At 43.0% G+C, this 128,081-nt stretch overlaps 4 protein-coding genes across 16 annotated transcripts; 1 reads left to right on the top strand and 3 right to left on the bottom strand.

Moving 5' to 3' along the window:
- Positions 1-11,516: 11,516 nt before the first annotated feature.
- Positions 11,517-50,004, bottom strand: Lig1 (DNA ligase 1). Of its 3 annotated transcripts, XR_015642737.1 has the most exons (29): positions 49,884-50,004; positions 48,304-48,374; positions 46,030-46,122; positions 43,341-43,476; positions 42,089-42,200; positions 39,939-40,031; positions 33,671-33,778; positions 31,817-31,942; positions 31,598-31,673; positions 30,501-30,581; positions 30,198-30,254; positions 26,942-27,114; positions 26,113-26,279; positions 25,651-25,727; positions 24,415-24,506; positions 24,104-24,203; positions 22,963-23,048; positions 22,208-22,323; positions 21,796-21,891; positions 19,957-20,067; positions 19,331-19,402; positions 16,778-16,922; positions 16,539-16,621; positions 15,124-15,276; positions 14,242-14,295; positions 13,005-13,597; positions 12,491-12,562; positions 11,842-11,934; positions 11,520-11,745 (listed from the first exon to the last, which is right to left on the bottom strand). XR_015642737.1 is itself a non-coding variant. In NM_001024268.3 (28 exon segments), coding segments are annotated over 27 exon segments (2,742 nt in total). In that variant the 5' UTR covers positions 48,321-48,374; positions 49,884-49,991; the 3' UTR covers positions 11,517-11,664.
- A 128-nt stretch (positions 50,005-50,132) lies between these two features.
- Zswim9 (zinc finger SWIM-type containing 9) lies at positions 50,133-71,036 on the top strand. Of its 11 annotated transcripts, none has more exon segments than NM_001432223.1 (4): positions 50,133-50,180; positions 51,382-51,665; positions 58,805-59,117; positions 68,345-71,036. In NM_001432223.1, coding segments are annotated over 3 exon segments (2,565 nt in total). In that variant the 5' UTR covers positions 50,133-50,180; positions 51,382-51,390; the 3' UTR covers positions 70,322-71,036.
- A 7,600-nt stretch (positions 71,037-78,636) lies between these two features.
- On the bottom strand, positions 78,637-80,179 carry Vom1r62 (vomeronasal 1 receptor 62). The gene has a single exon (NM_001008943.2). The coding sequence runs from the start codon at positions 79,996-79,998 to the stop codon at positions 79,051-79,053; it is 948 nt and encodes a 315-aa protein (NP_001008943.1). The 5' UTR covers positions 79,999-80,179; the 3' UTR covers positions 78,637-79,050.
- A 25,651-nt stretch (positions 80,180-105,830) lies between these two features.
- On the bottom strand, positions 105,831-109,326 carry Vom1r61 (vomeronasal 1 receptor 61). The gene has a single exon (NM_001008935.2). The coding sequence runs from the start codon at positions 107,872-107,874 to the stop codon at positions 106,921-106,923; it is 954 nt and encodes a 317-aa protein (NP_001008935.1). The 5' UTR covers positions 107,875-109,326; the 3' UTR covers positions 105,831-106,920.
- Between the last annotated feature and the right edge of the window lie 18,755 nt (positions 109,327-128,081).

Below are 128,081 nucleotides of genomic sequence, written 5' to 3'. Positions count from 1 at the left end.
CAAGAGAAAGAATAAAAAAGTGCAGCATGTAGGGTTGGGGTGGTGGGAACCTCGAGAAAGTCCCAGACACCAGGGATGTAAGAGGCTCCCAGGACCCAATGGGAACGACCTTAGCCGAAACGCCAACAGTGGGAAGATGGAACCTGCATAGACCACCTCCAGTAGGTAGATATGGACCCCATTTGTGACATGGGACCACCCACCCATCTTCAAAATGCTTGACACAAAGTTACTCCTGTCTACAGGAAATACTATACGTAGAATATTTAGCAGATGTAAACCTAATAATTTCTAAATGGTTTATATACCACTTTTATATTAGTAGCAGTTTTTTGATAGGTCCTGTTCTTTTTTTATACATTCCCAGAATGGTAATGACTAATGCCTCATTCTTAATTGTTGGGATCGAGTTTCTTTTCTTCCTGACAGTTTCTACTTTCACTATTATCTCCAAGGAACTGAGTGATTTAAAATCCTTTGTTAATTTTTTTGGCACTGAAGAGATATTTACTACCCTTCAATTTTTCATTATGTGTTCCCATACTTTTTAATACAATCTCTTAAAAAACCATTTCGTCGGGCTGACACACTGGCTTACAAGAAGATCTAGTCACTGTCAGAGATAGCAAGACCACCTAACACCAGAGATAAGCAGATGGGGAGGGGCAAGGGAAAAAACCTAAGCCACAGAACCCATGACTACTGGGCATCATCACAACACAATTCACCCACCACAGTAAGCCCTCAAAACCCCAACACAGCAGAAAAGGAAGATTTTTTTTCAAAACATGATGATGTTAGAGGACTTTAAGAAGATCATAAATGACTCCCTTAAAGAAATACAGGACAAGACAGGTAAACATGTTCCCTTAAAGAGGAAAAATCTCTTAAAGAATTACAGGAAAACAAAACCAAACAGGTGAAGGAATTGAACAAAACCATCGAAGAATCTAAAAATGGAAATAGAAACAATAAAGAAATCACAAAGGGAGACACAACCCTGGAGATAGGAAACCTAGGAATAAGATCAAGACTCATAGAAGCAAGCATTACTAACAGAATACAAGAGATAGAAGAGAGAATCTCAAGGGCAGAAGATACCATAGACAACATTGACACAACCATGTTAGAAAATGCAAAAGGCAAGAAGCTTCTAACCCAAAACATCCAGGAAGTCCAGGACACAAGGGGAAGACCAAACCTAAGGATAATAGGTATAGAAGAAAACAAAGATTCCCAACTTAAAAGACCAGTAAATATCTTCATCAAAATTATAGATAAGAAAATGTCCCTAACATAAAGGAAAGGATGCCCCAAAACATACAAGAAGCCTACAGAACTGCAAAAATATTGAACCAGAAAAGAATATAATAGTCGAGACTCCAAATGCAGAAAACAAAGAAAGAATATTAAAAGCATTAAGAAAAAAAGGTCAAGTAACATATAAAGGCAGACCAATGAGAATTATACCAGATTTCTCAACAGAGACTACTGAAAACCAGAAGGTCCTGGGCAGATGTCATACAGACCCTAAGAGAACAAAAATGCCAGCCCAGGTTACTATATCCAGCAAAACTCTCAATTAACATAGATGGAGAAACCTAGATATTCCATGACAAAACCAAATTTACACAGTATCTTTCTACAAATCCTGCCAAACACAAGGACATTTTACACACTAGAAAAAACAAGAAAGTAATCTTGCAACAAAACCAAAGAACAGAAGCACACAAACATAATCCCACCTCTAACTATGAAAATAACAGGAAACAACAATTACTATTCCTTAATATCTCTCAATATCAATGGACTCAATTCCCCAATAAAAAGACACAGAATAACAGACTGGATATGTAGAGAGGACCCAATATTTTGCAGCATATAGAAACACACTTCTGAGAAAAAGACAGACATTACCTCAGAGTAAAAGGCTGGAAAACCATTTTCTTTTTTTTTTTTTTTATTAACTTGAGTATTTCTTATATACATTTCGAGTGTTATTCCCTTTCCCGGTTTCCGGGCAAACATCCCCCTCCCCCCTCCTCTTCTTTATGGGTGTTCCCCTCCCCATCCTCCACCCCTTGCCGCCCTTCCCCCAACAATCTAGTTCACTGGGAGTTCAGTCTTAGCAGGACCCAGGGCTTCCCCTTCCACTGGTGCTCTTACTAGGATATTCATTGCTACCTATGAGGTCAGAGTCCAGGGTCAGTCCATGTATATTCTTTAGGGTAGTGGCTTAGTCCCTGGAAGCTCTGGTTGCTTAGCATTGTTGTACATATGGGGTCTCAAGCCCCTTCAAGCTCTTCCAGTTCTTTCTCTGATTCCTTCAACAGGGGTCCTATTCTCAATTCAGTGGTTTGCTGCTCAAATCAAATGGTCCAAAGAAGCAAGCTGAGTAGCCATTCCAATATGGAATAAATCGACTTTCAACCAAAAGTCATCCAAAAAGATAAGGAAGGACTTCACATTCATCAAAGGAAAAATCCATCAAGGTGAATTTTAAATCCTAAATATCTATGCTCCAAATACAAGGGCACCTACATACATAAAAGAACCCTTGCTAAAGCTCAAAGCACACATTGTACTTCACACAATCATAGTAGGAGATTTCAACACCCCACTCTCATCAGTGGACAGATCATGGAAACAGAAATTAAACAGAGACATAAAGAAACTAATAGAAGTTAAAAACCAAATGGACTTAAGGAATATTTATAGAAAATTCTATCCTGAAATAAAAGGATATACCTTCTTCTCACCACCTCCTGGTACCTTCTACAAAACTGACCATAAAATCGGTCACAAAACAGGCATCAACAGATACAGAAAGACAGAAATAATTCCATGCATCCTATCAGATCACCACGGACTAAGACTGGTCTTCAATAACAACAATAAGGACAAAACGCCGACATATAAATAAAACTTGAACAATGCTCTACACAATGATAACTTGGTGAAGGAAGAAATAAAGAAATTAAAGACTTCTTAGAATTTAATGAAAATGAAGGTACAACATACCCAAACTTATGGGACACAATGAAAGTTGTGCTAAGAGGAAAGCTCATAGCTCTGAGTGCCTGCAGAAACAAACAAGAGAGAGCATACATCAGCAGCTTGACAGCACAACTAAAAGCTCTTTAAAAAAAAAAAAAAAAAGCAAATACACCAAAGAGGAGTAGAAGGCAGGAAATAATCAAACTCATGGCTGAAATCAACCAAGTAGAAAACCAAAAAGAACTATAGAAAGAATCAACTGAACCAAAGGCTGGTTCTTTCAGAAAAAAACAACAAGATAGATAAACTCTTAGCCAGATTAAGCAGAGGGCAAAGAGAGTATGTCCAAATTAACAAAATCAGAAATGAAAAGGGAGACACAATAACAGAATCAAAGGAAATTCAAGGAGTCATCAGATTCTATTACAAAAACCTATGTTCAACAAAACTTGAAAATCTGCAGGAAATGGAAATTTTTCTAGATAAATAGCAGGTACCAAAGTTAAATCAGGAACAGATAAACCACATAAACAACACCATAACTCCCGAAGAAATAGAGGCAGTAATTAAAAATCTCCCAACCAAAAAGAGCCCAGGACCAGATGGGTTTAGTGCAGAATTCTATCAGACCTTCATAGAAGACCTCATACCATTACTGTCCAAACTATTCCACAAAATAGAAACAGATGGAGCACTACCAAATTCCTTCTATGAAGCCACAATTACTCTTGTTCCTAAATCACACAAAAACCCAACAAAGAAAGAGGACTTTAGACCAATTTCCCTTATGAATATCGACGTAAAAACACTCAATAAAATTCTTACAAGCCAAATTCAAGAACACATCAAAATGATCATCCAACATGATCAAGTAGGCTTCATCCCAGGGATGCTCGCATGGTTCAATATAACCATCAATGTAATCCACCATATAAACAAACTCAAAGATAAAAACCGCATGATGATTTCATTAGAGGCTGAGAAATCATTTGACAAGTTCAACACCCCTTCATGATAAAAGTCCTGAAAAGGTCAGGAATTCAAGGCACATACTGAAACATAGTAAAAGCCATATACAGCAAACCAGTAGCTAACATTAAACTAAATGGAGAGAAACTTGAAGCAATCCCACTAAAATCAGGGACTTCCCACTCTCTCCCTACTTATTTAATATAGTACTCGTAGTCCTAGCCAGAGGAATCAGACAACAAAAGGAGGTCAAAGGGATATAAATTGGAAAGGAAGAAGTCAAAATATCACTATTTGCAGATGATATCATAGTATACTTGTAACCCCAAAAGTTCCACCAGAGAACTACTAAGCCTGATAAACAACTTCAGCAAAGTGGCTGGGTATAAAATTAACTCAAACAAATCAGTATTGTTCCTCTACACAAAAGATAAACAGGCTGAGAAAGAAATTAGGGAAAAGACACCCTTCAGAATAGTCCCAAATAATATAAAATACCTAGGTGTGACTTTAACGAAGCAAGTCAAAGATCTGTATGATAAGAACTTCAAGTCTCTGAACAAAGAAACTGAAGAAGATCTCAGAAAACAGAAAGATCTCCCATGCTCATGCATTGGCAGGATTAATATAGTAAAAATGGTCATTTTACCAAAAGCAATCTACAGATTCAATGCAATCCCCATCAAAATTTCCAATTCAATTCTTCATAGATTTAGAAAGACAATTTGCAAATTCATTTAGAATAACAAAACATCCAGGATAGCTAAAACTATCCTCAACAATAAAAGGACTTCTGGGGGAATCACCATCCCTGACTTCAAGCAATATTACAGAGCAATAGTGATAAAAACTGCATGGTATTGGTACAGAGACAGGCAGATAAACCAGTGGAACAGAATTGAAGACCCAGAAATGAACCCACACACCTATGATCACTTGATTTTTGACAAAGGAACCAAAACCATCCAACGGAAAAAAGATATCATTTTTAACAAATGGTATTGTGTAGAGAGCTGCGACGTGCCGCACCTCAAAGATGGCGCTGGTTTCTGCCTTCCACCCTCCCAACGGTGAGCACTCCTTGCAGTAAACAAGTCCTTATTTGGCTATGTCTGCCTGGCCTGCTAGCTTCCGCATAGTGACAGCCTATCTACATGACCCACGTGGCTTGCTAGGACTGGCCAGTGCTAGCTATTTAAGTGTGGCGCAGGGCATTCCCCGGGAGGAGGAGAAGAGAGAGAAGGAGAAAGAGAGAGTCAGAGGAGAGAGAGTCAGAAGAGATAGAGGTCAGAAGATTGTATCAAGGTTCCTGAGTAAAACTGCTTGAAGAAGATCTCCTGTGGTCGTGTCTTCCTTGCTGGTCGAGGTTGGGCGCGCCAGTATTGGTTCAACTGGAGGTCAGTATGTAAAAGAATGAAAATCGATCCATTCTTATCCCCTGTGCAAAGCTTCAGTCCAAGTGGATCAAGGACCTCCACATCAAACCAGATAAATTCAAAACAGAGGAAAAAGTGGGGAAGAGTCGTGAATACATGGGCACTGGGGAAAATTTCCTGAACAGAATACCAATGGCTTATGCTGTAAGATCAAGAATCAACAATTGGGACCTCATAAAGCTGCAAAGCTTCTGTAAGGCAAAGGACACTGTCATTAGGACAAAACGGCAACCAACAGATTGGGAAAAGATCTTTAACAATCCTACATCCAATAGAGGGCTAATATCCACACTTTACAAAGAATTTGTGAAGTTAGAATCTAGAGAGCTAAATAACCCTATTAAAAAATGGGTACAGAGCTAAACAAAGAATTCATAGCTGAGGAATATTGAATGGCTAAGAAGCACCTAAAAAAATGCTCAACATCCCTAGTCATCAGAACAATTCAAATCAAAACAACCCTCAGATTCCAACTCACACCAGTCAGAATGGTTAAGATCAAAAACTTAGGTGACAGCAGATGCTGGCGAGGATGTGGAAAAAGAGAAACACTCCTCCATTGTTGGTACAACACCTCTGGAAATCAGTCTAGAGGTTCCTCAGAATATAGACATTGCACTACCTAAGGTCCCAGCTATACCATTCCTGGGCATATACCCAAAAGATGCTCCAACATGCAACAAAGACACGTGCTCCACTATGTTCATAGCAGCCTTATTTATAATAGCCAGAAGCTAGAAAGATCCCAGATGCCCTTCAACAGAGGAATGGATTCAAAAAATGTGGTATATCTACACAATGGAGTACTACTCAGTTATCAAAAACAATGACTTCATGAAATTTATAGGCAATTTGATGGAACTAGAAAATATCATCCTGGGTAAGGTAACCCAATCACAGAAAAACACACACGGTATGCACTCATTGATATGTGGATATTAACCCAAATGCTCAAATTACCCAATATGCAATGTACAGATCACATAAAACTCAAGAAGGATGACCAAAATGTGGATGCTTCACACCTTCTTTATAAGGGAAACAAAAATATCCATAGGAGGTGATAGGGAGGCAAAGTTTAGAGCAGAGACTGGAGGAACCCCCATTCAGTGCCTGCCCCACATGTGGCCCATATATATATATATATATATATATATATATCTCCACCAAAACTAGATAAAATGCATGAAACAGGTTGACAGGAATCGGATATATATCTCTCCAGAGAGACACAACCAGAACATGTCAAATACAGAGGAGAATGCTAGCAGCAAACCACTGAACTGAGAACAGGACCCCTGTTGGAGGAACTAGAGAAAGGACTGAAAGAACTGAATGGACTTGCGACCCCATGAGAACAACAATGCCAACCAACCAGAGCTTCCAGGGACTAAACCACTACCAAAGACTATACAGGGACTGACCCTGGGCTCCAACTGCATATGGAGCACTGAATAGCCTTGTTGGGGCACCAGTGGAAGGGGAAATACAGAAAATGTCGTGTATCTACACAATTGAGTACTACTCAGCTATTAAAAACAATGACTTCATGAAATTCATAGGCAAATGGATGGATCTAGAAAACATCATCCTGAGTGAGATAACCCAGTTACAGAAGAACACACATGGTAGCACTCACTGATAAATGGATATTAGTCCAAAAGCTTGGAATACCCAAGATAAAATTCACAGACCATATGAAACTCAAGAAGAAGGAAGACCAAAATGTGGATGCTTCCGTCCTTCTTAGAAGGGAAAACAAAATACTCACAGGAGGAAATACAGGGACAAAGAGTGGAGTAGTGAGTGAAGAAAAGGTCATCGTGAAACTGCCCCACCTGGGGATCCATCACACAGGCTGCCGAACGAGTCACTATTGCTGATACTAAGAAGTGCTTGCTGACAGGAGCCTGATATGGATGTCTCCTGAGAGGCTCTGCCATATACTTACTGACACAGATGAGGATGCTTGCAGCTAATCATTGGACTGAGCATAGGGAACCCAAAGGAAGAGTTAGAGAAAAGACAGAAGGAGCTGAAGGGGTTTGCAACAGCATAGGAAGAACAACAATATCAACCAACCAGACCCCACCAGAGCTCCCAGGGACTAAACCACCAACCAATGAGTACACATAGAGAGACCCAGAGCCACAGAGCCACATATGTAGCAGAGGATGGCACTGTCCAGCATTAATAGGAGGAACAGCCTTTGGTCCTGTGAAGGCTTGTTTCCTCAATGTAGGTGATGCCAGTGCATTTATATGGGATTGGGTGGGTGGGAGTGAGAGCATCCTCATAGAAGCAGGTGGTGGGGGAAGGATATAGGAGAGGGTGTAAAGGGGATAACATTTGCAATGTAAATACATAAAATAGCCAAGAAAAATAAAATTTAAAAAAATGTCAAAATCACCAAAAAAAAAAAAAGTCATCTTCTAAATTCTAATCTCTTCTGTTAAATAGTTAAGTAAGCAAGAATAATTAACCTTAGTGACTTTCTCCAGCTTTAGAAACAGGCAGGAATAGTAGGAAGAACCAGTTTCTATGTTCCTAAATAAAATAAATAAATAAATGAATGAATGAATAAATGAATGAATGAAAAAAATAGGCTCAATAAACCTCAAAAAAAATTTAATTCCTGCATAGAAACTTTTACAACGACTCTTCAGAGAAAGAGGCTTTTGTTCCTACTAAACTCAAATGCAATCATGACTGACAAAGGAAAGCTAAAAATTACCCTAAGAGTAAGCAGAGCCAAAGCTGGAGGGCCTGAGGCACAGGCATATTGATACCATTTCCAGGAGTCCTTGCCAAGTAGGCATGAATCTCCAAAGGTCTTGTTCTGAGGAGCTCCATTTGCAAAACAGGGTTACATCATGGCTTTTCACATTTCCACAACACTGTTGATCCCTAAGCTCTTGGCTTCCCTAAACCAAAATGAGATCAGTGCTCACAGCGCCACTGCCTCTAAAGCTATATTTCCCCTTGCTGAATAGCCTGTTCCTCTGGTTTCATAAGGTAGTTCTTCTTTCAGCTTCTGGTAAAGCTCTGACTTCTGATAAGTAAGTCTGGAAGCCAGGACTGTCTGCTGTCTGCCAGCCCTTAGGCAGGACATAGCCTGCTTGGGAGAAAACTGGCTAGAGAACAATCACCATATACCCCTAACTTGTCAAGAACTAGGTGTTCCTGGTAGCAACCTGTGCAGTGCCTTGATTTTGTTGCCCAGATGGCAAAGAACTTGCAAGCATGGCGGTGGGCAGTGTGCCCAGAACAACTGTCTTCATAACAAGCTGTGATAAGGGACAGTGAGGAACAAGCTCCAGATAATGGAATGGCACTCAGAAGCAGGTACTACTCCCAAAGAACAGCTTTGTTACCTCTTAGCCTCTTTGGCAGCTGGCAAGCTCACTTTTATCATTAGAAGGCTGAGGGGTGGGTCCATGAAGAATGTAAGCTTAAAGAGGCCTCTTTATATCATAGTACATGTGCAGTTCAAAGAGTTTGAGGGCACAAGCCAAATCTATTCCACTACTTGCTAGATAAAATTTGTTGCAAGCAACAGCATACTGATAAGGGTTAAAGTTTTCTTTTCTTAAAAGACATAAACAATAATTGTACCAAGAGAATAGCTTCATGGGAAGAGTTGGATGAAGTCACACATAAGACATTTAAGGCTAAGTCTGGTTCATTACACCCACATGGGAAAATGTGGGGTATGCCATTCAGTTAGATTAACAATGCCTTCCCAGCATAAAACACTTCCCAGCAAGCTTTGCTGCAGGTTATGGTCATGTGACTGAGATCTGGTCTTTTTGATTCACCATGAATTGGAACTGCTCCTTCCTATGTGCATTCAACCTCCCATGATGCCCTCACACATATACCTAGACAGACTTATGACAACTTTTAAACTGAGCTGGATTACACCCTGGGGAAGATTCATACACCCACTGCTCACCCGACTCGACTTGTCTCTTCAGTGTCTACATTCTCTAGCCAACAGCTTGATACTTTCAGCTGCAGACTTGATCATGGCAGGTTTCAAGATCTCATGGGTGCATAGGAGGCTCTCATGGCATACCTACTGTGAATATGTGGCCTAAAGCAGATAGCCAAGATCAAATCCTGTCTTGACCCTCACCCATCACCCAAATGAGAGCACAGTGCCTCCCTGTTAAATGAAGATCATTAATAAACTCCAGGGGCTCATTGGTAAGAGTATGGAAGGGAATATAGGAAGTCAGAAAGCCACTTGGTTCAGGCTCAGGCTTGTACAGCTGTATCCCATGAGGGCTACGCTGGCCAGGGACCATTCTAATACCTGTGTTTTAAGCTTTCCCTGTAGCTCACCTTATTAACTTTTATACCAGGCAGGATGTCAACTGCAGGCAACAGAATACCCAAAGGACATGTTTCTGTGTATATGTACATGTTCCTGTCGGTACATTCATGTAGGTATGCCTAGGTATGCTCAGTGTCAAGTATCTTCCTTAATCATGCACTCACCATTATTTTTTTGAGGTAAGTCTGTCTGGTCTTTCACTTAATCTGGAGGCTATCAACTCAGCTAAACTGTCTTGCCAGTGAACCCCAGGGATCCTGCTGTCTCTACTGCCTCAACTATTATGCCTGGATTAGGGTGGGGTAGGGGTTGGTGGGGCAGATTACACTTAGCTCTTCATACTTACAAAGCAAACACTTTACTGAGCCATCTCCCAGGCCCAGCACAACTGCTTTTAAAGGGGCTTTGTGGGAGCTGGTTTCTATGTCAACTTGGCACAAGGTTAGGATTCACCTGGGAAAACAGAACCATGATAACATGTTTCCATTAGGTTGCCTGTAGGGCATTTTCTTGATTGTGAGAAGGCCCAGCTCACTTTGGGCATTGCCACTCTTGGCCTGGTAGTTCTGCGTGTTATAAGAAAACAGGCCAAGCAAGCTTCTGTGGCCTCTGTATTAGTTCCTGCCTCCAGGTCCAACAATGACTTCCTTCAATGATAGTGATGTAGACCTCTAAGCAGAAATAAACCCTTTCCTCAAGTTGCTTTGGGTCATGGTGTTTTATCACAGCAATAGAAAACCTAACTAAGGCAGGCTTCAATGTGTCCCACAAGAATGGCTCTAGCTGTCCAGATCTGGGACTTTGCCTGGTTATCCACTCTACCCTCCTGGTCCACGTCTCCTCTAGCTGGTAGCCAGAAAGCTGCTTCAAATTCCTAGAAAGCTGCCAGGGCCCGATTCTTTCAGGGACCATCTCAGGAAAGCAGGGCTTTCTATAAGATTCTCCCCATCATCCTACGAGCCTTTCTATTACATCTGCTGAAGTTCTCCAACTTGTCTGTGTCTTCTCCAACCTCAGGTGACCTTCATGGGAGCAAACTGACTAGGGCTATCTGCACCCCCTGTGAAGACTGAAGCACACAAAAAGAAAGGGGACGCTAGGGTTAGACTAGCAGTTGATGCCTAGTCTCTGGTCATCATGTGCCTAAGGAGGCTAAAATTCAGCTAGTACTTTGGAGCACCTCCCACACACCAGACATTATGTTCAGGGCACAGTCATAAACAAAGCAGCTGCTGTCACTTCCTCATCTTGTGGTGACTGAAATGCTATCCTGAAGATTGAGGTGATGTCTGGTAACAAGACAGTAGGTAGCACAAATGTTAACCACACACCTGGGTACTACACCACTGTCTCCCAAGAGCATGGGGACCTTATTAGAAAGATGTGGGAGTGACTGCCAGCAGGGCTACTGGATTGGAGTACTAAGTGCTAATGCTCCTGGCAAGAGTATTAGCAGTTTATGTCCTCATCTATATCTGCAAAAGAGAGTTAACAATGTCGACCTGACAGAGTACTGGGAGTTCAAAGAAGCTGAAACATGAAAGCTCTTGATTGTTGATATCCACGGACTAGCACTGACAACATGTGGCTATGTAAAATAAAATAAACTGTTCTAGTCGTAAGTGGCAATGGTCATGTGTTGAGAGTTCCACAGCACAAGTGGCTGGAGGCTGACAGACTGCAGGCAATTTAACCAATACCTGGCATGGTCATATGCTATACCTGTGTGAGCTCGGAGTGACACCATAGAGTTTAATGCAGACCTCCTCACCAAGTAGTCAAATGATAGTCATTTATTGAATAAAATGAAGCATCCCAGCCCCAGGATCTCATCCTGTAAGCACCTGCACGCCAGTCAACACAACCAGTCCAATAGTAACCATGTTCTCTCAATCTCCACCCCAGGTCCAGGAGAGCAGGAGGTTAGTAATCTTCAACATCAGAGTCCAAGTCTGAGCTTTGCTGGTTCTGAATCTGACTCTGCTTCCGGTACAAAGAGGCCACCTGAGGAGAGTGGGGGAAGGAGGTTATCAGCAGCTCACCAATTACTCCCATCTCTATAGCTCCTAACCAGAAGCAACCCTTTACCTAGGGCCTCACCTGGTCACTGGTAGTGGCCTGCTCTGGCTGCTTATCCTCACGGACACGAATGAACCGAGGGAAACGAAGGGAGATCCCTTTTTCTTTGTCCACCTGTGGGAGAGAACAGTGGTAGGGGAGGGGCTCTGCTGGGCTGCAACTGCAGTAAGCTGACAAATTACTCCCTATCTGGTCTCTTCTTCTTTCATGACCTGGGCCTTAGATCAATGGGGCTGAGCAATGGGCCGTGAGGCTTAAAGAAGGTGTTTGAAGTCTTGGTACCTGATGTTCTGTAATACTCAAAAAATGTAAGATCCTACAGTTACATATGTTGTTAGCATCCTAATAGCCTTGAGTGTTGAAAAGCAGTCAGGGATTTAACGTCATCTAGCAGTTCTCAGGGGCCAAGCAGCAGTTACCACAGCTCTCTGTGAAGCTATCTCTTTCTCACCTATGAATACAGGCGCACAATTGGCATTTCTGTGAGGATTACATGGGTGATATGCCAGTTATTAAACTATGGGTGAGTCATAGTAAAGTAGGACAAAGGTAGCTCCTTGCACTTGGTGCCAAGGGCCCTGGCTCTCTACTGTATAGTAAGTATATAAATAATAATAATAATAATAATAATAATAATAATAATAATAATAATAATAATAATGAGATATACCAAGCCTGGTAGAACTTGTTTGTAATTCCAGGTGCTTAGGAAGATGAGGCAGAAGAATCAAGTTCCAGGCTTCTGTGGGTTAATAAGAACTTGTCTCTAAATATACAAAGGTAACAAAAATACACAAAACAAAAACACAGGAGAAAAAAGAGGGGTCTGGTGAAGCAACAATACCTCAGGGAAGGGACTTGGCTCAAAGGTAAAGCCCCTGCCTAGAATTCCCCAGTGAGGGGCTGGGGGCATGGCTCAGTGGTAGAGACACTGCCTAGAATTCTCCCACTGAGCACTAAGGGCATAGTTTAGTGGTAGAACACCTGCTTAGACTCCCCCAGTGAGGGCCTAAGGGTATATATAGCTCAGTGGTAGAGCCCCTGCCTAGAATCCCCCAGTGAGGGCATGTAATAGTCAAGCAGTTATCCTAAGCACCAAGAAAACCCTAAAAACCAACAACAGCAAAAATCTAGGAGGTCCACTTTGCAAAATACAAGTCTGCTTCTACTCAGAAAGTACATACCAGTCAAGCTTCAGAACAGCAAGTAAGGTCAAAGAAGGAGCCCTTTAAGTTGAGTTGCACTGTCTCCTGGGTGCTGCTCACTGACGGCTACCAAGTCTGCATCATTGATCTGCTCTCACATATGGACATTAGCCATGGAATTACAAAACTTGGTACCAAGACAACTAATTCTGAGTGACTTCAGTAATGAAGGAAACACTGGTGAGGCATGCTGAATTTTCCTGTAAGTCTGGGTTCTCAAGTTACTTTGAAGATGAAGGTGAGATGCTACCAAAGGGAGTAATGGCACTGTCTTCTTTTATAGCTGAGAATATCTGACATCCACATATATTCAAGGCTTTTTGATTAGTATAAAACAGATTAGTATAAGAACACCACATTCCAAGATCTTTCCCCATCAACTCTGCCTTCCTTCCCTCCAAGGGTCCTTCCCAGACCCCAGCACTCACCAGGCCCCGAGCAGCAGGGTAGATGGGAGACAGGGAGAGATCAGCACATTTCACCTCCCACACAACACTCGGGTCTAGCCAGTGGTCTGGGGCCACTGCCCCATCAATCCTCACATAGGGGCGTGGGGTAGGCAATAAAAGGGCCTGCAGTAAGCAGAGAAAATAGAGATGAGTTTAAATCTCAAAGCAAGGGCCAAGAGCAAGGGATGGAGATTAGGAATGAGAGAAGGGGCCAGAAAAAAAAAAAAGGAATGAGAGAAGGGGAAAAGAAAATGGAGCAATCCTTCAAGCTAAAAAGCTAAACAAGGAATATCAAAGGGAAATGGGGAAAAAAAGAATGGAGACACATTGAGACTGAGAAGGATACTAAAAATAGAGGCAGAAGCCCAGAGACAGAGATAGAGACATAAGACAAAGACACAACACACAAGGGGAAGAGAAGTTTTTGAGAGGGGAAGCACAAGCCTGGGGAACAGCAGAAAGATACCCAAAAATGGGACAGAGATGGGGTCTAACCAACACATAGGGCAGAGCTTCACACTCTAAAATGTCTGAGCCCACTAAGAAAAATCATCCTTCTCTAGAGGCTCATGGCACTTTTCAGGAAAAACAATCAGAACCCAAGGGCCACATGTGTGCTTGGCTGGGACATGCAGTCCCTTGGACAGCATCACCAGGAAATTTCTGGTAGATCTGGGACTTGAACCTGGGTGTTCTGGGATCACATGCAGCCAGAGCCCTGCACAGAGTAAGTGTGGTAAGAGGTACTGGGTGGTCACAGGGCCCACCTGCATGCTCTGATGATGTTCTTCCAGCTCCTCGTCGCTGAATCCGGTTCCCAGCTGCAGGAGAAAATGGGAGATTAGAAGTTCAATTAGCCAGCACCTAACACCATTCCTACCACCTGAGATGAAGTGGAATGATGCTACTGAGCTATCAGCCACAATTCTCTGCCCTGAAAGGCTGTGCTTTTCATCCCTTGTCATTTGTTTTCTAAAAAAAACAGTCCACTCTCCTCTGTTGACTCTCTCCAATGTCTAGGCAAGATCTCTACCACTGAGTCATAGACCTAGCCCCTCACTGGGGGATTCCAGGTAAGGACTCTACCACTAAGCCACACTCCAACCTCTCACAGGGGATTCTAGGCAAGGGCTCTACCACTGAGCCATGCCCCAGCCCCTCACTGGGAGATCCTATGCAGTAGCTGTACTGCTGAGCTACATTCCCAGCTTCATATATAGGATGGCACTGGCCTTGTGACTTCTTACCTCCCAAGTAGCTGGGATCACAAGTTTGCACTGCCACTTACCACTCCTATTCTTAACATTACCAAGGCAATGCAAAAATGGGAGTAGTAATAGTCTGTGCTGGCGGCTACCTATAACTGCTTATGTAAGTTTCTAACTAGACAAGTGCTGTCTATATTAATAGCCTTATTATTTCTTGCCTTCGACCATAACAAGTGTTTTTAAACTCCATAAATATTGTAAAATAACATACTAGTGCCCAAAAATATGACAAATTTCAAGCTACTTGATCACGTGGGTAAACATGCAAAATATCACTCATTTACTCCAAGTTGACTGAACCTGCACATGCATGATCCCAGGTACATCTCAGAGTAGAACTACATCCCTCCCAATTCTGTGACAGCACCCAGTCCCCAGGACCTTGCATATGGCCTGCAGCTCTTCACTCTCCTCATCGTAGGCAGCCAACAGGAAGCCCCCATACCGGCCAGCCCGCTTCCCCCGGCCCAGGTAGGCACCAATCACCACAAGGTCTAGAGTGTCGCCCACACCTTCAAGGTAGTCCTTCTTCAGCTGGGGAGAGAAGTAAGGGATGAGAGGAGCAGAAGAGCAGGTGGGAACTTGCTATTTGAAGTTTGTACTTGAGAGCTTTGAGGAAGAAAAGCAAGACTCATGGGAAGCTACAGGTAAAAGTGCTTTTCAGCTTGAAGCAAAGCAAATGAGCTAGAGGTCTATGAGGGCAATCAATCATCTTTGATCTTCCCAGGCTGAGCTAGAATCTGGATCCTCCTGTCTCAGCCTCCAAAATGTTGGAGTTACAGTATGCACTACACACCCAGCTTGGGGGTCATCTTGTTTTCCTCTTTGCTTGCTTCAGTTCCCAAATAGTCAATGTTAATCCACTCAACCCATTCCTTCACACGTACCTACCCATTCAGGAAACACTTATAAAGCACCAGTTCAGAGTGTCATGCAGGCACTTAAGATTATGAAAACAAGAGTGAACTATCACTAAGGCAGGGAAGGTTTGTATACAATGACCTGATTCTAGACAGGAGAAACAGACCAAAACAAAGAAAAAAAAAAAATGTACAGCAGGACTGGCTTGCATAGCTCCCAAGAGCCTCCATCTTGTGGCAGAAAATATTCCTGCACTCTCCAGATTTTTGCCCAATCCTACATCCACTGGCTTATTCTCTAAAAAAAGCAGCCAGAGGACACAGGATCACATGACTTTCACTAGGATCCTGCTGGCTTCCTTAAACTTTTAGAAAAGAACCTAGTTTCATCTCATAAGGTCCAAGGTGCTACAGTCTTACAGCCTGCTCCCTTGACCGCCCTTGCTCACTATGTCCTACAATACTGAGCCTACGCCACCTCTGGGCCATTGCAGCTACGGCTCTCCTACCCACTCTACTCACATAACCCACCCCTTCCTGCTGTCCACTGCTGGGCCCAGATGTCACTTGCAGAGAACTCTTCTAAATGACCCAATGCCCTCTGAAGACCCTCCCTAACCAAGCTGATTCTTTCCATGAGCTCTTCAGAGACAGGTTTCCCTGGACACAACCCAGAAACCTCTCCTTTGTACACCTCATGCAACAAGGACACAAGGAAAGGGACATAAAGACCAGGCTTGGCTTCCTCACAATGATATCCCTAAGGCTTAGGCTAGGAATAGAAAAGCCATTAGCCACACTTTACTAAGGGAGGATATCTAACTGGGGTAGAATCATATAATGGTATCCCATGCTCAATTAAGGAATGGATGGAGACTCTGTGCACAATAGGGAAAGACATCCACACTGGGAACACCAAGCAGAGGCCAGAATCACCTTGAGCCAGTTGTGTGACCTCTTGGCGATCTCATAGGTAGCATCAACATCCAGGGTCTTCACCATCAGGCCCTCACAGGAGTCTGTAGGAAACATGGAAGCCTGACTATGGAAGCAGTGGCTCACAAGACATAAGCAGGCAGGATTTCAGGCAAATCTCAGGGTTTGGGAGATGGGAACATGGTCAGTACAGGTACAGCAAACTTCAAACCCTGGGAGAGAAAAGTAGTTATACTCACCCTTCACTGACTGCTCTAAGAACTCAGCAATCTGCTCGATGTCCTTGGTGTCCAAGGAGGTGGCAAAGACAAACTCACCCTCTGTCTCCACAAAGTTCTCACGGAGTAGCTGCCGGCGTCGAGACAGGGGCTGGCGAGCCAGGGACTATGAAGAAAGAAAGTGGACAACATAGAGGAAACGAAAACTACACATGTCTGATCTTTACAGCATACACAAGGGTCATACATAATGATGTATCTATGAACGCCTTGGGGAAGGAGGAAGGAAGAGCCATCAGGACTGCTGTACTAGAGCTATAACTGTAACTGAAGGAATCAGAGAAAGGCACACCCCACTAGCATGCTGGACTCAAAATTACCTAGTGGGGAACCACCATCTTCCTGGTAAAAGATAAATACTTTGTGGAGTTATAACTTAGTTTTTACTTATTACTAGTTTATTTATGTAGGTATGGGTATGCTATGCCATGCATGCACATGGAGGTCAGACGATAATTCTGTGGGGTCAGTTCTTTCCATTCATCTTCTATGTGTTTCAGGGACTGAAGTCATGTCATGAAACTTGCCTGTCAAGCACTTTTACATGCTGAATGGTATCCCATAGGCCCCAATTCTTATGTTTTTAACCACACCCAACAAGGGTTAGGATAATGAAGTTCACATACATGTCCAAGAGGATCTTCCCTATGCTAATGAAGAATCGCTTAATGAAGAATTAAGTGAGAAACACATTAGTCAATGCAATGGTCCCTCAAAATCTATGGAAGCCCTGCCTCAGACATCAAAGTTCATACATCCTTTATAAACAAGGGTGCAGTAAGCTAGGCAGGGGTGGTGCCTGCTTACTAACTTAGGAGGCTGAGGCAAGATCACACACAGACACAAACTTTATACCTACAGACAAGACAGATATAATCTGAATGAGATGTCATCTACCCATGGGAAGGCTAGCCTCTGTTCACCTTACTTCTCTAAGGTAAACTCATCTGTCTGGTAGAAACAATCTTCATTCTGTGGCTCAGTTAGCCAGGACCATTATAGACTGTCAGTTTTCTTGATGGCCCAGTAACATAATCAGATCTGGACCAGTACAAAGATTTCACTGGCACTGGCAAGACAGAAGACACTAAGCAGAAAGAAGAGGCAGGAAAAGAATGAGAGATTTCACCACTCAGCCCAACCCTATAAGCACATAGAACAATTTCTCACCAGGCTGTGGTGAAAATGAGTTCCAGTATCCTAAGCGACCATTTTCAAACTTTTCTGTCTCAAGACCCTTAACAGTCTCTTTTCTTTTCTTTTCTTTTCTTTTCTTTTCTTTTCTTTTTTTAAAAGCAGATACTAGAGACTAGAGATATTTATGAGGCACCAGGTCTCATAAATACAGGCACATACTTTACTTCTAAGCTCATTAGAGAATTCTAGGCAGGAACTTTACCATTGAGAAATAACCCCAGATTGTTAAAACATACTTGAGGATTCTGTTTTAAGAGCTTCTATTTAGGGGACGTTAGCATTTTAAACTCCACCCCCAACAGTTACCTAGCAACAGCCAGGTACGCCTGACATTATAAAAAGGGCTGCTTGTACCCCCTCATGCTCTTGCTCCCTCTTGCTCCTCTCTTGCTCTCTCGCTCTTACCCTCTTCTCCATTTGTCCCCTCTTCCCACTCCCCTCCCCACTTTTCTCCATGTGCACATGGCCACCCTCAACTCTTCTATTTCTCTACTTTACTCTTTCTCTTTCTCTACCCTACCACCCTCTTAACTCACCTCCCCATGTCATGAATAAACTTGATGGGGGAAGGTTTGTTTCAGCATGGGTCCTGCTGAGGCACCCCCTTTCCTCAGACCTCCATAGAACATAATCCCTCCTCCCTTTATCTTTTTAACAACGCAACATTGGTGCTGAAACCTGGGACATAGCCTCTCTTTGTCTTTTTATAAACACATCAGGGGGAACAGAGAGGGGGTCATACTTGATATTTGTGACACAGAAATTTGAAATTTAAAGACTTGTTAATTCATTAAAAAACAGTGCATCCAATATACCCAAATAGCATTTATAGTTCCCTTTTTTGTATTCTACAAATGAAGCTTGTGACCTTGAGATCAAGCTAGACAGGTAGTCTACTCCTGTGCTACCCTACATTTCTCCAAACTGCATGTTTCAGAAAACACACCTCTATCTAAAACTGAATAGTGAGAAGAGGGGCTACAGCTGAATGTACAGTGTGCAGACCATTTTGTTCAAGAGAATAGAAGCTGGTTTTTCCATAGTTTCCACAGTCATGGGGACAAAAACCTACTTCATACAAATGTGATAGGAAGAAAAATCATATAAATGTAAAACCACAAAAGAAGTCCTCAAAAACACCCTGCAAGGGCATCTGGGAGCCTCCGTCCTCCAGAACCCACACTTATGAGAGCCACTGCCTGAGCATGAGATCCCAGCTCAATGCTGGGGTAGAATCAGAAACAGAAGCCAGAGAGACAGCTCCAAGCTCACTCCAACCTGCCACCCCACGGCCACCTGTCACAAAGCAGAACTCACCTCTCCGTTGAGGTAGATGAGGTCAAAAGCATACAGACACACTTGTACCTGTATCTCCGATGCATCAACCTCCTGGTTGGAGCAGAATAAAAGACCAGGCATGAGGGAAGGGGAGGTGGCATTCTGTGCCCTCTCTCATCATGCCTCAGGCTGATTCCTACCATCCCTCACTCCTACCTCTGGCTAAGGTCACACTGCCTAGAAGGCAGCATTGCTGCAGGTATATGCCCTAAATGAGGGTGGCTCTTGGGAAATCCTCACTTCATTCTCCTTCACAGGATTTGCTTTCCAGCCTCCCTTGTAGCTAATGATGATAAAATGCTACAATTCTAGAAATATAAATAAGTATAAATATAAAAGCAAAGTCATCTGAAGTACAATATATGTGACTTCCCCAATAGAGCTTTCATAATGAAATTATAGATACAGGAAAAGGACTCTTATATTCCCTAACTGGGATGCTGGGATAAGAATGTGATGGCTTGGACGATGGCTTAGCCAAAGCTAAGAGATCCACATCCAGATTCATTCTGCCCCTTAGAGAACCAAGTAGGATGCCTAAGTCAGGACTGGGAGGAAAGAAACAGAGTGTGCCACTGCTCCAGAACTGTATGGGTTGATGCTACCTTGCGCTTGCGTGTGGTGAGCACTTGGAATGGCTGGATCTGCTTCTTTTCCCGGTCCCAGGCCACAGCCTCAGTGTCCAGAATGAAAGATGTGACTGAGGGGTGTTTAATCTACGAAAGGAAGAGGTCAAAAGACAAAAGCAATCCAATGAATCCCTCTACCCTCCCATTGCTCTCACAATCCACAGCTGACCTCAGCAGGACACAAGAAGATAAATCTTCCTGAGTTCTCACCAAGGTACACTAGCTTTCCTGATGATTTGCCACTTGGTACCAAAGACCAGATACAGCAGCAGCAGCAGCCAGAGAAACTTCCCTCTTCTCTTAACCACATTCACCTTTCTGTGAACCCAGTACTTCCACTCTGAGGTCTCTGACTAAGCCAGACTGTCCCCACCTCACCACATCCTGCTTCAACCACCCCAGCTGCTGGTCTCCTGTCCTGCACTAACCAAGACTGCAATAGTCTCTGGCCAGCAGCCAGGGTATCTGTCACAAACCCTGATTATTACTGCTGTACTTGATGATAAAAATGGTATGCCACTTCCCTGAGTTGTGATCCTCTCCTTGCCTGGTCCCCTCAGCCTCTCTTCACTTCAGTACAGGAACAGGTGGTCTGTGTCTCTAAGGGACAGGTGACTCACAGCACTGGGCCTTTGCACTGCTTGCCTTCCTCCCTAACCCTTTCCTGTGGTTTGCCTTCCCTGGAAATGGAAAGCCTTCTTTTCCCAGGTACACTGTCAGGAACAGTCTTTCACATTGTATCCCAGAGCTAGCTGTATGGTTTAACAGTTCTGCTTTCTTGACAATTCACAAGGTCCAATTCAAATCTACTTTTCCCTCACTCAGTGCTAGGGATTGAACATAGGGTCTTGGGTAGTACATGCCAGGCAAGCATTCTACCACTGAGCCATGCTACCAATCCCTCACTGGTGTTTTCAAGGTAATGGCTCTATCACAGAGCCATGCCTTCAGCTCCTCACTGGTGCACTCAAGATATGTGCACTACTACTAAGCCAGACCTCCAGTTTCTCATTATTAAGACTCTACACTAGTGTTCTAACCACTGAGCATTATCTCAGCCACAGTTATGGTTCTTATTCACCACAGACGTAGGACCTTTTCTTCAGAGTCCATAATGCCATCTCTAATGAAGGTAGCAAGCCCTGGCTATGGTACCACAGGCTATGGCACACAGCATAATGTGCTAAATAAGAATGGGCATAGAAGACAACATACTGCATAAGGCCACTTCTGGGATACAGCAAAACTAGGACGCGCTCAGTGTTTAAGAGTGATATTCTTGCAGTGGATCTGAGTTCAATTCTCAATATCCACAAGGTGCAAAGAAACCCATGGCCTAAGACCCGGCCCTGCTTTGCCTCTGAGCTTGTAAAGCTCCAGATGCTCACAGGCCAGTATCTTTGAGGTCCTCTCAGCCTCATCCCTGGACAAACTCGAGCCTGATCCAGGATTCTACTAAAGTCATTCACAGGAACCTGTGTTAGACAGTATCCACAAGCTGAAGCTAGTGGGGGTGGTGGGCTGAGTGGGACATAAGCCTAAACCCCTTTTTCCCTTTGTTTCTGTCTGGAATGTGGTGGCTATGGGGAGACAAGAAATGGGATGAAAAGCTGGCCAACCAAAGATAGTGGAGTCAGAACAGCCTACACCTGCATCCATATTGAAGAAATAAGCAACATCTGCTCAGGCCACACGGAAGTCAAGTTTGTTATATGCAGATATCTTTTTTCCAGACTTCCTAGTGAGCCCTACCCCCACTGCACCAGGTTGGTCCAGAGGGGACTGTACTACAAGCCCAGGAGGCAGATGGCTCACCTTGGGGATGCGGCTGATGATGTCAGGATACTTTCCTGAGTTGTCTTCCTGGTTCCTGCTGAAGATCTTCACTTCTCCACCTTCCAGAACATGTATCTACCATCACAGGAGAAGGAAGAGGAAACCAAACAAGTCCTTCCTATATGACACTATCTTCAGATCTCACCTTCACTGTCACCTTCAGGTTGGGAAGTTCAAAGAGCTGCTACACAGATCTGAGCAAATCAGCTCAAATTTCCTGATACCTGTAACCTGTGTCTGGCATCCACCATCTTTTCTTTTTCCTTTTTTTTAAAACTTTGCTCTGTGTGTGTGTGTGTGTGTGTGTGTGTGTGTGTGTGTGTGTGTGCATGCTACTTAGGACCTATACTGAGTACCTTCCTCATACAGGAAGGGCTGTGCTTGCCCATACCTGTGCCCGCTGCCCATCGTATTTATACTCGCAGGTGAAGTCGACCTCCTCAAAGCGTTTCAGGACCTCACGGACACCCCGAGTGGGATGGGCCAGCATTGGTTTAAGAGGAACCCCTGGGAGGGAAGAAACCGAGTTGGGGGGGGGGGGGGCGGGGAAAGGGAACAGATAAAAAAATTAGAGAAAGAGACATAAGCTACCAATAAACCTTTGGACCTACAACTCACTTCTCCTGACATCATATTAGGGAGAGGACCACCACATTTCAGATGAGAAACTTAGGTCCCCATACCAGCCTCCCTGGAAGCTATTAATGGCCATAAATGGACACAGAAGTAACAAGTAACAGAAAAACAAATAATATGGTCACATCAGTCACATCCTTTACAAGCAACATTACTCCCCCTTTTCCCTGATCATCAGCCTTTAAAGTGAAAGGAAGCAGAGAGAAGGATAAGATAGAAGGAACCCAGGTCTCTAGATGAACACTGGAGCACAGCCATATGGTACCATGGTTGCCTGTCTTGCTTTGAATATGTATGTACATAACAAATTCTCTGCAGCCAAGCCACTGCCTTCTGGACACTTTTTGCTGCTGCACCCTATGCCCTGCTCAGTTCATAAGGGAGACCTGAGGGGGAAAGATAAGGGCCTCACCAAAGGGAACAAGTACTCAGAAACTGTCTGGGGGTAGCTGTCTACACCTGCTCCATGGAAGATAGCTGCCCCAGCCTTGAGGGCCCATGGACAGATACCTGGGCTCAGCTTGCAGTGCTCTGGGAGACTTTCCAAGCCATGTTCCAGCAGCACAGGGATGATGCGATCCAGATCAGGCACCTCACTAGGGATAGGTTGGAGAGAAGAGAGCAAGATGACAAGGTCTTTTGTTTTCTTCCATGGTGCTGGGAGAAGCGGTAGAACCTAGGCCTTGGGCATATGAAGAAAATGATCTGCTGCTGGACTATACCATACCCACAACCCAGATAGGACAGACCTAGGCAGGCAGTGGCAAGGTCCAGGAAGTGGATTCTAGGCAAGCACGCTCTTAGCCCCTCACTGGTGGATTCTAGGGAAGCAGTCAACTCCCTGATTTTATAAGACAGGATCTTGCAATATATCCCAAGTTGGCAGAGAACTTGAGATCCCAAGGGTATACTAGGATTTCATGGGTGTACCTCCACACCCAGCCCATGAAGAAAGGTTCTTTCTACAAACTCCTAACTTGAAAACTCTACTGTCTACATACAAGTGCAAGTATAGAGCTCCCTTAGCCCATGCCAGACCTGGGCTCTACTTATCTCTGTGACCATGTCCCCACTCCTGCCACCAGGTGTTCTACTCTCAGTCATCACACATCATGCTGACTGCATCCTCCATTACCCCTTGCTCATATTCCAGTGACTGTGTCCCACTCAAGGATATTGCTGACTTATTCAGCTAATCTGAGACCAGGCAGAATGGATTGGACAGAGCTGGGCAGATGGTGGATACTCCAGAGGCTGAGCCACTGGAAGATGTGAGAAACTCATCACCCAGGGCAGTCAGGTGCAGATCAGGTGTGTTGGGGACATTTATGGAACTGCTCCCTGTCCTTCTTTCCTCTGGCATGGTCACCAGGTCAGTAATGATCCTAGGTCACCTGCTGGCCAAAGTCCCTCCATGTGGCTCACTATAAAGCCCTAATTCTCTCTGTGCTGGTAATATCTATTATGAGTACCTTAGGGCTTTGGCTGAAACTCTGAGCATCTTGTACCTGCAGCCCTCAAATGCTATCTCCACCTTTCACTGCTCACAACCCAGAATCATCCTTGTCTAGACCACAATCCCTTGTTATTATGAGCCCTGTGTCAATCACTCACGTGTTGGTCATCATTCTGCCCCAACCCTGCATCTCACCAGAAGGTTTGCTTCAAGATCATGCCTTGTTCTTCCAACCACATCTTTCTGGCCTCTGCTGTCTTGCCCTTCCCAGCATCCACCACGGCTGTGGGAAATTCTATGAAAAGACCCACCAGCAGCTTAGTAATGAGCAAGACCTCTTAGTTATTCAAGGGTCCAGGGTCATGGAGGGTGGTGTATGGCATGTGACAGGGAAAGGAATAAGGTAGGCTGTCTAAGTGCATTCTCAGAGGAGAATGGGGCAACAGATGGAAAAGAGAGGCCCCAGTAACAGGGTGGTGGGACGAAAATGGGCCAGGGCTACTCACCTTGGCCAGGGGGTGTGAGGCTCACAGCCTGGGCAAGAGCAGCCAGTACTGACTGCTCAGCCAGCCCAAGGCGCAGCCGCCCACTTAGGGACCTGAGGATAGAGTAGCAGGTGTGAGCTGAATGGCCACTCTCATCTTGCCCTCCACACTTTGCCTGTTCCTGTCTCCCCAGCCTCCACCCTTTGTGGAACTTCTTCAATATTCAGACAGTCTTCAAAGCCTCAAAGGGATCCAAGATATCACACAACCCCTAAAAGACGAAGAAACCAGGGCTAGCCAGAGATGGCCACGACCGATGGTCAATGGGAGACAGAAGCAGGAATCTCACAGTCAAAGGGGTAGAGGCTTGAGAAGGGCAAGTCACAGGCCAAAGCTGAAATAGAACCTGACTTATGGGTGTGACAGTCAAAAACCTGACCCAGCCCATGCTGGCTATTTATACTGCCTCCATCTCCACCTTTATCAGCTCCAGTGAGGATAATAGGATCTACCTCACAGAGTGGCTGGGAGACAAGATGGCATCAAACAGTAGATACAGGGCAGAACACCTAAAAAATTGCTTCAAGATATACTTCAAGAGAGATCAGTAACTTTCCTCCCACTGTCATGATAGCTTTATGCTATACTCAGGCCAAGGCAGACATCAGTAATCAACTACAAAAATTTACCCTTAGCTCCAGAATCCTTCTCTAGGCAGCATTACCAATGGAGGAGAGTTAACCCATGAAAGGTGGTAATTATGGTTTGATATGAAATGTTCCCCACAGGCTCATACTTTAAATGGTTGTCTACAGCTTGGTAATACTATTTGGGGAGGCTGTAGAAACTTCAAGAAATGGGCCCTACCTAAAGACGCAGGTCACTAGGTCACTATGTAAGAGGTTATACAGACCTTGGTTCTGGTCTTACTCTGATTCCTCATCTGCTGTGATGTGCGGAGCCTCCCACACATACTCTGGTTGCCACAAACCCTACTGTGCCTTCCCCACCAAGATGGACCCAAACCGTCCATCCAAGTCATGAACTAAAATATTCCTTTCCTCCACTAAGTGGTCTAACCACAGTAATGCAAAGGTAACTAAAATGGACTTCCAATGCAAAGTCAGAACAAATAAACTGGGTCATGTTGGTACTTTTCTCATGAGAAGGCAGTCAGGGTGTTAGCAATGTCTGCAGTTGCCAAATGCTCACCAACAGGCCCATATGCCTCCCCAGTCTCATGAGTCCCATGTTTACCTGGCAATAAACCGGGCTTCTGAGTAGCGGCAGGCAACAAAAAGGCCCTTGATAATGTCCATTTTCTTGGCCATGGACTGAACAAAGTAAAGAACAGGCAAGGAGTCATCAGAGAACACTTTTCAGCTTTGGAAAAGCTGCCACTGCCATAACCACCACCACCACCACCACCACCACCACCACCACCACCACCACCACCACCACCACCACCACCACCTGTTGTAATGTCTTAATCTGAGGCAATCACAATGAAGCTAGCTCTCTTTGCCTCTCTTCCTCTGTCCAACAAGCATTAACAAGTGTCCCGACACCAGGAGACATGGCATTAGATGCTATGTTCTCCAGAGAAAAATGGAAAGAGACATTGTAAACCACATAAGCACAAATGAACACTAAGGTCCCCACCATGCTTTGGGTCCTGGGATATCTGGGTTTTGGGATAGGCCACACTGCTCTACTTACAGCACTGCCAGTGAGCCGGGCAATGTCACAGAATTTGGTAAAGACTCCAGAAACAGTAAGTGGAGGTGGAGGCAGCATGAGCCTCTGAGTGCTTCGGCTGTTCTCCGCCACTAGCCCCACATCCCCCTTCTCAGCTACCTCAGCCCGGATGGACTCCAGCTGACGACCTTGATAGAGGAGGCAGTGGGGAAGAAAGCAGGAGAGGACACTGTAGCAACCTGTCTCTCTCCACTGGCTATGCCTCGCTAGTTATCTGGGTTTATAGGGCTTCCCCTTGTCTACAGATTGCTTCTTCCGTGCAACTAGTTAAGGACCTATCCCCATTAGGTCAGTGTAAAAAGCCTAAGCAACGGTCTATGACAAGCAGCTGGGTAAGCACACTCACACTGGGAGTCATGTGTAGATGGAACTAAAACTTATGGGATGGGGCCAGTGGAGGTTGAGAGGGCTGCCTGTTCGATCCTCAGTTGGTCTCTAACAGTCTCCAGCCTGTTTATTGTGTTTCTACTGTTCTGCCTTTCAAAAAGTATGAGGTGTGCCTTGACCTTGCTTATGGTTGAAAACAGAGTCCTAATATGGCACACTTGAGGTAAGAGCAGGAGGCTGGCAAGATGGACAAGCAGGTAGTCAAGTCAACTGAATAGCTTTCATCACCCCTCCTCTCCATCCCACAGCTCCTCCCAACACAGGCTGTACATCCCCACCCTATACTGCCCAGACCTTGAAACTCTGGCCTTGTCAAGTACTCTTCCATTGGCCTCTTCCTTCATCCCCCAGTCCCAACTCTTTCACAAACTTCAAGTGCCACCTCTTGTTGGATCCCTCCTACCTGTGGCCTGGGCAACTGCCTTGAGGAGGACACCATCACCAACACCCAGTTCTAGACCCTGCTGAGGCGGCCCAAGGCGGTTGAGGCTGAGATAGAGAACAGGGAGCAGGTCTGTTGGGGACAGGGCCACCACGGAGCGCAGCAGGTTGCTCAGTGTCTCCACCATCTTAAGCCTGGAAGAAAGGGCCAGGGTGTGTCCACCTATGTCAAGGTCAGTGGGATGTGGTATCCCAGGAAGTTAGACGGAAAAATAAAAAGAACAAGAGAAAGGAGAAAGATAAAGAGCCAAGGGAACAATGACAGCTTGTTTGTGGAAGGGTGGCAATGAAAATGGTGGTAATCACTGACAGAGAACAGCAGCCCATGCACAGACACTTCCTCAAGAAGGCATTGGTTTTAAACCCTTTCTACCATTTAACTGATGGATTCATGCCCACTCTGAGAAAGGTGACATTATTATCCCCACTGTATAGGTCAGGAAACAGGCACAGAAAGACTTGCCCAAGGTCAGGAAGCTTAATCAGGCTGAAGTTCTGGCCAAGGCTGTCTACTCTGGGACACTCAAGCCACTGAAAATGATGGCCATGCCTCCTGTAAAATGCTAGTTGTGTAACTGTGACACAGATGGTAACTGTGTGCTTGCTGTCTGCCCAACTTACGTGGTGTAATTAAAGAGCCATATAAGCTGGGGATATGGTTAATTTGATAGAGTGCTTGGACAACACATACAAATCCCCACATAAACTGGGGTGTGAAGACCCACATGCAATCCTAGTACTCAAGAGGTGGAAGCAGAAAGAGCAGTTCAGGGCCAGCATGATCTACATGACACCTGTGTCCAATAATAATAATAATATACAAAATAAAGTGAGGCTGTGTTATTCTTAGAACAAGCCTAAAGAACAATTCTTTTAGAAAGGCAAGAGGAAAGAGAAACACAGCATCACCTTATCACCCCTGTGCAAAAACCACAAGAATGGATGGCTGATACAGAAAAAAAATCAACTGCTAGATGTTGGGATATACAGACACCTTCCTCCCCAAACCCATGTATGCTCAGCTCCAGAATGTGACATATCTGGAAGCAGGAACTTTGTAGCAAGCTGAATAAGGGTGAGCCCTAAACCCAGGGCCTCTCCGAAGAGAACATGGTAATGCGTATAAGCCTAGAAATGCCAAGGCTGGCTGGAGTCCCAAAAGCTGGAAGAAGTTGGGTCAAGTTCTCCTCCAAGAGGAGTAAACCTGCCTGCCAACAACCAAACTGTTACCACCATCTTAGCTTTAGACTTCAGGTTCCCTGCACTGTGGGGAAATAACTTTCTATTGTGTTAATTCACATAGTGGCAATCTGTTTCTGCTGTCCTGGGACAGCAACAGAAGTGAAACAAAGGTTAGGAAAGAAACAGGAAGACTCCACAAGGTTGCCGAGAGTGAGGCTGCACAGTGAAGCAGCCAGGCGCTCAGCCTTGGGGCCAGGTGGATGATGGAGGACCAGACCAGCAACATCGGATGCAGTGAGAAAACGCACCATCTGAAACATTCTGAGGAAACAGACTACAAATCCAAACCCAGAACCTCCAAAACCTTCAGTAGTAGCAAAGTCACAAAGAACACAGATAGATGGAAGGGATAGGCCAGCTAAACACCATGAGTAAAAATCCCAGACAAGAAACCAGGACAGAAAAGGGAAAGTGTCACAATGCAAATGAACGTGGGAATCCCTGTCACTAACAGCTGGTGTCAACTTCTTGATTCTGCTCATTTTCTGACCACATCTCTAAACCAGAATAAGATAACAACAACGCAAAGAAAGGCAGTCCAGAAACATGGGGACACTCTATTGTTTTGAAATTTCTCTTTTAAAGAAAAAAATGCTTTTAAGAAAAATCTGTACCCCAAGATGTTGGATTATAGGTCAGACAGAACAGAACGGCCATCCTGCAATTCAATATGAGATTCCCCAAAAGCTGTCTCTCCCTATGTTATTTAGATAAACTCAATCTTCATAAAAACAGAGATATAGTTTTTCCCTTTACTCATGGGGGAACTGAAGCTTAGAAAGGGAGGCCCAGCCACCTGCCACAGGCACACAACCAGCAAGCAGAGCAATGCTACCTGTCCCCTTGGCTGCCTCACCTAGCTGCTGCTATGAGCCACTTTCTGAGCTACAGATCCTTGTACTGAAAGTCCTTCCCATGTCCTCCATCACCTCACTTTGGGGTTATATCCCATGGGAAGTTCTTAAACATTCCCAAGGAAACATTTCTAAGGACAAAACATTGAGGGCAGCCTAAAGATGTATTAAAATGAAGGAATATTATAGGGATGTTTATGTATGGCAGGAAAGCTTAAACTAACATAGAGAGCTAAAAAGATTGAGGCTGAATGAGGTATACCCCATAATACTTATATCATACTAGACACATAGAAGCCCTAGGTATAAGAGGCCAGGAAAGGAAAGGATTTGGGAAAGAGCAAAGGAGCCAGCATGGACAACTGATGCTGACACAGAGCATCACCAGGAGGAAAGGCTCGGATCTGCAGGAGAAATTCAGCAAGCAAGGTCATCCTCACGGTACCCAAGACTAGACTTCCATTCATTTGAGATGGAGAAACAAGACTCAAGTCACTCTGTGTACTACATCCCCTATAATTCCTAGAATCTGTTTCATAACTCTGCAGACAGACCTAGCTGATCCTGTGTCTCGCCCAAGCATGCTCAACCTTTGACACTGACAAGGGAGGTCATTTGTAAAGTTTCAGAATGGCAGAATCAAGTTACAATCAAAAAAGACTTCTCACAGTGCATTAAGTGTTAAGACATCTGTGTTCAGCTGCATTCATAACTATTTTGGCTGCATGCAGCCTCTGAGCACAGGCTGGACCCACTTAAACTAAGAGACTACACCATCAAAAATGATGCTGTAGCCAGGCCTAAGGGCCCAGACCTTAAACAGTAACACTTGGGAGGCAGATAAGGTGGATCTCTTTGAGTTCAAGGCCAGCCTGGCCAACATACTGAGTTCCAGGACAGCCAGTGTTACATAGAAAGACCCCGTCCCAAAAGCCAAAAGAAAAGGAAAGAGATGCTAAGGATCTTCTCAGGAAAGGACTCAAAATTAGTCAGCCATTTTTGTGAATAAACAGTGACCATGATGAGAAGTGAGGAAAGACTGCAAAGCAGGATGCAGCACACAATGCCGTGCTGAGAACAGTCACAAAGAACCCGCCCCCATGAGACTGAGTAATTAATTACCGAGCAGACACCTCCTCAATCTTCTCAAATGTCCGGGCCACAGCAAGAAAAGGAACCCTGAGAAAGGAAAAGAGCTGTATTAGAAACACTTGAATAGGCCATAACACCCTGTATCAATCCTGCCCTTTACATCCTCCTGGGTGTAAAATGCAGAGAGAACTATCCACTATCCCTTCCCATAATTTTGTGTTCCCAAAACAGGGATGGGAGAAATGTACAGCTCTTCCAATAGAGGCCAAAACGACAGACTCCCATAGTCACAGGGACAGAACTTAATACAGCTTGGGAAGGTTAACTCCTTACTTTTGGCCATGTTTCCAGCAGGCATCTTCAATGGGATGGTAGTTACTCTTGGAAGGATTATAATTGGTTGGATCCGGGGCTCTATGGAGGCAAAGGGAAGTTAAAATTGGGTAACTCTGAGTCTAAGAAGTTACTTTTCAAAGAAATGTTTCTACTCTGTGTTGGGCCTGGCTCACAAAGTCAAAGGTTAACACATTCCTGTCTCTTCACTGGTGGATTCTAAGCAAGAATTCTAGCACTAAGCCATGCATCTACCCCCTCATTGAGGGATTCTAAGCAGGAACTCTACCACTGAACCACTCCCCCCATCCCATCACTTGGTGATTCTAGACAAGTCTACCACTGAGCCACAACTCTAGGACACATATGGTTTTCAATAAAGCATGGATAGGGTCTGATTCCATTACATTATAGGATGTGTATCCACCTATTCACCTGATTGTCCATTTAATAAATCTTGTGTTCATAACCAGTGGTATAAGAATGACCCAATCACAATAAAACCATCATTTAGCAGCCTATTCAGTCCCATGACTCTAATCTACAATGGTTACCAGTAAAGAGAAGTGGCTCTTGATCCAAACCCATTAGCCACCCAGTGCTGGCAGAGAGGCCCTCAGGAGATTCCAATGCAATGTCTGCTGCTTCCAGAGCATGCGCTCAACCTGGTAAGCTCAGGATGGGGGAATCAGTGTTCTAAAAACTGAGGGTAGAGTGCTGAATGGTACCAGTGGGCAAAGAGGCTTAAGATTTTGTCCTGGGAAGAATGCAGAACCACTCTAGGCAGGTAAGCAGGAGTGAGGGCAAGAATTACTACAATGATTACCTTGTTGTATGCCCTTAGCTCTTTGGGGCTCATACTGGAAGCTGGAGGTCAGACAAGACGCTAAGCAATCAGTGGGTAGTGGGTATGTAAACCCCCTAAACAGTTCTTACTCTGCCTGTATCCTAAGGCTTTGAAGTAGGGTCCAATAGTGTCTAAAACACTGACTAATGACAAGCCCCGCAAGAGGAAAAAACCCAAGCTAGGGCTGAGTAATGGACATGAAGAAGAGAATGTGCCAGGAGATGTTTCTCAGACCTGGGCACTGACTCACCCCTTGGTCTCTTCCTTCCTTGGAGTGTCTGACTCTTCTTGTTTGACTTCAGTTTTCACTGCTGGTTTTCGGGGTGCTGCATGGAAAGACAGGAAGTAGAGGGTCCCTACTCCTCATAGGCCCAACTCCCGTGCCTTGTTCAGCCAGCACTGCCTAAACAGAGCCCCAACATCTGCTGCCTACACAACCCAGATGGATAAAGATGAGAAAGGTGCTCACTGAAGAAACTGCTCAGTGGCTTGGCACCCCTGGCAGGAGGCTTGCTCTGTTCTTCTTCCTGAGGCTTCTGTTTCACACCTGCCTTACACATTGGAATGTTCTCTGTCTTTGTGAGGGTTACTGACTCTGAAATGAGAAAGGGTAAATGGTGATACGAACAGTAGTTGGGGTTAGTCAGTCTTGTGCACTGTGTATTCAGATGCTGAGTTCTGTGCCCCAAGATCAGGTTGCAGCCTGGACATGGGCACTGTACTGACTGATGTGCTGTAAAGAATGTTCCCCAATAATCCCTGATTGGTAAATAAAAAACTTGAGCCTGTAACTGGGCAGCACAGAGAGGAAGGTGGGACTTTGGATAGAGTGAGGTGATCTCAGGTAGGGACCATGAGGGAGAGAAGGAAAAGGGCGAGCAGAAAACAGTTGCCATAAGGCAAGATGGAAGATGAGGATGGATGACAAGCAAATAACCAAGAGAAGCTTGCCCTGAGGATACACATGAAAATAGCAATACTCAATTGGCAAGTAACAGGGTACTTATCTGGTTATTAATAGACTAATCAGGTTAGAATAGCTCAGAACCTGCTCAGCATAGTACCAGCAGTTTGTTAATAAAACCTGATGTCTCTGTGTCATTTACTATGGATCAAAACAGAAACCCCCTGTAAAATTAACACTATAAAAAGTTTCTACCTCTAAACGTTAAGATCCCAAAGTTATTGCACCTTATGAGTGTAAAACTGAGCAATTCTGACCTTTCTCCATCTACTGTGTAAATGCAGGGACTCTCTGGCCTAATGTTCATTCCTCAGTACTAATAAAAGCACAGCTGACACTGGACTGAAAATGGAAAACTTAGGAATGGTAGTGAAAAGAAACTTCATCACCCAGCTGGGAGGCCATCAGCATGAAATACCAGCTACTCGGGACACAGACGTAGGGGAATTACAAAATTACAAAGCCACCATATACCTCATAGTAAGATCTTGTCTCAGACAAAAACAAAAAACAAACAAACAAACAAGAGCTGGGGTGTGACTCAGTGGTAGAGTACCTGCCTAGAATTCCCCAATGAGGCCTTAAAAACTGGTTCAGCATTTAGAGCACTGACTGCTCTTCCAGAGGTTCTGAATTCAATTCCCAACAACCATCTGTAATGAGATCTGATGCTCTCTTCTGGTGTATCTAAAGACAGTAACTGTGTACTCATACACATAAAATAAATAAAAATTAAAAAAAAATAATAATCCCCTAGTGAGGGGCTGGAGCCATAGCTCAGTAGCAGAGGACCTGCCTCCTCCACTAGTGAGAAGACTGAGGTGTGGCTCAGAATTAAACATTTGCCTAGCATATATCAGGCCCTGGGTTCCACCACCAGCATTACAAACAAACAAACAAAAAACAAAAAAACCTAAAAATCTCAGCAAGATTCAAACAGTACCATTTATTTGTCTCATAGAAAATAGATATGTGTGTATGCCTAAAATTGTCATTGCAAACATCACCTATGACACAGGGGTCTCAAAGACAGCAAGGAACAGAAGCTGCAAGAGGACTCCCATTTCTGAATCCTGTAACTAAGCTTAGATAGTGCACTTAATAAACACCTATTCAGTTCGTTGTATCTGATTGACACCTATGACATCTAAAAGCATTTTATTTGAGGGCTCTTTCCTCTCTTCCCACATTCATGGGATAAAATAAGCAATAAATCCAATAATAAAAGCAAAACTTCTATTATCTTGGAGTTCACACTGAACCCAAGTTGGAGAGTCTGTGTCTTGTTTCAGTGAACCACTCTCCACAGACAAGTGATGCCCCAAGCAGGACCATGAAGCTGGAGAATAAGCAACTCACCAGGGGACTCTGTGGGCTCAGGGGGTACTGTGGGCTGGTCCTCCACCTGTTCTTCCTTCTGTTTTACTTCTTCAGCCTCTGTGAGGTTTTCTGTTGGGGTCTGTGTATCTGATAACAGACAGAAAAGTTAAATGGAAATGAGGCCTAAAGACACTGCCAAACAGTAGATAATCTGAAGCAGGAAGGTCACAAGTCCAAAGCCTGCCTGGACTACAGAGTAAATTCCATTTTTAGTTTGGGTAACTTTGTGAGAAACTGTCTCAAAAACAAGATACTGAAATTTAACTCAGTAGTGGAGCACCTGCCTACCCTGTATATTTTTATTTATAAACATATTAAAAAGTCATGCTACCAGGGTAACTGTAAAATCACAGACACTAACCTGGAGGAAGTTTGCCTTAGAACAAAGATAATCCTTTCACTAGGAGATACTTAGAATTGCTAAAATCTCCAACTTACCATGAAACTTTTTTACTGACTACAAACTGCCAATTGGAAAACAAGCCTACACTAAATAACTAAAACCTGTCATGGGAAACTGAGCCATCTGAAGATTTTGATTCTTACCACATGAACAAGAACCTAGCTGGGTCAACAACTGCAACTGATAGAATGATATACAGTGCCCAAGATCAACACATCCACTCCAGGGCTGTTTCCCTGCATTGCTCCCAAGATAAAGGAGCTCTCTCGAGAGTGCGACAGTCTACAGCCTCCACGGGAACACTGTGACACCTGCTGGACACCACATGAAAAGCTAGCTAAGGGAATTCTGTTAGTTTCTAGTTGTCTAGTTGTCTATCCTTAGATGAACTCACCACCAATGAAAAATAATTTCCATTAAATAAAACAAGATAAAAATGAAATTATACATAAATAACAATGAATTAAGACAAAAATGTTTCAAAAAACTTTCACAATGAGCTCCTATATACTGGGGTCTAGAAAATTTATTCATTTTACTATTTAATGAAAATAGTCTTACTACACAGACCAGGCTGACCTCAAACTACAGTGATCCTCCTGCCCAAGCTGCCCAAATGCTACCATTATAAGCATAGTCAATCATGTGTGGTCCCAAGTCTGAAATGTTGACTTACAGGATTGTATATCAGATTTTAAAGTCTAATCATAAGTGTCCTCTGGATACAGAAACAAAGGAGCAGTCAGTAGCAGGAACCTTCTGGTTTCTGCCTGTGCCCAGAACTGAACTCCCACAGCTCTCTCCACCCAAATCCCATGGGGGGAAGAGCTGGACTCTCAGAAGTACAGACAATCCTGAGAGCTCAGAAGAGACAACCACTCCCGCTCACATTCCTGGCCGAGGAAGAACCTGCCTGGTGCCCTCTGGATACAGGAACCCAGGAGCAGTCAGGGGTAGGACCATTCCAGTTTCTGCCTGAGCCCAGAGCTGAAATCCTGTCGCCTGGAGGGCTGACACACCTGAGAGCAGAGGTAAGACCAAGTCTTCTGCTCCAAGCCACCAACCTGGAGGTTCAGGACACATAAAAACACAAGCAGCTCTCTGTTCCCAGATCTGGCTGAAAACAAACAGGTCTGTAGGAGTGCTGACACACAGGCTTAAAGAAGGGTCAAGCCACTGTCAGAAACAGCAACACAAGCCAACACCAGACACAATCTGATGGCGAGGCAAGCGCAGCAACCTAAGCAACAAAAACTAAAGACTACTTGGCATGATCAGAGCCCAGTACACCCAACAAAGCAAATACTCGATATCCAAACACACCAGAAAAGCAAGATTTGGATTTAAAATCATATCTCATCATGATGACAGAAGACTGTAAGAATGACATAAATAGCTCCCTGAAAGAAATACAGAACACAGGGAAACAAGTAGAAGCCCTTAAAGAGGAAACACAAAAATCCCTTAAAGAATTACAGGAAAACACAACCAAACAGATGAAGGAATTGAACAAAACCGTTCAGGATTTAAAAATAGAAATAGAAGCAATAAAGAAAATCACAAAGGGAGCAAACACTGGAGATAAAAAACCTAGGCAAGAGATCAAGAGTCATAGATGCAAGCATCACCACCAGAATACAAGAAATAGAAGAGAGAATCGAAGGGGCAGAAGATACCATAGAAAACATTGATATAATAAAAAAAAAAAAAATGTAAAACGCAAAAAGCTCCTAACACAAAACATCCAGAAAATCCAGGACACAATGAGATCAAACCTAAGGATAATAGGTGTAGAAGAGAGCGAAGACTCCCAACTTAAAGGGCCAGTAAACATCTTCACCAAAATTATAGAAGAAAACTTCCCTAACCTAAAGAAAAAGATGCCCATAAACATACAAAAAGCCTACAGAGTTCCAAATAGATTGGACCAGAACAGAAATTCCTCCCATCACATAATAGTCAAAACAGCAAATGCACAAAACAAAGAAAGAATATTAAAAGCAGTAAGGTGAAAAGGTCAAGTAAACATATAAAGGCAGACCTATCAGAATTATACCAGACTTCTCACCAGAAACTATGAAAGCCAGAAGATGGAGATGTCATACAGATGTCATACAGACCCTAAGAGAACACAAATGCCAGCCAAGGCTACCATATACAGAAATACTCTCAATTAACATAGTTGGAGAAACCAAGATATTCCATGACAAAACCAAATTTACATAATATCTTTCCACAAATCCAGCCCTACACAGGATAATAGACGGAAAATTCCAACACAAGGAGAGAAACTACAGCCTAGAAAAAGCAAGAAAGTAATCTAATTGTAATTAACCCAAAAGAAGATAGCCACACAAACATAACAAAGAGAATCTGAGGAAATTCAAAAAAATCATCAAATACAACAAAAGCCTATATTCTACAAAACTGGAAAATCTGGATGAAATGGAAAAGTTTCTAGACAGATACAAGGTACCAAAGTTAAATCAGGATCAGATAAACCATCTAAACAGTCCCACAACTCCTAATGAAATTGAAGCAGTTATTAAAAAATCTCCCAGCCAAAAAGGCTCAAGACCAGATGGGTTTAGTGCAGAATTCTATCAGACCTTCATAGAAGACCTCATACCAATACTATCCAAACTATTCCACAAAATAGGAACAGAAGGAGGACTACCCAATTCCTTCTATGAAGCCACAATTATTATGTTCATACCTAAACCACACAAAGACTCAACAAAGAAAGAGAACTTCAGATCAATTTCCTTTATGAATATTGATGTAAAAATACTCAATAAAATTCTCGCAAACTGACTCCAAGAACACATCAAAATGACCATCCATCATGATCAAGTAGGCTTCAGCCCAGGGATACTGGGATGGTTCAATATACAGAAATCCATGAACGTAATCCACTATGTAACCAAAGTCAAACAAAAAAAACACATGATGCTCTCATTTTTAATGCTGAGAAAGCATTCACAAAATTCAACACCCCTTCATGTTAAAAGTCTTGGCAAAAGCAGGAATTCAAGGCCCATACCTAAGCATTGTAAAAGCCATATACAGCAAACAAGTAGCCAACACCAAACGAAATGGAGAGAAACTTGAAGAACTACTTTTAAAATCAGGGACTAGACAGGGCTGTTCACTCTCTCCCTACTTATTCAATATAGTTCTTGAAGTTCTAGCCAGAGGAATCAGACAACAAAAGGAGATCAAAGAGATACAGACTGGAAAAGAAGAAGTCAAAATGTCACTATTTGCAGATGATATGATTGTATACTTAAGTGACCCCAAAAGTTCCACCAGAGAACTACTAAGCCTAATAAACAACTTCAGCAAAGTGGCTGGATATAAAATTAACTCAAACAAACCAGCAGCCTTCCTCTACTCAAAGGATAATCAGGCTGAGAAAGAAATTAGGGAAATGACACCCTTCACAATAGTCCCAAATAACATAAAATATCTTGGAATGACTTTAACCAAGCAAGAGAAAGAAAGAGCTGCATGACAAGAACTTTGAGAATCTGATGAAAGAAATTGAAGAAGATCTGTGAAGACGGAAAGACTTCCCATGCTGATAAATTGGCTGAATTAATAGAGTAAAAATGGCCATTTTGCCAAAAGCAATCTACAGATTCAATGCAATCCCCAGCGAACTTCCAACTCAATTCTTCATAGAGTTAGAAAGAACAATTTGCAAATTCATTTGGAATAACAAAATACCCAGGATAGTAAAAACTATACTCAACAATAAAAGAATTTCTAGGGGAAATCCCTGACCTCAAGCTGTATTACAGAGCAAGAGTGATATAAACTGTGTGGTACTGGTACAGAGACAGGCAAGCAGATCAATGGAATAGAATTGAAGACTCCGAAATACACACACACACTTATGGTCACTTGATCTTTGACAAAGGAGCTAAAACCATCCATTGGAAAAAGGATAGCATTTTCAACAAATAGTAGTGGTTCAACTAGAGGTCAACATGTAGAAGAATGCAAATTGACTCATTCTTATTGCCCTGTACAAAGCTTAAGTCTAAATGGATCAAGGACTTCCACATTAAACCAGATACACTCAAACTAATAGAAGAAAAAGTGGAGGAGCTTCAAACACATGGGCTCTGGGGAACTTTCCTGAACAAAACACCAATGGCTTATGCTCTAAAATCAAATGGGACCTATTAAAATTGCAAAGCTTCTGTAAGGCAAATACACTGTCATTAGGAAAAAACGGCAACCAACAGATTGTGAAAAGATCTTTACCAATCTTCCATCTCATAGAGGGCTAATAGCCAAAATATACAAAAGAAACTCAAGAATTTAAGACTCCAGGGAGACAAATAACCCTATTAAAAAAAAAAAAAAAAAAAAGAGGTACAGAGCTAAACAAAGAATTCTCAGTTGAGGAATATCAAATGGCTGAGAAATGCCTAAAGAAATGTTCAACATCCTTAGTCATCAGGAAAATGCAAATCAAAACAACCCTGAGATTTCACCTCACACCAATGAGAATGGCTAAGATCAAAAACTCAGGTGACAACAGATGCTGCTGAGGATGTGGAGAAAGAGGAACACTCCTCCATTGTTGGTGAGACGGCAAACTGGTATAACCACTCTGGAAATCAGTCTGGAGGTTCCTCAGAAAATTGGACATTGAACTGCCTGAGGATCCAGCTATACCTCTTCTGGGCATATACCCAAAAGATGCTCCAACATACAACAAAGACACATGCTCCACTATGTTCACAGCGGCCTTATTTATAATAGCCAGAAGCTGGAAAGAACCTAAATGTCCTTCAACAGGTATGGATACAGAAAATGTAGTACATCTACACAATGGAGTACTACTCAGCTATTAAAAACAATGACATCATGAAATTCATAAGCAAATAGGTGGAATTTGAAAATATCATCCTAAGTGAGGTAATCCAATCACAAAAAAACACAGATGATATGCACTCACTGGTATGTGGATATTAGCCCAAAAGCTTCAATTACCCAAGATACAATCAACAGACCACATGAAGCTCAAGAAGAACAACCAAAGTTCGGATGTTTCACTCCTTCTTAAAAGGAGGAACAAAAATATTCAAAGGAGGGGATATGGAGACAAGGTTTGGAACAGAGACTGAAGGAATGGCCATTCAGAGCCTGCCCCACCTGGGGATCCAGCCCATATATATAAAGCTACCTAAGCTATACAATATTGATGAAGGCAATAAGTGCATGCTGACAAGAGCCTGATAATAGCTGTCTCCTGAGAGGTTCTGCCAGGGTATGACAAATACAGAAGCCAATGCTAGCAGCAAACCACTGAACTGAGAACGGGGTCCCTGTTGGAGGAGTTAGAGAAAGGACTGAAGGAGCTGAAGGGGCTTGCTACCCCATAAGAACAATACCAACCAACGAGAGTTCGTAGGAACTAAACCACTACCCAAAGACTACACATGGACTGACCCATGGCTCTAGCTGAATATGTAGCAAAGGATGGCCTTTTTGGGCACCAATGGAAGGAGATGCCCTTGGTCCTGCCAAAGCTGGACCAGCCAGTGTAGGGGAATGTCAGGATGGAGAGGCAGGAAGAAGGGTTGTTGGGGAGGGGGAACACCCTTATAGAAGGGGAGGGGAATGGCATAGGGAGCTTATGGACAAGAAACCGGGAAAGGAAATAACATTTGAAATATAAATAAAAAAATCGAATTAAAACAACAACAACAAAAAAAGAAATCTAATCATCTTGTACTACCCATACCTCCCCTCCCCTTACAGATTCCCGTTCGGTGTCCCTTGAAGCCATACGCACACAAACATGCCCCTCTTATCCTACTCCCTCACCTTCTTTTTTCCTTTTCTTAGCTGCTTTGTCTTTGTCTTCATTGTGCTCCTCAAGAGTGTCTTGAATTGTCCGTTTTGGGAGCTGCTTCCGTGCTGGAAAGGTAAAGGGAGTTTGTCTGTGCCTGCCCCAGTGATCAGACATACTGCCTGGTGAAAGGGGCAACTCAGAAGGTTCTAGATCCCCTCTCTCTTCCTAAGCACCATAGCCACTACCCCAAAGTACGCCTCATCTTTCCAGCTCAGATTCTGTAACCTTGGTTGAGTTATTTATTCTCTTTCTGTCCCTCCCTTTCTTGCATTTTGAAAACAGAAACAAGTTTCATTAAATAGAACAGGATTTACTCAGCACCCTCAGCCTGGTATCTGAGAACCTTGAGGATCAGCCACTACACTCTTCTCTAGCTCTTGCCATACACTATCCTTGTCAAGCTGCCTCTTCAATCTACATTGTATTCTCTAGAAACACCATAGTGTCAGAATTCCCACGTGTCCTGTTTTTCCTACCTCTCAGTCTTTGCACACGTGACACCTATCTGGGAAAGCCTCCACTTGCCTTTTCTGAACCTTCCCTAGGCACCATGGACAACTGACTTCTGAGTTCCCAGAGCAGTCCTGTGACTAGTTCTGCCCCATGGAAGCATTCAGGAAGCTATGTATATGATACTAAACTTGAGCGCTTAAAGGAGAGAAAAGCCAAACTGGAGAACCTAGTTTTAACAACACCTCATAATCTGAATACAATTTCAATTCTAAATTATGAGCAGACATTTTTTAATGCTGATTGTGGGTTCATATTCATTGTAACTCGGACTTCATCTGGAATTCCTAGGAGATGCACCTGTGTCTGTGAGGGTGTTCCTATTGAGGTTTAACTGCAGAAGATTCACCCTGAATTTGGGTGACACCATACCATGGGCTGGGAACTGGGAATATATAAAAACCAAGAGGGAAAAGTCAACTGAACACTAGTATTATTTGCTTCTGCTTCCTGACATGATTCCGCTGTCATGCCCTCCCATCATTATGGACTGCACTGTCAAACTGTTAAACGAAATAAATGTTCCTATCTTTTACATGCTTCTAGAAGGTATGTATGCTTTTGTCACAGTGTGAGAAGGGGAACAAAAGAAAATAAATAAGTTTTACTACACTAAGTTTTCAAAATCTGACATGCTGTATTATGAACCAGTCAATTCACACATCATGTTTAGGGTTTTGAAAATAAACAGCGTTCTATATGAAAAGCAGATGCCCACACCCAAGTTGCTCAGGGGAGACTGGAAAGACTTTCCTTGCTGAGGCCTGCTGTGGTGGAGCACTCTGTATGAAATGCTTGGGTCCAGAGGTGTTGCAGAGTTTAGGATTTTCAATTTAAGTCTGTAGACTGCACTGGCTGAAGCGAATGAGTATTCTGATCTTACAGCATGCACCAGCTTCCCCATGTCCCCTAGTTAACACACTGAAACTTTACAAGTACCCATCTCAGTCACCACACTACAAACAGAGCAGGCTCAGCCCTCAGGTCACATATGGCCCTCACCTAAATCTTTCCCATACCAACTGTTCTTCTTCCATCTAGGCCTCCTGTCTCAGGCTGATTTTCTAGAATGTTCTCTAATCTCTCCATTCAGTATCCCCTAAATTCTGTGGTCTCTGTAACAGAATTCCAAACTTAAGTGAACCAGATGTTCCCAATTCACTCACACTACCTGGAATTCTCTTCCTTTCTCCTATCCCAGCTGGCTCCCTTTGCCTTTTAGGGCTCAACTTAGTTACCAGTTCTTCCAGAAATCTCCATATTTGCACTCTTGTGTTCCTACTCAGAATCTTGTACAGCAAGTATCACAGCCCATGACAATCATAATTTCCCACATATACCAAGCTCTGACTGTGGGTCAAGTCAGGCCCATACACTTCACAGGAATCAGCTTTTAATCCTGGCACTTCTGGGCAGTTAGTACTGTACTTCAGACCACTTGTTCTACAAGTGAAGTAACCACACCTCTGCAAAGGTGAGGTTGTTTGCCACAGGTCACACACCTCAGGGACAGTTAACCATGCTCACTACCACGGTTCTATCATCAGAGCCACTGAAAGGATGATCACCAGGGGTAGTATGGATGGAAGGGATGGAGCTGGCCAGTCCTTACCAGTTCGGCGCTTTGGGAATCCTGATGGGGAGATGTCCATGGAGGGGCTGCTGTTCTCAGGACAGGAGTCAGGGCTGGGAGGAGAGCTCTGTTTGGAGTCTGACACAGGCTTCTGAAAACAGACAGAAAGAACAGTTTTAGAATAAAGAAGATATATGCCACCACCTGGCAGCTTCAGCTACCACATGCTTCAGAGCAGAACGGACTCAGCCTCTCATATCTAATGTCACTTCGGGTTCCTCAGTCCCATTCCCACCCAGACCATCTTCTTTCTCCTAGCTATCACTAGACCCATGAATACAACTTTTAGTGTCCCAGATTCACTCCATTATGAAACCCAATCTTCCTTTTTACACTTATACGTATGGTGGCCTAACTAAAGATCCCTTAGAGTTAATACAATCATGGGCCTGAGGACGCTATTTCTCTGCCTCCTTTGCAACTAGTATGGTCATAAGACTAAGGACCACATTTTCAGTCTCCCTTGTACTTCCAAGGTCCTAGGAGAGGACTAATTCTTGCACATTATCCTGTGATACCACACCACATGGCATGTGCTTGCATGTCACACACACAGAGACTCACACACAAGTTACAAAAAAAAAAAAAATTAAGTAGAAGAAGAGTCATAAGGAAATGTGACCACAGAAATCACAGACAGAGAACATAAGACTGTCTCAGTTAATGGAAAAAACAGGCTTCTAGAAAAAAAGAAATGACATAAAAGTAATCTTTCCCTAGAGGCTCCAGAAACAAAAGGCCCTGCCCACACCCTAAGATAATCCACTCCAGGTACCTGACCTACATAATTGCAGGATAACTGTGAAATAGCCAGCACCACAGGTATGTTCTCCATGAGGTACCTGAAGTACGATGATGTCAAGGGGCCAAATGAGCCCCACCTCCTAGAGAAGAGGTAGACTGGAACCCTGTGCCCTCCTGCTTCAAAAACAACGGCAAAGATTGCCACTCTCCTGAACAAGTCCCCAGAGTCTTCCTGTACTGCCACTATACTCAGCTTCATGGGTGAGTAGGAAATTGGCAGGCTCAAGGTCTGAAAGATGGCTCAATAGGTAAAGGTGCTTGCTGCACAAGCCTAGAGACCAGAATTCAATTTCTAAAACTCATGTCAAAGTGGAAGGAGAGAATACCACAAATGTGTCCTCTGACCTCCATGTGCAAGGCAAGGATATACACACATACATACAAAAATCAAATTTTGAAAAGAAACCAGCAGGCTGCTGGAACCTACTTGGACTTGGGGGGTGCCAGGGGCTTCATCTTCGTCCTCCCCTTCACTGCTCAGAACCTGGGCCACCTTCCTTCCTGGCCTCTTCACTGGAGAATCACTCTCAGGCACTGCTCGATTCCTCTCCTTCAATGCCACCCTGGAAGTCAGGAGAGAGATGGTGGAGCACATGGCAGGCAGTATAGGGAAACCACCCACAAAACTCTGCATTCCCTTCTCTTCCATTTCAGTGAGCAGTGAGCATCTACTAGGTATCTCCATGGCATTCACTTTTTTCTATTTTCCCTTTTGAGATGGTCTCATGTAGCTAGGCCTAGCCTCAAACCCAGTAAGTAGCAAAGGCTGACTTTGAACTTCTGATCTCCTGCCTACACCTCACTAGCACTGGGAATGTGAGCTACATATCTGACTTCATTATATGTACTTAAGTATCCTTCCCTCCCTCCCTTTCTCTATCCCATGCCTGAGGCATCTGTGAGGACTTGTCACGAAGAGTAGGTGGATTTCTCAGCAGGGACCGGCTTCACACTAATATCCATTTGAAGACCTTCTCTCTTTAAGTCACAAGAGTTTGAGCAGAAGACACTGTCACCCAGGCAACAGCATAATAGCCTGAAGTCTTACATGAGCAAAGGGATACATATTCTAAGTCAGTGTCCCCTTGATGCCAGCTCCAATCTCCCAGCTTACGAGGACACAGGCATGGTGTCATGCATGCTGGTGGCAGTCACTCAAGTGCTAAGTGTCCTCAGAAAGTTCACAGTCTGAACAGAGGCCATTATGAGTATCAGCAACTCCTTATTCCTTACTTATGTGACAGGCACTTATCCTACATAACTTCTTACAAAGAGGGAAGCAGGTTCGTGCTCAGCACCACAGAGTCCCACAAGCTTTATGGAGAGTAGAGGAATAGCAATGCATTTGGTTCACCTCAAAGCCCAGTGCCCTGAGCTATAGCTGACACATAGAAAATACTTGAGAGCTGTTTTCTAAGTAAATGTATATGTACAATACCATGAACATACCACCTATACAGGCGATTTACGTATATAATAGTAGCCTCCCTTTTGTTATTTAAAAGTAAGCTAAAGGTGTTTATGAATGTGTATGGATTACATGTCAGGCATTGTGCCAGCCACTTGAGTTCTAACAGTGTCAAACAGGCAGACCCTGTGCTCTATTATGATAGATACCCATCCATCAAGTATATTAAGCATCTAATGCGTCAATAAATGTGTTTGCTAGAGCACTGCACACTGGTCGCAGTACTTCCTCTGGGAAGAATTAGTGGAAAGAGTTCAAGAAATCTCAAATTAAAAAAAATATATATCCATTTATTTTCATGTGTATGGGTGCTTTGCTTACATGTATTATCTATATTCCATATGAATGCCTAGTGCCTATAGAAGCCAGAAGGTATCAGATCCCCGAGTACTTGGAAATTGAATCCAGGTCCTCCAGAAGAGAAGCAAATGCTCTTAACTGCTGAGCCATCTCCAAAGCCCCTAGATTTATGACTATTATTGTTACTGTGCATGTCTATGTGCGAATAGGCGCGAATGGGCACAGGTGTTCCAAGAAGCCAGAGGCATCAGATACCCTGGAACTAGAGTTACAGGTAACTGTGAGCCACCTGACAAGGGTGCTGAGAAGCAAATTGTCCTCTGCAAGAGCAGTTTGTACTCTTAACTACTATACCATCTCTCTAGCCCAAGGTCAAATTTCTCCTTAGTTATCTCAGTGAATGTTTTTATGATTACCATGTATAATTCCTCATATGGAGACCTATGTCAGACAAAAACACCTACACACATATTACACTTACATATAATTAAAAATAAAAGCAAACCTATTAGTATAGAGCTGTAACGCCTACAAAAAGGAAACAACCTAAACACTTGCCATAAATGAAACACTAAATAATTTCTTTAGGATAGCCATAGATGGGAACGCAACATAAAAAGTAAAAGAACTGAGTTCCTGTGTTCCTTAAAGAAAAAAAAAAAAAAGCAAACTGATGAACAATAACATATAACATACATAGCTTGACCTAAGTAAATCACAGAAAAGAAAGGTTCTTATGCATTTGCACAGAGCAATGTACATGACACAGTGACCTACTTCAACATTTATAGCTTGACTCCATATGCACAGAGTGCCTTTCTGCAGTAAGTAATGTTACAAATGGCACATCTGGTTGGGCAGTGGTGGCACAGGCCTTTAATCCCAGCATAGAGAGGCAAAGGCACGTGAATCTCTATGAATTTGAGGCCAGCCTCTCTACAGACTGAGTTAAAAAACAGCCGGTTACACAAAGAAACTCTGTCTTTAAGAATGAAAACAAAAATATATTTACTCACTGACCCCACGCAGAAAAGCCCATCAGCTCTTAGGTACCTTTTTACTCTTGCTCAGCATCTCAATCTAGAGATTATGAACCACCCAGCATCTTTCCTGAGAATGTATGAATCAAACTATGGTCAACATCACTTCCCCGTGGAGAGAGAGTCTGGTCTAAAATGAATGCAAAGCATGTGCAAACAGAGCCCTAACAAGAATTCTGTTGGCTGTCAGCTACCTAAACTAAATTATCATTTTGAGGCCTGATATACATCTGAAGTAGGTTTTTAACACATGCAGACAAAAGAATCTTGACTGGTAAAGGCATATGCTGTCCCATCTCCTTACATACTTTGGAGGGGGTTCCTTCTCTCTGATGCTGCTGGGTATCTCCTTCTCTGGCTTCTTCGCTTTACCTTCTGTTGTTGTGGGTTGGAAAAATGACCTGAAGGAGTACAAGGGGTGAGTCGTTAATAGTACTGATGCTCTGTACACCTGGACATCATCCCCAGCCATGCAGATTCCTCTACTTTTGTATAACTTTAAGGAGTGTTGGGGGATGTGAGATAGGAACAACAGTAAGAATTTAATAGTACAATGGTAGAAGGCTTCCCTAGCATGGGCAAAGACCCTAGGTTTTATTCTACTCTGGACTCTTGGGGGAAGGGAGGGAGTGTAAAAGGCAAGAAAAGAACAAAAAGCATATAAACAAAGAGTTATTATCTCAGGACAGGCCATACCTGGGTTTCCCATCACATGAGTGCCTGGGGATTTCCCAGGAATCCAGGGTGAATAATCAGTTCTGAATCTACTAGTATCTATTCCCTCCTTTATCTGATACACCCTTCTACCTCTTATGAATGACTAACACTTACATCTATAATACACGGACATATAACCCAGGCCTTAAAAATTAGTATAGTACACTGCACACCTATAGCCACCATGATTGTCACAAGCCAAAATTTGACTATAAATAGCCCTAGGTCAGAAAGGAGAGAAGAGGATGACGAGGAACCAGAGGCTGGACAGCCCAGAGACTCAGGATTGAACTAAACATGACTGGCAGGGAGAAAAAAAGTCAATGAAATGATTCCTAATGATATTCTGCTATACTCACAGATTAGTGCCTAGGCCAACTGTCATCAGAGGGGCTTAATCCAATAGGAGCAGATGCAGAGACCCACAGCCAAACACTAGGTGGAGTCAGGGGAACCCCACAAAAGGGGAATAGGAAGAATTGTAGGAACAACAAGGGTAAATGACACCAGAACACAGCCCACAGAATCAACCAAGCAGAGCTCATAGGGGCTCACAGAGACTAAATCAGCCATCACAGACCCTATACAGGTCTGAGCTAGGTCCTCTGTATATAGGTTATGGTTGTGTAGCTTGGTATTCTTGTGGGACTCCTATAAGTAGGAGGGGGTATCTCTCTTTTGCCTCCTCTTGGAACCCTTTTCCTCCTAGTGGGTTACTTCATCCAGTCTTGATATGAGTATTTGTGCCTAGACTTATTGTAAATTGTTATGCCAATTTGGCTAATGACCTGGGAGGCTTGCTCATTTTTTGAAGGGAAATGGAAGAGGAGTGAATTGGGGGGAGGGGTGGGAGGAGAAAATTGTCAGAATATATGTGAGAATATGAAAAATAAAAATAAATTAAAAATATAAAGAAGATTGCTGGGATTGCTAATCTTAGGAAAGTCAGCCTGAGTGTAACAGCAAAAGTAAGAGAGCTGACCACAGAAAGATAAGACCATGACGATGTTTTGATAGCCTGCAACTGTGGAAATCAAGTGCAGGTTTCCTCTCTCATGTTCCTAAAGCTATCTTGCATTAATACACAGATTCTGAACTAGCACTGAGGCTGTTCTGTGCACTGAGGGCGGTTTAGGCCATGTCTAACTTTTGTCCACTAGCTATCAAAAGCAGATTGCAGACCCCCTAAACTGTCAGGACCAAAAATGTCTCTAGTCATTGCCACATGTTTCCAGGGAGCAAAACAGATGACTGAAAACTACTGCATTAGGGATACATACCCTGAAACTAAAATTTAATGAATTAACTGAGTCATTACCCTTCTCACATGTCCCACTTCCCATTTTCCAGACTACTGAACTCTAGGAAATTTCAACTTCAGGGCTCCCTCAAGGTCTTCTCAGAGAAGGCAGAGATGAAGCAGAAAGCCCAGAGTTTTAGAGAATGTATTATGTGGACACTCCCTCTTGCAAGGAGGAGGGAGCTCAAGAATCAGGAAGCACAAGACACTGAAGAGACTCAGAAAGTTACAAGACTCACTAGCCCCTCCCCAAGGGTAGTCCAGCAATTGCTGAGGGTGAGGGGACTCTTCAGTGGAGCTGCCTACAGGTTAAGCAGAGAGCTCCAGGGATGTAGCTTTCAGGAGCCATCGCCCATGCTCGAGTGGGCTTTGGAGTGATGAGGTTGCCTCTGAGGCATCAGTTTTCTCTAAGTAACACCATAACTCACTGTTTTACTAAGCTAAATTTGGGTAGAATCGTTTCTTTGGCTTGTGTCATCAGTGCCCTATCTGGGATGAATGTTAGTTCTCATTTTCCCAGGAAACATGACAACACAAAGAGCCTTGAGCATGGCAAGGGCCTTACATAATACTTCTCTGCATGTTGGCAGAATTCTCTCCCTTCCTCTCTTGCTCTTTTTTTTTCATCAGTTGTACCTGAAAAAAGAAATCCAAAGACCAGCTAAGACTTGGGGAGAGATGGGGTGGAGGGGATGGAGGGGGGGAGAGAACTCTTCTTAAGGAAATAAAAGAAGTGTAATCAGGGACTGCAGAGATGGCTCAGTGGGTGAGAGCACTTGCTGTAAAAGAAAGAGAACATAAATGTGAATCTCCAGCACCCAAGTTAAAAAAAAAATTAATGTCAAGCATGGTCATAAATGCCATGCATGTATAAACCCAGCATTATGGGGTGGATACAGGTGGATAAAGGCAGATCCCAGAAGCTCACTGGCCGGTCAACCAAACTAGCCAGAACAATGACTGAGCTTCAAGGTCAGTGAAACCCTATTTGAAGACAATAAGGCAGAGAGTGGTATTTGCACACATGAGCCTGGATTCCCACGTGCATTACCAAATACATTACACACACAATTCCTAGTGTACACACCCACACACAAATGGCTTTACAATCTGAAGCATGTGTTTTTTGTTCAGGAAAAACACCCAATTTTAAAAACCAATATGGAACTTTGATTTAAGATTTACTATTAAGGCATAAAATTTCCAGATCAGAAAGTGGAAAAACCTATCTTACTACTTTCCACCTAATATAAAAATTTTACTGAGGACATGTAATTTTTTTACACATTTTTATTCTTTGAGAGTTGGCTCGTTATCTGCCCCCTCCCCCTTTATATTACTGAAGACAGAATCCAGGCAGGGTTTGTTGCTGCTAGTCAAGCACTCTTTCACTAACTATATTTCAAGCTCTCCTTGGCTGCCAAATGCCAGCTTCCCTTTCCAAATGTCCGTCCTCACCCTGACAACTTCCTTCTGTTCTCCCTGTCTAAGTTTCTCTGCCTCCTCAACCACACACACACTAAGCAACAAGACCTGACCCTCTCTAAGTGTTTTCCGGCCTCACTTCCAGATGTCCAGTCTTATCCCACTCGTGCCCCTTCTGACAGCCAAGCTCACCTTTTCCCTGACTCCTGACAATCATCGCGCCAAACTTCTCTAGTGTCCAAACAGGACCGCTTTCTGACCAATGACGTCACCTTGTTCTCACTACAAACACCTAGCATCCTATACAGAGTGATGCCTGATCGCAGGCGTCCAGGGTTAAACAGGAAACTCACAAACCTTCCCTCCAGCCGCAGGTCGCCCCTCCCCTCCTAGCACCACCAATTCCGATGGCCACGCCCACCACCAGCCTTTCTCCCGAGACCAGCCTTTCTCCCGAGACCGGCCCTTCCAGGCCTCCACCAGTCCTCCACAAACACTGAGGCTTCCAGCCTGCTGCGGCCTTAGTCAACCAGTCAGCCAGAGGTTCTCCCAGTACGCCTCTCCTTGCTGCCCTCTCTCCTGCGCCCTCGGTCGCCGCGACGTCCCCATGCCCAGTCTGCTGCCGGCACCCAGAACCAGCGAAGCTCACCAGCTACAAGCGCTCGACACTCTCGCCGACCCCAGCCTCAGTCCCAGCCACGTGCCCACGGCCCCACTTGCCTCTCCAAATCACTTTGCGGGACACCACACTAGCTCGCTCGGAGACGCAAACTCGAAAGCCCCAAATTCGCGCCACACAGATTTCGCGCGCAGACCTTGGCGGGATGAGAGAGAGACGGACGAGGGCGGGGCTTGCGAGTAAAGCGCGCCGCAACTATCGCCCAGAGGCTTCTGGGAGTTGTAGTCTCTAGAGCGTGAGGCAGTCTGGAAATGGGACAGAGTAAGGAGAGGAGGGGCGCTGTCCCGCACAGCATGCTGGGAAGCGGCCCGGAGCCTATCCTCCCCGTGGATGAGCCGGTGAGGCTGCGAGGTCGTAAAGGTGACAGTCGGGGAGAGGAGAAGGGCTGGTGGAAAGCCACCTTGTCAGGCACTGGGGGAAGAAAGGCGGGATACCGCGCGGGGCATCCCGGGAGCAAGGGCCGGGCCGGGTTTGGGCGCGGGGCATTGTGGGAGGTGGACGCCGCTTTGGGTTGGGTAGGTGAGTTGAGGGGGGAGGGGGCCGGAAGGGTGCACAGCTTTGGGAGTGGAGAAGCACCGTTGTGTGGGATGGTCAGGCCGGGAGGAGCGGAGGGGAGACGGGTTGGGAGAGTCTCTAAAAGTGGGAACTGGATAAAAGGGGCTGTGCAAGGGAAAAGAGGCTTAGCCGGACGTGAGGGATGCAGGGAGAACATTAGAAGTGAAGAAGCCCATCTGAAGACAAGGGGCCATGTCCAGTACGAAGATACACATTGAAAATAATAGATAAGCTACTGCTGGGAAGAGGGGGCTGCAACTTGGCCCAATAGGAGAGTAAGTCTTAGGAGAAGTATGGACCAAAGATGACTATTGGTGACAACTTCTGAGTTGAATTTGCCACAAGTGGGCCACACCCCTGTAGGCGAAGGATCCATGACTGGAGTCACATCTGAAGATAAGAGCTTCTCTAGGAAGCATAAGCCACAGATCAAAGTAGCAATTCAAGGCGGTCATATCTGAGGAGCAACAGCTGCATATCTGACACACCTAGGGAGAAGAAAGCCAAGGTGTATGAGGATTATGCCTGGGATGAGAGATTCATGCCTAGCTAGAGAGTAGATATGAGTTACAGTCAAATGTAGGCTTGTGGGAAAAGGGAGTTCCAGATGATAGGACCACTAGGTGTTATCACCAGGTATAGGAGACATATCTGGAAGGAGAAATCTTAGCCAGAAGCTAAGATATCCGCAGCTGTGCTGAAGGTAGAGTATTTAGAAGAACTGATTGCATTTGTACCTAGAGGTCACATCAAAGGCAACTGGAACTGGAATTAAAATTAATTAAATGCCAACTGAACCATACAGATGAACCATAAAAATGGGATGGAGATTCCTATCTGGAAAGCAAACAATAAAACCGCTTTGATTTGTATGGGATATACCTGAGGTACCAATAGCTGATAAGACAGTCCGTGATAAGGAAATTGGGGTAACCCAGGTGGAGATGGGTCTGATGTCCAGCTCTTCTCCCCACTTCCACTCAGGGTCCCAAGATGGAGCTGACAGAGCCCTCACCAAGCCCAGCAGTGCAGAAGGAGGAACAGGAATTGTTGGATCGAACCTTCTTCTCTTGGGCTGAGTTCAGCCGATTCTTCGACAAGTGGTGCCAGCAGCGGCTGGTAGTCTTCTCCGTGAAGAGCTCCACACGTGTGGCACGAAGCCCCTGGGCCAACACACCCCCACTCTACAGGCTTATCCACGTGCTCAAGTATAGCTACGTGCTGCTGGTGTGCAAGGATGTACGCATGCCCAACAAGTCCACAGCGTGGTGCGTGAGCCTGAGCTGTGACCCTGCAGGGGGAGGGGAGCAAGGGTGAAGCAGACAGAGCTTCCTACCCACAGATTCAATACCTGGGAGAGAAGCTCACTGACTCTGCCAAGTACAGAGAAGCCAGGCAGGACAGATTCAAGGAAGGACACTTACTGAGACAGACAGAGAGAGACTGAGCCTGGAAATAAGTACTCTCACTACAAAACAACCCAGGCTTGATATATTTAGTAGAGGCCATTGTAATGAGTGAGAAGGAGGGAGGCCAAAAGAAAGGAGAGAATTGGTTTCCCCCAAAATACCAGAGGCAGCTAGAGAAGTCGGAGGGCAGATTTTTCACATCTACAAAAAGCAGTCTGGAAGACTGAACTGTGAGGAAAGCCACAAGACAGGAAAATATCTCCATTCAATGTAGAACCAGATCCTGTCCAGGGAGCTGGGGATATTTTAGACTAAAATCTACCCATCTGGAACTTTCCAACTGACCACAAATGGGTAGTGCCACCAAAGGGTTGGTAAATAGTCAAAGAAAGCCATTTGGGACTAGGGAAGTCTTCCCTGAATATAGGACAAAACAAAACTATGCTTCTATATAGCAAATGGTCAGCTGATGAGATGGGCCTTTAAGAGTTCCTGTGTGCCCCTTATTCTACTTCTGTTTACTGCATCATGCTCAGAGCTGCCAACATTCTATCCTGCCTCTCTGGTAGTCTCTGTGTGTGTCTGAGAAGAGTTTGAGAATATTAGTTTGAAGCCATGGATAAGAGCAGAGTATTTAAGAATACAGGCTGTGCCTTTGGGCTGCCAGACTCCAGTCCTACCGCTTACTGCAGTAAGGTACCATTGGGCAATGGATTTCACACTTCCAAACCTCAGTTTTCACATCCCTGAAATGGGGCTGTCACATGTATACTTGCTTCTGAGGACCACTGTGAGGATATATGAGCATACATAAGAAGGCATTTTATCCATGTCTGTCATCCAAGGCAGCCAATTAAGTGATAGTTGTTACCAAAGTAGGGGTACAGACTCAGGACTGGTGTCTACTTATGATTATGGTCATGGAGGAGGCAACTTCACCTTCTTGGGCCTCAGTTTGCTCATTTGGGAAACGAGGAACACAGAAGTGTCTGTGTCATAGGTTTTTAATAAATGAATTAATGCCTATTAATTATTTGGCAGGGCATCCCACGTGGAGTAAGCACTCCACCACTGTTCTTACCTAAAATGTTTCAGCGTTTGTTGTGGAAGTATGCTCTGGTTTGTCCTTTATTGTAGAAGTGGAGCTTCAGAGGTCTAACACCAGAGCAACAACTTCAAGCACGTGTCTAGAGAGTGAGCACTTGCAGAAGAGACAGGCCTAGTCCAGAATCTGCCTTTGCTAGCAGGATCCAATTCAACATTTAACAACCATTTATTGAGTGCCTCTTGTGTGCATTCACGGTGTTTTGAGACCAGAGTTGATTATCCTAGCCCTTGAACCACTCAGAATCTAATCGAAGAGACAATGACTAAAAGAATGGAAGGAAGGGAGGAGAAAGCATAACACAAACAAAGGAAGAAATTTCAAACAGCCACCTATAGTAGTGAGAATCAAGTTGAGAGTGGGGATGGGAGGTGGAGAAAAGGGAAGTGGTCAACTCTACTTAAAATCTTTTTTTTTTTTACATGTGTTTACTTTGTGGAAAAAGAGGAGCATGCCACAGTCTAGGTGTGGAGGTCGGAGAACAACTCGAGGGAGTCCACTCTCTCCTTCCTCCATGTGGGTACCAGGGGTCCACCTCAGACCCTTATGCTTGGCTTGACAGCAAGCATCTTTACCTACTGAGCTATATCTTGTACTTGGAATCTTAGGAGTGGTTCTAGAAATGACCAGTAGACAGGTCCTTGGAAAGTTTTATTTTATATATTGGTGCATGTACAGTTTTGGGTTTTTTTAACACATGGTATTTACTATCTCTAGTTACTATCCCAGGTGTTCTACAAATGCCAGGAAGAGCCATTCGGCAGGGGGTCTGTGAAGGGAGAACAGTGCTGTAAATTTGAGTCTGATGACCCAGTGGACAGAAAAATTGGTTACTTGGTAGAAATCTCTGTGGTAGTGGGGCTGGTGACTCATTTGGGGACAGTGACTTGAACTCATTATTTCTAAGCTCTTGCACCTGCCCTACCCAGTTGCACAAAGCAGAGTCTCTCTGATGCCACAGTCCAGGGACAGGCCATGGCTTAAAGTCTGCAGCAGGGGATGTGTCAAAGCCAGGACCTGGCAAGGCTGAGTTCGAGGACTGGGCCTTCATCCTTGGATACTGCAGAGTTCCCAAAGGCCGTGAGCAGAGTCAGGGCAGAGTCAGGAAAGTCTCAACCATGCTGGCATGGTCTAGAGGACAGGGTTGAGAGGCATGGAGGAAGCTGAGTATCTGGGGAGTATTTGAGTAACCCACTTTCCAGAGATTCAGTGGCCTCGAGTTGCTCTCCATACACCTCCAACTCTACAACACCAGTGTCATTTCCCCTAACATTTTTCTCTGTAGGACAGAATTCCTTAACCCTTCCCAATATACCCCAGCCTTCAAAAACACAAAGTCTTTAAAATCTGCAAGATGAAGAACAATTCTGTCAGGCCAGTGAAATGTCTGTGAGTAAACATGCTTGTCACCAAGCCTGACCGCCTAAGGGATCCAAAGGGTAGAAAGGAAAGAAATGAGTCACACAAATTACCTTCTAAGTTCCACACCCACTCTAACACAATATTTTTATTTTTTAATTTAACAATAAACATGAAGGAAACACCAAACAGATGAAAACCACATCCTTTTAGAAGAACGTTTTGGGAATGTTGACTACTGTTTGTTAAATCTTTGCTCATCCCTCTAACCACTGTACATCATTTAACTCTGTTCATCAAACCTGGAAGAATAGCAGTATTTCAGCCCCAGTTTCCGGGTGAGAAAACCAAGGCATGGGTAGTTAAGCAACCCACATACAGAGTTGCCCAGCTGATGCAGGAAAGCCAAGACTTGAACCCCACAGTCTTGATTACAAAGATCATGCTTCTAATTTTTGATCTACCCTGTCCCACACATCTAAATTTAAGTCATGGGTTGTCAGTAGAAGAGTCAAGTGTTCCAGTACCTGACAGTTCAAGGGATCAGCCCATTGGTCCAGTCAAGAAGGATGTCAAGTGTATGTCTTGAAATGGAATGGGAACCATAGGATACACGCAGGCATTCTTCACACTCTTACCTTAGTATGTGTTAGAATCTACCCTAGCCTGGAATTCATCAGAAAGGACTGTCTTACTTGAAGGAGGCGATGCTGGTGAATAAGGAAGAATAAGTCAAGTGAGTGTAAAAGAAAGACAAAAGATGTTTCATGACAGATGAAAGAATGGTGGTGGCTGTAAAGATGGAAAAAAACATGGATGGTCCTGAGATGTTTCAAAAACATGACAGGCAAGGCATGGTGATTGATGGGTGGTTTTGATGAGATGAGAAGGGATGCTGAACATGTTGCCAGGTGTTTAGGTGGAATCCAATGATTCACTCAGTATACACTTATCTTTGCATTGATTCCAGAACACCAGAGTCTACAGGTACTCAAAGTATACAGCATTTGCGTATAGCCCATAAATATCTTCCTTTGAAGTGTTTTAAGTACCTCTACCTGACTTGTAATACCTACTGCCTGCAAATGCTTAACCCTGTTGTACTGCTGGAGAACATGACAAAGAGAGTGTGTACATAATGTAGTCAGTATAAATGGTTTGGGTTTTTGGTTGGTTGGTTGGTTGGTTGTTTTTGTTTTTCCTAAATAATTTTGGTTCCTGATGGGATGATTTGCAGATAGAACCAGTGGGTATCGAGAACTACTATATATTATTGTTGAGCCTCTTTGAGGGTCAGGTGCTACTATAAGTAATGGGTAAAATGGATAATTCCTGTCCACACGGAGTTTGCATTTAAGGGTGCTGGCATTACCCACCTCTATGTGCAGGGAAGCAACTGCTAAAAATGACAGGACCCCACAGAGGACATGTGTTTTCTGACAAGATGGATGACTTCACAGACATGGTGGCTTCCCTTGAATTAAGGTCTGACCTAGGGGCAGAAACCAACTAGTATCAAAGAGACCAGATAAGACTCCAACAAATAACTATTATCTCTCCTTAGAAAATAGACTGTATGGAATTTCGGGAATGTGCCATTTTTGGTGGCTACATGTTGCTTTCACCTGATGGCCACTGTGGGCCTGCATATTTTTACTTGTTACAATTTTTATATGTAAGAATTTTCTGATCTAGTACTGAGTCAGGGAGATTATAAACTCAAGGCCAACCTGGGTTATAGTGCATGATTCTGTCTCAAACACCAAAATAGATTACTTTTCTATCTTTATTTTTTACTATTTTTAAATAAGGGGAAAGTCCAAATTATTTAGATTTTTCTTTTTAATCTGTGGGGTTCTTGAGGGTGCATGTAGAAGAAAAGAGATATTTCATGGAAATTTTTCATGCTCTTTATCCTGAGGACAATAACCTTTCTCAGGAGTGATTTGGAGACAGTAGAAGATCATTTGTGGGTGAACCCACTACTGACATTACTAGATCACTAAAGAATGAACCATGACTTCCTAACTACATAGTAGACTCTGTAGGTTTCAAACAAGGGCCATCAAGCTAAGAAGCTTTTGGACTCCATCCAACCTGAAATTTATTTTTATAATGTTTTATTGAAACATAGCCACATCATGCATTTGTATATACTTGTGAATATTTTCATATATCTGTTTGCAATATATCTATTTTCTCACCCTTAACAGAAAATATTTGCTAACCACTATTCTATATGTAAAACTTCCTTTCCAGGGAAGAAGAAATGATGTTATCACACCACTCCATAGAGAAATACCACTAAACCCTATTTCAAGATGTCGATTTAAATATTTATGAAAATACTCATTTTTTTAAGATACTGGGATCAAACCTAAATACTGATTTGTATTTTCATCTCTCATTGGTTCTTTACAATAATGATTATAATCCTGAAGTTGATTTCATGAAATGGGCTGTGCTCCAAACTCACTCACACAGAGTGTTATCTAAGAGAGGGGCTGAGGTAAACAACAGGAAAATCACTTAATAGATGTCAGAGTCATGGAATGCAGCAATAACTAGAGAAAGGCCTGGGGAAGAGTCTAACAATCTTCAAAGGAAGTACAGGGGTGCCCATTGTCATTGTCTCCTGTTTTGTAACCAACTACCTCAAAGATGGTGGCTTAAGCCTTTTTTTTTTTTTTTTGAGACAGGGTCTCATGTAGACCAGAACAACTTTGAGGATGACCTTGAATTTCTGATCCTCCTGGAGGTACAGAAACAAGTATATTCTACCCTTTTAGCTTCTAGAGCCTACACAAGCCACACAAGTGCTTTGCTTCCTTCTCTGAATCTTTTACTTCTCTCCCATATAAAAATCCTGGTAATGATACCAGCCCCCTTGCCACCACTATAATGCAGAATTGTCCCATCTCAAGGTAATTAATTTAATCATATCTGAAAAGTCTGTTGAACAACTGTAAATGACACATATGACTAGGATAGGATGCGAGGGCGCATCAATTTTCCTACTGTACAACCACTATAAAACAAAGGAGTATTTTTCCAGAGTGTAACACACATAAAGAGAAATATACACACTATGCATGTTAAACATGATAATGTTGCCCAAAATAAAATACACGTGTAAAAAACCTAAAACATAGCCTGGTCTAGAATAAAAGTTCCAGGACAGCGAAGGCTACCCAGAGAAACCCTGCCTCAAAACATAAACAAAAACAAGTTCTCACTTGTTAACCACTCCAAGGCCACTACTATCTAGTTTAGTAGTAAAGGGGAACTTAGTCTACCATTGAACTTAATGTAGATAGGAATCCCACAATGGATTGCTCTTCTGTTTCTGGCTTTGTTCAGGTACATTGGAAATGGTAGTTGGTTCTTCGTGTTGTTTGCTGTCACATTTCTTTAGAGTATATCAAAGCCTGTTTTCTCAACCTGTGGCTTGGTTTCAGGTTCTGGCTGGTGTACAGTCCTGTTGTGTACATGCCAATCAGTGTCTTTCAGTGCCCATGTATAGGCAGTCACATTGATGAGGGTCATATGGTATAGGGCTCCATTGGTAGGTACCACCCTGGTTCTCCAAAGTGCCTTTGACATATCCATGACAGGTACTACATATCCTGATGGGCATTATTCTCAGTCTCTATTCTTGGACTTTTTTTTTCTTTTTTTGACTTAAGTCTATCTGTGTTGCCCAGTCTAGTTTGGAATTCCGGGACTCAGGTGACCTTTCTATCTACCTCTAGCCAGAGTAGAGTATATGGATATACAAAGTTTGGAAGCAGAAATATATTATCCATTGCTTGTGGTTTTGAAAATATACCAAGGCAAGATACATAATTACAGGTTGTGGTTGTCTCTGAGGGCAAAGGGAAGGGAGAAATCACTAAGACCTCATCTGTGGAGATGATATTGTGAAAAGCAGATACAAGACAATCTGAAGTGTTTATATGATTCTATTACATTTATTTACTTACTGCATCATGTCTGCATATGTGTGTGTGTGCTCACATGTATGTGTAGCAGTCAGAGAGCAGTTTGCATTAGTCTTGTCCTCTCCTTCTAACATGTGGGTTCCAGGGATGCAACTCATGTTATCAGGCCTGGTGGCAAGTGTCTACCCGCCAAGCCAGTTTTTCAGCCCCTGAAGTATTTTATTGCTAAATATTTCTGGCAATGATATAACAAGGTATGTGGTCGTTTTGGGATAGAGTTGGGTGTATGGGTGAAGACATTACCAATGTGTAGTATTTGCTATGTTAGATGTTTCGGTCTTAAGGGTTTTAAGCATACCAATTCTTTTTCATCTTCACAAGGATCCTATGAGACAAGTTATTAATTCCCTTTGACCATATAGAGATGAAACGTAAAAACTTGTACAAATTCATCCAGCTGGTGTATTCTTAAGCCTCTCCATTCCTCTATCCTTGAAACTTAATGAGAAGAGAGGGAGTGGGAAGGGAGAGAGAAAACAGAAAAAGAAATTACACAAAGGATTGTGACATAGGCGCTGGTGGTTCCCCTGCAGGCCTCCCCAGCCCAGCTGCCCGGCCTTCATCACTGTCAAGCTGAGCCCTTTGCGAGATCGACTTGTGGTGACTGAGTGCCAGCTGACCCACTCACACCCAGCCTGCCCACGCGAGTTTGCCTACCACTTCCGCCCAGGCCACTTGCTAGCCAATTCCTGCCTGCCAGTCCGCATCACCAACCAGATCTCCAAGCAGTTTGTGGCCCCTGCTGACGTGCACCGCCTGCTGACCCATTGCAAGGGCCCCGACCACGGGGTCCTAGATGCCCTGCAAGTGCTTGAGGGGCTCTTCCGCACAGATCCAGAGGCCAAGGTAGGGTCTCACAGGAGGTAGCATTGGGTGGGAGAACCACATTGATCGACTTCTTGGTTTATTCATTCATTCTTTTGCTACATTTATCATTCATTTATTTAGTAAGCACCTACTAGGGTGCTCAAGATGTAGCCACAGAACATCCTCTAGTGTGGACTAGAGTCCAACAGTAACTTTCTATCCTTTACAGACTCTTTGATTCTACACTGCATTGTATAGGAGCTCCAGACATGCGTGGCTGATTAGCGCTTGAAATGTAACCGGTGCCATAAGAGTCTGAGTTTTAATGGACTGAAAGTTAAATAAGTACGAATGGCTGTTGGCTGCCTTGCAGAAGTTCTAGTGGCAGAAACAAAAACGCCCAGATAGTATGTCAGTTGAGTACTAGGAGAAAGAGGACCCAAGCCAGGGAAAATGAAATCTAATTTTTTTCAACTTGGATTATACAAACAGAAAGTACATAGGTCCATTGTTCAGTGAATGTTCCCAGGATATGCCCCTGAACTCACCACATAGGAAACTGTGCTATATAATGTGATAGAGTGCAAAGTATTGTAAAGCAGAAGCTGGGGACATGCAGAGATTGTAATGTACTATTAACTATCTGTTGTTTATTTTTACACTCCAGGGAATAGAACTCAAGGCCTTCTACATGCTGGGCAAGGGAGCCATGCTCCCAACCCTCATTGGGGGACTCTATTCAGGTGTTCTCCCACTGAGCAATGTTCCCAACCCCTTAATGAGGGATTCTAGTTCTGCTATCCAATATAGTGGCCATTTGCCTCATATACTCTTGATCATTTGAAATGACTAGCTAGGTTTTGTGGTTGGTTGGCTGTTTAGCTGGTTGATTGGTTTGGGGTTTTTGTTTGTTTTTATTATTGTTCTTTAGTTGTGGGAGGTGCGGCACACATAGGCACCTGAGGTTGACCCTGATTACTTTCCAATGATTTTTAAATATATTATATGTATTTATTTGTGGGGGATAGATCTGCAGGTATACCCATGCCACAGTTTGCATGCAGAGGTCAGAAGGCAAATTGCAAATGTCAATTCTTTCCCTCTGCCATATAGGTCCTGAAGATTGAACTCTGGTCGATTGGCTTGGTTGTAAGCACTTTACCTTCTGAGGCACCTCACTGTCCCACCCCCACCTTCCCTAATTTTTAAGACAAAGACTCTCACTGAACCTGAAGTTCATTAGTTTGACTAGGCTGGCTACCTGGCCAGTGAGCTTGAGGGATCTACCGGTCTCTGCCACCACCTTCCACTAGCTTTTTAAGTGGGTTCTAGGCATCTAAGCTTAGGTCCCTATACTTGAGTGACTGGCAGGTTCTTTACCAACTATGCCATTTCCCCAGCCCAGAGCTGGAGTTTTTAAGTAATTAAATTTAAACAGACATCATCATTAGTGTGGCTTTTGTATCAGGTAACACAAAGCTGTACATGAACAGGGTAAGTTTGCATTTCTGTATTTAAAATAAATGGTTTTTATATATCTAATGCACAAAGCTATACATTCATGAAATTTCCATTCAAGTGTACTATGTACCTGAACCTTAGTCACCAACCTCCTCCCTCCTTCTCCTGCTATCTTCTACATCCTCTTTCCTAATAACCCTCCTTGACTTTCATTATGTATACTTGTTGGCTGTATGTATGAAAGAAAACTGCAGTAGTTTTCTATTTCAGTATGACTTGCTTAATATGATCTCCAGGCCCATCCATGTCCCTGTAAATGACAAATGACCCAATATTGTTCTTCTTTATGACTGATTGAAATTCCGTTAACCATAACCTGACCCAGCTTGCACACCCATGGATGAGTTTACTCTCGAATGTACATACACACACACACACACACACCCACACACACACACACACACACACACCACTCATAGGGTTGTCTATTCTACACATCATTTGCATCTTCCTTTTGGTTGGTTGACTGGTTGAGATAAGGGCCCACTGTAGCCCAGGCTGGCCTGGAACTGGCTGTGTACCTAAGGATGACCTTGAACTCTTAGTCATTTAGTCTCTGCCTCCTGAATGCTCGCAGTAGTGTGCTACCATGCCTAGCACACAATAGTTTGTCTTACATTGCATGCTGAAGAATGCTATCTATCAACATCTTTCCTTCTTTCTCTGGGGCTTGATCAGGTCCCCTGAGAAAAGTCTTCTCACTTCCTGATTGGGGGTGAAAGCCAGGCTGCCAGAGTCTAGCAGCCATGTGGGGAAGAAACTGGATCTGGCAGTCAGCATGATGCATGCCGACCCCTGCATGGAGCTTGGAATCTCCCTCCTTCATTCTCAGGTGGGCCCACTGTCCCCAAGGGCAGCAAATCTTTCCATTTACCCTGTTTACAGAATAAACCTCCAGCCACTTGGAAGAGTGACAGCCTAGAGGGAGAAGAGAATCACAGGGTTTCCAACAGCCCTAACCTGGTCTTATGAGAAAACCCTATATTGCCTGGTCCTAATGGGGATTCTCCTATTGGGTTATCAATCTGCCCACTTAGGTTTCACAGTTTTTGTGGGTGGGATAACCATCAGTTTCCACACCTGCTTTCCAGTTCCCAAGGTAAGTGTTGCACCTGTCATCCTTTCTCTCATCCCCCTCTTTAGAGGTTGAAAAGAGAGTGGGATGCTCAGTTCATCCCCTTGTGTAGTCTCACCCAGGCTCTTTCACTTCTTTTGAAAGATTTCTATATTATAAAGCATATTAGAATCTGAAAGGGAGTTCTTTATTGTCATCCCAAGACTAGATAAACAGCATTCATATATTCCTTTCATATTGCAGCAGTTTTCTGAGGAAGGTTGTATTAGCTTTACATCACCATACTGAAATACCCAAGGCCATAAACTTTATAGAGTAAATAAGTTCGTTTATTTCACAATTCTAAAGATTCAGGTCAAGAATCAGCAACCGCGTTGCTTTGGGCCTCTGGCATAATGGCATGTCATGTAGGAAACACATGTCAGAGCAAGCTGCTCAAAGCCCTGGCAAGACAAGAAACACAGAAGCTTCAAGGACCAGTGGGAGTCATAGTCTTTCAGATGCATACCTAATGAACTAAAGACTTTCCATAAGGCTCTGAGGAGCATCACATGATCATGAGCCTGTAATACAATATACCATCGCAGGACACTACTGGGACTAAAAAGCATAGCAGAGATTTCTTTCAGAAAGCTTAGCACCTGGCCCATCTCTTTATATTTCATTGACCAAAGCAAGTCATGATGCTGCCCACTTGCAGAGCATATAAAGTACAAAATACTAAGTGCCCAGGATGGAGAAAACCCCAGTCACTTGTCATGTTTTGCTTGTGAAATGTTTCTTACAGGCTCATGTGCTTGAACATGTGGTCTGTAGTTTGTGACACAATTTTGGAATGTTGTAGAACCTTCACAAGTTGCTAGAGGAAGTAGATCACTGAAGGAGTGTCTGGAATCTTTACAGCTTGGCCCAACTTCCTGTCAGAGCTCTGCTTCCTAGCTGTAGCCACAGGTTACCAGCCACTTCACACTCCTCCATACCCTCCACCCCTTCCATGAAAGACTATTGACTCAAACTGTAAGCCAAAATAAACTCTCCTTACTTCAGTTGTCTCTTAGCAAATATTTGGTCACAGTGACTAGAGAAATAACCAGGACATTTGGCAAAGGATAAAATCAGAGGTCACATCATCAAGACCTTTCCTAAGTTTTGCCAGTGTTTATACCATGTCAGCCATCTTGGGGGTGAGGGTGAATATAGTCAAAGCTGGCAACTTGATTTATTACTATTGATATGTTCTTGAAGCTTCCCATATATTGTGACTGTGCTGTTTACTAGCTGTAGGACAATGAACACGTTATGAACAGGTAACTTAGGTTCTTGGAACCTCAGTTTGTTCATCTGTAAATGGGGATGATAATAACAGACACTACTTTGTAGGGTATCAGGGTTGTGGATTAAGTATCTGTGTCAGGGAACGTGTGAACTTTTCCTCAGATGAACAAATTTCTATTCACTGCAGATAGGGCATCAACAACTTACCCAACATGCAGTTCCACCCAAGTCTAGCTTGGTAAACTGATGGTTTTATTTAGGGTTACAGAAGCATGGGCAGTTTACAAGGAGCTACACTGCTAAAGAAAATGTCTTTGTCCTATCAACTAGTAACAGCCTACACATCCTTGGGGAGGGTTGGGTCCTCATGAGCCACTCCCCACCATTACAGTGTAACTTAAATAGGCCCAATCTTGTACAGGTCTCAGACAGAGAGACAAAGAAACAGAGAACCTCTGCTAAAATCTCAAGAGAGCATCTATCATGTCATGCCTAGATGACAGTGTCCCACAACAGTGAAACAGGGACAGAAAGAAAAAGAATCTAGAAAGTAAGAAACCCTGTATATTTTAATTTAGCTATTGTTGTCCCTCCCTCATTTTTGCTCCTTCAGGACAAAGTTGGGAGTACTATCACTCTGATGTGGAAGGGAAAGGACATACTTGCATATAGGGAGATGTGAGTGGTAATGGAAAGTTCTGTGGTTGGTCTCTACCCACTACCTGCACACACCTGAAGCAATGCTCCTTAAACGTTTCCATCTCTGCAGATGCACCACTGTGCACAAAGCCAAAGCCTATGAGTCTGGCTTTGTGCCCAAGCTGCATGGACTCAAAGCCTTATTCTACCAGTTATCCCTGGATAAGCTGTGTCTGTTTTCCCCTATGAAGGGAGGGGTGTGGTGCATGCTTTGTGTGGTTATTAAAGAGTTTGGAGGAATGTCTTGTAGAGAAGCTGCTTCGTGCATGACTAGTATTCCTCAGCACTCACCCAGAGTCACCAACTTGAGATGTATTTCTCTTTGATTTTCTGCCTGTTACACGTACACACCCCATAGTGCACCTTATTTACACTTTTCTATGCCTAGAGCAGTGGTCTGTATATCATGCTTGCTCCAAAACAATTTGGAAGAAAGCTAAACTTGTTTACATAAGAGCTCTACCTTCATCAGATGGCAGCACACCCATTGTCACCCACACTACCTTGCCTTCTGCCCCACCACTCCTAAAGGCCTAAGCCTTTTCTAGCCTGAAGACATGGGCAAGTCACTGCCCTGTTGCCATTAGAGACCTTTTTGGCCACTCTGGGGTTCAGTGATTCACTAGGAATCACAGAACACAGAAAACATGTTATTCTCACACTTAAGTTTATTACAATGTGACACAGCTTAAATTGAACAGCTCCATGTGACTACCCTATTGGATACAGCAGATATGGGTTGCACATCTTTTAAGTAAATTCAAATGACAGTGTAAATGATGGAGACCGGAGGGATGAATCAGAAGTTAAAAGCACTGGCTGCTGGGAGATGCTGAGCTTGACTCCAGGGATATGCTGCAACTTTCTTTCTTTTTCTTTCTTTTTTCATTCATTCATTCATTCATTCATTCATTCATTCGTCAAGCCAGCATTTCTCTGTATGGCCCTGGTTGTCATGGAATCCACTCTGTAGACCAGGCTTGCCTCAAACTCAGGGCTCTGCTACACATTTTCAAAAAGACTGCCTGGTTACTTAAACAGCAGGTAGGGAATGGAACTTGTTTTGTGTTTGGTTTGGACAGGTTTGAGTACAGCCTACCTCTGCTACTAGCTCTGTGACTTCTAAAGCATGGCTCAATCATCTCAGCCATTTTCCTCCTCGTAAATGAGATGTCACAGCATTGTCCTTAAGGGTTAATATACATAAAATGCTTTTGACAGCATCTCAGTTTTGTTTTTCTGTCATTCTTTTTTTTTTTTTTTTCCGGAGCTGGGGACCGAACCCAGGGCCTTGCACTTGCTAGGCAAGTGCTCTACCACTGAGCTAAATCCCCAACCCCTTTTTCTGTCATTCTTAAAGAGACCTTTAAAATGCTGGTCCATCTGTGATATAAAGCTTGAGAGTAACTAACCAGTCTCTGGACACAAGGCCTACTCCATGAACTAGAAACTGTGGTGATTTGAATGAAAATGACCCCCAAAATTCATAGAGAGGGGTACTATGCAGAAGTGTGGCCTGTTGGAATAGGTCTGGCCTTGTTGGAGGAAATGTGTCACTGGGCACAAGTTTTAGGGTCTCAGTGTCTTACTCTGTCTTCCTCCTGCCTCTGGATCCAGATGTAGAATTCTTGGCTTCTTCTCCAATGCTGTGTCTGCCATACTTCCCGCCATGATGATAATAGACTAAACATCTGAACCTGTAAGCCCCCAATTAAATGCTTTCTTTTATAAGAGTTGCCATGTTCGTGGTGTCTCTTCAAAGCATAGAACTTTGACCAAGACAGAACCCATGCCTGACATGGCTCAGATGGATCAGAATCTGAGACGAGAGAGGACAGGAAATTAGAGGAAACCCAAATACTGTTCTGCTAAAGGAATGTAGCAATAAAATGACTCCTAATGACATCCTGCTGCACTCACAGATCAACGTCTTGCTCAACCAGCGTCAGAGAAGCTTCCTCCTGCAGTGGAGGAAAACAAAAGCAGGGACCCACTGAGACAGTATGCAGAAAGTGAGATACCTTGGAACACTCAGCCCTAGTTGGAAGGTCTCCATCAATCCCTCCCCTCAGAGTTCAGGGACCCCAGTGGAAGGAAAGGTGGAAAGATTATAAGACATGGAGGACACCAACAAAACAAGGCCTTCCAAACACAAGAACTGATGTCCATATGAACTCTCAGAGACTGTGATAGCATGCACATAGCCTGTGTGGTGGTCTGAATATGCTTGACACAGGAAGTGGCACTATTGGCTTAGTTGGAAGAAGTGTGTCATTGTGCAGTGGGCTTTGAGACCCTCCTCCTAGCTCCTTGGAAGGCAGTCTTCTTCTGTTTGCCTTCAGAACAAGATGTAGAACTCTCAGCTCCTCCAGCACCATGCCTATCTGGGCGCTGCTATGCGTCCTGCTATGATGACAATGACTACACCTCCAAACCTATAGTCCAGTCCCAATTAAATGTTTACATAGAGTTGCTTTGGCCCTGGGTCCTGCTAAGACTGAACCCCAGTGAACATGATTGTTGGGGGGAGGGCGGTAATGGGGGAGGATGGGGAGGGGAACACCCATATAGAAGGGGAGTGGGGAGGGGCTAGGGGGATGTTGGCCTGGAAACCGGGAAAGGGAATAACAATCAAAATGTAAATAAGAAATACTCAAATTAATAAAGATTGAAAAAAAAAAAAAGCACTGGCTGCTCTTCCAGAGAATACAGTTTCATTCGCCATCCACATAGAGGCTCACAACTGTAACTCCAATTCCAGGGGATCCAACATCCTCTTCTGGCCTCCGAGGACCTCTGCCATACACATGATATATAGATATGTATGCAGTGTCAAAAAACATACATGTAAAATAATATAAAATTAAGTAATATCTGAAAATTATAGAACTATAATTAACTCGATGATAAAACTTGTTTGCTTTCTTAAAACATAATGAATTTCAGTACCCTTTTGGGTGCTAAGTGTATGATTTTAGGGTTAGGTAAGCAAAGCCTTTCTTCTCTTTGGACCCTACCAAACCTATTATTTAGCAAATATCTATGTATTTCAGTCACCTGAATGTGTGTGTGTGTGTGTGTGCGTGTGTGTGTATTTTGCCTGTACCTGAACAAAATAATGCATGTTCCATGAAGAAGTCAGAGCAGAATGTCACTGTTATTGCTTTGATCTTCATGCTGAACTAAAAATTGCTATTTTCAGCTAGACTGTCTGTCTCTAAACTCTCAGGATCTGGCTGTCTTTGCTTCCCAGTGATGGAGTTACAATCACACAGCTGTGGCCAGTATTTTATGTGGGTGCTGTGGATTTGAATCAGGTCCTTGTGCTCACTCTGCCCATTGAGCCATCTGCTCAGTTTGTCCACAGACTATTTAGTAGATTTTGTGAAGGCTAGACATTATTCGGTGTTTCGTTTTTGTTTTCTTAAGTCTTGCAGGATGAGGTTGGATTATGGCAGAATGGCTGTGGAGAGGTCTCTGATTAAATGGGATTCAAACTCTGTTTCCACCACTATTGGTTATTTCTTACATAAACTGGCTCAAGGATCTCCAACCACTGGCCCAGTACTTAAAGAGATCTGGCTCAGTTGGTAGAGTGCTTGCTCAGTTGACTCCCTTTGTTCCATGCCCAGCACCTCATATAAGCCAAGTGGAGTGGCACATGCCTGTAGTCCCACAACTGAGAAGGTAGACAAAAAGGACCACAAGTTCAAGGTTATCCTTAGCTACATAGTTTGAGACCAATGTAGGTGACAGGAAACTGTCTTGGGGGAGGGGGGAGTCTTTGAGTAAATAATGAATATGGTCACTATGAACCTGGACTCTTAAGAGAGTATGTGTATACCACTTCTTAATAATAAGGATGTTGCTTACATCGGGGAATGTACAAGACTGATTCATACATTTCATATCTCTAGTCTCAGGACTTGCTGTTGCCATTTTAGAGATGAGCTGGAGATGAGACAAGCTGCCAGAAGCCACTTAGCCAGGAAGAAGTAGGTGTAAACCTCAGGTGATGCAGTCTGGTCTAGAAAGCTTTGTTCTTAACTGCTGTTCCCTCTCTCAGGACTGGGAGGAATGAACAGTCAGTTCCTAGAAGAGGAAACCGGCAGGAATGGAGGTTAAAGAGGAAACTGAGGCAGAAAGGTAAAATCAAGCCATAAGGCGGGTAGGGAGGCTCAAATCCAGACCATCTGATCTGCCTCCACAATCTGTTGCTTACCAGTGGCCCTCAAACTAAAGCAGTGGAGACCCTATTGGAAGCTTATCTAAGTAAATTCACAGTCCCTGCTCCAGCAGGCACAGAGGAGCTCCAGATGGCTGCTTGTCTCTTGCAGTTCTTGCTGTCTGTTGTGGTCCAAGGCCCTTGCATATACTGCTGCTGGGTGCAGGAAAGAGTAACAAATACCTGGCTTCCAGCAGCAGCAAATAGGACACATGCAAATGTCCAGTATTATCAGGTCAGATCAGGATGTCCTGGTCACAAACTGTGGAGAGCTAAGAAGTTACAAGAACTCCTGATTTTGATTTTCTTATATGTCTCTTGCCAATCAAAAGAATCTGTGCAGATCCATGAACGAATGGATTTGCTTCACACACACACACACACACACACACACACACACACACACACACACACACACACACACACGGTGTACCCTAACCTCTTTTCTTGACTTTCTGCCCCTGTCCGCAGGTGAAGCTGGTGTTCGTGGAGGACCAAGCAATGGTAGAGAGTGTGTTCCTTCTGACATCGCGCACCAGGGCACTGCTGCGACGCTTCCCGCGCATCCTATTGGTGGACCGGCTGCCTGGGTTGCAGGGCGCGCTGGACCTGATGGCAGTGCTGTGTGTGGACAGCGCTGGACGTGCACGCCAGGCTGCCTGTTGCGTGGCGCGTCCTGGCACCCCTAGCCTGCTGCGATTCATGCTGGTCTCCCTGCTGCAAAGTGCTCCTGACGTCAAAGGGCGAGTGCGCTGCCTCACAGCTGGACCAGAGGTGGCTGGACAACTGCGTGCAGTTCGGCAACTGTTGCCATGTGCTCGTGTTCAGATCTGTCGTGCTCAGGGTCTGGAGACGCTCTTCAGTAAGGCACAGGAGTTAGGTGGTGCCAGCCAGGAGGATCCGGACCTGTGGCCACTCCTCTGCCGCCTAGCAGATTCAAAATCCTATACAGCTTACAGTGAGGCACTGGCTGAGTTGCGTTCCCAGGCACCAACTGCCTTCATCAGATATTTTGAGCACAACTGGGCACCCCGCCATGACATGTGGGTACGTTTCCGTGCCTACGAAGCAACCCGAGACCTTGATGCCTGTGCTCTAGTTCGAGGCCATCGCAGGCGACTCTTGCGACGCCTCAACCCCTCCCATAGTGTAGCTCAGTGCCTTCGTGACCTAGTGGCCATGCAATGGGCTGATGCAACTGGAGAGGCAGCTTCAGAAGGTGTTAATGGTGACAGAGTGTTGTTGGAAAGTGAACCCAGGAATAGGGCACAGATGGAGAAAGAGAAGGTGAGGGGCACAGAGGCCAGCAACTGGGGAAGGCCTGATCGAGAGAGTGAGAAAGGGAGGGGATTGCACTTGAGAGATAGTCAAGGAGTCTGGTTAGAGAATCAGAAGGTGAGAGGGCCTGAAGGGACAGGAGCCCAGCTGGAAAAAGAGCATCTGAGAGAGCCAGAAGTCAGGGACTGGAAGGGAACCCAGACAGAGAATAGAAGGGTTAAGGTACTGGGGCCCACAGATCAGAGAGGCAACCAGGTTGAGTCTGAGAAGGCCAAGAGTCTTGAAGAAAGGCCCCGGAGGGAGGTACAATTACAGGGTGAGAGGGCACGTGCACTGAAACCGCAAGACTGGAAAGAGCCTCGTTTTGAAATAGAGAAAGGGATCGATGTTAGAAAGTGGAGAGAGGTCTATGTGGAGAAGCCCTTAGAGTTAGTCCCTGAGAATGGAGATCAGAGGGGACCATACTTGGGAGCTGATGGGCAGAAAGGGCCAGATATTGCAGAGGAGAGAAGTGGAAGGTTTCTAGTCAAAAGGAGACGGGGCCTGGAGGACATTGTTGTTGTTCATTTAGAGGATGCGAGAGCTACAGGCATAGTGAATGGAAATGGCGGAGGACCCCAACCTGTAGGTTTCAAGAATGGAGGACAGCAGATTGAGTTTGGGGATCCTGGGGGGAGGCTTCCAGGAATAGGGAATGGTGTACCATGCACTACCCCTGTGCAGACTGTGCTGAAGGGCAGTCCAGAATGGGCAGTGAACAGGGTTAAGTCCCTGGCTGCGGAAGATGCAGTTCAGGGAAGAGATGAAGAAGGCCCCAGGGAACCAAAGAGGCTCTGCCGTCCCTGTAGGGATGAGGGAGTGGACTGTGAGCCACTAGCCAAGTTCCGAGCAGCGTGTGGGCCAGAGTTGGCTGATCTAGTGGCAGAGGAGCTGGCCTTCGCCAGGCAGCACGGGACCCGAGGTTTCCACTGGACTGGAGCTGGCTTTGCCCTTAAGGACGGCATCTCAGACTTCTTCCTGGATGGGGCCCTGACACACTGTAGCTGCTCCATCTATGCTGCCAGACACCTGCCCTGCAGACACCTTTTTGCAGCACGCCTCCTCACAGGGGCAGCCTTGTTCCACGTGGACCTACTTAGAGATTGCTGGGGGAGATCTCAGGAACCCTGACCCTGTGTACTCCTGCCTACTGCCCTCCACATGGAGGGGAAGAACATATTCTTTGATCCCAAAGATAATAGGGCTCATGCCCAGTGGGCCACCCCAGCCCTTCTAATCACCTCCTGAGACATCTAAGGACCTCTCTACATCCTAGGGGATGCTGGCTATTATTTCTGAGATCCTGGAGCCACACCTATGGGTGTGCTAATGGCCAGGGCACATTGAAAGGACATTACCCTGGAGAAGAAATACATGAGAAGAGATCATGAGAGACAGGGTCAGACAAGACAAGACAAGAAAGAGATAGAGCTGAGGCAGAGGGAGGCACAGTGGAGGCCATGGAAAGGAGCTAAGGTATAGGGACCTTATCACTGACAGGAGTAAAGACCGAGAGCCCTAGGGACTATAAGGTTGAAATGGCAAAAGCGAGGAAGGATGAGCAAAACTGAAGAGGAGAAAATATAGGAAGGAGGCAAGAGATGGCTGGGGAAGTAAGCACGCAAGGAGAGAGGGTGATAAGGGGTAAGGATAGTTTTTAAAAGGAGATGACAAAGCATAGGAAGACAAAAGATGATAGGATGACCTGGGGAGTTGGCCATTTCTCAGGGTAGGGCAGAGGAGATGGCTCTCTGGTGGAACAACCTACGTACTGCCTCAGAGGAAAGGGAACTAAGTGAACAGCTGTGCTTTGAGATTGAAATAAACAGCATTATTTTGTTCTCCAGGCTGAGTTTTTGGCTTCTGGGAGAGTGTAAGGGAAACAACCAGAGGGAAAGTGAAATTGACAAAGGATTTCTTCTGGGGCCAGATGAATGGAGGGTACACAGTTAATTCATTGCAAGGACGGCTGATGTCTCATCCTTCTTATGAACCACTTCAGAACCATGGCAATTTCCAGAGATCTGACCATGCTAAAATTGTCTCAGCAATTAGTTTGAAAATGGGTTTTTGGCTAAATTCTGGCCAGTGGAGTCTTCTCAAGTGGAAACAGGACTCTTAGGAAAGATTGTCTTACTCCTAAGATGTTCCAAAATGAGATGACCGTAGGCCTGCTCACTGCCGACCACCTCAGGGCAGTGTGGGGATGAAACCTACACTGAGGAGCAGAGAACTGGGAGCTGAAGTACATATGCCAGACAGCTCAGCAAGTTGAAATTTCTTAATGGTTGCCTTGCAAACCTGATGATATGAATTCAAACCCCAGAACCCATGGTGGAAGGAAACAAGAGACTCCGAAAAGTAGTTCTCTAACCTCCACATGTATATGTTCACACACAGAGAGACAAAAGGTAGAATCAAAAATGCCTAGATTCTTGCTGGGTTCTGGATCCAGATCTTAGGCTTTGTTCTAGTGTGGTACTTTGAAGTAAAGGTTCTTAATGATAAAGCATGGATTGACTTTGAGGTTCTGTGTGCACAACTAATACAGGGGACCTAAGTAGTACCCTACAAAATCCAGCTTGAGGTCAATTTTGTTCAAACCAACCTCCATGTAGACATGAAAAGGGGAACTTGTTGAAGCACAGAATTGAATTTGACAGGTCTGGAGAAGGTTGGAACTTCTAGAAAGATGATGCTTTTGTTTCTAGTGGATTACAAGGCACACTTAGAAAAGCAATAGATGAATTTTAAGGCAGAAGACAACTCAGTGGCTTAGACAAGGAGTCAAAAGCTCTATACCTGAATGTTGGAATTCCAATGACAGGTTTCTCCTCTTTTGTCTTGCTCTTTGTGTGATAGAACACACGCATACACACCCGCACAGCCCTCTTTTGGCAAAAACAAAACAAAACAAAACCTGTTTGAAGTCCTAGTATCACATGTTCATATTTACATCCCAGAAGACCTTTGTATTCTCATCCATAAATCTCAAGTTTGACTGGACTTACTGAACGTCAACTGTCTGTGGCTACAGTGATGCTATGCTAACAACTGAAACACACCCTGGATATGCATCAATAAGCAACTACTTCTGATGTGTCCTGGGTCACCCAAGAGGACTGTCTATATACCCTTGCTTCCCACAATCCACAAAACAAAATTGATATGGGAGCACATAAGAAATGGGAATGCAAGGTGTTAGAGAGAGGGCTTAGTGGTTAAAAACCACTTGCTGCTCTTGCAGAAGACCTAAGTACAATTCCCCCAGTATGACATGAGTAGACTTGCAACCATTTATAACTCTAACTCCAGGAAATCTGATGCCCTCTTCTGTCCTTCATGGATACACACATACACACAAACACATGCACACACACACACACACACACACACACACACACACACACACATGTGGGTAAGGCAAAAAAATAAATTTAGAAACAAATAGAGCATAGAGATTTAGTGAAATGGGTATGGTTCTTCTTATGAAGCACTTCACCTTGAAAGAAATGTTTGCCAAGACAAAAGAAACAAGAAACAGGGTGGTGTGTGTTTTTGGTACAGGACAGTATATATGAAAAGATTTTGCTTCAGGGAAGGCAAAACAGAAACTCAAAATTAATTGCTCTCATAGTTTTTGTCAACTTGACAAATCTAACTTACCTGGGGAAAGGGATTATCAGCTTTTAAAAAAAAATACCTCTGTCCTGGTTAGGTTAGAGTTTTGTTTTGTCTTGTCAGTTTGACACAAACTAGAGTCAAATATAAAGTGGAACCTCAATTGAGAAAATGCTATTAGACTGTGTGTAGGGACATTTTCTTGATTGCTCCCTGATTCAGGAGGTCCCAATCTCTGTAGGTGGTGCCACCCCTCAGCAATGGTCCTGAAAAGAACAAGCTGAACAAGTCATGGAGAGCACACCAGGATGCAGCAGTCATCCATGACTTCTGCTTCAATTCCTGCCTCTAGCTTCCTGCCTTGAGTTCTTGGCTTGGCTTCCCTCAGTGGACTTTACATAAGCTGGGATATGTAAGTCAAATAAATCTTTCCTTCCCAAGTTGCTTTTGGTCATGCTGTTTTGTTGCAGTGACAGAAAGCAAATTAAGGTAGCCTCCGAGGTTGCCCTGTGGACATGTCTGAGAATCATTTTTCTTAGTTGCTAAATGATGTCGAGGGACCCAACCCACTGTACATAGTGCCATCTTTAGACAAGTTGGCCTGGGCTATTTAAGAAAGGTAACTGAGCAAGCCAGTAAGTAGCATACCTCCATGTTCTCTGCTTCAGTTCCTGCTTCAGGTTCCTGTGCTGCCTGACCTGGATGAAGAACTGTTACCAGTAAAGCAAATAACTCTTTGTTTTTCTTCCCCAGGTTGCTTTTGGTCATGGTGTTTATTACACAACAAAAAGCAACCTATGACTGTGACCCCCCGGAGTACACTCCAAGTGCTCAAGTCATGAGTAAAATCAGTCCCTTTAGGCCACTACAAAGCTCATCTCCTCCCGAAGACCATCCCTGAGTACTTTCTCCACAATCACCTCATCTTGTTCTCCCACTTTCTCTGCCTCATTCCTTTGACACACACCGTCATCTGGAAGTCTATCACTCATTTTCCAGTTTAGCACTGCAGCTAATTTCTTTAAGTACAAAAACCTATTGCCTGTGCCTACATCCATGGCACCAGCCATGTAGCTTTCAGTTGGTTAAACTCTTTAGATGTTACATTTTTTGTTTATTAGTTAGTTTTGAGTAGAGGACAGAGTAGGACCTTGCTTCCATGTGTGTCCCTGGGATTCGATCCTGGTTGTCAGTGTTGGCAGCAACCTGGTGAGCCATCTTTCTAGCCCCTTTTATGTTACAGTTTGGCAATAATGATAGCACTTACTTCATAGGACTCTGTGGGGATAAATGAGTATATGTACAAAGATTCTAACATTTCCTGAATTTCTTTATTCAAAGCATATTATTCATCCATTAACATACTGATTTCGGTCACTGACCCATATTTGTAGTTGTTATCAGTCTATGAGCAATACTCTACACTCACCAAAAAAAAATAAATAAATAAATAAAAATCTAATTAATTCTCCATCCTATCCCGGATTCCTGGTGCAAAGCGGTAAGATGAAAAAGTAAGATGAAAAAGAACTGACCAACTAGCCAGGACTCAGTCTGTTGTTTCTGTGGCTGTGGCGACAATTCTGCCTACCCTTAAGACCCCAGTTTGAGAAACCTGTCCCCATCCAATTCACCCATTGGTCACCAGCTGTAGAACTTAGAAAACTACAACTTCCATGAGGCTGAGCGCCGCTCTGCTGCTTGAGCGCATGCTCTTTGTGGTAAGCTAGCGCTCGTGCCGAGTGCCCAAACCTTGTTGCTAAGAATTCAAGCCCATGTCCATTCTTAACTGGTGGAAAGTAGGAGCTTTTAGGCACCTAGTCGAAGGGAAAGTAGAGTGGGTCTTTTACTACCCAAACAATAGGGGATCCCCCATGGCTCTTACTCGGGTCAAGAGAATTCCTGGGCCCAGATCCTGGCTTGGGGTAGAGGAGCGAGTCCATGGCAACAGGCACATCTCATTGTGATGGGGATCTCATTGTAATGGAAAAATCCAAAGGTTGCTGTTGCCATAGTGATCCTGGTGCAGAAGGGGGTGAGATAAAATAAGGGGGATTAGGAATGTCAGTGGGGGGACTCAATGACCAAAGCAAACTGGGATGAACATGAAGGAATGCAGTGTGATGGGAAGATTGACTGGAAACAAAAGGGATTGGGCTAATATTAGAAAAGCTGGGATGTTTCAAAAGAGTGGAAATGTGAATGTATTTGTAATAAGAAGATTGGAGGGGTTCTGAAGATACCGCTCAGTGGTTAAGAGCACTGACTGCTTTTGCAAAGGATCAGGTGGGACTCCTAGCATCCACATGACAATTCACAACCATCTGTAAGTTATGTCCCAGAGGATCCAATGTCCTCCTCTGGCCCCTACAGTACACTTACACACATGCAGGCAAAACATCCATACACATGAAATAAATAATGTATTTTTTTAATAAAGAAATGTAGGGAGGTCCCTGAGAAACCAGGATGTGAGAAGATAGGGCAGGGCTTTAGGGGAAGTGGAAGTGCCCTTGGGGAAATTCCAGTCAGTTATCAGTTATGTGTTGCTCTAGTCTATTATTCTGCACAGTTATTTATAGGGTCCCTAATAGCTCAGGCACTGATAACCATAAAGAATACCACAGTTAGCAGGGCAGAATGTGACTAGAGGAAGAAATTCAGGTCTTTGTGTGGTACAGAAATAGGGTACTCTTGCCCCTGTGGGTGTGACTTGGGGGGCAATCTGAATGAATGAATGAATGAATGAATGAATGAATGAATTAATGAGGGAAACAGGAACCCAGTGCAGGAAGATGAGCATGAGTACTACTGAATAAACAGGTTCTTTTTGGGGTTCTCATAAATAAAAGCACTTGAGACTATTAATTTCATTAGTATTTGAGGGGATAAAAAAACACAAGACAGGGCAGGCAACCTGTAACCTATAGAGATGCTGGGATGATAAATTAGAATAAAAGAGAAAGCCTTCCTTTCTAGGTCAGGGTTCAAGAAAGCTGGCATGTTCAGCAACTAAAGTCTGCAAGCATCTGCATGGCAGAAAAGGGATGGGATGGGGACTTCAGAAAAAGACCAAAAATTTCCAGACCACCAGGCAAAAAGTCAGTTCATTAAGAAAGGAAAAACAAAGTGATTCATACCTTTAATCCCAGCGCTCACTTAGGAGTCAGGAACAGGTAGGTTGCTGTGGGTTCAAGGCTGGCCTGGTGCACATTGTGAGTTCAGGGTCAGTCAGAGTTACATGCTGAGACCCTGTCTCAAAAGAAAGAACTGAAAGTGGGAACTACTTCCAAGAATAAGAGTGGGTTAGGGAGATGAAAGAAAAAGCCCCAAATGACCAGGTCATCAGGCATATGACCCCCTTATATGACATTTACACTTGCATTATACCCCCCAACACACACACATACACACACACACACACACACACACACACACACACACACACACACACACACACTGTTTGCAAAGCAAGGATTCTCTGTACCTTAGATGCAGTCCAGGTAATAACCTTCCAGTCCTCTTGTACACATTAGTGAATGTATGTTATTTCATGTATGACAATCAGATTGGGAAGGGCTTCCAGTCTGAAACAGGCCTGTACATGCTCTCTTTGTTGTATGAAGCCTAGGCTGCATGGACTTTCAGTTTCTCTGGCAACTGGCTTCTTATGTTAATCTTGATGTGGCTATCTCCAGCCCAGGTTCCCACCATATTCCTTCATAACCTCCTGTAACAAATGAGGACAAATACAGAGACCCATAGCCAGACATGCAGAAATGAGAGACCTTGGAACACTCAGCCACAATAGGATATCTAGATCAAATCTTTCCCCTCAGGGCTAAGGGAACCTTGTGGAAGAAGAGGCAGAAAGTGAAGAAAAGAAAAAAAAGCCAGTGAGGTGGAGGACGCCAAGAAATCAAGGCTCTCTAAATGAACTCACAGAGACTGAGGCAGCATGCATGGAGCCTGCACAGTTCTGCACCAGCTGTTTCATGTATGTTACGTTTTCCAGGTTACTATTTTCATGGGATTCCTGAGTGTGTGAGCAAGTAAGCTTCTGTTTCTTGTGTTCCTCCTTGGGATCTTTTCCTTTTGTTTGTGAGTTGTATCCAATTCCAATTTGGTTTTGTTTTATCTAATTTTTTTATTAGAAGAAGAGAGAAACACAGTGAAGTAATTCAGTGCATATGAACCAGATTCAAGTTCCAATTTTTATACACTAGGTGACCTTAGTCAAACAATTGACAATTACTGCTTATAATAACAACTTGACAATCTAGAGTCAATGAATGATTGACTAGATCAAGTACACATGTGTACTGTATACATGACTCTGGATATTTTCTTGATTCTTAACTGGTGTTAGAAGCCATAGACTATGGGTGGTACCATTCCCTAGGAAGGTGACATGGACTATATAAGTATAGTGAGAGTGATAAGCCAGGAGGAAGCATGTACACATTCATTTCTCTCAGCTCTCCATTGTGGAGGGCATGTGACTAGCTGATTTAAAGTCCTGATGCTGTGACTTCCTCCACAATAATGAGCTTTAACCTGGAATTGAGAGCTAAGATAAAACCTATCTCCCTTGAGTTGCTTCTCTTCAGATATTTTATCACAGTAACAGAAATGAACCTACGACACTATACTTCTGTCTAATCTGTAAAATAGGAATAATGTTTTAGTTACAGTTCTATTGCTCTGATAAGATACCATGACCAACTTATAAAAGAAAATGTTTATTTGGGGCTCATTGCTTCAAAAGGTTAGAGTCCATGACCAGCATAGAAGGGAGCATGGCAGCAGATAGGCAGATATGGCATTGGAGCAGTAGCTGAGAACTTACTTCTCAATTCACAGACATGACACAGAAAAAGACATCTAACTGGGAATGGTATGGTCTCTTGCAACTTCCAAGTACATGCATGTAGAAGTCCATGGTTGACATCAGGAATCATCTTCCATCATTCTTCCACCTTTATCCATTGAGGGGAACTATCCATTCCAATCAGGCCCAGAACTCACTGACATATCTAGTCTTCCCAGCTAGATTGCTCTGGGGATCCCTGTCAGCATCTTCTGAGTCTGAAATAGGCAGGCCTCCACAGACACTTGGCATTTAATAGGCTCCAGGGTTCTGAGCTCTGGTCCTCATACTAGCATGGCAAGTGTTTTATCCACAGAACCATCTACTCAGCAAAGATATACTTTTTCTACATGCTAAATATGGTACACAGCTTCTTATTCTGAATTATTTATTTGCTGTCACTAATAAAGTACCAGAACATTACGGGTATGATTAACAAATGTATAAATAAAAATAGCTCAGGGAAGAATAATTTCATAAAAGATCAACCATACATGCAACAGTAAACTTTCTACTTGCTGTATTTTTCTTAGAATTAAAGTCACCTTTCTTTTACACCACAATAATCAATGATTAGGATGGAGAAGAACAAACTTAAGATGATGAAGATTGAGATGCCAACTTGCCTGAAGTTGCTGTTGATGGCAATTCAAAATGCTTGGAAGTAAAAGCCCATAAAATCCTTGGCAGACCTCAAGAGAAAAAACTCAAGACATTTGCACTGAGCAAATGGGAAAACCAAGGCAGGTTGTAGGTCACTTGGGGAAAAATGTGATTTTGTGCTATAAAATGACACTAGATTTCATTGCACTTAAAATTTGGGAGCATTATCTATTGGACACTCTATGTAGTTATTAAAAGAGTTCACATGTACACATGTACATATAAAGTAAATTATAATACTATTTCATATTGGATTTGTTCAGTGTAAAAGTTAAACACAAAGTCATATAAAACTGTTAATTTCTTAATATATGTTTGTTCCTATGAAATCTTCCCAGTCTCATATTAAAAACATACCACCTCTTTAAAAATTAGATGGGTCAAGAAGAACAGGAGTCTAAGGTCATCTCCAGTACAAAATGACTTTTAGGCCAGCACAGCATATGTGAAGCCCTGTCCTTTAAAAATGAAGTGGTTAACCAAGATAATCCCAGCACTCCAAAGGCAAAGACAAGTAAATCTTTGAGTTTGAACCCAGCCTGGTCTATGAAGAGAATTCAAGGACAGCCAGAGCCACACAGAGAAATCTTGTCTCGAGCAACCAAAAACAAACAAACAAAGCAGTATCTGCCAATTCTTAACCATGGTTATTTTTGTCAGATTGATAAAGAATCTGCTAAGGAAGAAGTAAGTTTAGGATGTCAAATTAGCCATAGCATCCTCTTGTAGAAAAGATACATTCAGAGTTTGATAGGGAGAAAATGAATTTGGAAATAATTTTCCTATTGTTCATCAGAACATAAGGGCAGATGATTGGGTAGCCTAAAGATAAAACTCTAGTAATCATATCCAATAGTGGGCTGTTCTTAGGTCTATAAAACAAATAGAAGGTGACAAAAGTATTTGAGCAATAGAAAAATATGAAGAAACCCACAAGCAGAAGGATGCTGTGGGTGGCTTTCTTTTCAGAAGATGCATGGAGAGACACACTGAAACTGTGGACATGCCGTGTTCTCCTGTTGTGTCTGAACAGGACATTCACCAGGTAGAGGCTGGACCACATCATGAGAAGCACAAACAGGATGTCTCTAATCATTAGTGAAGTGACAATTGACATGGTGGAGTGATAGCGAACCTGGCTACTTTGGCAGTATATCTGGGAATACCTAGAAGCCACAACAGTGAAGTTGATTCGTCCCTTTATGTTTTGAAGCATGGGAAAATAGATAAATGTGTTGATGATCCAGATGAAGAGGAGTGATGGAAAAATGTATGACTCAAGCTTGGATTTAAGCCATGCCCACTTGGAATGGTTAGAACGAATAGTCATGGCTTGAAATAAACTCAGTAGAGAAGTAGTGCAAATGGAAAGGCCCCTAGTAACACTGTATGCATATAAAACTGCCTTACATGCAACGTCGTGGAAAGGGAGTCTGACTGCAAAGGAGGCCATGACATCTGGTATCAGCCTAAAGACAATGCTCAAAACATTGACAAGCATTAGATGTGTGAAGATCATATCTACGGGCTTCTTCATACGAGGCTGAATTAAGAAGATGTACATGTATAATATTAAAAGCAGCAAGTTTCCCATGAGTCCAATGAAAGTTTCTAACAGGAGGAGGAATCCAGTAATTAGATCACTTGGAATCATCTTAACGAAGTCTTCAGTAATCTTCTGCTAGGATAAGGCAAATCAAGAAAATATAAATTCATGGCGTTGTGATATTAAAATCAATGGAAGCACTCAAGCAGCAGGTCCCCTGTGGTCCAGACACCCTTCATAATAGTCCCAAATAATATATAATACCTCGGTGTGACTTTAACCAAGCAAGTGAAAGATCTGTATGATGAGAACTTCAAGCCTCTGAAGAAAGAAATTGAAGAAAATCTCAGAAGATGGAAAGATCTCCCATGCTCATGGATTGGCAGGATTAATATAGTAAAATTGGCCATTTTACCAAAAGCGATCTACAGATTCAATGCAATCCCCATCAAAATACCAATCCAATTCTTCAAAGAGTTAGACAGAACAATTTGCAAATTAATCTGGAATAACAGAAAACCCAGGACAGCTAAAACTATCCTCAACAATAAAAGGACTGAACTGAAGCAGTAGTACAGAGCAATAATGATAAAAACTACATGGTATTGGTACAGAGAGAAAGAGAGATAGACCAGTGGAATAGAATTGAAGAGCATGAAATGAACCTACACACCTATGATCACTTGATTTTTGACAAAGGAGCCAAAACCATCCAATGGAAAAAAGGTAGCATTTTCAGCAAATGGTGAAGGTCAGCATGTAGAATTCAGATCGATCCATGCTTATCACCCTGTACAAACCTTAAGTCCAAGTGGATCAAGGACCTCCACATCAAACCAGATACACTCAAACTAATAGAAGAAAAACTAGGGAAGCATCTGGAACACATGGGCACTGGAAAAAATTTCCTGAACAAAACACCAATGGCTTATGCTCTAAGATCAAGAATCCACAAATGGGATCTCATAAAACTGCAAAGCTTCTATAAGGCAAAGGACACTGTTGTTAGGACAAAACGGCCACCAACAGATTGGGAAAAGATCTTTACCATCCTACCACAGATAGAGTGCTTATATCCAAAATATACAAAGAACTCAAGAAGTTAAACTGCAGGGAGACAAATAACCCTATTAAAAATGGGTTTCAGAGCTAAACAAAGAATTCACAGCTGAGGAATGCTGAATGGCTGAGAAACACCTAAAGAAATGTTCAACATCTTTAGTCACAAGGGAAATGCAAATCAAAACAACCCTGAGATTTCACCTCACAACAGTCAGAATGGCTAAGATCAAAAACTCAGGTGACAGCAGATGCTGGCGAGGATGTGGAGAAAGAGGAACACTCCTCCATTGTTGGTGAAATTGCAGACTGGTACAACCATTCTGGAAATCAGTCTGCCATTCAGGTTCCTCAGAAAATTGGACATTGAACTACCTGAGGACCCAGCTATACCTCTCCTGGGCATATACCCAAAAGATGCTCCAAAATACAACAAAGACACATGCTCAACTGTGTTCATATCAGCCTTATTTATAATACCCAGAAGCTGGAAATAACACAGATGCCCTTCAACAGAGGCATGGATACAGAAAATGTGGTACATCTACACAATGGTGTGCTACTCGGCAATAAAAAAAATGATTTCAAGAAGTTCATAGACAAATGTATTGAACTAGAAAATATCATCCTGAGTGAGGTAACCCAATCACAGAAAAACACATGGTATACACTCACTGAAAGTGGATATTGGCCCAAAAGCTCAAATTACCCAAGATGCAGTCCACAGACCACTGGAAGCTCAAGAAGAAGGACGCCCAAAATGTGCATGTTTCACTCCTTTTGAAAAGTCAGAACAACAATATCTATGAGTTTAGAGCAGAGACTGAAGGAATCTCATTCAGAGGATGCTGTACATGTGGCATACATGTATATATAGCAGCCACCAAAACTAGATAAGATTGATGAACCTAAGAATTGCATGCTGACAGGAACTGGAAATAGATCTTTCCTGAGAGACACAGCTAGAGCATGTCAAATCCAGAGGTGAATGCTAGCAGCAAACCACTGAACTTACAACAGAACTCTTGATGGTGAAATTCAAGAAAGGATTACAAGGGCTGAAGGGGCTTTCAACCCCATAAGAACAACAATACCAATGAACCAGAGCTTTCTGGTACTAAACCGATACTCAAAGACATGGACAGACCTATGGCTCCAACTGCATATGTAGCAAAGAATGGCCTTGCTGGTCACCAATGGAACGAGAAGCCCTTGGTCCTCCCTAGGTTAGAATCCAAGTGCAAGGGAATGTCAGGGGGCAGTAAGGGGGTTTATAGAAGAAGGGGAGGGGGATCAGATAGGGTACTTATGGACAGGAAATTGGGAAAGGAAATAACATTAGAAATGTAAATACAGAAATATCCAATTAAAAAAGCAATAAAATTTGCTAAAGAATAAAATTTTAAAATATGAAAAAAGAAAAGAAAAGAAAATTGGACATTGAACTACCTGAGGACCCAGCTATACCTCTCTTGGGCATATACCCAAAAGATTCCCCAACATAGAACAAAGACACGTGCTCCACTATGTTCATAGCAGCCTTATTTATAATAGCCAGAAGCTGGAAAGAACCCAGATGCCCTTCAACAGAGGAATGGATACAGAAAATGTGGTACATCTACAAAATGGAATACTACTCCGCTATCAAAAACAATGACTTTATGAAATTCATAGGCAAATGGATGGATCTGGAAAATATCATCCTGAGTGAGGTAACCCAATCACAGAAAAACACACATGGTATGCACTCATTGATAGGAGGATATTAGCCCAAATGCTCAAATTACCCTAGATGCACAGAACACATGAAAATCAAGAAGGATGACCAAAATTCAAATTCTTCACTCCTTCTTTAAAAGGAGAACAAGAATACCATTGTGAGGGAATAGGGAGGCAAAGTTTAGAACAGAGGCAGAAGGAACAAGCATTCAGGCCCACTTGTGGTCCATACATATACAGGCACCACACTAGATAAGATGGATGAAGCAAAGAAGCTCAGGCCGACAGGAACCGGATGTAGATCTCTCCTGAGAGACACAGCCAGAATACAGTAAATACATAGGCGAATGCCATCATTAAACCACTAAACTGAGAACGGGACCCCCGTTGAAGGAATCAGAGAAAGGACTGAAAGAGCTTGAAGAGCCTTGAGACCCCATATGAACAATAATGCCAACTAACTAGAGCTTATAGGGTATAAGCCACTACTCAAAGACTATACATGGACTGACCCTGGGCTCCAACCTCATAGGTAGCAATGAATAGCCTAGAAAGGGCACCAGTGGAAGGGGAAGCCCTTGGTCCTGCCAAGACTGAACCCCCAGTGAATGTGATTGTTGGGGGGAGGGCAGTAATGGGGGCAGGGAGAGGAGGGGAACACCCATAGCGAACGGGAGGGGTAGGGGTCAGGAGGATGTTGGCCCGGAAACCGGGAAAGGGAATAACAATCGAAATGTAAATAAGAAATACCCAAGTTAATAAAGATGAAAAAAAATAACATAAAATAAAATCAATGGAGTAGGTAGATGAATATAGTGAATATAGATGAATAAGCATGGGGAGAATGTAGTGAAATGTGTACTATGGATTAGGGGTGACTCTTCCAGGAATCGGATTCCATTATTTCTGAGAACCTGAGAGTAGAAAAGTCAGGGTTAAAGAACTCATATGGAAACATCGATCACGATAGTATATGAACCAGGACATATTTGAAAAATATGTGAAAAATGGATTTCTATTGAACAGAAGTAAAATCCTGAACATCAGAAAAACAAATAATCAAAAGTTTTTAAGGTATAAAATTAAATAGAGAGTTCTCAAAAGACAAATACAAGACAAATGGCTGAGAAACACTTGTTTTTTAAATGTCCAACATCATTAGTCATCAAGGAAATGCAAATTAAAAATATTTTGTGCTTTCACCTTATCCAAATCAGAAAGGCCAAGATCAATAAAACAAATGATAGCACATGCTGGGAAGGAAAAGGAATATGGGTTTCCTCAAACAGCTGAAAATGGATCTACCACAAGATCCCTTATGACCAGAGGACTATACATCTCACTACAGAGACACTTGCTCATCCATGTTCACTGCTGCTTTGTTCATAGTAGCCAGAAATTGGGAGCAGACTAGAGCGTGATCATCATCATCATCATCACCACCACCACCACCAGTTTAATAGATAATAAAATGTGAGATCACACACACACACACACACACACACACACACACACACACACACACACACACACAGACAATTACCTATGTAAGCTATCCAGGTACAGACTTTGAGCTCCCTGCCTCTAACTTTGCATTCTGAGCCAAATGTCAGTGTTTGAGACAATGAGGTTCCCACAACTTCTAAAGGATGCTGAAATAAAGAGGGTAAAACTATACCTAACAATCCAATCATATATATATATATAAATATATATGTATGTATATGTATATGTATATGTATATATATATAAATATCATTCATGAAGTCTGCAGGTGAATGGAGGGAGTTACAAACAACCATCCTGAGGGAAGTAACTCTGTCCCAGAAAGATAAATGCTGCATGATCTCTCCATGTGGATGCAGGCTTTGCTATTGTCCTTGTACTTCCTCTCTAAACAAATGTATTCTTAGTTATTTGACATTTCTATAGAACATTATAGCACACAACAAGCATGTATTAGCAGTTCTAACCTTGATTAGGATTCTATTACAAAACTCTGTTAGGATAAGCATCGTTTCAACAATTACCCATGTAAGCTATCCAGGTACAGACTTTGAGCTCCCTGCCTCTAACTTTACTTTCTGAGCCAAATGTCAGTGTTTGGGATAATGAGGTTCCCACAACTTGTAAAGGTTCCTGAAAAAAAGAGGGTAAAACTATACCTAACAATCCAACTGTACAAAACAAAATCTTAAAGAAAGAATTTTCTAGACAAACCAGCATTCATGCCATAATAGAGAAACAAAATCAGATCAGGAATTGAAGTGTCATGCCAAGTAATATAACATGGACATGCAAGGGTAATATTTGATATGCCTTTATGAAAGATCACTTTGGCATTCTCAAGCATAGTACCAATGAAACTGATACATATTGGGGAGATACAGAGATGAAAATTTGCACTGATCCTGAGAGATGAAAGCATTGAGATGTGGTCACAGAGTGACACCTCTTTGCACACAAGAAGCAGCACTACAGACCTAGGTCTTGGCTGGGGGCATTGAGCATCTCACTGACTCTGTTCTAGTCCAGCTGAGCTGTGTGCTGGAGCTAATCAAGGTCAGCCAGCATTCAAGTGCAACCTTAACCACCCTGGCTCAGTTACATGATCCTCATATGCAGGATGAAATCTACACCCTTAAGCAGATCCTTATTCCAAGGCTAGCTTTTCAGATCAAGATCCTAAACAGGGACCAGGATGGACCCAAATATGTTGAAATGTCAGGCCACAAGACAGGCAAGATAGGTTGTTTGTACAAACCATGTCACATCCATGAGACCCAGGCCCACTGTCATTCAGCTATGAATGGGGAGGGAACTAACCCACCCAGAATGCTTTCCTGAAAAGTTTAGAAAGCTGGAAATGGCCTTGGCCTCTTCTATGCACAGATCTCAACACAAGGCAATATACACAATCCATATTCAGGTAAACAGAAAGGAAACTGGGCAAGCTGCATGGATGTGCCTAGGGTCTGGATGCATCATAGGTGCAAATGTCAAAGCACCACAGGCTGTGGAGACAAAGTGGAAACGGAACCCCAAAGCCTGAGGTTGAGTCTCCATGAATCCCCTAAATAAACAGACTGAGAAGTAACTCCCTACCATCCACTGGCTGGGAATGTAGAGTCAAAGGAACATGAAACCTATGCCTTTAAGCTGGGTAAGCAGTCTGGATGAAAGGCTTGCCGAGACAAGGCTCTCTACTTCCAATGCCCCTGAACATTACTGGGATCACAGGTGAAGCACAATTGTTCTGCTTCAGGTTAAGCTGGGCTGACTGTCAATTACTACTGTAGCTCTCCCTCCCCACCCCACGCACTGGGATAGAAAACATAAATTCAGCTGAAGGCAACACACTGAACAGACATAATAAAAGAGGCAAAATGAACAGGGAAAATGAGAATTAAAAACTAGAGAGAAACATCCATCACAACAATGTGTGTGTGCATGTGTGTGTGTGTGTGTGTGTGTATTCATGCGTGTGTGCATGAGAAAACATTCACTGCCATCACACTTCAAATAGAACAATACAATAAAAAGAACCAGAATTAAGGAAAAGGGGGAGGGGTTGAAATTTCCAAAAACCATTTCAGATTCTTAATGTACAGAAGATCCACAGCCTTGTACAGGATGCAAATTGGTGAAAGAAGTGGGCGAATTATTTCAGGCCCTAGATGAGAAAGTTGGCAGAGTGGATGAAAGGCCCAGCAATTGAGAGGGTAATTAAAGACACAAAAGAGAAACTTGGTAAGATAACTAGAACTCTGGGAGCAAACAGAAACTTGGCAGATGACAGAGACACTCAATCAAGTCAAAAGCATGGCTGAAAACTGAAATAGATGAGACCAAGCTGAGAAGAAATTCTAGGCTGGAGGACGACATCAAGAACACAATACATTGAGGTGTATGTAAAGAAAGGAATGAGTGTGTCCAGATCTGCAGGATATACTCAACCAAACTAAGGTGAGGTAGAGCATGGTGAGAGAAAGTCTACAGGCACTGACAGATTAACCAACAGAACTAGAGTCGATGCTTTCCAAACTTACAAAAGAAATGAAAGTCTAAACCCACCATGAAGAGACACGACCAGAAAGGAGCCATATCATAGTCAAGATATATAAAGAGCATGAACCGAAGAACAAGTCTTACATGTTATAAGGGTAGATTGCTGACCCTCCCTTCCAACACATCCCTGTGAGAATGACATCAGTTAACAATTCGGCAACTTCAAAAGCCAGGAGGACTTGAAATGACAGATTCAGAACTGTGACAGTAACTGGCCTTTCGACCACAACTGCTATGCCCAGCACAGTACTCTTCCATTTGATGGTGATGTAAGTGCCTATCAAGACAAGCATAGAGTAAGGCAGTCTGCAAGCTAAGGTGGCAGCTCAGAACTTACTTGCAACATCCTTGCAACAACACTGGAAAGAGGATGCGCTTTAAGAGGGATGACTGGAGAAAGGAGCTTGAAAGTCATCAGTACCTTGTGAAGAATAAGCTCCTGTGAGACTGTGCACTGCCCTGGGCAGGGGAGACTGTATCTGCAATTAAATGTAGATGGCAGATGGCCAGTGCAAATACTTGTGAAAAGATGAGAAGATGGAGCCCTAGAGCAGTACATCTAGAACACGTGCTAGAACACATGCTAAGATAAAGAATAGAAAATGGTAAATGTGTGTGAAGGTAAAGAGATGTAGAGAAAATAAGAATGAGGACATGCATTTAATAGGAGACATGAGACAAGATATCTGCTAAGATCACAGTCCGCATAAGGAGGCTGGGTTATGGGGATATTGACAGGGTGTTCATACCTCCCTCTGAGTCTCAGGCAAGAGTGTCTTGGCATCCTCACTGGAGGCAACTCCAACCCACAGACCCAATGTGCTGGGAAGGCTTCCTAAACACACCCACAGCTAAACTGCACACAGAATGGCAGCATGCCTACTTCCCAAGGGTGTGGCCCTCTATTGTACCTGAGGTGTTAATGGCCTCCTTTTAGTACATCCTTTTGGGGTACCCAGAGAATTAATATGTCAGTCTTCTTCCTTTAAAATGAGTCTCCTGGTGCCTTTGAGGACATACCTTTCCCCAAGTTGAGATACATCAGAGTCCACTCTGGGAGCTGGAAAGTCATTAAAAGTTAGTTCTTCTGTAGTGGTGGTTCTCACCACAGCCATTCAAACATCTGAGCACTGAACAGGCTCCAGAGAACACACTCTCTGTTCCACCTGAGACCATTGTCTCTTACTCCCACAATGTGCTTTGGACTCCTCGATGCTCCATATAAGGGCATGATGCCCAACCTTGAATTTTACTTTTACCCAGCATACAAGGATTAGTCATGGCTATAAGACATTTTGTTTCCCCTAGACTCTTATTTGAAATTCCTTCCTATGATAATGAGGTATTCCTCTAATTATTGTTAACTATTTCTGATAATCACTTGCTGCAACATGAAATTATACATATCCCATGTGGCAAGTAACTTTGTGTACACAAATATGTACTTATGTCAAAGTAACCCTTTCCTTTTTCCTGGAGCAACCATTGTTATCATTCCATATAGCCTTTGTTTTTAGGTTTAATGGCTCTAATTAAGAATTAAAAGCAAAAACTAAGCAGACATAGTGGCACACGTGGAAGGCAGAGATGACTGTATCTCCATGAATCCTATGCCAACCTGTTCTTCACAGTGAGTTGCCAGACAGGTAGGGTTACATAGCCTGGCCTGTGGCAAGCAAGCAAGCACACAAATAAATTACACTATACAATAAAGAGTTAAGAGGCTTACTCTCAGTGAATGTAATTGAAGTTCTATTTTTTAAAATATCATTTTGTGGTGGTAAGAACTTAGTTTTGAAGTTGTAGTTAATTCATTTTTGTTACTATGTTACGTTTAATTCCATAAAACTTTTCTTCTGTTACTCAGTTTAAATATGAGATCATGGGATCCTATGTCAACAAACCTTGAAAATTTATTTGATTGAAGGTCCCACAGCTTAGCAAGCAGATGAACAAATTGTCTTTTAAAATAATCTTTATGCCTATTTGGAATTTCATGCATCACAATTTGATCAGATTTACCCCCCTCAGCTTCTCAGCTTCTCCTTAGCCTCATTAACCATACAACCCATTGTCATATTCTCTCTCTCTCTCTCTCTCTCTCTCTCTCTCTCTCTCTCTCTCTCTCTCTCTCTCTCTCTCTCTCTCCCCCCCTCTCAGTCGTGTGTGTGTGTGTGTGAGTGGGTGAGTGTGTGTGTGTGTGTGTGTGTGTGTGTGTGTGTGCGTGTTTCTTTCTTTTTAGGTTCTCTTACTAGATATAATTTAAAAATCCCATTTATTCTTGTCTACATTCGGCCACATGAATGGTACCTGTGCTCAGGTGCCATGCATTTATCTGGTCACATCTTCCTCCTAAATGCCCTGCCTCATTCGATTCCCAGAATCTTTCCTGCCTCTTGGACACCCCACCTCTATTTCCTGCCTAAGTCATAGGGTTTTAAATTGACAGGTGATGCATCCATAAAATACACAAGGTATTTTCTCTACAATTCCCCATTTTAGTTCAAAGAGACTCGTTTTCTTTTAAATATAAGTTGAATGCAATTATAATAATTAGGAAACAATTATGAAAACTATAAGGTGTGCTATACTTTTACAATGTCCAGTCTAATGTATTTTGGAACTTTAGAACATATTCTATACTCTATCGTATTTTGGTATGTTCAAAGTTTTATTTTAATACAATTTCAATCTTAATTTGCATTACCATTGTAAAACCATCTTCTTAGATCTAGAACATTTTTTTCACATTTAAACTCACATTTTATATATCAAATACTTATCTTTATATATGGTTAAAAAGTTGAGAGAACATAATGAAAAAATAAAAGAAATATATTTAGAAAAAAATGCTCTTAATCAGAATTGACCATGCATAATACATATATATATATATATATATATATATATATATATATATATATATCTTAAGCATCTGGTTCATGACAAAACAGAGTATACTATCCTAGGGACAACTGAATTTTCTATTCTAGTAGTGCATTTGAAAGTTATCTTTTTTTTTCTCCATCTTTATTAACTTGGGTATTTCTTATTACATTTCAATTGTATTTATTTCCCTTTCCCGGTTTCCAGGCCATCATCCCCATAACCCATCTCCCTCCCCTTCTATGTGGGTGTTCCCCTCCCCATCCTCCCCCCATTATTGCCTTGCCCCCAACAACCATGTTCACTGGGGGTTCAGTCTTGCCAGGACCAAAGGCTTCCCCTTCCACTGGTGCTTTTACTAGGCTATTCATTGCTACCTATGCAGTTGGAGCTCAGGGTAAGTACATGTACATTCTTTGGGTAGTGGCTTATACCCTATAAGCTCTAGTTAGTTGGCATTATTGTTCATATGGGGTCTCAAGCCTCTTCAAGCTCTTTCAGTTCTTTCTCTGATTCCTTCAACGGGAGTCTCATTCTCAGTTCAGTGGTTTGTTCCTGGCATTCGCCTGTGTATTTGCCATATTCCAGCTATGTCTCTCAGGAGAGATCTACATCCACTTCCTTTCAGATTGCACTACTTTGCTTTATCCATCTTATCTAGTTTGGTGGCTGTATATGTATGGGCCACATGTGGGGCAGGCTCTGAATGGGTGTTCCTTCAGTCTCTGTTCTAAACTTTGCCTCCCTATTCCCTCCCAAGGGTATCCTTGTTCCCCTTTTAAAGAAGGAGTGAAGCATTCACATTTTGGTCATCCTTCTTGAGTTTCATGTGTTCTGTGCATCTAGGGTAATTCAACGATTTGAGCTAATAGCCACTTATCAATGAGTGCATACCATGTGTGTTTTTCTGTGATTGGGTTACCTCACTCAGGATGATATTTTCCAGTTCCAACCGTTTGCCTACGAATTTCATAAAATCGTTGTTTTTGATAGCTGACTAATATTCCATTGTGTGAATGTACCACATTTTCTGTATCCATTCCTCTGTTGAACGCCATCTGAGTTCTTTACCCCTTCTGGCTATTATAAATAAGGCTGCTATGAACATAGTGGAGCATGTGTCTTTGCTATATGTTGGGGCACCTTTTGGGTATATGCCCAAGAGAGGTATAGCTGGGTCCTCAGGTAGTGGAATGCCCAATTTTTGAGGAACCTCCAGGCTGATTTCCAGAGTGGCTATGCCAGTTTGCAGTCCCACCAACAATGAAGGAGTGTTTCTCTTTCCTAGATTCTGGGATCCTGTGATCCTGAGATCCTGTGTGTGTAAGTGCTCCTGGGAGTCTAGCTATCTCTGAGATCCCAAAATCCTGGTGTGAGCAAGCTCCTGAGATCCCGTTTTGTCAGAGCTCCTGGGAGTCAAGTTTCCTCAGGGTGTTGCAGGAATGTGTGGGGAACCAGTTCCCAAGGATTGCTCAGGGCACTGGTTCAGACTGGAAGGGAACCATGCTCCTGTATGGGCAAGGGTTCCTGCCTCCCTGGATCCTGGGGGACACAGTTACCCTAGATGTTGTTGCAGATGTTGTGGTCAACTTATCTCTGATTCTGGGTATGTTGGAGCACCTGGGAATTTGGCTTCCTCTGTGCATTGTGGGACTGGGTATGGAGCCAGATCCCAAGTTCTGCTCAGGTTTCTGGTCCAGACAAGAAGCAGATTCTGATTTAAAATGTTATCTCATGATAATGACAGAGGACTTTAGGAGGGACAAAATTAACTCTCTTAAAGAAATACAGGAAAGCACAGGTAAACAGGTAGAAGCCTTTAAAGAGGAAACATAAAAATCCCTTAAAGAATTATAGGGAAACACAACAAATAATGCTGGTTCAACTAGAGGTCACGATGTAGAACAATGCAAATCAATCCATTCTTATCACCCTGCACAAAGCTCAAATCCATGTGAATCACAGACCTCCACATAAAATCAGATACACTGAAACTAATAGAAAAGAAGTGGGGAAGAGCCTTAAACACATAGGAACAGGAGAAAATTTCCTGAACAGAACACCCGTGGTTTATGCTCTAAGAACAAGAATCTACAAATGAGGCCTCAGAAAATTGCAAAACTCCTGTACAGCAAAACAAAATGGCAACCAACAGATTGGGAAAATATCTTTACCAATTCTAATCTGATAGAGGACTAATATCTATTATATACAGAGATATCAAGAAGTTAGACTCTAGAGAACCAAATAATCCTATTATCAAATTGAGTCCAGAACTAAACAAAGAATTCTCAACTGAGGAATATTGAATGGCTTAGAAGCACCTAAAGCAATGTCCAAGATCCTTAGTCATCAGTGAAATGCAAATCAAAACAACCCTGAGATTCCACCTCATACCAGTCAGAATGACTAAGATCAAAAACTCAGGTGACAAAAGATGCTGGCTAAAATGTGAACAGATAGAAACACTCCTCCACTCTTGTTAGGACTGCAAGCTGGTACAGCCACTCTGAAAATCAGTCTGGCAGTTCCTCAGAAAATTGAACAGAGTACTACCTGAGGACCCAGATATACCACTCCTGAGCATATATCCAAAAGATGCTCTAACATATAACAAGGGCACATGCTCCACTATATTCAAAGCAGCCTTATTTATAATAGCCAAAAGCCAGAAACAATTCTGATGTCCTTCAACAGGTGAATGGATAAAGAAAGTGTGGTATATTTGCACAATGGAGTGCTACTCAGCTATTACAAACAATCACTTCATGAAATTCTTAGGTAAATGGATGGAATTAGAAAATATCATTCTGAGTGAAGTAACAGAATCACAGAAGAACATACGTGGTATGCACTCACTGATAAGTGGATATTATCCCCAAAGCTCCAATACCCAAGAAAAAAATTCATAGACCATATGAAGCTAAAGAAGAACTAAGAGCAAAATATGGATGCTTCGGTCCTTCTTAAAAGGGAGAACAAAATAATTATGCAAATAAATACAGGGACAGAGAGTGGAGCAGAGACTCAAGGAAAGGCCATACAGAGACTGCCCCACCTGGGGATCCATCCCATATGCAGCCACCAAACCCAGTAACTATTGCTGATGCCAACTAGTGCTAACTGACAGGAGCCAGATATGTGTATCTCCTGAGAGGCTTTGCCAGAGCCCTACTGATACTGATGAGGAGGCCTGCAGCTAACCATTGGACTGAACAAGGAAACCCCAATGGAGGAGTTAGAGAAAAGACTGAAGGAGCCAAAGGGGTTTGAAATCCCATAGGAAGAACAACAATATCAACCAACCATACCCCACCAGAGCTCCCAGGGCCTAAACTAGGAACCAATGAGTACACATAGAGGGACCCATGACTCCAGCACATATGTAGCAAAGGATAACATTGTCCATCATCAATAAAAGTAAAAGCCCTTGGTCCTGTGAAGGCTAGTTTCCCCAATGTAGGTAATGCCTACATTAGGTGGGAGTGGGTGGGCAGGAGTAGGAGCATCCTCATAGAAGGAGGGGGAGGAGGGACTGGGTATGGGTGAGTGGGAAGGGTGATAACATTTGAAGTGTAAATACATAAAATATCCAAGAAAATAAAAGTATAAAAAATATAAAGATGCAAACAGCAAAAAGAAAAAAGAAAAGAAAGAAAATACCATCCTGAGTGAGGTAACCCAGTCACAAAAGAACACACATGATATGCAGTCACTGATAAGTGGATATTAGTCCCAAAGCTCGGAATTTCCAAGATACAATTTTCAGACAACATGAAGCTCAAGAAGAAGGAAGACAAAAGTGTGGATGCTTCAGTCCTTCTTAGAAGGGTGAACATATTATTTACAGGAAGAAATACAAAGACAAAGTGTAGATCAGAGACTGAAGGAAAGACCATCTAGAGCCTGCCCCACCTGGGGATCCATCCCACATACAGTCACCAAACCCAGAAACTATTGCAGATGTCAAGAAGTGCACGCTGACAGGAGCCTTATGTAGCTGTCTTCTGAAAGCCTGACAAACACAGAGGTGGATACTCGCAGCCAATCACGGGGTTGAGAACAGGGTCCCCAGTGGTGGAGTTAGAGAAAAGACTGAAGTAGCTGAAGGAGTTTGCAACCCCATAGGATGAAAAACAATATCAATGAACCAGAAAACTCCAGAGCTCCCAAGGAATAAACCACCATCCAAAGAGTACACATGGAGGAACCCATGGCTCCAGCTCCATATGTAGCAGAGGATGGCCTTATCTAGCACCAGTGGGAGAAGAGGCCCTTGGTCCTCTGAAGATTCAATGCCCCCATGTAGGGGGATGCCAGAGCAGGGAGGCAGGAGAGAGTGGATGTGTGGGTAGGGGACCACCCTCATTGTAGCAAGGTAAGGGAAGACTGGGATAGAGGTTTCCAGGAGGGAAATGGGGAAGTGGACAATATTTGAAATGTAAATAAAGAAAATATCCAATAAAAATGCATTCTCAAAAGAGTTTTAAGTTTCATTTACATGGTGGTTAAGGAATGAATGGAAATCTGCAGCTACCAGGGGTAGGTGGAGTGGGGTGGAGTGGGGTGGAGTGGGGGGAATCTCTTAAAAGTCACAGAGACCAGGGATTGGGGAGGCTCCCAGGAATCACTGTGAGTGACCTTAGCCATGAAGCCTAACAGTGGAGACATGGAACCTGAAGAGGTTATCACCTGAAGCCAGACAGGACCCCTAATGGAGGGATAAGGACATCAACCCACCAACAAAACTTTCCACCCAAAATTTGTCCTTTCTAAAAGAAAATGCAGTGACAAAGATAGAACAGAGACTTAAGGAATGATCAACCAATAAGTGGCCCAACGTGAGACCCATTCCATGGGAAAGTACCAGCCCCTTACACTATTAATGGTAACACTGTTATGCTGCAGACAGGCGCCTATTATAACTGTCTTCTGAGAGGCTCTACCTAGCAACTTACTGAAACAGACACAGTTACCCACAGCCAAGCACTGGACAGAGTTTGGGGACTCGTATGAAAAATTTGGGGGAAGGGTTGAAGGCCTTGGAGGGGATGGGAACCCTACCAGAGAACCTATAGTCAAATAACCTGAACCCCTTGGAGCTCTCTGAGAGTAAGCCACCAATGAAAGAACATGCAAATGGCTAAATTAGGCCCCTGGCACAAACATAGATGTGCAGTTTGTTCCCCAACAACTGGAGCAGATGCTCTCCCTACAACTGTAACCCGACTATGATATTTGTTCACCAACAGGGCTGCCTTGTCTGAGCTGAGTGGTCGAGGGTGTGCTTAATTTGGCAGGGACCTGATGCATCAGGGTGTGGGGACACCCAGAGGGGGTACCCTATCAAAGGGGAAGGGAGTGGGGGATAAGGGGAGAAACTCTGTGAGGTGGGGGACTAGAAGGATGGGCAGCCTTTAGAATTTAAATTTTAAAAAGATTTCAAGAGCCGTTGCTAGTTGTAGTTAGCTCTCTCCTCCTTCTGCATGTGTTTAAAGATATAATGTGTAAGTTTTTCTTGAAATCCACACCTACCTACCTGCTGCCATGTCTGGCTATGATAATCATGGATTCTAACCCTTTTAAATTGTAAGACACAAAATAAATGCTTTCTTTAAGCATTTAGTTACATTGGTCATGGTGTTTTGTCATAGCAATAGAAAAGTAGTTAAGACAATACCTAAAGGACTCTGTATCCTACCACACAGACTCCTGCTCACCCATATTGATTGCTGCTCTATTCACAGATACCTGGAAATGAAAACAATCTAGATGTTCATCAATTGTGAATAGCTAATAATGTTATAATATATATTTAAATTAAAATATGTATACATGTTCTTCTTGCACATATATTTGTGTGTCTGTTCCTCCTGGAAGTCAGAAGAGGATGTGGGATCCTCTAGAACTAGAGTTACAGATTATTGAAGCCACAGTGTGGGTGTTGGGAACCTGACCTGGGTCATGTGGTAGAGTCAATGAGTCCTCTTAACTGCTGGGTCATCTCTCAAGTCCTGATTATCCCTTTTTACAACACTGGTCTAAGAATAACGCACAAATAATGGCTTCTTTTCATTTAAAATGGCCAACACTTAATTTGGGGAAATTTATTTGTTGAATAGTTATAACACATTCTTTAGAATAGGACAGTTCAAGTTGGTAATGGGGCACACACCTTTTTTTTCCCCATCACTTGTGCGGAGGCAAGCAGATCTTTGTGATTTTCAGGCTAGCATGGTTTACACAGTAAGTTCCAGGACAACCATGTTTACACAGTGAGACTCTTTCTCAAAACCAAAAATATTAAAAATGAAAATGCCCAGTTAAAGGAAATTTTATCGGATCCTGCCCACAGCTCCCTGCTCCCAAACCCCATGAGAGAGAGAGCTGATCCCCCAGAAGTGTGGGCAATCCTCAGACTGCAGGGTAGGACGATCTTTGCCCACATCTTTGCCCCAAGAGGAAACTGTATAGTGCCTCTGGGCACGGGAAGAGTGGCACAGTCAAGCTGCAAGAGCTCTGCAGTATAGACTGCGCCCAGCTCTAAAAGGACCCGGTCAAACAGCTCCCTGCCCCCAAGTCCCATGGGAGGGAGAGCTAGACCTTCAGAGGGGCAGACACACCTGGGAAACCAGAGGAGACTACTCTCTGCCAACATTTCTAAATCTAGAGGAAAACACCTAGCATAATCCAGGCCACCTGTCACAGGCACCTAGGAAAAGTAGGGGCAGGCCCTTCTGTTTCCTACCCACAGGGACAGCTGAAAGCCAGTGGACAGGAATGACTACACACCTGAGAGCAGAACACTCTGTTCCCAGAACTGGCTGAAATGAAAACAGGTATACAGCACTCCCGACACACAACACTATAGGAAGGTCAAGCCACTATCAGAAATAGCAAAACAAGGTACCACCAGGGACAACCTGATTGTGAGAGGCAAGCGCAGGAACTCAAGCAACAGAAACCAAGCCTACATGGCATCATTGGAGCCCAATTCTCCCACCAAAGCAAACACCGAATATCCAAACACACCAGAAAACCAAGATCTAGATTTAAAATCACATTTGCACAAGACGATGGAGGACTTTAAGAAAGACATACAGAAAGGGGTTGGGGATTTAGCTCAGCGGTAGAGCACTTGCCTAGCAAGCTCAAGGCCCTAGGTTCAATCCCCAGCTCCGGAAAAAAAAAAAAAGAAAAAAAAAGAAAAAAAAAAAGAAAGACATACAGAACTCCCTTAGAAAAATACATGAAAACACAAGGAAATAGGTAAAGGAATTGGAAATGGAAATACAAACAATAAAGAAAGCACAAAGGGAGACAACTTTGGATATAGAAAAAAAAATGAAGAGACAAGGAACTGTAGAAACAAGCATCACCAACAGAATACAAGAGATAGAAGAGAGAATTTCAGGAAAAGAAGAATCAATAAAATCATCAACACAATGGGCAAAGATAATGTAAAACAGAAAAAGACACTGGTCCAAAACATACAGGAAATCCAGGACACAATGAGAAGATCAAACCTAAGGATAATAGGTATAGAAGACAGTGAAGACTCCCAACTCAAAGGACCATAAATATCTTCAACAAAATCATAGAAGAAAACTTCCCTAACCTAAAGAAAGAGATGCCCATAAACATACAAGAAGCCTACAAAACTCCGAATAGATTGGACAAGAAAAGAAACGCCTCCTGTCACATAATAGTCAAAACGCCAAATGCACAAAACAAAGAAAGAATATTAAAAGAAGTAAGGGGAAAAGGTTAAGTAACATACAAAGGCAGACCTATCAGAATTACACCAGACTTCTCACCAGAGACTGTGAAAGCCAGAAGATCCAGGAAAGATGTCATACAGAACCTAAGAGAATGCAGATGCCAGCCCAGGTTACTGTATTCAGCAAAACACTCAATTAACATAGATGGAGAAACCAAGATATTCCATGACAAACTTTTTCTACAAATCCTACATGACAAAGCATAATAAATGGTAAAGCCCAACACAAGGAAGCAAACTACACCCTAGAGAAAGGAAGAAATTAACCTTTTTGCAACAAAACAAAGAGAAGCACACAAACATAATCTCTCCTCCAAATACGAAAATAACATGAAGCTACAATCACTATTCATTAATATCTCTCAACATCAATGGACTCAATTCCCCAATAAAAAGACACAGATTAACAAACTGGATACACAATAAGGACCATGCATTCTGCTGCCTAGGGGAAACACACCTCAGAGGCAAAGACAGACACTACCTCAGAGTGAAAGGCTGGAAAAGAACTTCCTAAAGAAGCAAGCTGGAGTAGCCAGTCTAATACCGAATAAAATCGATTTTTCACCCAAAAGTCATCAAAAAAGATAAAGAAGGTCACTTCATATTCATCAAAGGAAAGGAAGAATTCACTAAGATGAACTCTCAATTCTAAATACCTATGATCCAAATAAAAGGGCACCTACATACATAAAAGCAACCTTACTAAAGCTCAAAGCACACATTGCACCTCACACTATAATAGCAGGAGATTTCATCATCCCACTCTCATCAAAGGACAGCTCATGGAAACAGAAATTAAACAGAGAAATAGACAAACAGAAGTTATGAACCAAATGGACTTAACAGATATTTATACAACACTGTATCCTTAAAAAAAAGGATATGCCTTCTTCTCACCTCTTCATGGTACTTTCTCCAAAGCTGACCATATAATGGGTCACAAAACAGGCCTCAACAGATACAGAAAGATAGAATTAATAATGTTCCTATCAGACCACCACGGGCTGAAGCTCGTCTTCAATAACAATAAGGGGAGAATGCTGACATATACATGGACATAGAACAACAATCTCTTCCATGATAACCTAGTCAAGGAAGTAATAGAAAAAGAAATTAAAGACTTCTTAAATTTAAAAAAAAATGAAGGTACAACATACCGAAACTTATGGGACACAATGAAAGCTGTCCTAAGAGGAAAACTCATAGCTCTGAGTGCCTGCAGAAAGAAATAAGAGAAAGGATAAATCAGCAGCTTGAGAGCACACCTAAAAGCTCTTAAAAAAGAAGGAAACACCCCCAGGAGGAGTAGAAAGGAGGAAATAATCAAACTCAGAGCTGAAATGAACCAAGTAGAAACAAAAGAGACTATACAAAGAATCAACAGAACCAAAAGCTAGATCTTTGAGAAAATCAACAAGATAAACCCTTAGCCAGAATAACAAGAGGACACAGAGAGTGTGTACAAATTAACAAAATCAGAAAAGAAAAGGGAGACATAACTACAGAATCAGAGGAAATTCAAAAAATCATCATATCCTACTACAAAAGCCTATATTCAACAAAACATAAAAATCTGCAGGAAAACCTTCTGTAAGGCAAAGGACAGTGTGGTTAGGACAAAACGGCAACCAACAGATTGGGAAAAGATCTTTACCAATCCTACAACAGATAGAGGCCTTATATCCAAAATATACAAAGAACTCAAGAAGTTAGACCGCAGGGAAACAAATAACCCTATTAAAAAATGGGGTTCAGAGTTAAACAAAGAATTCACAGCTGAGGAATATCGAATGGCTGAGAAGCACCTAAAGAAATGTTCAACATCTTTAGTCATTAGGGAAATACAAATCCAAACAACCCTGAGATTCCAACTCATACCAGTCAGAATGACTATAATCAAAACTCCAGCGACAGCAGATGCTGGCGAGGATTTGGAGAAAGAGGAATACTCCTCCATTGTTGGTGGGATTGCAGACTTGTACAACCATTCTGGAAATCATTCTGGAGTTTCCTCAGAAAATTGGACATTCCACTACCTGAAGACCCAGCTGTACCTCTCTTGGGCATGTACCCAAAAGATGCTCCAACATACAACAAAGCTATGTTCATAGCAGCCTTACTTATAATAGCCAGAAGCTGGAAAGAATCCAGATGCCCTTCAAAAGAGGAATAGATACAGAAATTGTGGTACATCTACACAATGGATTACTACTCAGCTATCAAAAACAATGACTTTATGAAATTAATAGGCAAATGGATGGAACTGGAAACTATCTTCCTGAGTGAGGTAACCCAATCACAGAAAAACACACATGGTATGCACTCATTGATAAGTGGATATTAGCCCCAATGCTCGAGTTACCCAAGATGCACAGAACACATGAAACTCAAGAAGGATAACCAAAATGCCAATGCTTCACTCCTTCTTTAAAAGTGGAACAAGAAACCCGCGGATCCCGGCCCGCAGCAGCTCTCTGCTCCCAGACCCTGTGGGAAAGAGACCTCACCGCCTGGTCAGGTGGGCACTCCTAAGGCTGCAGAGTGGAAGAGACCACCAATACTGCCCACCCCTGCCCACATCCCTGGCCCAAGAGGAAACTGTATAAGGCCTCTGGGCTCCCGTGGGGGAGGGCCCAGGAGCCACAGGACACCTGCCTGAGACACCACAGGAACCTGAAGAAAACAGACCGGATAAACAGTTCTCTGCCCCCAAATCCCGTGGGAGGGAGAGCTAAACCCTCAGAGAGGCAGACACGCCTGGGAAACCAGAAGAGACTGCACTCTGCATACACATCTCGGACGCCAGAGGAAAACACCAAAGGCCATCTGGAACCCTGGTGCACTGAAGCTCCCGGAAGGGGCGACGCAGGGATTCCTGGTTGCTGCCGCCACAGAGAGCCCGTGGGCAGCACCCCGCGAGCGAACTTGAGCCTCCGGACCACAGGTAAAACCAACTTGTCTGCGGCAAGAAAGCTGCCTGATGAAATCGGGACACAGAGGCAGAATTCCTCTAGGACCGGGCACTTCCTGTGTTTACCGGAAGTCCCACACCCGCGGATCCCGGCCCGCAGCAGCTCTCTGCTCCCAGACCCTGTGGGAAAGAGACCCCACTGCCTGGTCAGGTGGGCACTCCTAAGGCTGCAAAGCGGAAGAGACCACCAACACTGCCCACCCCTGCCCACATCCCTGGCCCAAGAGGAAACTGTATAAGGCCTCTGGGCTCCCGTGGGGGAGGGCCGAGGAGCGGCAGGACACCTGCCTGAGACACCGCCGGAACCTGAAGGAAACAGACCGGATAAACAGTTCTCTGCCCCCAAATCCCTTGGGAGGGAGAGCTAAACCCTCAGAGAGGCAGACACGCCTGGGAAACCAGAAGAGACTGTACTCTGCATACACGTCTCGGACGCCAGAGGAAAACACCAATGGCCATCTGGAACCCTGGTGCACTGAAGCTCCCGGAAGGGGCGGCGCAGGTATTCCTGGTTGCTGCCGCCACAGAGAGCCCGTGGGCAGCACCCCGCGAGGGAACTTGAGCCTCCGGACCACAGGTAAGACCAACCTTTCTGCTGCAAGAAAGCTGCCTGGTGAACTCAAGACACAGGCCCACAGGAACAGCTGAAGACCTGTAGAGAGGAAAACTACACGCCCGAAAGCAGAACACTCTGTCCCCATAACTGACTGAAAGAGAGGAAAACAGGTCTACAGCAATCCTGACACACAGGATTATAGGACAGTCTAGCCACTGTCAGAAATAGCAGAACAAAGTAACACTAGAGATAATCTGATGGCGAGAGGCAAGCACAGGAACCCAAGCAACAGAAACCAAGACTACTTGGCATCATCGGAGCCCAATTCTCCCACCAAAACAAACATGGAATATCCAAAAACAACAGAAAAGCAAGATCTAGATGCAAAATCATATTTGATCATGATGCTGGAGGACTTCAAGAAAGACATGAAGAACTCCCTTAGGGAAACACAGGAAAACATTAATAAACAAGTAGAAGCCTACAGAGAGGAATCGCAAAAATCCCTGAAAGAATCGCAAAAATCCCTGAAAGAATTCCAGGAAAACACAATCAAACAGTTGAAGGAACTAAAAATGGAAATAGAAGCAATCAAGAAAGAACACATGGAAACAACCTTGGATATAGAAATCCAAAAGAAGAGACAAGGAGCTGTAGATACAAGCCTCACCAACAGAATACAAGAGATGGAAGAGAGAATCTCAGGAGCAGAAGATTCCATAGAAATCATTGACTCAACTGTCAAAGATAAGGTAAAGCGGAAAAAGCTACTGGTCCAAAACATACAGGAAATCCAGGACTCAATGAGAAGATCAAACCTAAGGATAATAGGTATAGAAGAGAGTGAAGACTCCCAGCTCAAAGGACCAGTAAATATCTTCAACAAAATCATAGAAGAAAACTTCCCTAACCTAAAAAAAGAGATACCCATAGGCATACAAGAAGCCTACAGAACTCCAAATAGATTGGACCAGAAAAGAAACACCTCCCATCACATAATTGTCAAAACACCAAACGCACAAAATAAAGAAAGAATACTAAAAGCAGTAAGGGAAAAAGGTCAAGTAACATATAAAGGGAGACCTATCAGAATCACACCAGACTTCTCGCCAGAAACTATGAAGGCCAGAAGATCCTGGACTGATGTCATACAGACCCTAAGAGAACACAAATGCCAGCCCAGGTTACTGTATCCAGCAAAACTCTCAATTAACATAGATGGAGAAACCAAGATATTCCATGACAAAACCAAATTTACACAATATCTTTCTACAAATCCAGCACTACAAAGGATAATAAATGATAAAGCCCAACATAAGGAGGCAAGCTATACCCTAGAAGAAGCAAGAAACTAATCGTCTTGGCAACAAAACAAAGGGAATGAAAGCACACAAACATAACCTCACATCCAAATATGAATATAATGGGAAGCAATAATCACTATTCCTTAATATCTCTCAACATCAATGGCCTCAACTCCCCAATAAAAAGACATAGATTAACAAACTGGATACGCAACGAGGACTCTGCATTCTGCTGCCTACAGGAAACACACCTCAGAGACAAAGACAGACATTACCTCAGAGTGAAAGGCTGGAAAACAATTTTCCAAGCAAATGGTCAGAAGAAGAAAGCTGGAGTAGCCATTCTAATATCAAATAAAATCAATATTCAATAAAAGTCATCAAAAAAGATAAGGAAGGACACTTCATATTCATCAAAGGAAAAATCCACCAAGATGAACTCTCAGTCCTAAATATCTATGCCCCAAATACAAGGGCACCTACATACGTAAAAGAAACCTTACTAAAGTTCAAAACACACATTGCACCTCACACAATAATAGTGGGAGATTTAAACACCCCACTCTCATCAATGGACAGATCATGGAAACAGAAATTAAACAGAGATGTAGACAGACTAAGAGAAGTCATGAGCCAAATGGACTTAACAGATATTTATAGAACATTCTATCCTAAAGCAAAAGGATATACCTTCTTCTCAGCTCCTCATGGTACTTTCTCCAAAATTGACCATATAATTGGTCAAAAAAACGGGCCTCAACAGGTACAGAAAGATAGAAATAATCCCATGCGTGCTATCAGACCACCACGGCCTAAAACTGGTCTTCAATAACAATCAAGGAAGAATGCCCACATATATTTGGAAATTGAACAATGCTCTACTCAATGATAACCTGGTCAAGGAAGAAATAAAGAAAGAAATTAAAAACTTTTTAGAATTTAATGAAAATGAAGGTACAACATACCCAAACTTACGGGACACAATGAAAGCTGTGCTAAGAGGAAAACTCATAGCGCTGAGTGCCTGCAGAAAGAAACAGGAAAGAGCATATGTCAGCAGCTTGACAGCACACCTAAAAGCTCTAGAACAAAAAGAAGCAAATACACCCAGGAGGAGTAGAAGGAAGGAAATAATCAAACTCAGAGCTGAAATCAACCAAGTAGAAACAAAAAGGACCATAGAAAGAATCAACAGAACCAAAAGTTGGTTCTTTGAGAAAATCAACAAGATAGATAAACCCTTAGCCAGACTAACGAGAGGACACAGAGAGTGCGTCCAATTTTCAAAATCAGAAATGAAAAGGAAGACATAACGACAGATTCAGAGGAAATTCAAAAAATCATCAGATCTTACTATAAAAACCTATATTCAACAAAACTTGGAAATCTTCAAGAAATGGACAATTTCCTAGACAGATACCAGGTACCGAAGTTAAATCAGGAACAGATAAACCAGTTAAACAACCCCATAACTCCTAAGGAAATAGAAGCAGTCATTAAAGGTCTCCCAACCAAAAAGAGCCCAGGTCCAGACGGGTTTAGTGCAGAATTCTATCAAACCTTCATAGAAGACCTCATACCAATATTATCCAAACTATTCCACAAAATTGAAACAGATGGATCACTACCGAATACCTTCTATGAAGCCACAATTACTCTTATACCTAAACCACACAAAGACACAACAAAGAAAGAGAACTTCAGACCAATTTCCCTTATGAATATCGACGCAAAAATACTCAATAAAATTCTGGCAAACCGAATCCAAGAGCACATCAAAACAATCATCCACCATGACCAGGTAGGCTTCATCCCATGCATGCAGGGATGGTTTAATATACGGAAAACCATCAACATGATTCATTATAAAAACAAACTGAAAGAACAAAACCACATGATCATTTCATTAGACGCTGAGAAAGCATTTGACAAAATTCAACACCCCTTCATGATAAAAGTCCTGAAAGAATAGGAATTCAAGGCCCATACCTGAACATAGTAAAAGCCATATACAGCAAACCAGTTGCTAACATTAAACTAAATGGAGAGAAACTTGAAGCAATCCCACTAAAATCAGGGACTAGACAAGGCTGCCCACTCTCTCCCTACTTATTCAATATAGTTCTTGAAGTTCTAGCCAGAGCAATCAGACAACAAAAGGAGATCCAGGGGATACAGATCGGAAAAGAAGAGGTCAAAATATCACTATTTGCAGATGACATGATAGTATATTTAAGTGATCCCAAAAGTTCCACCAGAGAACTACTAAAGCTGATAAACAACTTCAGCAAAGTGGCTGGGTATAAAATTAACTCAAATAAATCAGTTGCCTTCCTCTATACAAAAGAGAAACAAGCCGAGAAAGAAATTAGGGAAATGACACCCTTCATAATAGACCCAAATAATATAAAGTACCTCGGTGTGACTTTAACCAAGCAAGTAAAAGATCTGTACAATAAGAACTTCAAGACACTGAGGAAAGAAATTGAAGAAGACCTCAGAAGATGGAAAGATCTCCCATGCTCATGGATTGGCAGGATTAATATAGTAAAAATGGCCATTTTACCAAAAGCAATCTACAGATTCAATGCAATCCCCATCAAAATACCAATCTAATTCTTCAAAGAGTTAGACAGAACAATTTGCAAATTCATCTGGAATAACAAAAAACCCAGGATAGCTAAAGCTATCCTCAACAATAAAAGGACTTCAGGGGGAATCACTATCCCTGAACTCAAGCAGTATTACAGAGCAATAGTGATAAAAACTGCATGGTATTGGTACAGAGACAGACAGATAGACCAATGGAATAGAATTGAAGACCCAGAAATGAACCCACACACCTATGGTCACTTGATTTTTGACAAAGGAGCCAAAACCATCCAATGGAAAAAAGATAGGATTTTCAGCAAATGGTGCTGGTTGAACTGGAGGTCAACATGTAGAAGAATGCAGATCGATCCATGCTTATCACCTGGTACAAAGCTTAAGTCCAAGTGGATCAAGGACCTCCACATCAAACCAGACACACTCAAACTAATAGAAGAAAAACTAGGGAAGCATCTGGAACACATAGGCAATGGGGGGAGGGTTGGGAGGGGAACACCCATAAGGAAGGGGTGGGGGGAGGGGGATGTTTGCCCGGAAACCGGGAAAGGGAATAACACTCGAAATGTATATAAGAAATACTCAAGTTAATAAAAAAAATAAATACTCAAGTTAATAAAAAAAAAGTGGAACAAGAAGACCCTTTGGAGGGGATAGGGAGGCAAAGTTTAGAACAGAGACTGAAGGAACACCCATTCAGAGCCTGCCCCACATGTGACCCATACATAGACAGCCACCAAACTAGATAAGATGATGAAGCAAAGAGGTGCAGGTTGACAGAAACTGGATGTATATATCTCCTGAGAGACACAGCCAGAATATGGCAAATACATAGGCGAATGCCAGCAGCAAACCACTGAACTGAGAAAGGGACCCCTGTTGAAGGAATCAGAGAAAGGACTGAAAGAGCTGAAGGGGGCTGAGACCCCATATGAACAACAATGCCAACCAACCAGAGCTTCCAGGGAATAAACCACTACCCAAAGTTTATACAAGGACTGACCCTGAGCTCCAAAACATAGGTAGCAATGAATAACCTAGTAGGGGCACCAGTGGAAGGGGAAGCCCTTGGCCCTGCCAAGGCTAGGCCCCGAGTGATTGGGTTGTTATGGGGAGTGCAGTAATGGTGAGAGGATGGGGAGGGGAGTACCCACAAACAAGGGGAGTCAGAGGGGTTATGTGGTTATTAGCCTAGAAATGGGAAAGGGAATAATATTTGAAATGTAAATAAGAAATACACAATTTAATAAAGATAAAAAAAGAGAGATCAAAAGATTTTTGTCTCTATTTAAAAGGTTCATCACTTACCTCATGTGGTATCTTTCATTCAGGACATCTCTTCTAAATTCAAACTGCTCTAATAAAAACCTTTTATGTTTCAAAAAAGAGAAATTTTATCACAGACCCAAATAATTTTTTGTCTCCTAATTACCAATTTTAAGCTGAAAAACATCACAGAATAGAATGAAAACATTTCTAAATTAGTCTGCTGTGGTGGGTATGACTTTATTCCCAGCTTTCAGGATGCAGAGGCACTAATATCTCTTGAGTTCGAGGCTATCGTGGTCTACATAATGAGTTCCAAGAAAAGCCTGGGCTATCTACAGAGATCCTGACTCAAAAAACAAAACAAGACAAAAAAAATACAAGTGAAATAAAGACTTTTCAAAGTGTCAAAAATTTTTGAAAAAATCTATCCTATATCTATTGCCTATTGATGTACCTAGCTACCTACCTATCTGCTTTATCTATTTATCTTTGTGTGTGTAAGTATATCTGTATGGTCATGTGTACAAAATGGGAGTGTGTTTATCATGGCACTTATGTGGAGATTAAGAAGACCAGTTTTTATTGTATATGCTCCAAAGCATTAAAATTTCAATAGACAGTAAATATGACATGGTGTAGATGCATTTTTATTGATCCAGAATATTAAAAACCTAAAACCTGAAAAGTGTACAACTTGTGGGAATTCCAATTACAACCATAGCAAGGACTCAAGAGCCACACAGCTTCCAACATATCACAAAAATCCCTAGACAGACTTGTTTGATGATGAGAATACCTGGACTTCATATCAGTCACCAACTGCTCTTTGATAACAAGTAATTCTCAGTATTGGTAGGGAAGAAATATACTGTGAAATAATTTTATGAGTGTTCAACAGTAAAAATGGGCAGAGAGTGGGGTACAATGATGCCACAATGGCGATAATTGCCCCCCAACTTGGCATTCTTTCATTAGTACAAAACTTGTCATAAATGGTGGAAAAGTTGTTCAACAAATAAAAGAACACAAAACAGTTTACAATCAACAGGATTGTGTGAGTGGCTTTGTGTTCAGGAGAAGATTGGGAGGAGAGGTTTGGGTTGCGGAGATGTTTGGCTCTTTTTTGGTGCCTGCAGAGGAGGGTCACCATGTAGAGGCTGGTCCATACCAGGATGGCCATAAAGAACAAATCTCTTATTATGATAACACTCAGGAATAATTCCACATTGGGATACTCAAGTGGAACATTTCCACAGTAAACATGAGAATATGCATATTCAATCTCAGTGTAATTGATTTTCGCTATCACAGTCTCAATGAGGAGCACATATATGACCAGGTTGATGAACCAGGAAAACAGGAAGGAGTCAAATGTCCATATAGAGAGTTTAGGCTTAAGCCTTGCCCACTTAGAATTACTGGGAGTGATGGTGATGGCTTGGAATATGCTTAGAATAGAAGTGGTAGAGATGGACATAGCCCGGGTGACTCTGTAGGCATACACAATGGCCTTACAGCCAGCATCATCCAGAAAATTGGGTACTCCAAAGGATGAAGTGATATATGGTATCAGAGCAAATATGATTGTCAACATATTGACTATCACCAGGTGCATGAAAATGGGATTGATTGGTCTACTAATGTAAGCTTTAACCAAGAAGTTGTGCACATACACCATGAAGAGCAATGAGTTCCCTATGACACCCACACAGAGCTCAGATATAAAGAAAACCCCCAAGAGGGTGTTGCTTGGAAACATCATCTCAGGCAGGCCTTCAGTGAAAACAGATCCAACTGAAGTATAAAGCTCATTACATACTGATGTTGTGGGGGAAAATATACTGACTGACACATCAGGAGGAGGGAAGTTTAAAGAAATGTCGAGCTCCCCAGTATTGCAGGTCCAGGTGTGGTACCTCTGGGAACTTCATTCCAGGGATTCTTGAGAACCTCAGAGGATAGAAAGGATTGAAGTAGGTGGGTTGAAAGTAAAAATCTTCTGACTGCAGTTATATTAAGAAGCAGAATGTTAATGACCTAAAAGGCAAATATGCATGTTATAAAGAATTTTATTCAGTAGATCACACTATAATTTTTAAAGAAATATATTTTTCTTTTTTGTATATAAGTACACTGTAGCTGTCTTCAGACACACCAGAAGAGGGGATTAGATCCTATTGCAAATAGTTGTGACCCACCGAGTGGTTTCTGGGAATTGAACTTAGCACCTCTGGAAGAACAGCCAGTGCTCTTAACTGCTGAACCATCTCTCTAGCCCATACTGTATATTTTTAAAACTCCATTTGAAAGTTCTAATCTTACCCAAGTAGACAGTAGCATACATAGCTGAACACTTTTGGAGGTTCAGTTGTACTCTTAAACTATTCCAAGGTATTTATCTTTAAATTCAAAACAGAAATGAGAGAGGGTTGAGTGGTTAAGAGCAGCAGCTGCTTCTTCTATAGAACCAAGATCAGAGTCCAGCCTTTACAACTTTAAATCCAGTTCCTAAGGATCTGAAAACTTCTTCCTGCCTCTGTGGCACCAGACATAAACAAACTTCACAAACATACATTCAAGAAAGAACTGTACATGTAAAAGAAAGAGTAAATTAAAAGCAATTCTCAATGAAAGATATTTCATTTGTGATTTGTTTCTGAATCCAACCCTTGGGTCATTTTGGAGGCTCAAACACAGTGTAGAGTTTCTGTTAATCAGAACACAAAAAGACAGTTGCTAATACATGGCCCAGGGTTGCGTGCATTCTCAGAGAAATATTTTTCTGTCACTCTTTTTGTTATTTGTAGGAAATTGAATAGAATTGCAGATCATTATATTATGTAAAATAAGGGAGTCTCACACAGATAAACATGACAGACATTCTCATATATGCAATCTGGTGAAGAAATTAAAAAACACAACAGGGAGACTCTTAGTCATATGTGAGAAATGGAAACTGTAGCATGATACAGTAGGAAATAATGGGCAAATGTCATGAAAATCATGCTTGCGCATGTAATCAAATTCATAATACAATATACAAATATGATGTGTATCTGTCAATAAGACCTCATACGACTTCAATGAATCAACAACAACAAACCCCAAATTGGATTGAATATGATAAACATATAATGTTTTATATTATATTTAAAATGTCATAAATCATCACTAAAATTCCAATTACCTATTCGTATGTCAATAATTTTAGAAAAACCCAGGCTGAACACCCAGAAGTGCAGACATCCTGAGACCAGAGGACAGACTGCCACCTCTACACACCTCTGCCCACATCCCTGGTCCAAGGGGAAACTGCACAGTGCCTCTGGACACAGGGATATGGAACAGACAACCGCCTGTACCTGAGGTTCTGGTCTGTGCCCAGGACCAAACTGAACTGGACAAAAAGCTCCCTGCACCCAAATTCCCAGGAGAGAGAGAGAGCTGGACCTTCAGAAGTGTGGATACTCCTGAGAAATCAGAGGAGATTACCCTCTGCCCATAGCCCAGACCCAAGAGGGAATCGCATAGTGCCAACTGTGCCTGCTGGGTGCAAGGAACTAGGAGAAATCAGGGGCATGACCCTTTGATTCCTGCCCTAACCTAGAGCTGCAAGACAGTCTCCAGAAGAGTCAACACACCTGAGAACAGAGGTAAGACCACTTTTCTGCTACCAAGTGACCTGAGTGGTGGATTCAGGATACACAGAGGCAGAAGTCCTCTGGGTCAGGGCACTTCCTGTTTCTGGCTCTGCCTGAAAGTGAACTGATACCATCCCACAGTTCCCTGCACCGAAATCCCATGGTGAAGAAAGCTGAACCCCAAGGAATGCAGACAACCTAAGACCACAGTGCAGACTGCCACCTCTGCACACCTCTGCCCACATCCCCAGTCAAAGTGGAAAGTGCCTTTGGACACAGGGATATCAGAACGGATAGCCGCCTGTACCCGTGGTTCTGGTCTGCTCCCAGGACCGAACTGAATCAGCCAAACAGCTCCCTGCACCCAAATCCCCTGGGGGGAAGAGCTGGACCCTTAGAAGTGTGGATACTCCTGAGAAGTCAGAGGAGACTACCCTCTACCCACAGATAGAAATAATCCCATGCATTCTATCAGATAACCAGGACTAACGATGGTCTTCAATAAAAACAATAACGACAGAAAGCCCACATAAACATGAAAGTTGAACAACACTCTACACAATGACAATTTGGTGAAGGAAGAAATAAGGAAAGAAATAAAGGCTTCTTAGAATTTAATGAAAATGAAGATACATTACCAAACTTGTGGAACACAATGAAAGTGGTATTAAGAGGAAAATTCATAGCACTGAGTGCTTGCAAAAAGAAACAGGAGAAAGCATATGTAAGCAGCTTGACAGCACACCTAAAAGCTCTAGAACAAAAAGAAATAAATAAACACAAGAGGAGTAGAAGGCATGAAATAAACCCAGGGCTAAAATAAACTAAGTAGAAATGAAAAGGATTATACAAAGCATCAACAAAGCCAGGAGCTGGTTATTTGAGAAAATCAACAAGATAGATAAACCGTTAGCCAGACTAACCAGAGGTTGCAGAGAGTGTGTCCAAATTAACAAAATCAGAAATGAAAGGGGAGACATAAGAACAGGATCTGAAGAAATTATAAAAAATCATCAGATCCTACTACAAAAGCCTATATTCAACAAAACTGGAAAAACTGGAAGTAATGGACAATTTCCTAGACAGATACAAGGTACCAAAGTTAAATCAGGAACAGATAAACCATCTAAACAACCCCATAACTGCTAAAAGATATAGAAGCAGTCATTAAATGTCTCGCAACCAAAAAGAGCCCAGGACCAGGTGGGTTTGGTGCAGAATTCTATCAGACCTCCATACAAGACCTCAAACCAACACTGTCCAAAGTATTCTACAAATTAGAAACAGATGGAGCACTACCAAACTCCTTCTATGAAGCCACAATTACTCTTATACCTAAACCACACAAAGTCCAAAAAAAGAAAGAGAACTTCAGACCAATTTCCCTTAAGAATATTGATGCAGGCAGTCCAGACACCGCCCAGACCTGAAGGGAACTGGTCAACAGTTCTCTGCACCCAAATCCCGTGGGAGGGAGAACTGAACCTTCAGAGGGACAGACATGTCTGGGAAGCCAGAAGAGACTACAGTCTGCCCACATTTCTGATGCCAGAGGAAAACACCTAATGCCATCTGGGACCCCAGTGCACGGGGACTCCAGGAAAAGGCAGAGCAGGCCCTCCTGATTGCCACCCACACTGAGAGCTCAAAAGAAGCCCCCCATGAGCAACTTGAGCTGCAGGATCACAGGTAAGACAAACTTTTCTGCTCCAAGGGACCTGCCTGGTGGATGAAGGACACAGACCCACAGGAGCAGCTGAAGACCAGTAGACAGGAAAGACTACACGCCCAAAAGCAGAACACTCTGTTCCCATAACTGGCTGAAAGAAAACAGGAAAACAGGTCTACAGCACTCCTGACATACAGGCCTATAGGACAGTCTAGCCACTGTCCGAAAGAGCAGAACAAGGTAACACCAGAGACAACCTGATGGCCAGAGGCAAGCACAGGAACCCAAGCAACAAAAACCAAGACTACATGGCATCATCAGAGCCCAATTCTCCCACCAAAGCAAACACTGAATATCCAAACACACCAGAAAAGCAAGACATAGATTTAAAATCACATTTGGAGGGGGACCTGAGCAGCAGGTCCCCCGCAGTCCAGAGACCTCCCGGACCTGAAGAGATACAGTCAACAACTGTCTGCACCCAAATCCCGTGGGAGGGAGAGCTTAACCTTCAGAGGGGCAGACAAACCTGGGAAGCCAGAAGAGACTGCACTCTGCCCACATTTCTGACTCCAGAGGAAAACAGCTAATGACAAGGGTTCCCAGAAAAGGTGGCATAGGCCCTCCTGGTTGCCAACCTCAAGGAGAGCTCAAAAGCAGCTTCCCACAAGCAAACTTGAGCTGCGGGACCACAGGTAAGACCAACTTTTCTGCTCCAAGTCACCTGCCGTGTAGACTCAGACACAGGCCCACAGGAACAGTTGAAGACCAGTAGATAGGAAACACTACACTCCTGAAACCAGAACCCTCTGTTCACATAACTGGCTGAAAGAAAACAGGAAAACAGGTCTACAGCACTCCTAACACACAGGCCTAAAGGACGGTCTAGCCACTGTCAGAAATAGCAGAACAAAGTAATACCAGAGACAACCTGATGGCGAGAGGCAAGTGCAAGAACCCAAGCAACAGAAACAAAGACTACATGGCATCATCAGAGTCCAATTCTCCCACCAAAGCAAACACTGAATATCCAAACACACCAGAAAAGCAAGATCTAGATTTAAAATCATATTTGGACACGATGCTGGAGGACTTCAAGAAAGACATGAAGAACTCCCTTAGAGAAATGCAGGAAAACATAAATAAACAAGTAGAAGCCTATAGAGAGGAATCACAAAAATCTCTGAAAGAATTCCAGGAAAACACAATCAAACAGTTGAAGGAATTAAAAATGGAAATAGAAGCAATAAAGAAAGGAAACAGGGAAACAACCGTGGATATAGAAAACCAAAGGAAGAGACAAGGAGCTGTAGATACAAGCATCACCAACAGAATACAAGAGATAGAAGAGAGAATCTCAGGAGCAGAAGATTCCATAGAAATCATCGACTGACAACTGTCAAAGATAATGGAAAATGGAAAAAGCTACTGGTCCAAAACATACAGGACTCAATGAGAAGATCAAACCTAAGGATAATAGGTATAGAAGAAAGTGAAGACTCCCAGCTCAAAGGAACAGTAAATGTCTTCAACAAACTCATAGAAGAAAACTTCCCTAACCTAAAGAAAGAGATGCCCATAAACATACAAGAAGCCTACAGAACTCCAAATAGATTGGACCAGAAAGGAAAATCCTCCCATCACATAATAGTCAAAACAACCAATGCACAATAAAGAATTTTAAAAGCAGTAAGGGAGAGACACCGCCGGGACCTGAAGCGATCAGATCAACAGTTTTCTGCACCCAAATCCCATGGGAGAGAGAGCTAAATCCTCAAAGAGGCAGACACGCCTGGAAAGCCAGAAGAGACTACACTCTGCCCACATACCCAACTCCAGAGGAAAACACCTAATGCCATCTGGGACCCAGGTGCACAGGGGCTCCCAGAAAAGGCGGCACAGACCCTCCTGGTTGCTGCCCTCACCGAGAGTTCAAAAGCAACACCCTATGAGCAAACTTGAGCTGCAGGACCACAGGTAAGACCAACTTTTCTGCTCCAAGCGACCTGCCTGGTGGATGAAGGACACAGGCCCACAGGAACAGCTGAAGACCAGTAGACAGGAGACCAGACGCCCAAAAGCAGAATACTCTGTTCCCATAACTGGCTGAAAGAAAATAGGAAAACAGGTCTACAGCACTTCTGACACACAGGCTTATAGGACAGTCTAGCAACTGTCAGAAATACCAGAACAAAGTAACACCAGAGATAATCTGATGGTGAGAGGTAAGCGCAGGAACCCAAGCAACAGAAACCAAGAGCTTGAAGGGGCTCAAGACCCCATATAAAAAACAATGCCCGGCAGCTCTCTGCTCCCAAACCCTATGGGAGAGATACCTCACCGCCTGGTCAGGTGGGCACTCCTGAGGCTGCAGAGCCGAAGAGACCACCAACACTGCCCACCCCTGCTCACATCCCTGGCCCAAGAGGAAAATGTATACGGCCTCTGAGTTCCCATAGAAGAGGGCCCAGGTGCAGCAGGTCCGCTGCATCTGAGACACCGCCAGAACCTGAAGGGACCTACCGGATAAACAGTTCTCTGCACGCAAATCCCGTGGGAGGGAGAGCTAAACCTTCAGAGAGGCAGACACGCCTGGGAAACCAGAAGAGACTGCACTCTGCACACATCTCTGACGCCAGAGGAAAACACCAAATGCCATCTGGAACCATGGTGCACAGAAGCTCCCAGAAAGGGCGGTTCAGATCTTCCTGGTGGCTGCCGCTGCGGAGAGCTCTTAGGCAGCACCCCACGAGCAAACTTGAGCCTCGGGACCACAGGTAAGACCAACTTTTCTGCTGCAAGTGACTTGTCTGGTGAACTCAAGACACAGGCCCACAGGAACAGCTGAAGACCTGTAGAGAGGAAAAACTACACGCCCGAAAGCAGAACTCTCTGTCCCCATAACAGGCTGAAAGAAAACAGGAAAACAAGTCTACAGCACTCCTGACACACAGGCTTATAGGACAGTCTAGCCACTGTCAGAAATAGCAGAACAAAGTAACACTAGAGATAATCTGATGGCGAGAGGCAAGCACAGGAACCCAAGCAACAGAAACAAAGACTACATGGCATCATCGGAGCCCAATTCTCCCGCCAAAGCAACCACGGAATATCCAAACACACCAGAAAAGCAAGATCTAGTTTCAAAATCATATTTGATCATCATGCTGGAGGACTTCAAGAAAGACATGAAGAACTCCCTTAGGGAAACACAGGAAAACATTAATAAACAAGTAGAAGCCTACAGAGAGGAATCGCAAAAATCCCTGAAAGAATTCCAGGAAAACATAAATAAACAAGTAGAAGCCCAGAGAGAGAAGTCACAAAAATCCCTGAAAGAATTCCAGGAAAACACAATAAACAGTTGAAGGAATTAAAAATGGAAATAGAAGCAATCAAGAAAGAACACATGGAAACAACCCTGGATATAGAAAACCAAAAGAAGAAACAAGGAGCTGTAGATACAAGCTTCACCAACAGAATACAAGAGATGGAAGAGAGAATCTCAGGAGCAGAAGATTCCATAGAAATCATCGACACAACTGTCAATGAAAATGGAAAATGGAAAAAGCTACTGGTCAGAATCATACAGGAATTCCAGGACTCACTGAGAAGATCAAACCTAAAGATAATAGGTATAGAAGAAAGTGAAGACTCCCAGCTCAAAGGACCAGTAAATATCTTCAACAAAATCATAGAAGAAAACTTCCCTAACCTAAAAAAAGAGTTACCCATAGGGATACGAGAAGCCTACAGAACTCCAAATAGATTGGACCAGAAAAGAAACACCTCCCGTCACATAATAGTCAAAATACAAAACACACAAAATAAAGAAAGAATATTAAAAGCAATAAGGGAAAAAGGTCAAGTAACCTATAAAGGCAGACCTATAAGAATCACACCAGACTTTTCGCCAGAAACTATGAAAGCCAGAAGATCCTGGACTGATGTCATACAGACCCTAACAGAACACAAATGCCAGCCCATGTTACTGTATCCTGCAAAACTCTCAATTAACATAGATGGAGAAACCAAGATATTCCATGACAAAACCAAATTTACACAATATCTTTCTACAAATCCAGCACTACAAAGGATAATAAATGGTAAAGCCCAACATAAGGAGGCAAGCTATACCCTAGAAGAAGCAAGAAACTAATCTTTGCCAAAGAAATTAGTCTTGGCAACAAAACAAAGAGAGGAAAAGCACACAAACATAACCTCATATCCAAATATGAATATAACAGGGAGCAATAATCACTATTCCTTAATATCTCTCAACATCAATGGCCTCAACCCCCCAATAAAAAGACATAGATTAACAAACTGGATACGCAACGAGGACCCTGCATTCTGCTGCCTACAGGAAACACACCTCAGAGACAAAGACAGACATTACCTCAGAGTGAAAGGCTGGAAAACAACTTTCCAAGCCAATGGTCGGAAGAAGCAAGATGGAGTAGCCATTCTAATATCAAATAAAATCAATTTTCAACTAAAAGTCATCAAAAAAGATAAGGAAGGACACTTCATATTCATCAAAGGAAAAATCCACCAAGATGAACTCTCAATCCTAAATATCTATGCCCCAAATACATGGGCAACTACATACGTAAAAGAAACCTTACTAAAGTTCAAAACACACATTGCACCTCACACAATAATAGTAGGAGATTTCAACACCCCACTCTCATCAATGGACAGATCATGGAAACAGAAATTAAACAGAGATGTAGACAGACTAAGAGAAGTCATGAGCCAAATGGACTTAACAGATATTTATAGAACATTTTATCCTAAAGCAAAAGGATATACCTTCTTCTCAGCCCCTCATGGTACTTTCTCCAAAATTGACCATATACTTGATCAAAAAACGGGCCTCAACAGGTACAGAAAGATAGAAATAATCCCATGTGTGCTATCAGACCACCACAGCCTAAAACTGGACTTCAATAACAATAAGGGAAGAATGCGCACATATATGTGCAAATATATATTGAACAGTGCTCTACTCAATGATAACCTGGTGAAGGAAGAAATAAAGAAAGAAATTAAAAACTTCTTAGAATTTAATGAAAATGAAGGTACAACATACCCAAACTTATGGGACACAATGAAAGCTGTGCTAAGAGGAAAACTCATAGCGCTGAGTGCCTGCAGAAAGAAACAGGAAAGAGCATATGTCAGCAGCTTGACAGCACACCTAAAAGCTCTAGAACAAAAAGAAGCAAATACACCCAGGATGAGTAGAAGGCAGGAAATAATCAAATTCAGACCTGAAATCAACCAAGTAGAAACAAAAAGGACCATAGAAAGAATCAACAGAACCAAAAGTTGTTTCTTTGAGAAAATCACCAAGATAGATAAACCCTTAGCCAGACTAACAAGAAGACACAGAGAGTGTGTCCAAATTAACAAAATCAGAAATGAAAAGGGAGACATAACGACAGATTCAGAGGAAATTCAAAAAATCATCAGATCTTAGTATAAAAGCCTATATTCAACAAAACTTGAAAATCTTCAGGAAATGGACAATTTCCTAGACAGATACCGGGTACCGAAGTTAAATCAGGAACAGATAAACCAGTTAAAAAACCCCATAATTCCTAAGGAAATAGAAGCAGTCATTAAAGGTCTCCCAACCAAAAAGAGCCCAGGTCCAGACAGGTTTAGTGCAGAATTCTATCAGACCTTCATAGAAGACCTCATACCAATATTCTCCAAACTATTCCACAAAATTGAAACAGGTGGTGCACTACCGAATTCCTTCTATGAAGCCACAATTACTCTTATACCTAAACCACACAAAGACACAACAAAGAAAGAGAACTTAAAACCAATTTCCCTTATGAATATCGACACAAAAATACTCAATAAAATTCTGGCAAATCGAATCCAAGAGCACATCAAAACAATCATCCACCATGATCAAGTAGGCTTCATCCCAGGCATGCAGGGATGGTTTAATATACGGAAAACCATCAAGGTGATCCATTATATAAACAAACTGAAAGAACAAAACCATATGATCATTTCATTAGATGCTGAGAAAGCATTTGAGAAACTTCAACACCCCTTCATGATAAAAGTCCTGGAAAGAATAGGAATTCAAGGCCCATACCTAAACATAGTAAAAGCCATATACAGCAAACCAGATGCTAACATTAAACTAAATGGAGAGAAACTTGAAGCAATCCCACTAAAATCAGGGACCAGACAAGGCTGCCCACTCTCTCCCTACTTATTCAATATAGTTCTTGAAATTCTAGCCAGAGCCATCAGACAACAAATGGAAATCAAGGGGATACAGATTGGTAAAGAAGAAGTCAAAATATCACTATTTGCAGATGATACGATAGTATATTTAAGTGATCCCAAAAGTTCCACCAGAGAACTACTAAAGCTGGTAAACAACTTCAGCAATGTGGCTGGGTATAAAATTAACTCAAATAAATCAGTAGCCTTCCTCAACACAAAAGAGAAACAAGCCGAGAAAGAAATTAGGGAAACGACACCCTTCATAATAGACCCAAATAATATAAAGTACCTCGGTGTGACTTTAACCAAGCAAGTAAAAGATCTGTACAATAAGAACTTCAAGACACTGAGGAAAGAAATTGAAGACCTCAGAAGATGGAAAGATCTCCCATGCTCATGGATTGGCAGGATTAATATAGTAAAAATGGCCATTTTGCCAAAAGCCATCTACAGATTCAATGCAATCCCCATCAAAATACCAATCCAATTCTTCAAAGAGTTAGACAGAACAATTTGCAAATTCATCTGGAATAACAAAAAACCCAGGATAGCTAAAACTGTCCTCAACAATAAAAGGACTTCAGGGGAATCACTATCCCTGAACTCAAGCAGTATTACAGAGCAATAATGATAAAAACTGCATGGTATTGGTACAGAGAGAAAGAGAGATAGACCAATGGAATAGAATTGAAGACCCAGAAATGAACCCACACAACTATGGTCACTTGATTTTTGACAAAGGAGCCAAAACCATCCAATGGAAAAAAGATAGCATTTCAGCAAATGGTGCTGGTTCAACTGGAGGTCAACATGTAGAAGAATGCAGATCGATCCATGCTTATCACCCTGTACAAACCTTAAGAACAAGTGGATCAAGGATTTCCACATCAAACCAGACACACTCAAACTAATAGAAGAAAAACTAGGGAAGCATCTGGAACACATGGGCACTGGAAAAAATTTCCTGAACAAAACACCAATGGCTTACGCTCTAAGATCAAGAATCGATAAATGGGATCTCATAAAACTGCAAAGCTTCTGTAAGGCAAAGGACACTGTGGTTAGGACAAAATGGCAACCAACAGATTGGGAAAAGATCTTTACCAATACTACAACAGACAGAGGCCTTATAGCCAAAATATACAAAGAACTCAGGAAGTTAGACCGCAGGGAAACAAATAACCCTATTAAAAAATGGGGTTCAGAGCTAAACAAAGAATTCACAGCTGAGGAATGCTGAATGGCTGAGAAACTCCTAACGAAATGTTCAACATCTTTAGTCATAAGGGAAATGCAAATCAAAACAACCCTGAGATTTCACCTCACACCAGTGAGAATGGCTAAGATCAAAAACTCAGGTGACAGCAGATGCTGGCGAGGATGTGGAGAAAGAGGAACACTCCTCCATTGTTGGTGGGATTGCAGACTGGTAAAACCATTTTGGAAATCAGTCTGGGGGTTCCTCAGAAAATTGGACATTGAACTGCCTGAGGATCCAGCTATACCTCTCTTGGGCATATACCCAAAAGATGCCTCAACATATAAAAGAGACACGTGCTCCACTATGTTCATTGCAGCCTTATTTATAATAGCCAGAAACTGGAAAGAACCCAGATGTCCTTCAACAGAGGAATGGATACAGAAAATGTGGTACATCTACACAATGGAATATTACTCAGCTATCAAAAACAACGGCTTTATGAAATTCGTAAGCAAATGGTTGGAACTGGAAAATATCATCCTGAGTGAGCTAACCCAATCACAGAAAGACATACATGGTATGCACTCATTGATAAGTGGCTATTAGCCCAAATGCTTGAATTACCCTAGATCCCTAGAACAAACGAAACTCAAGACGGATGATCAAAATGTGAATGCTTCACTCCTTCTTTAAATGAGGAAAAAGAATACCCTTGGCAGGGAAGGGAGAGGCAAAGATTAAAACAGAGACTGAAGGAACACCCATTCAGAGCCTGCCCCACATGTGGCCCATACATATACAGCCACCCAATTAGACAAGATGGATGAAGCAAAGAAGTGCAGGCCGACAGGAGCCAGATGTAGATCGCTCCTGAGAGACACAGCCAGAATACAGCAAATACAGAGGTGAATGCCAGCAGCAAACCACTGAACTGAGAGTAGGTCCCCCGTTGAAGGAATCAGAGAAAGAACTGGAAGAGCTTGAAGGGGCTCGAGACCCCATACGTACAACAATGTCAAGCAAACAGAGCTTCCAGGGACTAAGCCACTACCTAAAGACTATACATAGACTGACCCTGGACTCTGACCCCATAGGTAGCAATGAATATCCTAGTAAGAGCACCAGTGGAAGGGGAAGCCCTGGGTCCTGCTAAGACTGAACCCCCAGTGAACTAGACTATGGGGGGGAGGGCGGCAATGGGGGGAGGGTTGGGAGGGGAACACCCATAAGGAAGGGGAGGGGGGAGGGGGATTTTTGCCCGGAAACCGGGAAAGGGAATAACACTCGAAATGTATATAAGAGCCCAGACCCGGTGAGAGAGAGACCCAACCGCCTGGTCAGGTGGGCACTCCTGAGGCTGCAGAGCGGAAGAGACCACCAACACTGCTCACCCCTGCCCACATCCCTGGCCCAAGAGGAAACTGTATAAGGCCTCTGGGCTCCCGTGGGGGAGGGCCCAGGAGCGGCAGGACCCCTGCCACAGACACCGCCGGACCCTGAAGGAAACAGACCGGATAAACAGTTCTCTGCACCCAAATCCCGTGGGAGGGAGAGCTAAACCTTCAGAGAGGCAGACAGGCCTGGGAAACCAGAAGAGACTGCTCCCTGCACACACATCTCGGACGCCAGAGGAAAAAGCCAAAGACCATCTGGAACCCTGGTGCACTGAAGCTCCCGGAAGGGGCGGCACAGGTCTTCCTGGTTGCTGCCGCTGCAGAGAGCCCCTGGGCAGCACCCCACGAGCGAACTTGAGCCTCGGGATCACAGGTAAGACCAAATTTTCTGCTGCAAGAAAGCTGCCTGGTGAGCTTGGGACACACGGAAGAAGAATTTCTCTAGAACCGGGCACGTTCTGTGTTTACCGGAAGTCCCACACCCGCGGATCCCGGCCCGCAGCAGCTCTCTGCTCCCAGACCCGGTGAGAGAGAGACCCAACCGCCTGGTCAGGTGGGCACTCCTGAGGCTGCAGAGCGGAAGAGACCACCAACACTGCTCACCCCTGCCCACATCCCTGGCCCAAGAGGAAACTGTATAAGGCCTCTGGGCTCCCGTGGGGGAGGGCCCAGGAGCGGCAGGACCCCTGCCAGAGACACCGCCGGACCCTGAAGGAAACAGACCGGATAAACAGTTCTCTGCACCCAAATCCCGTGGGAGGGAGAGCTAAACCTTCAGAGAGGCAGACAGGCCTGGGAAACCAGAAGAGACTGCTCCCTGCACACACATCTCGGACGCCAGAGGAAAAAGCCAAAGACCATCTGGAACCCTGGTGCACTGAAGCTCCCGGAAGGGGCGGCACAGGTCTTCCTGGTTGCTGCCGCTGCAGAGAGCCCCTGGACAGCACCCCACGAGCAAACCTGAGCCTCGGGACCACAGGTAAGACCAAATTTTCCGCTGCAAGAAAGCTGCCTGGTGAACTCAAGACACAGGCCCACAGGAACAGCTGAAGACCTGTAGAGAGGAAAAACTACACGCCCGAAAGCAGAACACTCTGTCCCCATAACTGACTGAAAGAGAGGAAAACAGGTCTACAGCACTCCTGACACACAGGCTTACAGGACAGTCTAGCCACTGTCAGAAATAGCAGAACAAAGTAACACTAGAGATAATCTGATGGCGAGAGGCAAGCGCAGGAACCCAAGCAACAGAAACCAAGACTACATGCCATCATCGGAGCCCAATTCTCCCACCAAAACAAACATGGAATATCCAAACACACCAGAAAAGCAAGATCTAGTTTCAAAATCATATTTGATCATGATGCTGGAGGACTTCAGGAAAGACCTGAACACACTTAGGGAAGCACAGGAAAACATTAATAAACAAGTAAAAGCCTACAGAGAGGAATCGCAAAAATCCCTGAAAGAATTCCAGGAAAACACAATAACAGTTGAAGGAATTAAAAATGGAAATAGAAGCAATCAAGAAAGAACACATGGAAACAACCCTGGATATAGAAAACCAAAAGAAGAGACAAGGAGCTGTAGATACAAGCTTCACCAACAGAATACAAGAGATGGAAGAGAGAATCTCAGGAGCAGAAGATTCCATAGAAATCATTGACTCAACTGTCAAAGATAATGTAAAGCGGAAAAAGCTACTGGTCCAAAACATACAGGAAATCCAGGACTCAATGAGAAGATCAAACCTAAGGATAATAGGTATAGAAGAAAGTGAAGACTCCCAGCTCAAAGGACCAGTAAATATCTTCAACAAAATCATAGAAGAAAACTTCCCTAACCTAAAAAAAGAGATACCCATAGACATACAGGAAGCCTACAGAACTCCAAATAGATTGGACCAGAAAAGAAACACCTCCCGTCACATAATTGTCAAAACACCAAACGCACAAAATAAAGAAAGAATATTAAAAGCAGTAAGGGAAAAAGGTCAAGTAACATATAAAGGGAGACCTATCAGAATCACACCAGACTTCTCGCCAGAAACTATGAAGGCCAGAAGATCCTGGACTGATGTTATACAGACCCTAAGAGAACACAAATGCCAGCCCAGATTACTGTATCCAGCAAAACTCTCAATTAACATTGATGGAGAAACCAAGATATTCCATGACAAAACCAAATTTACACAATATCTTTCTACAAATCCAGCACTACAAAGGATAATAAATGGTAAAGCCCAACATAAGGAGGCAAGCTATACCCTAGAAGAAGCAAGAAACTAATCGTCTTGGCAACAAAACAAAGAGAATGAAAGCACACAAACATAACCTCACATCAAATATTAATATAACGGGAAGCAATAATCACTATTCCTTAATATCTCTCAATATCAATGGCCTCAACTCCCCAATAAAAAGACATAGATTAACAAACTGGATACGCAACGAGGACCCTGCATTCTGCTGCCTACAGGAAACACACCTCAGAGACAAAGACAGACACTACTTCAGAGTGAAAGGCTGGAAAACAACTTTCCAAGCAAATGGTCAGAAGAAGGAAGCTGGAGTAGCCATTCTAATATCAAATAAAATCAATTTCCAACTAAAAGTCATCAAAAAAGATAAGGAAGGACACTTCATATTCATCAAAGGAAAAATCAACCAAGATGAACTCTCAATCCTAAATATCTATGCCCCAAATACAAGGGCACCTACATATGTAAAAGAAACCTTACTAAAGCTCAAAACACACATTGCACCTCACACAATAATAGTGGGAGATTTCAACACCCCACTCTCATCAATGGACAGATCATGGAAACAGAAATTAAACAGTGATGTAGACAGACTAAGAGAAGTCATGAGCCAAATGGACTTAACGGATATTTATAGAACATTCTATCCTAAAGCAAAAGGATATACCTTCTTCTCAGCTCCTCATGGTACTTTCTCCAAAATTGACCATATAATTGGTCAAAAAACGGGCCTCAACAGGTACAGAAAGATAGAAATAATCCCATGCGTGCTATCGGACCACCACGGCCTAAAACTGGTCTTCAATAACAATAAGGGAAGAATGCCCACATATACGTGGAAATTGAACAATGCTCTACTCAATGATAACCTGGTCAAGGAAGAAATAAAGAAAGAAATTAAAAACTTTTTAGAATTTAATGAAAATGAAGATACAACATACTCAAACTTATGGGACACAATGAAAGCTGTGCTAAGAGGAAAACTCATAGCGCTGAGTGCCTGCAGAAAGAAACAGGAAAGAGCATATGTCAGCAGCTTGACAGCACACCTAAAAGCTCTAGAACAAAAAGAAGCAAATACACCCAGGAGGAGTAGAAGGCAGGAAATAATCAAACTCAGAGCTGAAATCAACCAAGTAGAAACAAAAAGGACCATAGAAAGAATCAACAGAACCAAAAGTTGGTTCTTTGAGAAAATCAACAAGATAGATAAACCCTTAGCCAGACTAACGAGAGGACACAGAGAGTGTGTCCAAATTAACAAAATCAGAAATGAAAAGGGAGACATAACTACAGATTCGGAGGAAATTCAAAAAATCATCAGATCTTACTATAAAAACCTATATTCAACAAAATTTGAAAATCTTCAGGAAATGGACAATTTCCTAGACAGATACCAGGTATCGAAGTTAAATCAGGAACAGATAAACCAGTTAAACAACCCCATAACTCCTAAGGAAATAGAAGCAGTCATTAAAGGTCTCCCAACCATAAAGAGCCCAGGTCCAGACGGGTTTAGTGCAGAATTCTATCAAACCTTCATAGAAGACCTCATACCAATATTATCCAAACTATTCCACAAAATTGAAACAGATGGAGCCCTACCGAATTCCTTCTATGAAGCCACAATTACTCTTATACCTAAACCACACAAAGACACAACAAAGAAAGAGAACTTCAGACCAATTTCCCTTATGAATATCGACGCAAAAATACTCAATAAAATTCTGGCAAACCGAATTCAAGAGCACATCAAAACAATCATCCACCATGATCAAGTAGGCTTCATCCCAGGCATGCAGGGATGGTTTAATATACGGAAAACCATCAACGTGATCCATTATATAAACAAACTGAAAGAACAGAACCACATGATCATTTCATTAGATGCTGAGAAAGCATTTGACAAAATTCAACACCCCTTCATGATAAAAGTCCTGGAAAGAATAGGAATTCAAGGCCCATACCTAAACATAGTAAAAGCCATATACAGCAAACCAGTTGCTAACATTAAACTAAATGGAGAGAAACTTGAAGCAATCCCACTAAAATCAGGGACTAGACAAGGCTGCCCACTCTCTCCCTACTTATTCAATATAGTTCTTGAAGTTCTAGCCAGAGCAATCAGACAACAAAAGGAGATCAAAGGGATACAGATCGGAAAAGAAGAGGTCAAAATATCACTATTTGCAGATGACATGACAGTATATTTAAGTGATCCCAAAAGTTCCACCAGAGAACTACTAAAGCTGATAAACAACTTCAGCAAAGTGGCTGGGTATAAAATTAACTCAAATAAATCAGTTGCCTTCCTCTATACAAAAGAGAAACAAGCCGAGAAAGAAATTAGGGAAACGACACCCTTCATAATAGACCCAAATAATATAAAGTACCTCGGTGTGACTTTAACCAAGCAAGTAAAAGATCTGTACAATAAGAACTTCAAGACACTGAGGAAAGAAATTGAAGAAGACCTCAGAAGATGGAAAGATCTCCCATGCTCATGGATTGGCAGGATTAATATGGTAAAAATGGCCATTTTACCAAAAGCAATCTACAGATTCAATGCAATCCCCATCAAAATACCAATCCAATTCTTCAAAGAGTTAGACAGAACAATTTGCAAATTCATCTGGAATAACAAAAAACCCAGGATAGCTAAAGCTATCCTCAACAATAAAAGGACTTCAGGGGGAATCACTATCCCTGAACTCAAGCAGTATTACAGAGCAATAGTGATAAAAACTGCATGGTATTGGTACAGAGACAGACAGATAGACCAATGGAATAGAATTGAAGACCCAGAAATGAACCCACACACCTATGGTCACTTGATTTTTGACATAGGAGACAAAACCATCCAATGGAAAAAAGATAGCATTTTCAGCAAATGGTGCTGGTTCAACTGGAGGGCAACATGTAGAAGAATGCAGATCGATCCATCCTTATCACCCTGTACAAAGCTTAAGTCCAAGTGGATCAAGGACCTCCACATCAAACCAGACACACTCAAACTAATAGAAGAAAAACTAGGGAAGCATCTGGAACACATGGGCACTGGAAAAAATTTCCTGAACAAAACACCAATGGCTTATGCTCTAAGATCAAGAATCGACAAATGGGATCTCATAAAACTGCAAAGCTTCTGTAAGGCAAAGGACACTGTGGTTAGGACAAAACGGCAACCAACAGATTGGGAAAAGATCTTTACCAATCCTACAACAGATAGAGGCCTTATTTCCAAAATATACAAAGAACTCAAGAAGTTAGACCGCAGGGAAACAAATAACCCTATTAAAAAATGGGGTTCAGAGCTAAACAAAGAATTCACAGCTGAGGAATGCCGAATGGCTGAGAAACACCTAAAGAAATGTTCAACATCTTTAGTCATAAGGGAAATGCAAATCAAAACAACCCTGAGATTTCACCTCACACCAGTGAGAATGGCTAAGATCAAAAACTCAGGTGACAGCAGATGCTGGCGAGGATGTGGAGAAAGAGGAACACTCCTCCATTGTTGGTGGGATTGCAGACTGGTAAAACCATTCTGGAAATCAGTCTGGAGGTTCCTGAGAAAATTGGACATTGAACTGCCTGAGGATCCAGCTATACCTCTCTTGGGCATATACCCAAAAGATGCCTCAACATATAAAAGAGACACGTGCTCCACTATGTTCATCGCAGCCTTATTTATAATAGCCAGAAAATGGAAAGAACCCAGATGCCCTTCAACAGAGGAATGGATACAGAAAATGTGGTACATCTACACAATGGAATATTACTCAGCTATCAAAAACAACGAGTTTATGAAATTCGTAGGCAAATGGTTGGAACTGGAAAATATCATCCTGAGTGAGCTAACCCAATCACAGAAAGACATACATGGTATGCACTCATTGATAAGTGGCTATTAGCCCAAATGCTTGAATTACCCTAGATCCCTAGAACAAACGAAACTCAAGACGGATGATCAAAATGTGAATGCTTCACTCCTTCTTTAAATGAGGAAAAAGAATACCCTTGGCAGGGAAGGGAGAGGCAAAGATTAAAACAGAGACTGAAGGAACACCCATTCAGAGCCTGCCCCACATGTGGCCCATACATATACAGCCACCCAATTAGACAAGATGGATGAAGCAAAGAAGTGCAGACCGACAGGAGCCGGATGTAGATGGCTCCTGAGAGACACAGCCAGAATACAGCAAATATAGAGGCGAATGCCAGCAGCAAACCACTGAACTGAGAATAGGTCCCCTATTGAAGGAATCAGAGAAAGAACTGGAAGAGCTTGAAGGGGCTCGAGACCCCAAAAGTACAACAATGCCAAGCAAACAGAGCTTCCAGGGACTAAGCCACTACCTAAAGACTATACATGGACTGACCCTGGACTCTGACCCCATAGGTAGCAATGAATATCCTAGTAAGAGCACCAGTGGAAGGGGAAGCCCTGGGTCCTGCTAAGACTGAACCCCCAGTGAACTAGTCTATGGGGGGAGGGCGGCAATGGTGGGAGGGTTGGGAGGGGAACACCCATAAGGAAGGGGAGGGGGGAGGGGGATGTTTGCCCGGAAACCGGGAAAGGGAATAACACTCGAAATGTATATAAGAAATACTCAAGTAAATAAAAAAAAAAAGAAATGTATATAAGAAATACTCAAGTTAATTAAAAAAAAACAGTTCTCACATAAACTTCTCAGCCTAGAGATGTTTTAAGGAAAAAGAATAGCAAAGTTGGACAGGACAACCCAACATAAAAAGATCCCCAAAAGCAGGTACAAGAGTCACAGACCCTCTTGTTCTCATACTCAAGAGTCCCATAAAAGTTCTTAGTGAGTAGCTATAATATGCCAAGAGGATCTGTGCTTGTTGATTAATCTTTGTGAACTCATATGAACCTTGCTTAGTTGATTCAGAGGGCCTTGTTTTCCTGGTGGTCTCCATCTTCTTTGGTTCTTACAATATTTCTGCCTCCTCTTCCACGGGATTCCTTGAGCTCTGAGGGGAGAAATTTGACTGAGACCTCCTATGTAGACTCTCAACACAGAAGGTCATCATGGCTGGCTGTGGGTCTCTGCATCATTTCCCATTTACCACAGTATGGAATCTCTCTGATGATGACTGAATGAAAGACTGATGTAGAAGTGTACCAGAATATCAGTAAGAGTCATTTAATTGACCCTCTCCCTTTTTTAGACCAGTAGTATATTTTTTTAACCTTAGTCTCTGGGCTACCTATTCCCTTGTTCTTGATTACTCACACAGTGTCAGGTATGGGTTCCTTCTCCTGGAGTGGGACTTAGGTCAAATCAGACAATGGGTGGCTAGGATAGTTTTTGCTTCATCTAATTATATTTTATTTTGTCATGGTTGGTTATCTCTCAGAAGCCTGTTTTGTTTTTTTGTTTTTCTCAGAAAAGGAGTGGATCAGGAGACAAGGTGGTGGGGAGGAACTGGGAGCAGAAGAAGGTTGAGAAGCAATAATTAGGATATATTATATGAGAAAACAATCTTTTTTTCAATAAAAAGAAAAAAAGCATATGTAAACT

Source organism: Rattus norvegicus, chromosome 1 (genome assembly GCF_021556685.1).
Source record: "Rattus norvegicus strain SHRSP/BbbUtx chromosome 1, alternate assembly SHRSP_T2T, whole genome shotgun sequence".
Taxonomy (NCBI): Eukaryota; Metazoa; Chordata; class Mammalia; order Rodentia; family Muridae; genus Rattus; species Rattus norvegicus.
Note: the sequence above shows the minus strand (reverse complement) of the source record. Positions and strands in the feature narration are given on the sequence as shown.

What these genes read in the sequence shown, in the direction of transcription:
- Zswim9 (XM_087554553.1), top strand. Translation starts at nt 51,391, where the DNA reads ATGGAGCTGACAGAGCCCTCACCAAGCCCAGCAGTGCAGAAGGAGGAA. An exon ending in CCCAACAAGTCCACAGCGTG is followed by an intron (nt 51,666 to 58,804) that starts GTGCGTGAGCCT and finishes GTTCCCCTGCAG; the next exon opens with GCCTCCCCAGCCCAGCTGCC. An exon ending in GCACAGATCCAGAGGCCAAG is followed by an intron (nt 59,118 to 68,344) that starts GTAGGGTCTCAC and finishes CCCTGTCCGCAG; the next exon opens with GTGAAGCTGGTGTTCGTGGA.
- Vom1r62 (NM_001008943.2), bottom strand. Translation starts at nt 79,998, where the DNA reads ATGATTCCAAGTGATCTAATTACTGGATTCCTCCTCCTGTTAGAAACT.
- Vom1r61 (NM_001008935.2), bottom strand. Translation starts at nt 107,874, where the DNA reads ATGATGTTTCCAAGCAACACCCTCTTGGGGGTTTTCTTTATATCTGAG.